The following is a 144,179-nucleotide window of genomic DNA, read 5'->3' on the forward strand; positions in this document are numbered from 1 at the left end:
TCGTTGTTGCGCGGTTTATGAAAAACCTACATGAAGTCATTGGAAAGAAGCTAAAAGAATATTTCGTTATGTTTTAGGTACAATTCAGTTTGGGATTCATTATAGTGTAGAAGCATTTGCTCTATTGGTTAGTTTCACTTATTCCGATTGGGCTGGTGACCCTAATGATCAGAAGTCTATTGCAGGTTATGTGTTCACTCTTGGTTCTGGACCTATTACATGGGCTTGTAAGAAACAAAGTGTTAATTCTCTTTCTTCAATAGAAGCAGAGTATCGTGGCGTCATAGAAGCTAGTAAGGAAGCCCTGTGGCTTCGTCAGATCCTGTCAGAGTTTGGCTTTCAACAGCAGCAGTCGAGTACACTTTGGTGTGATAATCAAAGTGCCATTCAACTATGAAAAGATGCATTCCATCATCAGTGCAACAAACACATTGAACTACACATGCACTTCATCGGAAAGCTCATTCATGACTATGTTCTTGAAGTGCAATATTGTTCAAGCGATGATCAAGTTGTAGACATCTTTACAAAGGCTCTCACAAAGACGAAGTTTACTAAACTTTGATTTATGTTTGGAGTTTAGGAAGTTGTCACTAAGGGGGGATAGGCTCTAATGCCTCCTTTCTTCTCCTATTGTGTTATATTTGTACATCCTTCAATCCCACCCCAAGTTGTTATTAAGGGGGGATGTTAGGATATTCTGACACATAGGAAATAGTTAAGTATAACTTGGTCTAGTGTAGAGTTAGGTAAAGTGTGCTTCTTTACTAGGTATATTTGTAACTTACAACCTAACGGTCACGATATGTTCTATAAATGAAGTGATCTAACGGTTCATTCTCTCCTCAGTATTACTAACACTTGATCCATGGCTTAACACCCGATTGGTCCATGATCTCTATTTAAAGAGCATGGAGGGTCATTTGTAGGGTAAGCCTTCATGAGAGAAAATTATGTAAATTTTATTTCTTTTATTAATACATTTCCTAAAGTGGTTGCATTGGCTCAGGCCATGGACCGTTTCCCTCTTTGAGGGTTTTAATCACGTCAAGAATACTGGTGTATTGATCTGTGATTTGTTTGTGAGCTATCCTTTGGTGTTCTACCTGTGGAAATTACCCTGTAAATTCCTACAATATGCACAGTTGTATAAGAGTTTAGATGTTGTGGTGAGAAAAAATAGGATCCCGTCAATCAGTTCCCTCATTGAAGCTAAGGAGAAGAACCAAGTCTGACTAGAGATCGACAGGTACATGGAGCAACTAAGGCGAGAGGCCACCAACGATGACTTGGAGCTAAGCACAGAAAACATGCAAAAGTACATTGGTGGCCTTACCGTAGTCAAGACCATGTTGTGCATGCTTCAGGATGAGTTGTATAAGGGTTCCAAGACCATATACCTAGAAGCTATGGAGGCAAGATTCCGCTATCAGAAAGACATTAAAAAACAAGATGGGGACACCATAACACAATATCAAGCTTGGTATCAGTACATCATCGAAAGTCATCAAGTGGATGTTGCTGAGTTGGTCTTTCCCTAAACTTCTAAGTCATAGTGTTTTGTCTTATTAGGTTGTCTCTAGCCTATTTTGTCTCACATGGGTACATGTGGAAAATGTATATTATTTGTAAATATGTTATAAGTGAAATTCCAAGTGTCTTTAGTGGAATTTGAACAATCACCATGTAATGTAATGAGTTATTTGTATAGAAGTTGAAGAGTCATTAGGGTAGTCAAAGAGTCACAAGGGGAATGTCAAGGGTCACCCCACCCTTTGTTATAAATAGAACCTCATAACTCATAGAACACGCAGTTGGGAGCCAATACTTTGGCTAGCCTTAGGCTTAGAGAAGGCTTGGGAGTATTGTGACAAGCCTTGGCTTCTCCACAACGTAGAGCGAGTATACTTCTTTGGAGGAGTAGGTGTTCTTGACTATAATGTTCCACTATTGGGGCTAGTGGTTGTCAATGGTGTATGTATGGATGGAACTTTCACTTATAATAATAAAAACTAAGCCAACACATTTTCATGCATATGTTGTTATTGTAGTTGGATTATTCTGGTTGCTTTAGCAATGTATGTTGTTTAAATTACGCATTTTCTTATGAAATAATTTGTATGCAATTGTATGAATCTTGTTGAATGCATGTTGTTGGATTAACTTGTCACTTTGGTTTGTGGACTATTCCACTTTCCAGCTTGTTTTGTTATTTCGCTTGTGTCTTCCTTTCAGGATGTGTACTATTATAGGCTTCTAAGGGATACACTTCCTTTTCCCCTCCATGTGTTAGAACCCTCGTGCATCTCACTTGGCTCACTGCAAGGTCGCACACTTGCTTCCGGCCAGAGTCATCATACTTATCTTTGCGCACTATCACGGTCAAGGCACTACATTACCACCCACTATCAGGAGTCCTATTCCAAACGGTCTGAGATCTAGTTGGGACTTCTTACCAAAGAGATCCCTTTGAATTTTGGCGGGTCCAACACCATCAACATATCACAAAAGGATCTCTTTAAAATACTTCAGAGAGTAAGCTAGGTATTCTTTCACAAAGAGAGATTTTAACTAGACTTTAGATCTAGAAAATTAAATCATAGGAATTGTTCTAGGAATAGTTAAAAGGAGGTTTCACTTTAACACATATCTTCCTTCAAAATAATGAATAATATCTATCAAAATGATGATGATGCCCTAGAATAATCCACATAACCAATGTCTTATATAGCCATCGAATAGTCTTTAATTTGATCCAAACTTTAGTAAACAATCCCAAGAGATTCCTTTTAATCACGAGTCAAACAACTCTTCTAAAAGGTTCAGATTGACCTTATGATGCCTTAGAAATTAAGTTGATCTTTTCCTTAGATTTTTCTCTATGCTCTTTCCAAAAAGACTTCCAGATTCCCTCCAGAATTGACACATATGTTTTAATGAAAATATATTTCAAGTAGCCATAGAGATGGGGCTTAGAGTCACCTTATTCTACTTTAATAACCAGACCTCAATGGGAGCGAAGGTATGTCTAAAAGCCATCCAAGATAGACTTCATATTGGGGCTGAAATAGGGCTCAATGCATCTCGAATCAATGCTCAGAATATGTGTTATTTTCTCAAATATTTGTTGCAGATAATCCCTACAATTATCGCTAGAACAATCCATACAAATCCAACCTAAAATCAATAGGAGTTCGCTAAAAGAGGGCCATGTAGGCCTCAAAATACCAACACTGGGGGTATGAGAAACAACCATAACAAACCATAAAGAGATTGTGATATAGTCTCCAGGGACAGTGCCTTGAGAACCCCACGAATAAGCTCAGATAGATCACATAAAAATCCCTATACACAATTTTGAATAGCCTTAGAAGAGGTGGCCTTAGACTAGCCAAGAAGGGCCTTAAGGAATAGATATGAGCCTTAGGATATGACTTGAGGAGGGACGAAAGAAGGACTCAAAAAGAGGTATGAACCTGCCACATAAGTGAGTCTAAAGAACCCTAAAAATACTATTTCAGAGTCATGAAAATTCCTCCCTTTTTCAGCGAGAAACCTCAACCCAAAAGATAAACTATTTAGCACAAATAACCCTTAAAAAATTCTGTCTTCTTCTAATCTCCTTGTCCTTTCTAGGCCTCAAAGGTTTAGAAAAATATGAGCTTGTGAATATGTCATTTTGAGGGCTAACCGAGCTCTATATATACTAAAGAAGGAGTGAAATATGGGGGGATGACTTGGCTAAAAAGGTGGAGCCAACCTTAACAACAATTCAAATTTGAATTTTCAAATTTATAGATTTAGGAGTTGACCCATACTGCAACATTTTTGAATAATTGTTTTTAATAAAAAAATCCTTGATATGTCCTTTTTTAGTAAACAATTTGGGCAAGCATATTTCTCAATTTAAGGGTTGTTAAGACGCACACAAATTAATTAAATTTTCTTAAAAATATAGCCAATTATTAAGTTTCCTTCAATTATTCAAATTTTGGGTATCTTGACCATGCTTTTGGGGCAAAAAATTTGATCGAGCATAATTCCTCAAACGTGAGGAGTTATGAGGCATTCCACATATTTTTGGAATTGACATGATGAGGGTTATCAAATGAAGATGACATTGCTTTTAGAACTACTGAGCTTATCATCCAAATTCTTAATTGAAAGTAGAGCATCATGACAATGTCGCAAGAGATTTTCATTGTTGGGTCCCCATAATACTAGCGATTACCCCATTACTATTGTATTTATACCCCTTATTAATATTGTTGTGCCACTATTGCCCCCATATTGTTATTATTGTGCCCCATAGAATCCCTCTATTGTTATTTTTGTGGCTTTATATTATTATTGTTAGGTCAGCAGGATTATATCGTGACTCCTTAGACTCCTATATATAGAAAGGAAGTTTTGCCATTTGAATCATCAAAGAATTGTTCATTTATGTAATGTAAAGGAGGTTTCCTTCTCGAAGAGGCTGAATTCTAAGGCGTTGATCTATCTTTTCTATCTTTTCTTGAGCTAGTTTCATAACATTTGGTATCAGAGCTTTGGATTCTAGGGTTTCGTTGCTCCAAACAGGTCATCATGGCATTTTCGCTATAACTTTTTTTCTGCGATGTTTCAGAAGTTGAAAAAAAACCCATTTGAGAATAAATTGCGCTGAATCTCGGGTCTGAATTTCAAAGCTTTTCGCGCTATATTTGCGGAGATATGATCTGAAGAAGTTGGTATTTTTGCAGACTCCTGAATTACATTCCAAATAGGTGACCTGGGGAAAATCGTCATAACTTTCTTTCTGAGCATCGGATTGAAATTTCACAAGAAGGTACAGAAAGAGGACGGAATTTAGTTTTCTTTTATATATTTTTTAGAGTCAAAGGTCGAAACAGTTACACGTGGCACTTCATACAAGTTCGCTCTACTGAACTAGTCTACAATCAGGTCACTGCGGGAGATTGTGCATAACTATTTCTTGGAGAATCCAATTTGGATCAGACTAGTGGCATTGGAAAGAGGACACAGAAGGCTACTACAGGTCACAATTTTATAACTAGATGATTCGAAATTATATAGATACATCATATTCAATATCAGGCTTCTACAAAGTGAAAAAAGGTGTGTAGTTTTTTTTTTAAATTTTGCGTAAGCTTGGTTTGAAGGAATTCAAAGAGCATAGTAAAGCATTATTATCGGTAATTGATTCCTCGAGGAAAGAAAATGCAAACACCTAGTAAGCAACCTGAAAGCTCTAGCATGACTTATGAAGAAGAGGAAGAAATGCAACATGATATAGCAAAATTACGAGACCAAGTGCAACAAGTGTCACTTGCACAAAAAGGAACAGAATCTAAGATGGATGGTTTAAAGAAAGATGTAGAAGCTAAGATGGATGGTTTAAAGAAAAGCATAGAAGCTAAGATGGATGATTTGAAGATAGATTTGAAGACAAACATGGAAGAATTGAAGAAGTTGCTACAAGAAAGGGTCACTAATGGTGAAAGGGTAGTAAAGGAAACTCATGATGAGAACAAAAGTAATGTTAATCCTGATTTCATAGACTCTAATGTTGGATCAAAGACCCACCACATTCCAAAAATTGATATGAGGAAGTTTGATGGCAAGGATCCCGCAACATGGATATTACAGATGGAGCAATTCTTCGATCTCAATAATGTGCAAAACACACAAAAGGTACGTATGGAAACTTTATATTTGGAACCAAATTAGTTTGTATGGTATCAATGGCTTTTCTCTCATAAACAATTTATCACTTGGGCAATTTTTACGGAAGAATTGATAGCACATTATGAGGATACAAAAAACAACACTTTTTTTAGCCAATTGATAAGTCTCAAACAAAAGGGTTCAATAATGGAGCACATTGAGGAGTTCCAAAAATTGAACATAAGGGTAAAAGATATTCCAGAGGAGAATAGGATTGATGTGTTCATAGGGTCTTTAAAGGATAATATCCAACATGATGTTCGCCTTTGGGAACCTGATTCATTAGAGAAGGCATTCAGGTTAGCAAGAAAAATGGAAAGCAAAATTATGGCAACCAGGAAGCATACCACTCACAACTATAAAGACGGAAGTGTTGTTGCCCCTAGTCTTCCACAACCTATAAGGTTGACACCACAACAATTGGAAGAAAAAGGAGCAAAAGGGCTTTGTTACAGTTGTGATAGCAAATACACTAAAGGTCATAAGTGTGCTGAGAAGAAATTATTCTACATAGATTGTGAAGAGGAAGAAGAAAAGGAGCAAGAAAGGTCAAAAGAAGAGGATATACTCCAGGAACAAAGCCTAGATGAAGAACAAATAAATCCGACCATATCTTGTAATGCATTGGCGGGAATTACCACTCCTCAAACCATCAAGATAGAAGGACAAATCAAGAAGAAAAAGGTAATAGTGTTGATTGATTCAGGAAGCACCCACAATTTTATTCATTGTAAGGTAGCAAAAGAATTGAATTGCTTCCTATATCCAGCACCAGAGTGTCAAGTGATGATTGCAAATGGAGGAACAATAAATTTCTCTGGAAAGTGCCATAATATCAAGCTATCCATGGGAGAATATGTATTGACTAGCCCAATGCTTTCCATTCCAATGGGAGGTGCTGATGTTGTACTAGGAGTCCAATGGCTACAATCCTTGGGTACAATAGCTTTTAATTTTCAAGAACTTTTCATCAAATTTTCTATGGAAGGAAAGGAAGTTGAATTAAGGGGTATTGCAGGGAAACCAGGAAAGATAATCAGCTCTAATGGTATGACAAAGCTTCTAAAAAAGGAGCAAAGAGGTGTAATTGCACAATTATGTTCGCTAGATGTTTCCACATCGGAATCATCTATTTCTCCAGATCTCCAAAAAGTCTTGGACAATCATTCCAAGGTATTTGAGACTCCCAAAGGTCTCCCACCTATGCGTGATCATGATCATGCTATTCATCTGATTCCAGGAAGTGTTCCTCCAAACATCAGGCCGTACAGATATCCCTATGTCCAAAAGAGTGAAATTGAACGTATGGTTGCAGAAATGCTAGAGGCTGGTATAATTCAACCAAGTCAAAGTTCTTTCTCTGCTCCAGTAGTATTGGTGCACAAGAAGGATGGATCATGGTGCATGTGTTCGGATTATAGGGAGCTCAACAAGCTCACTATTAAAGATAAGTTCCCCATTCCTGTCATTGATGAATTACTGGATGAATTGCATGGATCAATTTACTTCACCAAGTTGGATCTTTGTTAGGATATCATCAAATCAGAATGAAGATTGAAGACATTCCGAAAACAACATTTAAACTCATGAGGGTCATTATGAATTTTTGGTCATGCCTTTTGGCCTTACCAATGCACCTTCAACATTTCAAGGTTTGATGAATTCAATTTTCAAACCATTCCTTAGAAAATTTGTGTTAGTATTTTTTGATGATATACTAATCTACAACAAGTCTTGGAAGGATCATGTTGAACATGTTGACAGGGTGCTACAACTATTGGAGGAGAAACAATTATATGCAAAAAGATCCAAATGTTTCTTTGGAGTCCAGGAGGTGGAATATCTGGGTCATATTGTATCTCATGAAGGAGTTAAGGTAGACCCTAGCAAAATTAAAGCCATTAAGGAATGGAAAATCCCCACATCCATAAAGCATCTGCGAGGATTTCTCGGGTTGACAGGGTATTATCGCAAGTTTGTTAAGAATTATGGGAGAATAGTAGCACCTCTAACAACATTATTGAAGAAAGATGCATTTTCATGGACTCCAGAAGCAACAAAGGCCTTTGAACATCTTAAAGAGGCAATGTGCCAAGCACCGGTCTTAGCTACACTGGACTTCACAAAAACCTTTATTGTGGAATGTGATGCTTCAGGAAATGGAATTGGTGTTGTTCTAATGCAAGATGAAAGACCCATTGCTTTTGAAAGTCGTCCAATCAAGGGAAAGTTTTTAAGCAAAGCTATTTATGAGAAGGAAATGTTGGCAATACTCCATGCACTTAAGAAATGGCGACCCTACCTAATGGGAAGACACTTCAAGGTAAAAACAGATCATGATAGCCTTAAATACTTTTTAGAACAAAGATTATCCTCTGAAGAGCAACAAAAGTGGGTCACAAAGATGTTGGGTTATGACTTTGAAATCATCTACAAAAAAGGGAAGCAAAATGTGTGGCAGATGCACTCTCAAGAAAGGATGAGGATGTGGAAGCATTGTTGTGCGCCATTTCTATTATCCAACCAGATTGGATAAATGAAGCAAGGGAGGAGTGGAAGAATGACGAAGAAGTGTGGGCACTTATTTGAAAGTTACAACAAGATTCCAGTACATCTGATACATTTAGCTGGCAAAATGATTCGTTATGGTACAAAGATCGCTTATACCTCTGTAAGAATTCCCAGCTAAAACAAAAGATTCTTATGGAATTGCACACTTCTCCCTTAGGAGGGCACTCAGGATTTTTAAAAACTTACCACAGGGTTAAGAATGAAATTTTTTGGGATGGCCTTAAATCAGATATTCAAAAGTTTGTGGCGGAATGTTTGGTTTGCCAACAAAATAAAGTTGAAACAATTAAGACACCGGGTCTATTACAACCTTTATCCATTCCAAGCCAACGTTGGGAGGAGGTTTCAATGGATTTTATCACAGGTTTACCCAAGTCTGAGGGAAAGAGTGTCATCATGGTGGTAGTTGACAGACTTACCAAGTATGCACACTTTTGTGCATTATCACATCCATTTAAAGCCATACAGTTTCTACTGCATTTATGGAAACAATTCAAAAGCTACATGGAAACCCAAAGATTATTGTAAGTGACAGAGATCCCATTTTCACTGGAAATTTTTGGACATAATTATTTTCTTGTCTTGGTACTCAGTTAGCTCATAGCTCATCTTATCATCCTCAATCTGATGGGCAAACTGAGATAGTAAACAAATGTTTGGAAGGATATCTTCGTTGCTTTGTATCTGATAAACAGACACAATGGGTCAAATGGTTGCCTCTGGCTGAATGGTGGTATAACACTTCCTTCCATACAGCAACAAAAATGACCCCATTTATGGCACTTTATGGGTATCAACCACCATCCATCACATCATATTTAAGAGAAAATTCTAAGGTTCAGGCACTGGAACATCACATTTAACATCAACAACAAGTCCTCCAACTCTTAAAGGATAACCTCGTGTTGGCACAAAATAGAATGAAACAACAGGCAGATCAACATCGCAGTGAAAGAAGTTTTGATGTAGGTGATTGGGTATTATAGGCGACAAGCTCCTAGTTCAAACAATATTTCTAGAACTTGACGAGGAAGGAAAAATTATACTGGAACCGGAAGCAGTCACAGAAACAAGAACTTGACAGCTACGAAATCGATCAATTTCAGAGTATCTTATCAAGTGGAAGAACTTATCCGTTGAAGATTCCACATGGGAGGATGAGAATTTTATGTAGAAGTATCCAGAACTACTGAAGCATTGAGGACAACACTTTTTTGAAGGAGAGGGGCATGTTGGGTCCCCATAATACTAATGATTACCCCATTACTATTGTAGTTATATCCCTTATTAATATTGTTGTGCCCCTATTGCCCCCATATTGTTATTACTGTGCCCCATAGAATCCCTCTATTGTTATTTTTGTGGCTTTATATTATTATTGTTAGGTCGGCTGGATTATATTGTGACTCCTTAGACTCCTATATATAGAAAGGAGGTTTTGTCATTTGAATCATCAAGGAATTGTTCATTTATGTAATGTAAAGGAGGTGGCCCTCGAAGAGGCTGAATTGTTCATAACATTCATCCTTCCAGGGATTCTTGACCAGTGGAGCTTCCAATCAATGGTTCCTTAGACAAATATTAAAAGCGTTAAAAGATTGACATTGGAATCAATGACACCACAATTCAATGGATTCTATCAGATATAATTTTATATAAAAAATGAATTGGGAAAAATAATTTCAACACTTCAAATATTTTAGAAAGTTGTAATGTAAAATGGAATAAGTTTACACAATTCACATTTTAGAGGTAGTATATAAATTTGTGCTATCAAATGCGAAATTAGCACACAAGACAAAAAAAGGAAGCTAGGTAGAGGATGAGACATTAGAATTGGAGGAAAAGGCATTAATTTGACATGAAAATTGGAATATGTGCACAATCAAAAGAAAAAGAGGCTATAAGAGAGTGACATGAGAGCCATGACCAAGATAGAGGGTAAGGATAACTTAGAAGATGAGGAATAGGATATGGTAGTTATTAACTATAGATTTACTATTACATATATGGGAAAGAGGGACACAAATGATCTAAGAATCTACATGGAGTAAATGTATGAAAAAAGGAATAAAAGGTAATAAAGAAATAGTTACAACAATGGTAAAAACAAGGTGAGAATTTGATGATGAGTAGAGGTATGATGATTTGTTTTTGATTGTTAGTTTATGTTGTGCTAATATCAATTACAAAGTTCTAAACATGTGCTTGCTTATTGCTTCTTGTACTGTGGTTTCCTTAGTTGTTTGTGTATGTAAACAGGTAAATTTCCTTAAGTTGAAAATGACATTCATGAGGTAAATAGCTTCAAAAACAAGTATTGAACAACAAACATTCAAAGTACAAAAAACCATCAAAGAGACACTTTAACATAGTGCTTTGATGAAGGAGTTCACCCCTATTGGGCTACATCTCCTTGGTCCAGCTTCCATGGCTTGGGCTTCTGTATTAGCTCAATATGGTAAAATCTTGTTTAAAAAAGCTCTATGTCTCCTGATACCTACACCAATGTGTTCAAACTATCCAAATAGCTAAGAACACCTCTTCCTGAGCTCAATTTGGTCAAAAATTGCCTTCTCTATGACTCAAACAGTCTTTTCCTACAATTTCTCCTCCAAATTTGGAGAAGCTCTAGTTAGAGCCGCTAAATGTGGAGGCGGGCTCGAAATTAGTGGCGCCACTGAACTTCTGCCATTTTAAACTGAGAGTTAATCAGTGTCAAGTCAATTTTAAATTATGGTTTAGTGCTAATCACACGGATTAGGTTAACCGTAACCTTAACTGCTGCCGGAACTAGACACATGTTGTGGTTTTGGAGTTTGTCGGAGTCGTCGAATTAGCTAACTATTTGGTGTTACAACAATCATGTTCACATAGGTGAGCACTAACCATCGCGGAGTTGTTCAGGGTGCAGTTAACATAGCTGCTGCCCAACCGTCGTGGTAACACTCTTTGCATTCACATGGGGTAACAACAAACTTTAATGTTTTTTGGAACTATCCAATGGAGTTAATATAACCATGACCATGTGGTTTGTGGGTTTGTGTTCACATGCGAAGGGTTGGCCCTCATAACCACCCATCCCCACATCAATAAACTTTAAATTAATGCAGAGAGCTTATGGGGTAAGAACCAAAATGGTAGCGGAGTTGGTATGTGGCTTGGACTGTAGAGGGGAGGTCGCTAGGTCGAGCCCCGGTGCCTCCATAATAATTTTTCTGAACTATGCCAAGCCCTTAGACCATTGGAAGGTGCCATGTAGTGGCCTCTGGGCTTTCCACGTGGCATTCTTCCATTGGTCCAAAAATAAACCAATAAGATTGCGCCAACACACCACCTGTGTAACCCAATGAAACAATGCCACTTGTCCATCTATGATTTGTTGTTGACCATAATTGACCCTGCCTAGTCACTTTCCACGTCAGCAATACAGACTATTGACTGTGCAATGACTAGGCATTTTTTTTGCAAATTTTGCCTGTTTAGAAAAGCGATCAGAATGCAATAACTTTCTCATACAAACTCAGTTTTGATGAAACAAGTTGTGTTAGGATCATTTTTCCAAGACGAACGCGGTCTTTCAAGTTTCGAGCCATTATGAGAATTTTGATTCTTAAGCTAAATATTGAGTACCTGATCATTCCTCCCCACTAGAAGCCTTTTGGACCCCAAAAGACACTATCAATTTTTCAGTAGGTGAGGGTACAACTCCCTCACCTTCTCGATCTGCAACCATTTGGCTTGAGAAGGATTTTGTCCCTTGAGTCCCACTCTAAGGTATTCGACATCCCCTCTCTTCGAAGTCCTGATTCTTTTTTCAAGTATGAGATCTTGCTGAAGCTCATCTAGATATTCTGGCGAGAAATCATTTATTGATGGTAGCTTAACATGCTCTCCTTAATCATCAATCAAAGGAGGCTCAAACAATCTCAAATTCGCAACATTAACAACAGAGTATATTTGCATATAAGGAGGCAAATCAAGCTTAAATGCATTGTTACCAATCTTTTCTAGAATTTTAAAAGGACTATAATGGATTGGCTTAAGATATTTACCTTCCCCTTGAAGTCTCTCTTTGCTAATATATAACCAAACTTCGTCAGCAACTTGAAATTTGTGATCAACCTGGTGTATGTCATTCCTTGCCTTGTAGTTGCTTTGACTTTTCTCAAGTTGTTCCTGCACTGTATGATGTATCAACTGAATTTGTTCTATGAACTTCCTTGCCTTATCGATGTCACTGTGACCATCTATGGTGACATCTTTCTCAATGATGAAGTCCAATGGCGATATTTTCAAGTACCCATAACATGCCTCAAATGGCGATGTGTTTGTGGAAGAATGCTTTTCCCTATTGTATGCATGTTGTATGTAATGCAACTGTTCATCCCACAACTTGGGATGTTTGCTGCAATACCCTCTAAGAAGATGAATTACTGCTCGATTGACTACCTCGGTTTTTCCATCTATTTGCGGATAAAAGGTTGTACACTTCTTCAACTTTATATCCATCATGTCCCACAAATCCGACCAAAAATTCCCAACAAATCGAGAATCTCAATCACTTACAATAGAAATAGGAAGACCAAAATGAACCCAAATGTTCTGGAAGAAAAGATGAGTTGTTTGTTCAGTTGTAATTTTCTTTTTACATGGTGTTAATATGCACATATTGCTGAACCTGTCTACAACTACATACAAGTAATCATGACCTTTCCTTGACAATGGAAGACCTCCTACAAAATCCATTGAGATACTCTCCCATGGATGTGAAGGTACTGGAAGTGGAGTGTATAAACCAAGTTTCCTATTGCAAGGCTTACTTGTAGCACATAAATAACATCCTCTTATAAAATGAGAAACATTATCCAACATGCGGGGCCAATAACAACACCTTTGAAGATTTGCTACTGTCTTGCCTACACCAAAGTGTCCAGTAATCAATGAAGTGTGCACCTCCATTATGGTACTGTTTCTTTCTCCTCATGGAATACATGATACAACAAACTATTATGTACATGATAATCCAACTTGTAGGTTTTAACCCCATACAGAAATTACCTGCATACGAATTCTAAAACACATAAAATAAACAATGCAAGAGCATAACACATAAAACACATATACACAGAGATTTTCCCCTAGATCCCAAAACCGGGACTACCAGCTTGATTTTTCATTATGTTCCTTTCAATGTTATAATACATATTTATACATGCCAAAGAATCCAATACCATGGAATGAAAATCATCGCATCCAAAAAACATGTGCAAAAATCATGCACAAAACCATAGGTGGGTCATAACATAGGTTCCAAAACCAAAATTTTCTGGGGCACTGCCTCCAACCCCATAGAGTAGGGTTACCTGCACCCCTCAAACCCCCTGTGACCCCCCCGCTACGCAATCGGCGCAACGAAGGGGGGCTCCATCCCCCCTCTAAACCCCCGGTTGACTATGTGGGCTAGTCATGGAAAGAATATAACACAACCCAACATTCTCCCACTTGTTTTTTCTTTCCACAGGGGGCCACAAGAGAGCTTAGTCAATTATTAGTCAATTATCCAGCCCTACAACACCCATTGTTTCTCTACACTAAGAGAACTTCTCAGAGCTCATATATTTTGTCAATGCATCTACAATATTCTTCAAAGTGTCCACCTTTACCAGCAACACCTTTTTGTCTTCTATCATATCCCTTACAAAGTGATACTGAACATCAGTGTGCTTTGTCTTTGAATGATATGCAAGGTTCTTTTCCAAGAAAATTGCACTTTGGCTGTCATAGTCTATCCTTATATCTCCCTATACTAACCCCATACTTGAACACAATCTCTGCAACCCAACTGCTTCCTTGCTTGCATGAGTGGCTACCATGTATTCTGTCTCCATAGTTGATAGTGCCACTACAAATTGTTTCTTACTCATCCAACTGACCGCACCTCCAAATAGGTTAAACACATACCCACTTGTAGATCTTCTCTAATCCAAATCTCGAGCCCAGTCTACATCAACAAAGCCATGAATATCCAACGCTCTATCCAATCCTGGTCTTCGTTGGTAGCACAAACCATAATCACTAGTTCCATGCAAATACCTGAAAACCCGCTTCACTGCTATCCAATGCTCCTTTCCTGGTTTTGACATAAACTTGCTCAATACTGCCACTACATGTGCAATGTCTGGCCTAGTACAGACCATTGCATACATCAAGTTACCGACTGCACTTGCATATGGAACACGGGACATGTCCTCTTCCTCTTCTTGTGTCTTGGGACACTGTTCAACAGATAAATTTACATCTACAGGAATATGAACCTTCACCAATTTATTATCCTACATATTAAATCTCTGCAATATTGTCTCAACATACTTCCTCTAGTTTAACTAGAGCTTCCTCTTTGCCCGATCTCTTTTAATTTCCATGCCCAAAATATAGTTTGCAGCACTAAGATCTTTCATGTCGAATTTGGAGGACAATTGGGTCTTCAAATTCTGGATAATTTCTTTGTCATTTCCAACCAGCAACATATCATCCACATACAAGACCAAATAAATAACACGGGCACCAATTAATTTAAAATACACACAGTGATCTTCTTTGCTTCTGGTGAAGCCAAGTCCTTGTATAAATGTATCAAATTTCTGATACCACATCCTTGGTAACTATTTTAACCCATACAAAGACTTCTTTAACTTGCATACCAGTTCTTTCTTACCCTTCAGCGCAAAGCCTTCAACTTGCTTCATGTAGATTTCCTCTTCCAGATCCCCGTGAAGAAATGTTGTCTTCACATCCATCTGTTCTACCTCAAAATCAAAAGCAGCAACAACAGATAAAAGTAATCTAATAGAAGTTACCTTGGCAACAGGAGAAAAAATACCACCAAAATTAATTCTCGGCACATGGGAATAACCTTTTGCTACTAACCAAGCTTTGTATTTCTCCACCTTTCCTTTTGCATTTGTCTTCTTCTTGAACACCCATTTGCTGCCAATGGGTTTCCTTCCAGCTGGAAACTCCACCAGATACCAAGCCTCATTTTTGTGCAAAGATGGCATTTCATCAACCATGGCCTCTTTCCAGAGTTTTCCATCCTATGAATCTACTGCTTCCTTCACAGTTTTGGGATCATCATCAGTAATAGATAATGCAAAATTTGAACAAAAAGCAGATGGACTATACCTTTCTGGCTGCATTCTTTCTCGAACTAATCTTCTCACACCCGAAGTTTGTGTCTCTTCATCTTCTGATTCCTCCTTTGCTGTAGAGTCTGATTCTTCCTCCTTTAGCTCAAACTCTATCTTATCAGGTTCCTTTGGTTGGACTTCATGTTTAATAACATCTTTCACCTCTCTGAACACCACGTCTCGGCTGTACACAACCTTCCTTGTTACAGGGTTCCAAAGCTTATAACCCTTTAAACCATCCTTATACCCAATAAAGATGCACTTTCCAGATTTACTATCCAACTTGGTTCGTTTCTCCTTTCGAGCATGTACATATGCATCACATCCAAATACCCTCAGATGTGAAAGAGAGGGTTTCTTACCAGTCCATACATCTTATGGGGTTTTATCTTCCAACACTGATGAAGGTGATATGTTGACTAGGTGACATGTTGTCTCCATCGCCACTACCTAGAATTCCTCTCCTAACCCGGCACCACTGAGCATGTTTCTTGCCCTTTCCATCAACTTCTTGTTCATTCTTTCTACAACTCCATTTTACTAAGGGGCATATGGAGTAGTCTTCTACCATGCTATACCACACTTCTTACAGAATTCTTCAAATTCCTTACTGCAAAACTCTCCACCGTTATCTATCCTCAACACCTTTATCTTCTTCTCTGTCTAGTTTTCCACTAGAGCCTTGAATTCTTTAAACCTGTCAAAGACTTCAGATTTCTTCTTAAGGAAATATATCCATGTATTCCTTGAGAAGTCATCTATAAATGATACATAGTACACAAACTTACCCAGTGATGGAACCTTCACAGGTCCAAACACATCACTATGCACAAGCTCTAATATATGTTTCGCCCTCTTACCACCAGAGGGGAAACTCACCCGATTCTGCTTCCCATTTACAAAATTTTCATAGAAATAAAATCCAAAGAGCTATTACTCATACCTTCTACCATACCTTTACCATGAAGTATTCGAAGCCCCTTCTCTCCAATATGTCCAAGCATTTGATGCCACAGCATGGTCTTCTCTCCTGATACCACTAGATTTTCTGCTCCACATTTAGGAACCATAGAACTATTGCACCCATCAACAACCGTGCTACCTTGTAGCTTGTATAGAGTTCCAATCCGAACTCCACGCATCAATACCAGTGCTCCAGAACCATCTTGCAGGTATCCTTCTTGAACATTGTTTTTACACCTGCATCATCCAACTTGCTTATAGAAATCAGATTTCTGGCCAATGCAGGAATATGCAAAACACCCGAAAGTGTTCTAACCCTTCCACTTTGCAACTTCAACTTTACTTTCCCATGACCAACGATTCTAGCCTTCCTATCATCCCCTAAGAATACATCACCACCATCGTATTTCTCATACTCACAGAACCGCTCTCTATGCGGAGTGAAGTAAAAGGATGCACCTGAGTCAATCAACCATGCCTCATGATCTACATGTGTACTTGAAGAAGCCAAGTACACATCCCCACCTTCATCTGAGGTGGTTTTCGCCTCTACAAAAGGAGCATCATTAGATCCCTTTTCTTTATCATGAGCTTTAGATTTACAGTCCCTTTTGTAGTGCCCTTCCTTTCCACATTTCCAGCACACCACATTTACAGGTTCTCCTGGAGATTTAGATCTCCCACTTGATGACTTATTTTTGTTTCTGTTCTGGGACCGTCCTCATACAAATAAGGCATCACCATTCTAGCTCTCCATATTTTTCCATCTCATCTCCTTTGTCAGCAAGGATGAGACTATTTCATCAAACTGTAAGACAGTTTCATTGTTACCTATTGCAATAACAAGACTATCCCACGAATCTAGTAGAGAACACAACAAACTGATGCACTTATCTTCATCTGAAATTTTAATATCAACAGATGCTAACTGACTTACCATAGTATTAAATGCGTTTATATGCTTTGTCACCAAGTCTCCATCTTTCATCCTTAGGTTATACAACTTTTTCCGCAGAAACAATTTATTCACCAGAGACTTAGATTGGTACAAAGTCCCTAACTTGTCCCACAAAGCCTTCGCCGTAGCTTCCCCTGATACATTCAACAATATTGAATCTGAGACACACAATGGTATTGTGCTCTTTGCCTTCTGATCTAACTTCTTCCATTCTTCATCGGACACTCCCATTGGTTTAGTACCCAAATCTACCACGATCCACTGATCTTTATCCACCAAAAGATCCTCCATCTTGAGTTTCCACAACTCAAAACTCTGACCATTAAATTTCTCAATCTCTATCTTTCTACTACTCACCATCTTCTTTCACCACCAGAATCAATCTCGCAGATCTCCCACTGAATAGGGTCTACCACAGGCCCGAGTGAAACCCCTTAGCAACAAAGGCGTCCCCTTGAAGCCAAAACAACTCTGATCCCAAATGTAGGTTTTAATCCCATACAGAAATTACCTGCACACGAATTCTAAAACACATAAAATAAACAATGCGAGATAATAACACATAAAACACATATACACAGAGATTTTACCCTGGATCCCAAAACTGGGACTACCAGCTTGATTTTTCATTATGTTCCTTTCAATGCTATAATACATATTTATACATGCTGAAGCATCCAATACCAGGGATAGAAAACCATCGCATCCAATACCATGGACCGAAAACCACCACGTCTAAAAAACATGTGCAAAAATCATGCACAAAACCATAGGTGGGTCCTAACATAGGTTCCAAAACTAAAATTTTCCGGGGCATTGCCCCAGACCCCATAGAGTGGGGTTACCTGCACCCCTCAAACCCCCTACGACCCCCCTGCTATGAAATTGGTGCAACGAAGGGGGGGGGGTGCTCCACACCCCCTCTAACCCCTTGGTTAAATACGTGGGCTATTCATGGAAAGAACTCTTCAATTTGGTTTCCTTGACTCAAGCTTGCATATGCTTCTTTAAAGTCACTATCATTTGCATATTGTTCTATGTAACTTTCATGCAAAACAGAATTATGATTGAGTATAACAGATGAATTTACAATAGGCCTTGAAAACATATACACTACCTTATTGTAGATTCCCTTTTTATACCTGATAACCAAATGAAATTATTGTAGAAAACCCATCCATCTGAAATGTCTTGACTACTGCAACTTTGACTGTGACTGTAAATATTGCAATGGTTGATGGTCGGTATGGATGATGGTCTCCTTCCCCATCAAATAGTGCTTCCATTTTTTAACACTTTGTACCAATGCATAAAGTTCTTCGCCATAGGTGGGATAGTTAGTTACAACTCCATTAAAGATTTCAGAATGAAATGAAATGGGATTACCATGTTGCAATAGAACTTCTCCCATGGCATAATCCCTTGCATTTGTTTGAATTTCGAATGGCTCTCTAAGATTTGAAAGAGCCAATATTAGTGTTGAACTTGTCTTTTGCTTCAAAGCATCAAATGCTTTCTGCTTTACATCTCCCCAATGGAAGACTTTCTTGACACTTGTCAATGCATGTAATGGAGCTGCAATGGAAGAAAAATTAGCAATAAACTTTCTCCAATATTGTGCTGCCCCTAAAAGGCTTCTTGCCTATGTAACTATATTGGGCTTGAGCCAATTCAAAATGAACTTAGCTTTAGAGGGCTTTATCTTCAACTCACCTCCTCCAACAATGTGTCCCAAATACACCAAAAAATTGTTTCCAAATTCACATTTCGACATCTTTAAAAACAATTGTTCTCTTCTCAAGACATCTAGTACTTTGTTTACACGCATGACATGTTCATCTCTTGACATGCTGAATATGAGAATATCATCTAAGTAGACAATGACAAATTCATCTAGAAATGGTCTCAATACATCATTCATTACCCTCATGAAATTAGCTGGAGCATTTGTAAGACCGAAAGGCATAACAAGCCACTCAAACAATCCTTGTTTAGTTTTAAATGTGGCTTTCCAAATTTCTTCCTCATCTATCCTAACATGATGATAACCATTTCGTAAGTCTAACTTAGTGAAATAATTTTCATACCTCAACTGATCAAGAAAATCATCAATTCTTGGGAGTGGATAACGATTCTTTACCATGGTTTTGTTCAATGCACGGAAATCCACGCACATGCGCCAAGTTCCATCCTTATTTGGCACCAAGACAATGAGTGAACCACATGGCGAAGTAGATGGGCATATGATACATTTGTTCAACAATTCTTGAATTTTATTTTTGATTTCCATACTATCCATAATAGACATGCAATACATGCCAATGTTTGGAAGTGGAACATCCTGTTGCAACTGAATCTCATGCTGAATTCTTCTCTTGGGAGGTAACCCCTTTGGTTCCTAAAACATCTTGCCATGCTTGCTTACCACATGAAACAAATCATATTTCAAATTATCATCTCAACCTTCAAAAGATTCATAATCAATTACATTCTTTTTCTTGATCATGAGAAGCACAAAATTTTTACTTTCATTTGCTAGTCTCTTCATCTTCCCTGCATTAACCAAATAAATGTTCAGCTTTTTGCGATGGGCTCTCACTATGTACTCCACCCCATTCTTGAGCAATATGTATTTGTTTTCATGGCAATAAAATACTGTTTTCCTATCATACAAATAAGGCCTACCCAAAATAATTCTTGAGATGTCAAGTGGAACTACATCTAACTCAACTTTATCAACGAAATTTTCAGTAATGGCGAACTTGAATAAACACTTCCTTGTAACCTGTAAGTTTGCATTGTTAACTATCCATCCTAATGGATATGGCTTATGATGAGGTATAGTTTCAAGGTTTAGTTTTTTAACCAAGTATTCAGAAATCAAGTTTGATTGTGACCCACTATCAAATAATGCATCAATCTTTGTATGATTTGAATTCACTCTTACATGAAACAAATCTATTCTTCACTCTTCATTTGGAGTGTTGTTTTGACTATGTGAGGAACTAGTGATTGCAATAGTTTCTTTTCCTTTTGCAACCATGGATGAAATATTGGTCTCATCACCAGAGTCTGAACCAAGGTCATGTTGTGTGGTAGTGGTCATATTTTTTTTTCCCTTATTGTTTTGTTTCTTAGACCTTAATTTGGGATGCAATTTCTAGCAGTGGGTTTCATCATGGCCCTCTTTGGAATAATGTTTGCATGTGATTTTCTTCCCTTCTTTCTTCGCACTTGCATTCTTCTTTCCCTTCCATTTTCCACCCTTCTCCTTCTCCTTACCCTTGAATGGATTCCTCTTAATACCCTCTTCCTAAATGTTCTTTCCTCTAGATTCAAGGTGCGTGGGTTGCACACATACCTCATCTAAATTGTTTGGATTGAACATAAGGATGGTATGTTTCAAATAAGAATGTAAACCCCCAATATATTTCAGCAGTGTATCTTGGGAATTCAAATTTACTTCTAACAACAAAGCCCTTTTCCTAAAATCTTGTGTATAATCTTGGACTATTTGGCCTTTGAGCTACCTAAAATTATGCCAACTCATAATGGCTTTTTTCATATAGGCTAAATGATAAAACTATCTTTTAATTCCATAAACAAATTCAACCCAAGTAATGGATATCTTACCATGGATTTGCATTTCCTATTGAGTCTTTTCTTCCCGCCAGACTAACGCTGCTCCTTCTAGCCTCAATGAATCCAACTTGACCTTTATTTCATCTTCTTGAAGGTTCTGAATTCTGCAGTATACCTCCAACTGTCGAATCCAATTGTCCAACTTTTTTGCATTCACCTCTTCATTGTACATGGGAAGTTCGAATTTTATGTCCAATTTGAGTAAGGGAGTCTTTCCTTTTAGGGTTTTTGAATCAGTATGGGTAGTTTCAGTGGTGGTAGTGAAAGATGATGCTTTGTGAGATGATGAAGATGATGAGGATGGTGGAGATGGAGGTGGCTTTCCACCATTCCCTTTGGAATCCTTCTTCTCATATTTCTTGTCCTCTAAGCTTCCTTCTCCATGTGGAGGTTTAGAAATCTCTCCAACCATTCTAGTGTTAATATCTTCATAAAGGACTTTAACCATCTCAGTTAAAGTGAAGAAATATTTCTTGAATTATTCCTCTTCTAATGAAGGACCCTTGGGCTCTCTTTCTCCAGACACAATGGCTGTGGATTCAGGCTCATAAACTGGTATTGCTTGTACCTCTTCAATCTTAGTTGAAGGAAAAACTTGAGGAGTTTCAAATGCAGTTGGAATTGGAACTTTAGGTGGTGGAGATTGTGGCCTTGTGGCTCTCCTTCTTCTAGGAATTACCTCAGGAGTTGCAACCAATAACTTCCATTCTCCTTTCTGCAACTTTAACCTTGTAAGCATCACAATTTTCCAACCTTTAAAACCCTAATTGCACAAACTCAAGCAATCAAGAAATTCAACCTTGCTATGATACCAACTTGATCTATTTTTATTTTTAGTTTATGTTGTGCTAATATAATTTACAGATTTCTAAACATGTGCTTTCTTCTTGCTTCTTGTACTGTGGTTTCCTTAGTTGTTTGCGTATGTAAACAAGTAAATTTCCTTACGTTGAAAATGAAATTCATGAAGTAAATAGCTTCAAAAAAGAAGTATTGAACATAAGACATTCAAAGTACAAAAAACCATCAAAGAGACACTTTAACACAGTGTTTTGATGAAGGAGTTCACCCCTCTCGGGCTACATCTCCTTGGTCTAGCTTCCATGGCTTGAGCCTCTATATTAGATCAATATGGAAAATGTTGTTTTAAAAATATCTATGGCTCCTGATACCTACATCAATGTGTTCAGAATGTCTAAATTATCTAAGAAAACCTCTTCCTGAGCTCAATTTGGTCAAAAATTGCCTTCTCTATGACTCAGGCAGCCTTTTCCTACAATTTCTCCTCCAAATCTGGAGAATCTCTAGTTAGAGCCGCTAAATTTGGAGGCGGGCCCGAAATTAGTGGCACCACCAAACTTCTGCCATTTTAAAATGACAATTAATTAGTGCTAAGTTGAGTTTAAATTATGGTTTAGCGCTAATCACGCTATTCAAGCTAACCGTAACCTTAACTGCGTCGAAACTGGACACATGTTGCGGTTTTGGAATTTGTTAGAGCCGTTGAATTAGCTAAGTGTTTGGTGTTAAAACAATCACGTTCACATAGGAGAGCACTAACCACCACAAAGTTGTTTGGGGTGCGTTAACATAGTTGCCTATCCAACCTTCGCAGTAACACTCTTTGTGTTCACATGAGGTAACAACAAACATTAATGTTTTTTGGAACTGTCCGTTGGAGTTAATATAACTGTGACCGCATGGTTTGTGGGTTTGTGTTCACATGTAGAGGGCTGGCCCTCCTAACTGCCCATCCCCACATCAATAAACTTTAAATTAATGTGGAGAGCTTATGGGGTAAGAACCATGGTGGTAGCGGAGTTGGTATGTGGCTTGGACTGTGGAGGGGAGGTCGCGGGGTCGAGCCCCGACACCTCCATAATAATTTTTCTGAACTATTCCAAACCCTTAGACCATTGGGAGGTGCCACATGGCGGCCTCCAGGCTTTCCACGTGGCATTCTTCCATTAGTAAAAAAATAAACCAATAAGATTGCGCCAACACACCACCTGTGTAACGCGATGAAACGATGCCACTTGTCCATTTGTGATTCATTGTTAACCATGATTGACCCTGCCTAGTCACTTGCAATGTCAACAATATAGACTACTGACTGTGCAGTGACTGGGCATTTTTTTAGCAAATTTCACGTGTTTAACAAAGCGATCAGAACACAATAAATTTCTCATACGAACTTGGTTTTCTGCGAAACGAGTTGCATTAGGATCATTTTTCTGAGACAGATGCGGTCATTCAGGTTTTGATCCATTCTGAGAAATTTTATTTTTTAGCTAAAAACTTAGCACCTGATCATATGATCACACCAACAAAGCATGGAGTTCTAAATGAATATTGATAGTTGAGGAAGAAAATCCCTAGATTTAGGTGCAAGGTTGATCTAGATTTATGCAGAAATGAAATGAAATATAGAATTAAACAAAAGCACAGAGCTAGAGTGAAAACTAAACTTCAAATGATTAATAACTAATACTAAAAATTGTTTACATGCATAATGGAAACAAACTAGAGCTCTCATTCAATGGTAGCTTATCTATGAGAATACATGTGATGACTACATGTATTCTGAACTATGTTACAATGAGGTTCACATGCCTTTTTATTATTCAGAAATAAGGGAAAACCCTAAACATCCAAAAACCTAACCCTATGAGATGAAGTGCCAAAAGTTTGTGGGACTTGTTGGGGTTAGTTGGTACACCAACTTCCTAGGGTTGCAACTTTGGCATACGATCTATGCTTGACGTGTACAATACCTCGTTACAAAGATCTATTTGAGGACTAAAAATTTCGATTGCAAACCCATTTTGTATGTTTTAGGTTTGTCCATTTTCCAAAAAAAATTGTCGTTTAGGGCCTCAAAACGGCTCCAGAAGCTTAAGACACAAAAAACTGCCACAAATAATAAACTATGTTACAATTAAGGAAATTGAAAGAAACAGTGGTGGGGGTCCAAGTGGAATAGGCGAGTGGCCACCAATATCCACCTAGATTAGTCTTCCCCCCTTAGGAAGAAATGGTCCCTATTATGTTGAGTGTGTCCATGAGATGGAGAAACTTCTGCTGAACTTAGTCCTTGGTGAGTCACTTGCCTTAGTGCAAGAATTGGCCAACTTTGAAAACCTCATACATTTGGATCTTCTGTATTTGAGTGGTATTGATCTATGTGTCCATGATATGATCAGTTGTGGCCTATTCCATGCAGTCTAGGTTAAGCTCTGTTGGTTTTATTTGTTCATCAATGTCTGAGGTGTCTAGAAGTAGTGGAAAGTATGGCCGAAGGAGGTCCACATTGAACACTGGGTGGAGGAAAATGAATGGGGGAATATTGAGCTTGAAAGTATTGTCTCCCATAGCCTTGGTGATGGTTGAAGTCCCGTATCAGAGTGGTCAAATCTTCTGATGGGATCCGACAAGGTGTTCTTTCTACAAATGCAACTAAACTTTGTCAACCACCTAACACTTATGTGGCACACGATGTTGATCATACCGCTATTTGTACTTCAAATTGGACTTATCCAAGATGTCGTGAACCTGCTAGCATATGTGTTGGATGTGTTCAATAAACCTAGTTTCTTTATCAACCTTAGACTGTACATGTGCGGATTCCACCTGTGTAGTCACATGAGGCATGACAACATCAATCAGATATAATGGTTGAAATCGCAGACCCACTTGAAAGGGACTGCGAAGGGTTGAGATATGGAGAGATCTATTATAATTATGCTACAAATAGGTAAGGCTTCCATCCTAGGTTTGTGGATGCTTGGATTTTTACATGCTGAGTATGTGCACTATCATCCTATTGACAACCTCTTTATGGCCATTAGTCTAGGGATGGAATGCAGTTGACTTAGTAAGCTTGGTGTCCAATAATGTCTAGAAGCTCAACCAGAATGTGCTCAAGAACTTGCTATCCCAATCTGATATAATGGTCTGGGGGATCTCAAAATGTACCCACACTCATTGAAAGAAGAGTTTGGCAGTGTCCTCTAATGTGAGACTCTTCTTGCAAGCCCCCAATATAACCATCCTAAGAAATCTGTCCACGACCATAAATACCTAGTCACTACCATGTTTGGTAGAAGAGAGGCCATACAGATATTCCATGGAGATGGATTTTTAGGGCTGGATGGGAGAAAGAAGAGGAGTGTACATGCCTTGCTTATTGAGGGTTTGCTTGGTAATGGCACAGACAATGCAAGATCTGATATATTTTCTAACATCTTGTTGGAGTTTTGGCCAATATAAATACTTTTGTAGTACGACCACAATTTTCTCCACACTGAAGTGTCCTGTGACCCAACTGTAGTGCCCCTTCCAAATTAGCGTGACACGCTCACTTGAAGGAACAAAAATGTGACTCGGGTAGCATAATAATTCATCTTGGAGGTGGAAATCTAGAACTTTCTTTCTATCCACTAGCATATGGCATGGAGTGGCGAACTACAGATCATTTTTGTATAGTTTTTACCATCCAAATGTTTCGTGGCCATAAGAGTTGAGAACAGTAGTTAGTGCTACAATTGGGGGTTGATTGAGGAAATCTTTAATATGATTGGTGATGCCCTTTTTGTATTTAATTTTCACGTGGAATTGTCGCAAATATGTAGACCACTTTTGATGGTGATCATTCTGCAACTTCCCTTGTGTTTGTATAAACTGAAGAGGTTGGTGATATGTGTGGATGATCATCTCCCTCCCCAGAATGTAATTTTTCCATTGTCGGAAAGCCTACATGATAGAAAACATCTCTTTATCATAGGTGGAGTACTTCTGAGTTGATTTAGAAAGTTTCTCACTAGGATAGGCCACTGGATGCCCTTGCTGGGTGATAACTGCATGAATAGCAGAATCAAAGGGATATGTCTTAATTTAAAATGGTTGTTGTAGGTATAGCAATATGAATATAGGTGTAGAGTAGAGGCGGTGCTTTAGTGCCACAAAAGCCTTCTGTTGGGACTCAGACCAGGAAAACTTTTCTTTCACTCCACCCTCAGTAACTTGACTCAAAGGCCAAGGGATATGGGAGAATCCCAACATGAACCTTCGATAAAAATTGGCAAGGCCTAAAAATATGTGAAGATTTGTTAGAGAAATTGGGGTTAGCCAATCCCAAATGACTTGGATATTAGTCGGATCCACATGCATGCCTTGCTCATCTATGATGTAACCCACATATTGGATCTCACTCATGCCAAAGGTACAATTTTCCAAGTTGGCACATAGTTTGTGTTGTCGCAGGGTTTGAAGGACCTACCGAATTTGTTGCATTAGAGAAATTTTGAGGTCTAAAATGTGCATCCTAAGGAATATTATAAAATAATAAAGTAATATTGGACTACCTCATCAAGTTTTAGAGGAAAAAAAGAAAAAACCACTTTTTCACTCGCATTTTCAACTTATCTTCCTATGATTTTACCCAAATTTCAAGCGGGAACACTTGTTGGATGCATAATTTAATTTTTCGTCCAAGGAGTACCCATGTTTTATACTTTCGATGTACCTTACTACATGAAAAATGTCAAATACATGAAAAATGTGATTAAAATCATGTTTTTTCATATATTTCACTTTTTTCGTGTAGTAGGGACCATCAAAAGTATGCAACATGGGCACTCCTTGGATGAAAAATTAAATTTCGCATCCAACGAGTGCTCCCGCTTGAAATTTGAGTAAAATCATAGGGAGATAAGTTGAAAATACGAGTTGAAAAGGTAGTTTTTTATTTATTTATTTTTACACTTTTACTCCAAAAATGGTGAATCATCCCCCATGGTTGACATCATCATATTAAATCCTATTGGTTCTTATAAAGTTGATTTTTATTGTACATTTTTGTTTTGAGGCCCATTTTTTACCTCACAATTTCTCTAATGCAACTGTTCTTCCCAACTTTGGCTGAAGATGAGGATTTTGTCCAAATATACAACAACGAATAAGTTGGTGAAGGGCCGCAAGATGTCATCCATCAGCCTCATAAAAGTTGCAAGGGCATCTTTCAACCCACAAGGCATGACCAACCATTCAAAAAGGCTCTCCTTGGATTTGAAGGTAGTCTTCCATACATTTGTGGGCTCTATTGGAACCTTGTGATAGCCAGCCTTCAAATCGATCTTATTGAAATACTTGGCCTCCTTGAGCTAGTCCAGAAAGTCATCAATCCATGGGAATGGATACCTGTTCTTGACAGCGATTTTTTTTATTGACCAATAATCAATGCAAAGCCTCCAGGTCCCGTCCTTCTTCTATACAAGTACAAACGGGGTCCCACAAGGTGAGTAACTTGATTATATGTGCCCTTTTTGTAGCAACTCTTGGATCTACCACTTGATGTCTTCATTTTCTAAAATGGAGTGACAATATATCAACCCATTTGATAGAGGTGCTTTTGGAGTCAGATGGATTGAACACTTGATCTAACAGTGCAAGGGTATCCCTGTGGGTGAGGAGAATATTTCCTTGTATTCTTCAACAACCTTATCCACCCGATTCTGCTGTGTGGAGGAACCCTTCCTGGGGGTCATGGTTGTGGCCACAGTCTTCCCCTTAATTTGAGAGTGAATCAGAAAGAAAAAAAATTCCCAGTCTGGGAAATGATCTTACTACATTTCTTAACAAAGATGAAAGAGATAGTGGTAGGCGGGGCTACCTCTGGTATCTTGTATAACTTATTTCCCAAAGTAATAATAACAATGTGAGGTCTAGATTCATACACAACATGATGCTTCCGCAAGTATGGTTGGCCTAATAACACATCACAAACTTCAAGAGGAGGAACGTCACGTGGTACCTCATATGTGAAGGGTTTGATGCTATAGGAAAGGCGAAACTGGTGGATAACGTAGAGATCTCATTCTTGGGGGAGCCACCTGATGGTGTATGGCTGCGGGTGTGGTGTGGTCAACATGCCTAGACACTTAATGACTTCTGCTGAGATGAGGCCCTTTTGGATCCCGTTGTTTGTAATGAACTGCAATGATGACCCCTTCACCCACATCTATGAGTGTAAGTGATTCTCCCCTTCCTATGGGTATTTGGGTTCAATCTTCTTGATCTTGGTGGTGGAAATTGTGGTAATGGGCCCTGCATCAATAATCTGCTTCCCTTTTTCATTCCCCTTGTAAGGGTTTGAATGAGAGTTGTAACATGCATCTAACTCTGAAGCCTTCAACTCGACCAATATTTACTACTTGACACAACAATCACTTGTGTTGTGAGTGGCGCTCTTGTGGAAACCACACCACTTCCCTGTGTCCTTCTTCATCTTCATGGTGCTATTCTTTGCTTGCAACTTTTATGGGTTGTCTAGGGTCACCCTTCCTTGGCTTTGTCATTTGTTCTGCATTTTAGGGGTTTTTTTCCCCTTGATTTGGATTCACAGATCCAAAGGCTGATTTCTTTTGTTTAAATTTCTGCTCGATCTTGACATCATATCGGTATGTGACTTTGAGTGAGGAGATTTCCAGGAACTCCATCTCATCCTGGATGTATTTCTGTAGACAATTGTAGTATTTGAGTGCCAGATGCCACTAAGAATCCTTGATACCCAACTTCGTGTAAATGGTGTGAAAAATATTTGTGAAATCTAACACATCTTGGTCCCTTCCCTGCCGCAGTGTGGTCCATTTTATGTACTTATCTTCATATCTCTTGATAGGGTAATATTTTTTTTTACAGAGTCTGGGAAGGAATTCCTAGTGAGTGCGGCTGAAAACAGTGAGGGCTCCCTCTCATCCTTCTGCTCACAGTAGGTTTCCCACTAGTCCTTAACATGAGCGTGTTGACACAAAGAAGAATTCCTCCTACAAGGAGTGAGTATTGGCCCAATCAGGGTCCCAATTAGACCCCTTCTCGTTTGGTGTGACTATATACTCTCCGGAACAAAGGCATGGTTTCCTATATTAATCTAACTTCAAAAATATATAGATAAAAACCAGTTAAAATAAAACTAATATATTCTAATTGTCCTAGATACTTACAAGTAAATATAAACAACTATACAATTCTACTGCGTAAGAATAGATATGCTTGAATAATCTTAACAACTAGGGATGGTGAAATCACTCAAATGTAGTACTTAGAGAAAATACTACAAATGTTTCAATTAGTGAAAACTCTTACTGAAATATGGGTCCAGTCATCCATTTAAATGGATTTTTGGGCTCCACCTTAAAGAGCTTACAAAAAACTGATTATAATTTTTTTTTTTTATGTTTTTAATGTTTATTTGCATATAATGAAATTAATCTAAATGATAGAGAATAAATCTATCTCAATAACAAGAGCAATATTAATAAGCTATCTTTTTTAGTATTAGAAATGAATGACGTTTCACTCATAGTAAACAAATAACAAATTAGTGTTAATAAAATAACTCAACACTGCATATATTTGATCATTTCAAAAGAAAGAACAAAAGCACATTCCAACATTCAGAAGGTATCAATATAAATTAAATTGATAGAGGAAAATATGATGAATTTATTTTAAATAATCAAAATATCATACAATACTTAGATCACATCATTCAATAAATATCAATACTTGATTGGCCTTAAAAAATTAAATGTAAAATACTGATTATAAAACCAGAGTCTTAAAGTGCAACAATTTCCAACTCTCTTGGGAATGTGATTTAAAAATAAAGATCCCACAATAATATAAGTTCCTTTTTCTTTGGTTCAGTCTCCTCTTCTCTTCCACGACCTCTATTTATAATCAAAGAGTTAAATTTAAAAAAAAAAAAAAAAAAAAGTTTATTTCTTGACAGCTTCATGAAAAATTGTTTTCCGATTTCTTGGGATTTGAATAATCCTCTTTCCCATATGCAATTCCAATCCATAAATCCTTGAGCTCCAAGTGGTAACAATATTCTACAAATTTTGCATAAAACATTTACAAATCCTATTAAAAAATTATATTAAAACTTAAAGCAAAATTCTCAATCCAAAACAATCAAAATTAATTATTAAAAAAAAAAAACTCGATTCCTATAAATTAGCAACAAATCCCCAAATATAATCCAAATCATTTCATGCTACTGCAATTCTGGTAGATAGATAATGAATTAATGAGATCAGAGCAATAGAAAGTTTCAACATCCAATTTTACTCCCAAAAAAATCCCCAAAATTTAGACTTAATTAAAAAAATGTAGTTATTCTTCTACTGAAAATATGATGGTTCAGAATGGGTATTTGTTGAAATAAGTGATTCTATATTGTTGTTCTTGAATTCCTCTTTCTAATGAGCTATCTTGGGCTTGGTTTCAGGTCGTGTAGCTTAAGATATTCGCTCCCAAAGTTGGATTTTTGTAACAATATGCCAAAAAATTGTAAAATAATTGGTGCAAATTATTGAATCGTTAACTTTAAAAAGTCAATATCCCATATGCATCAGAAGATTTTGACTTTTGATGTTTAAAGTCTCAATGGGTTTTAATGTTATTTTGGTGGAATGGGAAGCTATGGAGGTATGGAATGGGTGTGAGGTCTGCATAGTAAGGAAGACATGGTGATTAAAAATTAATTTTCTTATAAATGTAAAAAAAAAACCAACCTATGTGAAATCGGGGTTGGGGTGAACTATATGTGAAATTCAATTAACTCTAACCCCCGAACTTTTAATTGATTAAAAAAATTAATTAAAATCCAATCAAATAACCTATAGTCGGGAGGTCAAGAAAATTAAAATGATATGAGAATTAAATATTATATGTGAAATTAAATTACCTCTAACCCCCCTGAACCTTTAAATAATAAAAAAAAAAATTAAAATCCAATCAAATAACTTGTAGAATAACCTATAGTCAGGAGGTTGGGAAAATTAAAATGACATGAAAATTGGGAAAAAAATTGATATGAAAATTAAATCATCCTGACCTCCGATTATTATAAGTATTAAATTAAATTAAATATACAAAATAATTAACAATCAAATACAAAATAATTAAAAATCAATAAAAAATAATTAAAAAATAAAAAATTTCCAATTCTTATATTTTTTTATCCAGGAGTCGGAATTCAACAAATTTTATATAGTTGGAAATGTCTTTACGAGATGAAGATGATGAAAATCTTGAAAATGACATAATAAGAAAACCAAAAATCTCTAAAAATAGGAATCCAAATGCAAAGCAAAGTGATGCTTAAAAAAAGATTGAGGGGCCCTTTATTTTTCTCAAAACTTAATGGGGGGTTGTTGGGGAAACAACAAATGGCGACACACTAGAATGAAGCATTTATCTCTGATGAAAGTATTTAGATTTTCTTATTTAACTTATTAATCATGGTTTGACGTTTTCACCTATTAGTTTTAAGGGTACAATTCCTAATATCTAAAAATGATTAGTTATTCATTCATTTATACTCTTTACTTATCATAACAAGTCAAAAGAGCATAAAGATGAAGTTCATTAGTTATACTAACACAAAGTTTTTAATTAGTTATGAAATCCAAAAAAGGCCTAAGTATTTATTCAAACCAAATCTTTACACACATTCATTGCTTCGCTTTTGTGAGCACAAATATCCCCTTTAATTGAATTAAAAACATTGACCCACTTCCTGAAAACTTTCATAGTCCCAACATGTTTATTAGTTTTTATTTTAATTTAAAACTTTGTTTTTTCACTTTAAAGCTTATGATTAATATTGAAATTTATCATACTTAGCCAAGTGACATAAGCAGGGTACATAGAGAGTTTCTTTTATTGGAAAAAATGTTGGCGAATAAAAACTTAACCTACTCTTCTTTCCCATTTCCAATTATTACTTATGTCAGTTTTAATATTATGAAATGGATGGTGCTCTTTGTAACAATGTTAGATAAACATTTCCATTTGAATGAACACTACATTAATATTGGATAAGGAAGAATTTACTCCATAACTAAAAATATACTTATTTTTGTGGTAAATTAAATGAGAAATCCCTCTTTTTAAATGCAAGACATGCTTTCCAATATGTTAACCAAATAAAGAGGAAATCACACGAAAATCACAGAAAAATACAAAACAAATAAAAAGGATATGTAAAATGTTCACAAATGAGAATTAAGAAAATTAATCCAATCAATAATCTAATCGAACAAAATGTATAAAGAAAATTATTAATCTAAATGATTAAGTACACTGAAACGAAAGCTTGGAAGTGAAAAGAAAACAAAACCACAAAATTTATTTAATGAAAATAAATCTAAAATTTAATCCATGAAAATAGAAAAATCTAAATAAAGAAAATGTGAAGACAAATATCACAACCTATCATAATTCAAAATAGAAAGGGATAAATTGAATTATAAGGGATATATTGAATTGGAATTTTAAATTATTTTTCCTAATAAATCCTTTAATTTCTTCATTTATTTTAAATTAAGATTGATATATAAAGTTTCTTTCACTAATAGATTGTATGTCAAGATATTCATGGTTTTATTGAAATAGAAAAAGATAAATGAATATAAAATAAAAATTATATCTTTCCTAAAAATACACCCAAAACTAAACACTGAGTTATGATATCAATGTTAAAATATTCATTAATCTAGTTCAATCAATATTTTCTTAAAATGACTCTTGCTTCATAATTATAAAAATTGATCTAACTAAACATTTCATTTCTAAGTCCTTATATTCCTTAATGGATAAGGACTTAAATATAAATATTTAACAAATGTAATCATGAGCAAGATGATAAAAATATAAGGGAGACAAAAAATTAAAGTAAACTTCCGTGAAAGAATCTGATGATGTTTCATATTCATCTTGATGTCTTTCTAAACAATGGCATTTGTTTCACTTCATCTTTCCCATTTGTAAATCATTGATATTTAAATCCTCATTAGAATATTCGGTATAATTATTTTTACATGAAAAGCATAAATATTAATGACTATTGGAAATCAAAGTAAGATGATTCTTTTTATGTACCAAATACCTCTTCAAAATAAATATATTTTCCTAAATCATTATTAATTATACTGCCGAAACACTTTGATCTAGGAGATATTTTAGCATCATCAATCTTTCTGAAATAAATTCTACTTTCTCTTAGACAAGATAAAAAAGTTTAATATCTTGTATGTCTAAAATAACTTATTTTTCTAACAAAATAATAATTTCCCCATACTCATTCAATATATCGGAATTCAAAAGATTCTCCATGTTAATATGTTATTCACAAGTAGTTCAAGAGCATAGGGGCATATAAATTTTCAAAATAATAGGGCCCAAGAAACATCTTGAAGAAACAATCATTGGAGAGGTCCATGAACGTAACTTCAAAAAATTTCATCGTCATTTACTAAAAATAGGACAAAAGAAGATTATTATAAATCAGCATGTCGATTACAAGAGCATGATTTCGCTTAATTTTTTTACCAAATAAGTGTCAAACCTGCAAAAGGGTGACATCTGTTCATGGTTCTTTCTCCTCCTATTTTCACTCTATTTTATAGATGAATGATGTGAGCTTGAGATAATGATTACTTGGAAATGAAATGTCCCATCATCAACATGTATAAATTTGTAGAACTAATTCTTCCAGAGGGATTTGAACATTCAAGCAACTCAAATTTATGTGTAAGAGATTTATTGCTTATACAAGGGGAATGTCAATGCATAATTAAGATAGGAATTTTCTTGTGAATCACATCTAAAAATGATATAAAATTAGCAATTTATATCAAATCTTGCTTAAATGAAAGAGAATAAAAATTGTTCAATAAGTTGAATAAAAGAAGCTTATAGAAATCCTTAGCCAATTCCTCTTCTTCCTTTAAAAAATAATGAATTTATTATGAAGATTTAACATGATAATTAAACCCTGCATATTGATATAAGCATGATGAAACTATTTAAAAAAATAATAAAAACTAATTTATTCCTAAACCTATTCTACATTAGCTAAAAATAAATAGGTGAAATCGTAATGCTAATGTAGCCATTCAAGTAGCTTTAATCCTACAAACATATGTATATTAGAAATTAGTATTACAGGAAAAACTAAAATAATAAGAGGGAAAAATATTGAACTAATTACAATTTCATGCATTATGTACAATAAAATTGTGTTGTCATTTACAAAAAAAATTTGCTTGAAAAGATTCCTCCAATCATAATTCAATTCTATCATGAAAATCATTATATAACAAGTGTTTCTTCATCAATATTTATTCCAACCAAAATTCAGTCGAGTTACAAAAAGAGATTTGCAAAGATATTAAAGACTAAAAAATGCTTAGGGATGAAGAATTTGGCTGATAGGAATAACTAGGAATAATTTCAAATATTGAAGTATGTGTGGAATTATGAAAATGGATTTTGAAATAAACAACAAGATGATGAAACATAACCATGATTAGAAATTGTAATGTTGTTTCATCATTTGAATCAATAAATTCACCTCTTCCCATTAAACTGTCAGCATTGACATAACAACAAAGTTTTTTAAGAAACTGAAAGAATAAAATCAAATATATACTAGAAATAAAAAACAAAAAACGAAAAAATAAATAAATGTAGAACTAAATCAAACATGTGCATAAAAGAATGTGATTATTTAAAGGGAATTTAATACAGAAATATTCTTCTAAATAATCTTCTATTCTTTCCTGATATGTACAATAGACGGTGTGAAAAAACAAGATTTTTTTTACATATAGACCTGATTATGTGCAAATTTATCATGATTTAAACCTATTGAAAAAATCTTGTTGTGACTAACATCAGAGATCTTAGCATGATCATTAGAATTTGTCACAACGATAGGTTGAAAATTACGTGTTTCATCTTCTTGACAAGTCTCTAAAAATTGAAATGTTAAACAATGATTTAGTGGTGGATTAGTAAAATCAAATATTGTATATGGAATGTCATCCTTTAATATATTAGAACAATTATTATTAGTGGAATGGAAATCATTAAGATTATTTTATTGGCTACAAATTTCTATTTCACCAAATTGATTATTTAAATCACAAGATTCTTCACTAATTGGAAAAGAAAATGAATCATCAAAAAATTCTTTGGAAAATATATTTGTTATAGAAACTTCCTCCTCCCATATATAAGGTTTATAAATTTGAATTTAAGGAGAAGAAAATATTCCATTAATGTCATTTTACTCTTGATCAAATTTTGATTCACTAGAATACAAATCTGCAGGTTTTAAAACATCTTCCTAAGAATCATAATCATTAAATAAATCAGAGTATACCGAATAATTGGTACAACATGAAATAAAATGAAGTACATCTCATGAATCATTAACCTACAAATTTGATTCAAAATTTTCTTCTCTAATAGATGACTAATCAACTCCCATTATATGCTCTCCTAATAAATCTGGACAAGAAACATTATTTAAAATATCATCATGTTCATCATCAAAAAATGAAGGGAAAAACATATCATTAGATATATCAAGATGAAAAGATTCAAAATATTTTTATGGAGAAATATAATTAATAATAGAACTTTGTAGAAATTGATCTTGAATCTAATCAGTTAAACTGTAAGAGGCTTGTTCTATGCCATGAACATGAACTTTTGAATCAAATTCTTCCATGGCTGAGAAAAACGTATTAATTTATGGAGTTAGACAACTTTTTTCATTACTTGAAACCTCGTTGTCTAAACAATGTTGTTCCATTATAATTTCCATACTTTTAGAATCTAAACCATTATATGGATGAAAATATTATAAATTATTTGCTCATGATTATCAGGAAGATAAATAAAATGTTCAAAACATTCACTAATAGAAGGCATGTCATCGTAAGGAAATCCATAACAAAGATGAATTAATCTTGTCAAAAAAACTTCTAAAGACTCATAGGTTTTATCCTAATATTATTAATTTTGTCACATAATCTATCATAATCATAATAATAAAAAACAAACAAAAACTCATCTATAAATTGGTCCAAAGAATGAATAGATGTTGTCGGCAACGTTTCACACCAAATCTTCACGCAACCTTCGAAGGTGAGGGTGGAAATCCTGCACATGACACCTCGATGAAACATGTTATGAGAAACACAATTTTGAAAAAAATGATTAAGATGTTCATATGCAGTTATTTTACTCTCACCATCAAATTTATTTTTCGACAAGACATTTACTATCTTTAAAGGAGTGCTGCAAGATACATGTCACATGATGCAACTCCAAATAGGGATTTGGGAAATAGACATTTAAAAAGAAAAACTTAATGTGCAAAGCTCCACATGTTAGCTTATCATTCGACCCTCCTTCAGTGCCAAATTATTGACAAGTGGAAGAATTCCTCCTACAACGAGTGAGTATTAGCCCGATCAGGGTCTTAATTAGATCCCTTCTTGTTTCATGTGTCTATATACTCTCTTGAATAAAGGCTCGATAACCTATATTAATCTAACTTCAAAAATGTTTTAATAAAAACCAATTAAAAGAAAACTAATATAAACTAATTGTCCTAGATACTTACAAGTAAATATAAACACCTATACAATTTTGTTGCCTATGAATAAATCTGTTTGAATAATCCTAACAACAGGGGATGGAGAAATCACCCAAATGTAGTACTTAGAGAAAATACTATAGATGTTTGAATTAGTGAAAACCCTGACTAAAATATGGGTCTAGTCAACCACTTAATTGGATTTTTGGGCTCTGTCTTAAAGAGCTTATGGAAAAATTATTATATTTTTTGCATTTTTTAATGTTTATTTGCATATAATGAAATTAATGTAAATGACAGAAAATAAATGTATCTGAATAACAAGAGAAATATTGATAAACTATCTCTTTAAATATCAGAAATGAATGTCGATTCACTCATATGAAACAAATAACAAATTTGTGTTAATAGAATAACTCAACACTGCATATACTTGACAATTTCAAAAGAAAGGACAAAAGCACATTCAAACATCCAGCAGGTATCAATATAAAGAAAAATGATAAGAGGAAAATACCATCAATGTCTTTTAAATAGCTAAAAGATCATATAGTAGTCATATCACATCATCAATAGATATAAATACTTGATTTATCTTCAAAAATTGACTGTAAAACACTGATTATACAACCAATGTTTAGTAAAGTGAACAATTTCCAACACTCTTGGGACTGTGATTTGAGAATAAAGATCCCAAAATAATATAAGTTCATTTTACTTTGGTTCAGCTTCCTCTTCTCTTCCACAACGCCTCTATTTATAATCAGAAAGTTCAACTAAAAAAAAAAGTTTCTTGAGAGCTCTAGGAAAATTTGTTCTGATTCCTTGGGATTTGAATAATCCTCTTTCTCATCCGCAATTCCAATCCATAAATCCTTGAGCTCCAGGTGGTAACAATGCTCTACAAATTCCACATAAAATATTTACAAAGTCTATTAAAATATATATATTAAAACTTAAAGAAAAAATCTCAATCCAAAACAATCAAAATTGATTATTAAAATGCAAACTTGATTCCCATAAATTAGCAATAAATCCCCAAATCTAAGCCAAATCATTTTGTGCTACTACAATTATGGTAAATAGATAACAAATTGATAAGATTGGAATTGTAGAAAGTTTTGGCATCCAATTTTATTCACAAAAAATAACCTAAAAATTTAAATTTAATTAAGAAAACGTATCTTTTGTTCTACTGAATTTATGGGCAAATTATAATAGAGATGTGTTGAAATAAATGATTTCAGACTGTTTTCCTTGATTTCCTCTTTCTAGTGAGCTATTTTGAGCCTAATTTCATGCCGTGTAGGTTGAGATAATCGCTCTGGAAGTTGGAGTTTTGTAACAATATGTGAACAAATTCTAGAACAATTTGTGCAAATTGTCGAATCGTTAACTTTAAAAAGTCAACATCTCACATGCATGGGAGGATTTCAGCTTTTGATTTTTATAATATCAATGGTTTTTAATTCTATTCAAATGAAATCGAAAGCTACGGAGGTATGGTATGCGTGTGATGTGTGATAGTAAGGAAGACAAGGTTATTAAAAATTTAATTTTTTTATAATGTAAAAAAAAGAAACCAACCTATGTGAAGTCGGGGTCGGGGTGAATTATATATGAAATTCAATTATTTGCACGACCTTCGACCCCTTAATTAACTAAAAATAATAATTAAAATCAAATAAAAAAATTAATTAATTAAAATTCAATCAGATAACCTATCGTCAGGGGTCAAGAAAAATAAAATAATATTAAAACTAATCATCTCATTCTTGATTATTATAAAAATTAAATTAAATTAAATATATAAAATAATTAAATATCAAATACAAAATAATTAAAAACCAATAAAAAATAGTTAAAAAATACGAAATTTCCAATGCTTGTATTTTTTGATTTGGGATAAGAATTCAACAAATTTTATACTGTTGGAAATCTCTCAACGAGGCGAAGATGATGGAAATATCAAAAATGAAAAAATAAGGAAATAAAATATCTCTAAAAATGGAAATCCAAATGCAAAGTGACGTGATGCCTCAAAAAAGTATTGAGGGACCCTTTATTTTTGTCAAAAACTAAAGGGGGTTGTTGGGGCAACAATAGCGTGACATCTTTGAGGAGTGAAAAAGTAATTTTTTCCCTATCATAAATGTTGGATCCCTATAATACTAGTGATTACCCCATTACTATTGTAGTTGCATCCCTTATTAATATTGTTGTGCCCCTATTATCCCCATATTGTTATTACTGTGCCCCATAGAATCCCTCTATTGTTATTTTTGTGGCTTTATATTATTATTGTTAGGTCGGCTGGGTTATATTGTGACTCCTTAGACTCCTATATATAGAAAGGAGGTTTTGTCATTTGAATCATCTAAGAATTGTTCATTTATGTAATGTAAAGGAGGTTTCCCCCTCGAAGAGGCTGAATTCTAAGGCGTTGATCTATCTTTTCTTGAGCTGGTTTCACAACATTTGGTATGAGAACCTTGGATTCTAGGGTTTCATTGCTCCAAATAGGTCATCGTGGCATTTTCGCTATAACTTTTTTTCTACGAGGTTTCAGAAGCTAAAAAAAACCCATTTGAGAAGACATCATGCTGAACCTTGGTTCCGAATTTCAAAGCTTTTCGCGCTATATTTGTGGAGATATGATTTGAGGAAGTTGGTCTTTTTGCAGACTCTTGAATTACATTCCAAATAGGTGACCTGGGGAAAATCGTCATAACTTTCTCTCTGAGCATCATATTGAAATTTCGTAAGAATTTACAGAAAGAGGACGGACTGTTGTTTCTTGTAGATATTGTTCAGAGCCAAAGGTCGAAACAGTGACTCGTGGCATGTCGTACAAGTTCGCTCTACTGAACTAGTATATAATCAAGTCATTATGGGAGATTTCACATAACTCTTCCATGGAGAATCCAATTTGGGTCAGACTGGTGGCATTGGAAAGAGGACACAGAGGGCTACTATAGGTCACAATTTCAGAATTGGATGATTAGAAAGTATAGAGATACATTAGAGGCAATATCAAGCTACTACAAAGTGAAAAAAGGTGTGTAGATTTTTTTAAATTTTTGCTTAAGCTTGGTTTGAAAATTTATTTCGAAGGAATTCAAAGGGCATAGTAGAGCATTATTATCGGTAACTGATGCCCCGAGGAAAGAAAAAGAAAACACCTAGTAAGCAACCTAAAATCCCTATCATGACTCATGAAGAAGAGGAAGAAATGCTATATGATATATCAAAATTACAAGAACAAGTGCAACAAATGTCACTCTCACAAAAGCTAACAGAAGCCAAAATAAATGGCGTGGAATCTAAGATAAATGGCATGGAATCTAAGATGGATGATTTGAAGATAGATTTGAAGACAAATTTGAAGAGAGACATGGCAGATTTGAAGACAGATTTGACAAATTTTCTACAAGAAATACTTACTAATGGTGAAAAGGTAGTAAAGGAAGCTCATGATGCGAACAAAATAAATGTTAATCATGATTTCTTAGACTCTAATGTGGGACTGAAGACCCACCATATTCCAAAAATCGATATGAGGAAGTTTGATGGCAAGGATCCCGCAACATGGATATTACAGATGGAGCAATTTTTCGATCTCAATAATGTGCAAAACACACAAAATGTACATATTGCAACTTTATATTTGGAACCAAATCAGTTTGTATGGTATTTGGGCTTTGCTCTTTTAAACAAATTATCACTTGGGAAATTTTTACGGAAGAATTGACAACACATTATGAGGATACAAAAAGCAACACTTTTTTTAGCCAATTGATAAGTCTCAAACAAAAGGGTTCAATAATGGAGCACATTGAGGAGTTCCAAAAATTGAACATAAGGGTAAAAAATATTCCAGAGGAGCATAGGATTGATGTATTCATAGGGAATTTAAAGGATAATATCCAACATGATGTTCGCCTTTGGGAACCTGATTCATTAGAGAAGGCATTCAGGGTAGCAAGAAAAATGGAAAGCAAAACTATGGCAACCAGGAAACATACCACTCACAACTATAAAGATGGAAGTGTTGTTGCCCCTAGTCTTCCACAACCTATAAGGTTGACACCACAACAATTGGAAGAAAAAAGAGCAAAAGGGCTTTGTTACAGTTGTGATAGCAAATACACTAAAGGTCATAAGTGTGCTGAGAAGAAATTATTCTACATAGATTGCGAAGAGGAAGAAGAAAAGGAGCAAGAAAGGTCAAAAGAATTGAATTGCTTCTTATATCCAGCACCAGAGTGTCAGGTGATGGTTACAAATGGAGGAACAATAAATTTCTCTGGAAAGTGCCATAATATCAAGCTATCAATGGGAGAATATGTATTGACTATCCCAATGCTTTCCATTCCAATGGGAGGTGTTGATGTTGTACTAGGAGTCCAATGGCTACAATCCTTGGGTACAATAGCTTTTAATTTTCAAGAACTTTTCACGAAATTTTCTATGGAAGGAAAGAAAGTTGAATTAAGGGGTATTGTAAGGAAACCAGGAAAGATAATAAGCTCTAACGGTATGACAAAGCTTCTAAAAAAGGAACAAAGGGGTGTAATTACACAATTATGTTCGCTAGATGTTTCCACATTGCAATCATCTATTTCTCCAGATCTCCAAAAAGTCTTGGACAATCATTCCAAGGTATTGAGACTCCCAAAGGTCTCCCACCTATTCGTGATCATGATCATGCTATTCATCTGATTCCAGGAAGTGTTCCTCCAAACATCAGGCCGTACAGATATCCCTATGCCCAAAAGAGTGAAATTGAAGGTATGGTTGCAGAAATGCTAGAGGCTGGTATAATTCAATCGAGTCAAAGTTCTTTCTCTGCTCTAGTAGTATTAGTGCACAAGAAAGATGGATCATGGTGCATGTGTCTGGATTATAGGGAGATCAATAAGCTCACTATTAAAGATAAGTTTCCCATTCCCGTCATTGATGAATTACTGGATGAATTACATGGATCAATTTACTTCACCAAGTTGGATCTTCATTCAGGATATCATCAAATCAGAATGAATATTGAAGACATTCCGAAAACAACATTTAGAACTCATGAGGGTCATTATGAATTTTTGGTCATGCCTTTTGGCCTTACCAATGCACCTTCAACATTTCAAAGTTTGATGAATTCCATTTTCAAACCATTCCTTAGAAAATTTGTGTTAGTATTTTTTGATGATGTACTAATCTATAGCAAGTCTTGGAAGGATCATGTTGAACATGTTGACAGGGTGCTACAACTATTGGAGGAGAAACAATTATATGCAAAAAGATCCAAATGTTTCTTTGGAGTACAAGAGGTGGAATATCTGGGTCATATTGTATCTCATGAAGGAGTTAAGGTATACCCTAGCAAAATTAAAGCCATTAATGAATGGAAACTCCCCACATCCATAAAGCATATGTGAGGATTTCTTGGGTTGACAGGGTATTATCGCAAGTTTGTTAAGAATTATGGGAGAATAGCAGCACATTTAACAACATTATTGAAGAAAGATGCATTTTCATGGACTCCAAAAGCAACAAAGGCCTTCAAACATCTTAAAGAGGCAATGTGCCAAGCACCGGTATTAGCGACACTAGACTTCACAAAAACCTTTATTGTGGAATGTGATGCTTCAGGAAATGGAATGGGTGCTATTTTAATGCAAAATGAAAGACCCATTGCTTTTGAAAGTTGTCCAATCAAGGGAAAGTTTTTACACAAAGCTATGTATGAGAAGGAAATGTTGGCAATACTCCAGGCACTTAAGAAATGGTGACCCTACCTAATGGGAAAACACTTCAAGGTAAAAACGGATCATGATAGCCTTAAATACTTTTTAGAACAAAGATTATCCTCTGAAGAGCAACAAAAGTGGGTCACAAAGATGTTGGGTTATGACTTTGAAATCATCTACAAAAAAGGGAAGAAAAATGTGGTGGCAGATGCACTCTCAAGAAAGGATGAGGATGTGGAAGCATTGTTGTGCGCCATTTATATTATCCAACCGGATTGGATAAACAAAGCAAGGGAGGAATGGAAGAATGATGAAGAAGTGTGGGCACTTATTCGAAAGTTACAACAAGATTCCAGTACTTCTGATACATTTATCTGGAAAAATGATTCTTTATGGTACAAAGATCGCTTATACCTCTGTAAGAATCCCCAACTAAAACAGAAGATTCTTATGGAATTGCACACTTCTCCCTTAGGAGGACACTCATGATTTTTAAAAACTTACCACAGGGTTAAGAAGGAATTTTTTTGGGATGGCCTTAAATCAGATATTCAAAAATTTGTGGCGGAATTTTTGGTTTGCCAACAAAATAAAGTTGAAACAATTAAGACACTGGGTCTATTACAACCTTTATCCATTCCAAGCCAACGTTGGGAGGAGGCTTCAATGGATTTTATCACAGGTTTACCCAAGTCTGAGGGAAAGAGTGTCATCATGGTGGTAGTTGATAGACTTACCAAGTATGCACACTTTTGTGCATTATCACATTCATTTAAAGCCAGTATGGTTTCTACTGCATTTATGGAAACAATTCAAAAGCTACATGGAAACCCAAATATTATTGTAAGTGACAGAGATCCCATTTTCACTGGAAATTTTTGGACAGAATTATTTTCTTGTCTTGGTACTGAGTTAGCTCATAGCTCATCTTATCATCCTCAATCTGATGGGCAAACTAAGATAGTAAACAAATGTTTGGAAGGATATCTTCATTGCTTTGTATATGATAAACAGGCACAATGTGTCAAATGGTTGCCTCTAGCTGAATGGTGGTATAACACTTCCTTCCATACAGCAACAAAAATGACCCCATTTATGGCACTTTATGGATATCAGCCACCATCCATCACATCATATTTAAGAGAAAATTCTAAGGTTCAAGCAGTGGAACATCACATCGAACATCAACAACAAGTCCTCCAACTCTTAAAGGATAACCTCATGTTGGCACAAAATAGAATGAAACAACAGGCAGATCAACATCGCAGCGAAAGAAGTTTTCATGTAGGTGATTAGGTATTCCTACTGCTACAACCATATAAGAAAATGTCCCTCAAGCAAGCTAAGAAGGATAATAAATTGTCACCAAATTATTATGGTCCATACAAGGTGTTGCAAAAGATTGGTACTGTGGCATACAAATTGGAGCATCCTGCAGCTTCTCAATTGCACCCAGTTTTCCATGTTTAATGTTTAAAGAAGGTTATAGGTGACAAGCTCCTAGTTCAAACAATATTTCCAGAACTTGACAAGGAGGGAAAAATTATATTGGAACCGAAAGCAATCATAGAAATAAGAACTTGACAGCTACGAAATCGATCAATTTCAAAGTATCTTATCAAGTGGAAGAACTAATCCACTGAAGATTCCACATGGGAGGATGAGGATTTTTATACAGAAGCATCCAGAACTACTCAAGCGTTGAGGACAACACTTTTTTGAAGGAGAGGGGCATGTTGGGTCCCTATAATACTAGTGATTACCCCATTACTATTGTAGTTGCATCCCTTATTAATATTGTTGTGCCCCTATTATCCCCATATTGTTATTACTGTGCCCCATAGAATCCCTCTATTGTTATTTTTGTGGCTTTATATTATTATTGTTAGGTCGGCTGGGTTATATTGTGACTCCTTAGACTCCTATATATAGAAAGGAGGTTTTGTCATTTGAATCATCGAAGAATTTTTCATTTATGTAATGTAAAGGAGGTTGCCCCCTCGAAGAGGCTGAATTCTAAGGCGTTGATCTATCTTTTCTATCTTTTCTTGAGCTGATTTCATAACAATAAAACTCATTAACCAAAAAATACCTTTCTAGCAGATTTAACCATTTATCTATGGCTTTTGAGTCTATTAGACTTTCAAAAATATGGATGTCAAAGTTAACTTGTACTTTGAAGGGGGCAGCGCCTCCGAAGCAACTGCTGGATGAAGATGTGTCACTTGTTGGCAACCACCAAAGGATCTAGGCAAAGTTGTCCATCATCTCATTCTTTGGTTTCTTGAGGGCTTCTTCAAGAAGTAGTTTGATAGGATCTCCTGCTCCCTCATCTTTGTTTTCTTCTCCCATGTGAGGTTGTTGATGTTGGCGGGGACGATTTTGCAAAGGTTCAACCAGTTTAAGTCCTAACGCCTTATACCCCGACCTTGTTAGGGACATGCATAGAAAAAAAGAGAATGAGCAGAACGTTCTGATACCACTATTTCAGATTTATGCATGAATGAAATTAAATACATAATTAAGTAGAAACAAAAAGATATAACAAAAACTAAACTTCAATTGATTAATAACAAATACTGAAAATTGTTTAAATGTAGAATGAAAACAAACTAGCTCAAGTGGTGGTAGCTTATCTTTGAGAAGAGATGTGATGACTACATGCCTTTTGAATTGTGTTATAATGAGGCTTGCATGCCTTTTTATTATTTATAAACAAGGGAAAACCCTAAACATCCAAAAACCTAACCCTATGAGATGAAGCGCCAAAAGCTTGTGGGCCTTGTTGGGGTTAGTTCATACACCAACTTCCCAAGGTCGTAACTTTGGCATACGATCTTTGTTTGACATGTATGATACCCCATTAGAAAGAGGACTACAACTTGCGACTGAAAACCAATTTGATAATATATGGATTTGCACATTTTCCAAATAAACATTGTTTAGGGCCTCGAAACAACTCTAGAAATCTAGGTCCCGAAAAATGGCCAGAAATAGTAAATTTTGCTACAATTAAGGAAACTAAAAGAAATTGTGGTGGGGTCCAAGTGGAATAGCCAGGTGGTGACCAATATCCACCTAGATCAAATACTAGAGGAAAGTTTCATAAAGCTATCATTGATAGTGGTAGCAAAAAATATGGTCATGGTATAAATAATAGAGAGAAGTTTAATTTAGCATGAGAGAATCATACATAAGCATACAAATGGTCTTGTTTCTAGAATGGATATGAAGTTGTTGAGGTAACTTTGGCTTTGTTGCAATTGCCAAAATTTAAGATCATGCCCAATTTCAACAAGCTAAGGGAGATGAAGAGTAGGTTCTCCTCCATTTGTTTATAAAGGATGGTGTTACCTCTATCTGGGAGGGAAATAAAGTCATTGAGCTTAAGTATTACAAAATAGATATGTTATGCGTTCTTCTATGAGGAATATTTGTACCAACTTGAAGATTATGATTGTCAATTTAAGAAATAAATGTTTCCCAAAAAGAAAAGTAGAAATGTCATCCAAATTTGCAATCCTATTTCAAATGGTTATGGGTTAAATGGATCATTTTAAATAGATTTTTCCTAGACACATATATAACTCAACTCATAAACATCATTTGATCCAAGTGACCATCAAAAGTCCTATATTAATAGTATTTAATTCATCATTTTGTAATACATTTTTTGGGGATCTACCATGTGGTTTAGGAGATAGATATGCGAGATGATTAGGAACAACAAAAAGGAATTGAGCTTAAGTATTAAAAAATAGATATGTTGTGCATTCTTGTATGAGGGATATTTATGCCAATTTGAATGTTAGGATGTATTTTTAAAAATAAATGTTTGCTAAAAATAAAAAAGGTCGGCACACAAAAATGATGGCCCCAAAAGTGGCAATGGGGCCATCAATGACACACACCCATGAGAATACATACATGTTTCCAAGATCACAATGATGAAAAAAATACTGAGAGGGGGGGGGGGGGTGAATCAGTATTTCCAAATCAATAAACTTTTCATTTCATTTACTGATTTCTGTATGCGACTTTATAGAATGGAACCCATGTGTGTACGTGATTTTTCTTAAGACAACTAACTTACATCTAGTAAAATTACTTTGCAGTTAATTCATCTTCTGTTTATTTTGATCTAGTGAATCATTACTTCATTAAACATTGAATAGATAGTAACCATGTGTAGTGAGAACAAAATAAACCATCACATATAAGCAACACACATGAACACCAAGATTTAAGGTGTAAACCTAATGCGGGAAAAAACCACCTGTTGTTGACCTCTTTGTCTTACTTTTAATATAAAGAAAAGCTTTTACAGTCTTGTATTGGTGCAAACTCATACCGGTATGTAGGCATCCACCTGAAAAAGACTACAAACTTTGCTTGTTCTCCAGCTCCTACTGGATGGGAACTACAACCCCCTGGATCTTGTACTGGCGTACACTCATACCAATACACAAGCAATAACCTGCAAAAGGCTACAACCTTCACTCATTCTCCAGCTGCTACAGGAAGGGAGCTCCAACCCCCTGATTTGATTTACCAGCTACCATTAGAAGGATGCTCCAACTCACTCAACTCTGAGGACCACATTTCATAATTTTTCATACTAGATCCACCTACTTTAGATCATCACAACTTGTAGGCCACGTTTCATCAAATTTTGAGACTCAACCCACTAGCAACATTTAATCTCAATATCAATCATCAAACTTTAACTCATCACTATAACTAAATCAACCAATCATTGAAACCCAATCAAATGAAACTCACCAAAAACTCAACCAACCAACTGGAACAGTCAGATCACTGTAACCAAAATACCAAACAACTTATAGTACATCACATAAACTAGATTATGTTACTGTAAATCCTGATTAACCATCTGCCAAAATGTATACGCTACTTCATAGTAGAAAACCCGCATGTGTACACGCCTTTCATGAATCATACCCACATACAGATCTTAAAACTATGAAAATGAAAACTGAACAACTGTCATTTTAAAACAAACATTGAATCATACTCAAATCTACTATCTCATTCTGAAACAACCACAAAACCTTTATTGAACTTTAATCACAACTAGCGAGTAACTTCAACATTCTTTAATCAATCGATTCATAATCAAGACATCATTGTTTAATCCCATATCATTGAGAAGACTTCATTGATAGACCACAAAAACACATCAAAACTGATAAAACTGATCAGACAACCTTTTCTTCAAAACCTTATTTTTTTTACGCACTTTCCTCAAAGAATATTTGCGTGTGTACACGCTTTTCAGGAACCAAACCCGCATGTATGTGAATTACCAGAAAAACCTCCACGTGTGTACGTGCCTTGCAGGCTATAAAACCCATGTACAAATCTGCAAATTCAGAGTCAAAAACTTCATTGCAACATAAAACTTCAGACATACCCTGATCTCCACAAACAGAGAAAAATCGCGTGTTAAGATGCCATCAACACAAAAAAATGATCTCATAACCATGATTGTCATCTCAGATCCATTGGATCTAATCCATCATCAAACTCTCGGGTGCATACTTAGTTTAGATCAAGAAAAACATCAATAGCCCATAACATGCATATTTGCTTTAGATCTAACTATTTATAAGATTTCGATCACTTGCACACTTTTCACACATTTTACCACTTTGATATTCATCACCTTATATAGCTTAGCCTTTTTCAATACCATAGGTCAAAACCATACAGTGGGTGATGGTTTTCTTAGACAGGATCAAAACATCTATTACTAGGCTCAATACCACAGGGAAATACCATGGTAAGGACCCTTGGTATTTAGAATACCATGGTGCGGACACTACACGCGCCTTTGCTTCTTCATCTCATGTGTGTACATTGCTTTGCTTAACAAAACCCATGTATACTTCTTGAATTTTCAACTTTATCATACCTTTGCCTCTAAATTGTTATGCCTTTGCTCAAACACTCTGTCACATCCTATTTACATCTTCAACGAGTAGGTTTCCATTAAGAGACAACTCATCAAGTAGGTTGACATTCATCAAGTAGGTTTCCATCAAGGAAAACACATAATTCATAATGCCAAAAATATCCCCTGGACTTGATGGCAACTGTTGTAGCATTTTTTGGTTTTGGTAAGTTAGAATCAATTAGTCAAAAAATGAAAATATTTTTCAAAAAAATGTTAAGCTAGGATATGGACAAAAAGAATACTGAATAAAAATGCTAGGAAATATTTTGATAAATATGTCCATATCAAAGAAAATGTTAGAATAAATTCCCTAAAAAATGAAGGAAAAAATAAAGTGTTAGGTTAGAGAGAAAAGAAAAAAACAATAAACTCTGAAAGTGTGCAAGTCCAAGTGACACTACTTTTTACTTTATTATGCAAAATAATGTTTGTGTGCAGCTTGTCATAAATGCCACAACCCATGATAGTCAAATAGTTTAATCTTGACTAGTTCATGCTTTAAATTTCATGTTTATAGTTAGAGAATAAAGATCTAGCGAAACTGCGTAATTTTGGCAGATTAGTAGTTAGGTAGAAAATAATAAGGAGCTCATCACTCTAATATGAGCCCTTGGATGTTATAAGGTTAGAATTAGATAGTTTGCTTTCAATAGAAAAATGAAAGAAAAGGGTCTGCTAGCCTAAATGCACCCAATTAAGTGAAGAAAAAATGTTAGGGTAAGTAAAGGGTAGGTAGAAGAAAGGTTGCATAAATACAAAGATGATTGAAGAATAAGAACATTTATCGTGCTTAATTCAATGTTTCAGTGTGCAGGAGCAGTTATGAAAGTGAAAAAATTTTCACAAGCTCATTTGATTAAGTTCCCTTCATTTCACTTCATGCCCCACTACATACTTACTAATTTCCCATTATCCCATCATTTCCTAAGAAAATACCCTTTTCCCTTCATTTTCACCTTTTCCACTTGGTTTCACAATTTTTCGTAGCAAATGACCCTCCAAACTCATTCTCCTACCCAAAACCCCTTTTCCCTAGTGTGAATCACATTCCCCTTTGAAGAAATCACTTTCCCCTTATTAATTTCCCTAAAAACCCATAAAAAACTCTTATCCTAACTTTTATTACCTCCTCCGCTTTATTTAACTTTAACTCTGCCATTCCATATTTTGCCTAAAAACCCATAAAACCCCTTTTAGCCTAAGTTTTCTTTACCCCTCGCTTTATAAAGTTAATTGTGCAAATCACCATTTTCCCAAAAACCTTATTTAACCCACCCCCTTGGTATGGTTAACAAGCCCCACTAGAATTCAACCCCGGTCCCAATCTTAAACCCATCGCGATATGTTTTAATAGTCACTTTATTCAAGAAATAAGTACAATTCACTTGTAATTATTCCCCGGGCCCCGCTAATCTCCGCCGATTTCCCTCCATGCAGCTTTACCACGCAATAGCCATCAGATAATCTGCTCCCAGATCTAACGACCCACAACAATATTGCACGCTCCTGATCTCCTAGCTTTACCCACCCAAGAGCATGCGAGATTCGTGGTTTTGCTCGGGCCCCTTATGGTTACGTAGCAGCTCTACGTTAACTCACGTGCCCTCGGAGAAAAACCACCCCACGGCTAAAAGTGGTGCAATGGCCTCCAAAACCGCCTCCCCGTGCAGGCTGAAACCATCCACTATTCACATTATGAATTTCCGTGCTAAATTTTAAAATTTAACCGTTAACTGTTTAAATGAAAAGCCCTCGTTTTCACTCCTTTCTCTCGTTTTTTCACTAAACACTGCCTAACCCTTCCTGCGCCACCTTGAACCTATGAAACCCAATTTGACCTCTAATTGCATTCGAAACATTGCCAGGACTCCCTCCACAGACTTTCGTGTTCCCTGAAGCCATTTATCACCTCCCTGTTAGCCTGTGTTTTTCTTAAAATTGTTGTATTTTCCAGGTGATTAGCAGAAGGCCAGAAGTTTGGATAAACAATGTGATACTAATCTAAAAACCTGTTTACTCCAAAATTCACAAGGAAATCCATTCAAAAGCCTTTATTCAAAAGAAAAAGAAAATTATCACAGAGTAGAAGGAAACAAACAATTTACACAGTAAATGTTAAAACAGAGCATTCATGGTAAAAGACTAAACAGAGGAGGCAGATAAAACATACAGATGAAAATTCAATCAGATGAAAGGTCATAAGTAAATATGACATCCATTAGGTAATCGAACAACTAAGCAGCTTAAAGGGAAAAATATCAAAGTCTAAACGACAATAGAACCTAAATATGAGGAACAGTCAGCCAGCCTCAACAATTTTCAGTTATTTTCAGTGATAGCCATCAAATAGCACAACATCAAAATAGTGCCAGATCAACTAGCAATCTCTATTTTGATTACAATAATAATCTATTTTTGTAAAAGCAGTTCATGATATTTTCTTAGTTCTACTATTGTATAAATGACTCTCCTTATGAGTTATTATGGGTTGACCATTGAAGAAGAGTTGCACTCTTGAAGAAAGGTTGCAGCCTTGAAGAAGCATTTGTAAACACTTGATGTACTTGACTTTTCTGGACCATTAATACAAAGCAAAGGATTTTTAATTCAATATTACATAGTTTGTGTTTCCTGTAAGTTTTTCCAGTATTACACATTATGTTTTTCTTCATATTCTTATGTCGTATAAAGATACCTAGGTAGGAATAATTGTGTTTCAATCTATTCCTATAAGCTTATGAAGTGATAATCTATAAAGAGAATGGATTAATGGACTATTTGTTTAATTAATTCCCTCTGAATCAATAATCATTAGCATCTTGTTGTAAGCTTAAGCATATTCTCTTGAACCTTCTGAACATTGGTCAGAGGTTTTCATACTTATGATTGTTTAATTTTCTGTCTGAAAACTGTAATAATCATATTATTTTTTGTTTCTACTCACCACTATTCAAGCTATTTCACTATGAAATTTTATGGCAGCCCTCTATTTTGGAATTAATAGTATTCAAAAGGTTAGGCATTATAGTGTTATATTTGTTTCATTCATTGGTCCTCCAAATTAAAACAAAAACTCCAAAACAATTATCTTAGATGCTTTGGCTTGATAGCTGACCATTATCAACTCAGAGGTACAACATCAATCTGGCACCATTGCCTGGGATTCGAATTTCATTAAGTTTTACTGGGGCAATGATATTCATTCTATTCCTTTAAGGTGATTAAAGGTCTAGATAGGTTAAAATCTTTCACCTGGCGACTCCACTAGCCCAAACTGGCACCTTTTAAGCACACCAGATCTCATTCAGAATCTGACTTAGTTAATCCTTTGTTAGATCCTAAAAAACTTCTAAGAAAAGCCAGTTCTATAAGGAGACATCAACCATCTTCTTCTTCCTCTCCTACTTTGGAGTCTGAATATTTAGTATCATTTGATCCTTTTAGTAATATTCCATTTGATCCTGATTGGACACAAATACCTCCTAGGGTTTCTGAACTATTAGATAGGGGAGTTGATTTAGGTTCATATTTCCTCATTCATTCTTTTGAAACACATCAAGAACCCCCTCTACCACCAAGATCACCTAAAACTGAGTCTGACTTTGGTGTTCATTTACCTGAATACAAACCCACATATTTCATATCCCCGACCACTTATTCATTTCCTTCCACTTCTGAACGAACTGAAGCCTCTACTTCTGAACAACCTGAAGAGACCATCTCTGTATATTCAAATCCACTCTTTGAAACAAAAGAGGGTATTCATTCACAAGTCCAAAAGTTAGTTATTAAGACTCATTTAAAGTTATTCAGGAGACCTCCTCCTTCTTCACCTCCACATAGTCACACACCCCCTCAATCACCTTCTTCTACCTCTTTTTCATCATCTTCTTCTTCATACACAAAAAGACCTCATACACCAGCTTCTACTATGGCATTTCAACCTATTTTATAGGCTAGATATGTAGCTTTAGTCTTACCTGCTAACCTTGATGCATTCCTAGCTGGGTACTTGAAATACCTTCCTAAGTATAATGGAGAAACTGGTCCCATAGCTGACGATCATCTTCAAGCTTTTCTAGACTTTGCAGAGAACATGAATATTAAATAATAAAATGTTTACATGAGATGGTTTGTACAGTCACTAGAAGGAAATGTAAGAATTTGGTTTAGGCAATTACCTGTAAATTCCATTAGAAATTGGGAAGAGCTTACAAGCATATTTAAAAATTAATGGGGTGTAAATAAAGATCCTCTTTACTTTCTAACTGAGTTTGAATAACTTAAAAGAAACTTTGGTGAACCTGTATCAGATTTTATCAAAAGGTTCAATAAACTTTATCATAAGATTCCCCCTGATTGTAAACCCCCTCTAGCAGCAGCTAAGTCTAGGTTTTCTAAAGCCTTTGATGATGATTTTGTTATAATGTTAAGAGAGAGAACTTCAAGAACTCTTGAAGATATGCAAACAAATGCTATAGATGTGGAAGCAAATAGGTCTGCTTCGACTTCCTTAAAAGTTAAAGAGGAAAAGGCCGAAAGAAAACTCAAATCCATTCAAGAGGCCTCTAGTTCCTCTAGTTCTTCTAAGACTAAAACTGAAGATTCTAAAATAGATGAAATAACTTATCTTCTTAGAAATCTATCTAATATAATTTCCAAGATTGAAACTCAACCTAGGACAGTTCAACAAATAGTTACTAGACACCAAAATCAAAATCAAGGTCAGTATAAAAGGAATCCACAATTACAAATTCTTTAGAGACCCAGTAATGATTAGCAGGTTCCCACTCCTTTACTTATAGATGACTAGAAACTTGATGAAAATACTATGATTATTACTGAAGATATCAATAACATGGATACTTCTTCTAATCAAATAGTTATTATTCCTCTCTCACAACAAAATCAGGTTCAAGAATATCAATAATCCTCACAGGTTTCTAAATACCATGCCTTCTTTGAATTCTTAATTGCAGAGTTGAACAAGAGATATGATCTTAGGCCTAGACCCGACCCTGCAAGACCTCCTAAGGAGACTCCAATTATTGAACCTCATACCAAAGCTGCTGAAACTCAAACAATTGGTATTCGACCATTAAATCAGTCAAATGATATTGCTCAAAATGATAAAAATGCTTTGACTACATTTAATGCTAAAAAAGAGTTAGAAAGAGTTAAAATCCCAATTCCACTTTTAGAACTTTCCAAAAACCCTGGGTATAAAAATCAAGTCTCCAAATGGATACAAAACACCTCGGTTGATGATGAAAGTGATATCATTAGTCTGCAAGATGAAAAACCAGCAGTTTCTTTTGGTCCTAGCTCAGATATGATATATGAAATAGTGCCTCCTTTCTATGTAACTCTTAAGGAAAAAGATTCCATGTTATATAATTGTATGCTTGATTCTGGAGCATCACATAACCTCATGCCCAAAACTATCATGGACCATTTGAAACTTGACATAACTAGATCCTATCATGACTTGTGCACCTTTGATTCTAAATGCTTAGGATTGATTAAGCATTTAGTAGTCACCCTTGCCCAAATTCCAGTGAAAAGTGTAGTGCTTGATATAGTTGTCACAAATATCCCTCCCAAATTTGGAATGCTCTTTTCTAGGTCTTGCTATGCCAAATTAGGGGGAACTCTTCGGATGGATATGTCTTATGCCACTATTCCAGTTTATGGGGGAGAACAACTAAGGTTATATAGAGAGGTAAGATTTATGCACACTGTTTACAAAACAAATCAACCAAGGAACCATCCCATTTATGCAATTGATTAGGATTTTGGTTGCTTTCAACTCCCTTCAAACCAAATACATGAAAATCAAGTTAAAATAGAAGATGTAATTGAAAGTCCTTTACCAAATCAAATTGATGCATGGAAGCTATTTTTTGATGGTTCTTGTACAAAAGATGGAGCAGGAGTTGGTGTACTTTTAATTTCACCAGAAAAATAAAATATCACTCAATCATGCAAACTCGACTTCGAAGTTACAAATAATGTGGTTGAATATGAAGCTTCCTTTTGGGACTGCAATTAGCCAAAAGCTTAAAAGTTCAAAACTTAAGTGCTTTTACTGATTCAGAACTTATCGTCAAACAAGTGAGAAATATTTGCTAGACTAAGCATCCTAGACTTAGGTCTTACTGAAATGAAGTTTGGGATTTAGTTGAAAACTTATTTGATGCTTTTAATTTGACTTATATTCCAAGAGATCAGAATATTCATGCAGATTCCTTAGCTGTTTCTGCTAGTTCATTTAAAATTCCTAATTAGAACAATGTACTCTATCAAATACAAGTCAAGTATAGACCATCCATCCTAGACAATCTAAAACATTGGCATATATTTGAAGATGATGAACATTTGAAATATTTTCTGTAGGTTATAGATGATTTTTCAATTCTACAAATTGATGAAGATAGAACATAAATAAATGAAAATATAAATGAAAATGATACTTCAAGTTTTAATTCAAAAATTGTTGATCATGACATTATTCAATTGTCTAACACTTTAATTCCTAAAGGCCTCATTCCTTTAGAAAAATTGTTTGATCAAAATGATATCCTCCAAAACCCTCAGTCCATTTCTTCACAAGATGACATAAAATAAATTAATATTGGAACAAAAGATGATATTAAAAACATCAAAATCTGTGCATCCCTAGATCTTGAGATCAAAGCTCAATATCTTAAGTTACTTCAAAATTATAAGGATTTTTTGCATGGACCTATGCTGATCTAAAAACCTATGATACTTCGTTAATACATCATAAGATTCCTTTAAAGCCAGAAGCAATTCCTTATCAACAGAAACTTAGGAGGATCAATCCATCTCTTCTACCGATTGTAGAAAAGGAAATAAAGAAAATGCTAGATGCCCAAATCATTCTCCCTCTTAGATATTCTAATTGGTTTGCAAATTTAGTTCCTGTTAGAAAGAAGAATGGAGAAACAAGACTCTGTGTGGACTTTAGAAATTTGAACAAAGCATCATTAAAATATAAGAATCCTTTGCCCAAAATGGATCAGTTACTTCAAATGGTTTTAGGAGCACAAAGACTTTCTATGCTTGATGGTTTTTCAGGCTATAATCAGGTAAATGTTGATCTAGCAAACATAGAGAAGACAACCTTTACTACACCCTGGGGTACATTCATGTATGCTAGAATGCCATTTGGCTTATCCAATGTTGGAGCAACATTTTAGAGACATATGGATGTAGCTTTTGTGGGTCAGGTAAATAAATTTGTGGTCATTTATCTTGATGACATAATTGTTTTTTCTAAATCTGATCAGAAACATCTAAAGCACTTGATGAAGGGTTTTGACAGGTGTAGAAAATTTGAAATATCATTGAATCCTAAAAAGTCTTTGTTTGCTATCAAAGAAGGAAAATTGCTGGACCATATAATTTCAAAAGAAGGAGTGGTGATTGATCTTGAGCGTGTGTCTGCCATTAAAACATTGACCTTACCTAGAAACAAGAAGGAGATTCAAGATTTTCTTCACAAGATTATTTTTTAAGGAGATTCATCCCAAATTATGCTGAGATTGTAAAATATATAACTGACATGCTCTGAAAATATCATGAAGTTAAATGGGTTGTCTCTTTCAGGCATGCATTTGATCAGATCAAGAAAGCTATCTTTGAAGCTCCCACCTTGGCCATCCTTGATTACACTAAACCATTCAGTATCTTTTCATTTGCCTCAAAAACAACCCTTGTTGCTGTTCTACTACAAAAGAATGAAGATTCCCATGACCAACCCATAGCTTTTTTCAGTAAGGTTATGAGAGATGCTGAGCTTAAGTATGACATAATTGAGAAGCAAGCCTATGCCCTTATTCAAGCCCTGAAATCATTCATGATGTATGTCCTACATTCTCCTATTACTGCTTATGTTCCTAATAGTGTTGTGAAAACTATTTTAACCCAACAAGACACTGATGGAAAGAGAGGTAGATGGATCACTCAAATACTAGAGTTTGATCTAACAATCAAAACTACAAAGCTAGTAAAAGGCCAAGGATTAGCTAAGCTTCTAGCTAAATCCAATTGTAAATTGATCAGAATCAATTCTACTTTAGAGATACAAGGGAAAAATCCACAATAACCTTCTCAAACATCAGATAAGAAGAATACACAAGAACCTTGTGTCCTTTCAGAAGGGAAGAATCCATAAGAACCTTCCTTTCATCCTGAAGAAGAGAATCCACAAGAACCTTCCCTTCATCCTGAAGAGGAGAATCCACAAGAACCTTTACCTTCAAATTAGATCCACCCTTTATACATTGATGACAAATTTCTATTGTCAGATTGGTACCAAGACATTGTAAATTTCTTGATCCATTTTGAATGTCCAACATCATTCTCCAAAATCCACTGTAAAACTCTCAAACTAAAAGAAGTCAAGTATTGTATCATAAATGCAAATTTGTAATGGAAAGACCCACTAAATATTTTGTTATTATTTTTAACAAAATAAAAAACTGAAGGAATCATTGACCAGTTTCATACAGGATTTTGTGGAGGACATTATGCTTGGAGAGAAACAACATATAAGATACTAAGGGGAGGAGTTTATTGGCCAACATTGTCCTTACAAGTAGGAGCAAAGGTTAGAGGTTGTGTTCCTTGTCAAATGTTTGCTAGTAAGAAAAATTAGCAGCTCTTCCATTGGTTCCATCAATAGTCTCAGAACCTTTTAGCCAATGGGGATTAGATTTTATTGGAGAGATTCATCCCACTTAAAGTAATCAACATAGATGGATCCTTACTACAACAGACTACTCACTAAATGGGTGGAAGCCATTCCAGTGAGAAATTCTACTGATTAAGTAGTAATCAAATTTATTGAAGATAACATCTTATCTAGATTTGGTTGCCCAACTCAAATTGTCACTAATAATGCAACAACTTTTTCTAGTGTTAAAATCACTGAGTTTTGCCAAAAATATTAGATTATGTTACATCATTCAACTCCATATTACCCAGAAGGTAATGGCCTTGCAGAATCCTCAAATAAAAGTCTGGTAAAGGTAATAAAAAAGACTCTAGCAGATCATAAAAAGAGTTGGGACTTTCACTTAATTTATGCAGTATGGGAAACATAATTACTCCAAAGGGATATATTGGAAAACCTCCTTTCTAGTTAGTTTATGGGAAACATGCAATCTTCCCTACCAATTTTGCCTTCCCCGTTTTAAAATTCCTACAGGATTCAACAGATGAACCTAATGATTTTTCAAGGAGAATAAATCAGATTATTGAACTAAATGAAAACAGAGATGAAGTTCAAAAAAAATTGAAAAAGTATCAGAGTAAGATGAAGAGCCTATTTGACAGAAGATCCAGGGAAAGGGACTTCAAGGAAGGTGATCTAGTTCTAGGATGAGATTCCAGGAGAGAAGGAAAGCAAAAACATGGAAATTTTGACAACTTGTGGTTTGGACCTTTAGCAATTGATGAAGTGAAGGGAAACAACACTTTTGTGCTACAAAATCTTGAGGGGCTATATTCCACTTATCTTGTAAATGGAAGGTTTCTCAAACATTATATTCAGTACTGAGAAGTTGAAATAGATTTCATTGCTATCATTGTAAAAGCTCTGGTTTCTTTACTTTTCAAGTTGTCAGTGTGATATTTTTTACAGCAAAATACTCTATAGCCCGAGGAGAAGGCACATGGATCTGTAGGTTCTCTGCATTCTACAGGAGAAAGCAGTCCCTAATTGGAGCCAATGTTGTAGCATTTTTTGGTTTTGGTAAGTTAGAATCAATTAGTCAAAAAATGAAAATATTTTTCAAAAAAATGTTAAGCTAGGATATGGACAAAAAGAATACTGAATAAAAATGTTAGGAAATATTTTGATAAATATGTCCATATCAAAGAAAATGTTAGAATAGATGCCCAAAAAAATGAAGGCAAAAATAAAATGTTAGGTTAGAAAGAAAAGAAAAAAACAATAAACTCTGAAAGTGTGCAAGTCCAAGTGCCACTACTTTTTACTTTATTATGCAAAATAATGGTTGTGTGTAGCTTGTCATAAATGCCACAACCCATGATAGTCAAATATTTTAATCTTGACTAGTTCATGCTTTAAATTTCATGTTTATAGTTAGAGAATAAAGATCTAGCCAAACTATCTAATCTTGGCAGATCAGTAGTTATAGGGAAAATAATAAGGAGCTCATCAGTTTAATCTGAGCCCTTGGATGTTATAAGGTTAGAATTAGATAGTTTTCTTTTCAATAGAAAAAGGAAAGAAAAGGGTCGGCTAGCCTAAATGCACCCAATTAAGTGAAGAAAAAATGTTAGGATAAGTAAAGGGTAGGTAGAAGAAAAGTTGCAGAAGTACAAAGTTAATTGAAGCATAAGCACATTTATCATGCTTAATCCAATGTTTCAGTGTGCAAGAGTAGTTATGACAGTGAAAATATGTTCACAAGCTCATTTGATTAACATCCCCTCATTTCACTTCATCTCCCACTACATACTTACTAATTTCTCATTATCCCATCATTTCCTAAGAAAATACCCTTTTCCCTTCATTTCATCTTTGCCCCTCAGCTTCACACATTTTCTATAGCAAATTACCCTCCAAACTCATTGTCCTACCCAAAACCTATTCTACCTAGCGTGAAACCCATTCCCCTTTGAAGAAATCACTTTCCCCTTATTAATTTCCCTAAAAACCCTTATCCTAACTTTTATTCCCCCCTCTGCTTTATTTAACTGTAACTCCACCATCCCATATTTTGCCTAAAAACCCATAAAACCCATTTTAGCCTAAGTTTTCTTTACCCCTCGCTTTATAAAGTTAACTGCGCAAATCACCATTTTACTGACAAAACCTGTTTAACCCACCCCCCTGGTATGATTAACAAACCTGTTATGAAACCAGCTCAAGAAAAGATAGAAAAGATAGATCAACGCCTTAGAATTCAGCCTCTTCAAGGGGGCAACCTACTTTACATTACATAAATGAACAATTATTCGATGATACAAATGACAAAACCTCCTTTCTATATATAGGAGTCTAAGGAGTCACAATATAATCCAGCCGACCTAACAATAATAATATAAAGCCACAAAAATAACAATAGAGGGATTCTATGGGGCACAGAAATAACAATATGGGGGTAATAGGGGCACAACAATATAAATAAGGGGTATAACTACAATAGTAATGGGGTAATAACTAGTATTATAGGGACCCAACATGCCCCTCTCCTTCAAAAAAGTGTTGTCCTCAACGCTTGAGTAGTTCTGGATACTTCTGCATAAAATTCTCATCCTCCCATGTGGAATCTTCAGCAGATAAGTTCTTCCACTTGATAAGATACTCTGAAATTGATCGATTTTGTAGCTATCGAGTTCTTGTTTCTGTGACTGCTTCTGGTTCCAATATAATTTTTCCTTCCTCGTCAAGTTCTGGCAATATTGTTTTAATTGGGAGCTTATCACCTATAACCTTCTTTAAACATGAAACATGGAAAACTGGGTGCAATCGAGAAGCTGCAGGAAGATCCAATTTGTATGCCATAGTACCAATCTTTTGCAACACCTTGTACGGACCATAATACTTTGGTGATAATTTATTATCCTTCTTAGCTTGCTTTAGGGACATTTGCTTATATGGTTGTAGCCGTAGGAATACCCAATCACCTACATCAAAACTTCTTTCACTGCGATGTTGATCTGCCTGTTGTTTCATTCTATTTTGTTCCAACACGAGGTTATCCTTTAAGAGTTGGAGGACTTGTTGATGTTCGATGTGATGTTCCACTGCGTGAACCTTAGAATTTTCTCTTAAATATGATGTGATGGATGGTGGTTGATACCCATAAAGTGCCATAAATGGGTTCATTTTTGTTGTTGTATGGAAGGAAGTGTTATACCACCATTTAGCCAGAGGCAACTATTTGACCCATTGTGTCTATTTATCAAATACAAAGCAACGAAGATATCCTTCCAAACATTTGTTTACTATCTCAGTTTTCCCATCAGATTGAAGATGATAAGATGAGCTATGAGCTAACTGAGTACCAAGACAAGAAAACAATTCTGTCCAAAAATTTCCAGTGAAAATGGGATCTCTGTCACTTACAATAATCTTTGGGTTTCCATGTAGCTTTTGAACTGTTTCCATAAATGCAGTAGAAACTGTACTGGCTTTAAATGGATGTGATAATGCACAAAAGTGTGCATACTTGGTAAGTCTGTCAACTACCACCATGATGACACTCTTTCCCTTAGACTTGGGTAAACCTGTGATAAAATCCATTGAAACCTCCTCCCAACATTGGCTTGGAATGGATAAAGGTTGTAATAGACCCGGTGTCTTAATTGTTTCAACTTTATTTTGTTGGCAAACCAAACATTCTGCCACAAACTTTTGAATATCTGATTTAAGGCCATCCCAAAAAAATTCCTTCTTAACCCTGTGGTAAGTTTTTAAAAATCCTAAGGCTATCATGATCCATTTTTACCTTGAAGTGTCTTCCCATTAGGTAGGATCGCCATTTCTTAAGTGCATGGAGTATTGCCAACATTTCCTTCTCATAAATAGCTTTGCTTAAAAACTTTCCCTTGATTGGACAACTTTCAAAAGCAATGCGTCTTTCATCTTGCATTAGAATAGCACCAATTCCATTTCCTGAAGCATCACATTCCACAATAAAGGTTTTTGTGAAGTCCGGTGTAGCTAAGACCGGTGCTTGGCACATTGCCTCTTTAAGATGTTCAAAGGCCTTTGTTGCTTCTGGAGTCCATGAAAATGAATCTTTCTTCAATAATGTTGTTAGAGGTGCTGCTATTCTCCCATAATTCTTAACAAACTTGCGATAATACCCTGTCAACCCAAGAAATCCTCGCAGATGCTTTATGGATGTGGGGATTTTCCATTCCTTAATGGCTTTAATTTTGCTAGGGTCTACCTTAACTCCTTCATGAGATACAATATGACCCAAATATTCCACCTCCTAGACTCCAAAGAAACATTTGGATCTTTTTGCATATAATTGTTTCTCCTCCAATAGTTGTAGCACCCTGTCAACATGTTCAACATGATCCTTCCAAGACTTGCTGTAGATTAGTATATCATCAAAAAATACTAACACAAATTTTCTAAGGAATGGTTTGAAAATTGAATTCGTCAAACCTTGAAATGTTGACGGTGTATTGGTAAGGCCAAAAGGCATGACCAAAAATTCATAATGACCCTCATGAGTTCTAAATGCCGTTTTTGGAATGTCTTCAATCTTCATTCTGATTTGATGATATCCCGAACGAAGATCCAACTTGGTGAAGTAAATTGATCCATGCAATTCATCCAGTAATTCATCAATGACAGGAATGGGGAACTTATCTTTAATAGTGAGCTTGTTGAGCTCCCTATAATCCGAACACATGCGCCATGATCCATCCTTCTTGTGCACCAATACTAATGGAGCTGAGAAAGAACTTTGACTCGGTTGAATTATACCAGCCTCTAACATTTCTGCAACCATACGTTCAATTTCACTTTTTTGGACATAGGGATATCTGTACGGCCTGATGTTTGGAGGAACACTTCCTGGAATCAGATGAATAGCATGATCATGATCACACATAGGTGGGAGACCTTTGGGAGTCTCAAATACCTTGGAATGATTGTCTAGGACTTTTTGGAGATCTGGAGAAATAGATGATTCCGATGTGGAAACATCTAGCGAACATAATTGTGCAATTACACCTCTTTTCTCCTTTTTTAGAAGCTTTGTCATGCCATTAGAGCTGATTATCTTTCCTGGTTTCCCTGTAATACCCCTTAATTCAACTTCCTTTCCTTCCATAGAAAATTTGATGAAAAGTTCTTGAAAATTAAAAGTTATTGTACCCAAGGATTGTAGCCATTGGACTCCTAGTACAACATCAGCACCTCCCATTGGAATGGAAAGCGTTGGGCTAGTCAATACATATTCTCCCATGGATAGCTTGATATTATGGCACTTTCCAGAGAAATTTATTGTTCCTCCATTTGAAATCATCACTTGACACTCTGGTGCTAGATATAGGAAGCAATTCAATTCTTTTGCTACCCTACAATGAATAAAATTGTGGGTGCTTCCTGAATCAATCAACACTATTACCTTTTTCTTCTTGATTTGTCCTTCTATCTTGATGATTTGAGGAGTGGTAATTCCCGCCAATGCATTACAAGATATGGTCGGATTTATTTGTTCTTCATCTAGGCTTTGTTCCTGGAGTATATCCTCATCTTTTGACCTTTCTTGCTCCTTTTCTTCTTCCTCTTCACAATCTATGTAGAATTATTTCTTCTCAACACACTTATGACCTTTTGTGTATTTTCTATCACAATTGTAACAAAGCCCTTTTGCTCTTTTTTCTTCCAATTGTTGTGGTGTCAAACTTGTAGGTTGTGGAAGACTAGGGGCAACAACACTTCCGTCTTTATAGTTGTGAATGGTATGCTTCCTAGTTGCCATAATTTTGCTTTCAATTTTTCTTGCTAACCTGAATGCCTTCTCTAATGAATCAGGTTCCAAAAGGCGAACATCATGTTGGATATTATCCTTTAAAGACCCTATGAACACATCAATCCTATGCTCCTCTAGAATATCTTTTACTCTTATGTTCAATTTTTGGAACTCCTCAATGTGCTCCATTATTGAACCCTTTTGTTTGAGACTTATCAATTGGCTAAAAAAGTGTTGCTTTTTGTATCCTCATAATGTGCTATCAATTCTTCTGTAAAAATTGCCCAAGTGATAAATTGTTTACGAGAACAAAGCCATTGATACCATACAAACTGATTTGGTTCCAAATATACAATTGCCATACGTACCTTTTGTGCGTTTTGCACATTATTGAGATCGAAGAATTGCTCCATCTGTAATATCCATGTGGCGGGATCCTTGCCATCAAACTTCCTCATATCGATTTTTGGAATATGGTGATTCTTCGATCCAACATTAGCGTCTATGGAATCATGATTAACATTTCTTTTGTTCTCATCATGAGTTTCCTTTACTACCTTTTCACCATTAGTAAGTATTTCTTGTAGAAAATTTGTGAAATCTGTCTTCAAATCTACCATGCCTGTCTTCAAATTTGTGTTCAAATCTATCTTCAAATTGTCCATCTTAGCTTCCATTCCATTCATCTTAGCTTCCATGCCATTTATCTTAGCTTCTGTTAACTTTTGTGAGCGTGACATTTGTTGCACTTGTTCTTGTAATTTTGATATATCATGTAGCATTTCTTCCTCTTCTTCATGAGTCATGCTAGAGCTTTTAGGTTCCTTACTAGGTGTTTGCATTTTCTTTCCTCAGCGCATCAGTTACCGATAATAATGCTCTACTATGCCCTTTGAATTCCTTCAAAATAAATTTTCAAACCAAGCTTAAGCAAAAATTTTAAAAAAATCTACACACCTTTTTTCACTTTGTAGGAGCTTGATATTGCCTCTGATGTATCTCTGTACTTTCCAATCATCTAGTTCTGAATTTGTGACCTGTAGTAGCTCTCTGTGTCCTATTTCCAATTCCACCAGTTTGATCCAAATTGGATTCTCCAAGAAAGTGTTATGCACAATCTCCCAAGATGACTTGATTATAGACCTTTCCAGAAGAGAAAATTTGTATGAAGTTCCACGTGTACAATTTTCGATCTTTGGTTCTAAAAACGATATACAAGAAACTACAGTCTGTCCTCTTTCTATACCTTCTTACGAAATTTCAATCTGATTCCCAGAGAGAAAGTTATGACGATTTTCCCCATGTCACCTGTTTTGAATGTAATTCAGGAGTCTGCAAAAAGACCAACTTCCTCAGATCATATCTCCGCAAATATCATGCGAAAAGCTCTGAAATTTAGACCCAAGGTTCAACGCAATTTCTTCTAAAATGGGTTTTTTTTTCAACTTCTAAAACGTCACAGAAAAAAAGTTATAGCGAAAATGCCACGATGACCTGTTTGGAGCAGCGAAACCCTAGAATCCAAAGCTCTGATACCAAATGTTATGAAACCAGCTGAAGAAAAGATAGAAAAGATAGATCAACGCCTTAGAATTCAGCCTCTTCGAGGGGGAAACCTCCTTTACATTACATAAATGAACAATTATTCGATGATACAAATGACAAAACCTCCTTTCTATATATAGGAGTCTAAGGAGTTACAATATAATCCAGCTGACCTAACAATAATAATATAAAGCCACAAAAATAACAATAGAGGGATTCTATGGGGCACAAAAATAACAATATGGGGGTAATAGGGGCACAACAATATGAATAAGGGGTATAACTACAATAGTAATGGGGTAATCACTAGTATTATAGGGACCCAACAAAACCCCGCCAGACTTCAACCCCGGTCCCACTCTTAAACCCATCGCGATATGTTTTAGTCGCCGCTTTATTCAATAAATAATTACACATCACTTGTAATTATTCCCCGGGCCCCGCTAGCCATTAGATCATCCACTTCCAGATCCAATGACCCATATAAATATCGTGCACTCCCGATCTCTTAGCTTTACCCGCCCAAGAGCACGCGAGATTCGTGTTTCTGCTCATGCCCCTTGTGGTTACGTGGCAGCTCTACGTTAACTCGTATGCCCTCAAAGAAAAGCCACCCCACGACTAAAAGTGGTGCGATGGCCTCCAAAACTGCCTCCAAGCGTAGGCCAAAACCATCCACTGTTCACATTATGAATTTCCACACTAAATTTCAAAAGTTAACCATTAACTGTTTAAATGCGAAAACCCTCATTTTCACTCCTTTCGCTCGTTTTTTCACTAAACACTACCTAGCCCTGCATGCACCACCCTTAACCTCTGCAACCTAATTTGACCTTTGATTACATTCCAAACATTTCCAGGTCTCCATCCACAGACTTTCCTGTTCCTTGAAGCCATTTATCACCTCCCTGTCAGCTTGTGTTTTTCTTGACAATTGTTGTATTTTGCAGGTGATTAGCAGAAGGCCAGACGTTTAGATAAACAGTTTGATATTGATCTAAAAACATGTTTAATCCAAAATTCACAAGGAAATACATTCAAAAGACTTTATTCAGAAGAAAAAGAAAATTATCACAAAGTAGAAGGAAACAAACAATTTACGCAGTAAATGTTAAAACAAACAATTTAGAAAATAAATGTTAAAACAAAGCATTGATGGTAAAATACTAAACAAAGGAGGCAGATAAAACATATAGATGAAAAGTCAATCATATGAAAGGTTATAAGTAAATATTGCATCCAACAGGTAATCGAACAACTAAGCAGCTTAAAGGGCAAAAGATCATAGTCTAAAGGACAACAAAACCTAAATATGAGGAACAGTCAATGAGCCTCAACAATTTTCAGTTATTTTCAATGATAGTCATCAAACATCAAAACATCAAAATAGTGCCAGATTAACTAGCAGTCTCTAATTTGATTTTAATAATAATCTATTTTTGTAAAAATAGTTTAGGATATTTTCTTAGTTCTACTGTTGTATAAATAATTCTCCTTACGAGTTATTATGGGTTGACCATTGAAGAAGAGTTTCACTCTTGATGAAAGGTTGCACTCTTGAAGAAAGGTTGCACCCTTGAAGAAGCATTTGTAAACACTTGATGTACTGGACTTTTCTAGACCCTTAATACAAAGCAAAGGATTTTGAATTCAATTTTACACAGTTTGTGTTTCCCGTAAGTTTTTCTAGTATTACACATTATGTTTTTATTCATATTCTTATGTCTTACAGAGATACCTAGGTAGGAATAATTGTGTTTCAATCTATTCTTATAAGCTTTTGAAGTGATAATCTATAAATAGAATGGATTAATGGACTGTCTGTTTGATTAATTCCCTTTGAATCAATAAATCATCAGCATCTTGTTGTAAGCTTAAGCATATTCTCTTGAACTTTCTGAACATTGGTCACAGGTTTTCATACTTATGATTGTTTAATTTTCTGTCTGAAAACTGTAGTAATCCTATTATTTTTTGTTTCTGCTCACCATTATTCAAGCTATTTCACTGTGTAAAATTTTATAGCAGCTCTCTCTTTTGGAATTATATTATTCAAAAGGTTAGGCATTATAGTGTTGTATCTATTTCATTCATTGGTCCTCCAAATTAAAACAAAAATCCCAAAACAATTATCTTAGATTCTCTAGCTTGATAGTTGACCATTATCAACTTAGAGGTACAACAACAACCACTTTGGTGTTTGGTCACCACAACATGTAAATATCTGTAAAAACATGAAGCCAAGCACCAAACAAAGCTAATCTCCAAACACCAAGCTACTCTCCCCCTTTGACATCAAGGGAAAAGGGCTGACCAAATGTTGAACGAAGAGTTATGTCTCTGAATTGCTGAGTATGAATACTGATCATGCTCCCCTTGAGCACATGCTGAAGTTTCTAACGAATGTATAATGAAGTACATGAATCTATGACTCATATGACTTGTTCTATCACCAAGTACTCAAACTTACATCAATCACCCAATCACAGTGGGTTTACATATTTGACATCATTATTAGATCAACTTCCCAAACACAGTGGGGTTACAAATTACATCACATATCCAGAAGGACTTGACCACAATAGTCCATACATGAATGAATTCTAGAATGATTACATCATAGGTATTTACATGACCTTTACATCAAAGGATAGAGAAGACATTTATAACCAAGACCAAAGACCTCAATAAGACCATGATAGTTATCAACAACAGTCATACACCATATATGATCGGCACGATAAGCATCTGTCGGAAACAAGAACAACAACCTATATATGACCATCATCAATTCAAAAGATAAGACAATGTAGCTTCAATATCATCAACCTATGACCAAGTATGTAGGATAATATTCTGCTATCAACTCATCCTCTTGACCTCATCAAAGCTAACTTGCTCTATTTCCCTTAGTAGGAAAAGAATTAATCCATGTTCATCAAAGTATATATTTTCATGCATAACTAAGAATATTTCATATCTCCAAGCAATAATGACCATATCATATCATGTACATGTGTAAGTATCATAGTCATCATCCATGACAACAACATCATCATCAAATAATCATAGAAATAATTACATGTTATTCCCACAACAATCCCCATCATATCATACATGTATCATTACAAGGGAGTTTTCTAACATCCCGCATCTAATAAGCATCAACCATGATAATCAACATATGTGAGAACTAATTCTATCATCATAAAAGTAAGATAGGTAGAAGCATTCACCATTTCTTAACATCATCAATATGTGACTAAGTAGGCCATGTCTTCATGAAACCTGCAATAACACCATTCTCTTGGCCCATTTTCTTCATCCAAGAAGAACTATCATACCAACATCACTTCATCAATATGCAAATCATCCATAAGATCCTTATTTGTAGTTCGTCCATCATAGAGATATCAATATGCATCTCTCTTCTCATCAAATGAGAAAACAAAACCATGAGCACACCATCATTTGACAAACTTGTTCATAACTCATCTCCTTGATACCATCAAAAGAAACAATCCTCAAACAATATACCATGTGAGAGCTAAGAACTATAGGAATCCTCCTCCATAAATGCACCATATGAAATTTATGCATCTTTTAAGGAATGATGACAACAACATAAAAGAAATGAGTGACACTTATCATCATCAAATAATGAGGTTGTATACTCAATATTTGTTTGTCTCCTTGAAATTTTGAAGATCACCATGTAAGCAACATAAGATATGTACCATATGCATCATAAATTTGATCAGTAACATCATAAAAACTATGTGACTCAAGCAATATAAGTATCATCCATGATTTTATCATAGGCAACTTACGACTGCAACATAACATGATGCATCATTTAAACATTTCAGCAACATAAGCATCATTACCATTGATAAGCATCATTACGTACCAAGGACTTCTAAGGCAAACATAATTCCAACAATGCAATATTAGAAGCATAGAAAATTCTCCCGTAAACTTGTGCCAACTGTTCACTGTTAGATATGGTCATATCATTTCATATATCAGTAAGAATCATCAAGGCATCATCATCAACCAATTATCCATCAAGTCATCAAAAACTTATAAGGGCCAAAAGAACTTCTAAAAAACATCAATAGTTTGTAGCCATCAACCATCAGAATCATGAAAGTCAAATAATAATAGACTTAAGCATATCAGACCCTTCTCCTGAGTCTGTCCCACAGATTTTTCATCAAATCAAGATATATGCGATTGTTCAGTTCAGAACTCGTGTATACACGCGACTTTGCTTTATAGGATCCACGTAGGGAAAAGAAATACTAAAATTTGATACCTTCAACTCCCCCTGAGTCTGTTATGTCTGTACTTGTGCACTGTTACTACACCAGAGCCACTATTAGTAGTATAAACAACATGAAAATAAAAAACAACCATGGGAATCAACATGTATTACTCCCCCTAAGATTACATATCACTAATCATGAGGACCTGGTAATTATCTTATGTTTTCATGAGGTCGAGTACCTTTCACCACTTTTGCAATCAATGTTAGAAATATTCATTTAAGAATGAGAGACTGCCATAGGCACCAAATTATTTTACTCTAAGTATGAACCTTCCTTATATCTATGAGAATTCCGATCTTCAAAACCATATAATTTGTCTCGATTTTTATATCCTCTTATTATGACTTTTCAAGTTACTTCATTCATAACTTTACACTTGGTTGATGTAAACACAATTATATTTCCCTTATCTACTATTTTTCCTACACTTAGAATATTCTGCTTTAGTCCTTGAACTAATAAATCATCTACTGTTGCTCTAGTTTTATTAATTCTGCCTTTACCTTTGTCCTAGAATTTTTGCTGAAACATCAATTCCAAGAATAACATTACCATGATGCTTCTCCCTAAAAGACTCCATTTTACTCTTATCTCCAGTCATGTGATGTGAACATCCACTATCTATGTACTATTCATCTTCATCATCAAATGAGGAGAGAGCAAGACCACACCTTATATGTTCTTCTTTTTCTTGCTTATTGGTGAATCCATATTTTTCAGATTTTCTGATATTAATGTTATTATCTAGTTTCTTACCATGTTTTCTATCGACATCCGTCAACTTGTTCCTGTATTCTTTTGCTACATGCCCAAACTTGTTACAATCATAACATCTTATATGTTTCATATTCCTTCTATTGCAATCAATGGCTTTGTGACCAAACATATTGCAAGAAAAACAATATCCCTTAAATTACCTAGAAGTTGATGATCTTTCTGTGAGATGGTTATTAGCTTGAAACATTCTACTTATAGAACATTAAACATTATTGATCATAGGAGAAAAATGATTAAAACTTCTATAGTTAGGAGTAAATGATTTCCTTTTAAGACTTTCTTTCCTTGGTTGTTAATGAGATTTACTTCTTATCTCCTTGTCGAGCATTTCAGATTTTGCATTAGAATTCCTTGCCTCAGCTTGTGAACTAGATTCAACTTCAATAGTTTCATGAAAAGCAAGACCAACTTTGATAGCAAGAGACCTTTGACTACTAAGAATATTATCCAAAATCTTAGTACTATCTTGAAATCGCAAATGTTTATCCTTTTCTTCTAATTTACCTTTTAGGATATTTACCTCAACCTTATATTTCTTTTCCTGCTTCTTCATAATTTCTTCAATCTTTCTTCCTTCCTCCATTTGTTGTTTTAATTTGAGAATCTCTTCTTTCAACCCATTTTCTTGTTCTTCAAATGCTTGAAGAGTCTCCTCATATCGTTTGTTTGATTTTTCAAGATCAGATTTGAGAGAAATGATTTATGCTTCAAGTCCTTCACAGTAATTGGTTCTTTCTTTAAGTTCCTTAGTTGTTGTATCCTTTTTATTCACTCAATTTCTTAATGATGTTACTTCATCCTATAGCCTTTGACATTGATCTTCCTCTTCCTTGTATTGCTTCCTTATTCTGTTTTCTTCTTGCAATTGGGTATTTAACCTCATAATCTCTTCTCTGTAGGTACATACCATTTTATCAAATAGATTTTGTCGATCTCTAATTTTATCTGTGAGACTTTTAACCTCTACTTATAGGGACATTAGATTTCTTTCACTTTTACCCATAAGAGCATATTCACTATATTCAATATTACATGAGCAGGGAAATGGATCACAAGTGGAACAAAAATCAATACCTGATGATTCTCTTGCCTGATCATCTTCATTATGGATTAATACAAAGCAAGGTGATTCTAAATCTAAATATTTGGTTCCATCAAATAGAAAATCTTCACTGCCACTATTTCTTTGAGATGTCTTCTTCTTTTGAGTTGCTTTCTACTTTTTCTTCTTATCCATTTTCTTGACGGATCTCCTTCAAACGATTAAGATTTTTCCAAAGGCCCTGCTCTCATACCAATTATTGGGAAAAAAACTGAGAGCGGGGGGGAGTGAATCAGTATTTCCATATTGACAGAATTTTCTTTTCATTTCCTTATTTCTATACGTGATTTTACAGAAGGGAACCCACATGTGTACGCGACTGTTCTTAAGACAACTAACGTATATCCAGTAAACTTACTTTGAAATTACTTCATCTTCTATTTATTTTGATCCAATGGATTAATACTTCATTAAAAATTGAATAGACAGTAACCATGTGTAGTAAGAAAAAAACAAACCATCACACATAAGAAACACACATGAACACCAGGATTTAAGGTGGAAATCCAATGTAGGAAAAAACCACCTATTGTTTTTGTCTCTGTCTTCTTTTTCATATAAAGAAAAGATTTTACAATCTTGTGCTAGTGTAGTTCATACCAGTACATAGGCACCCACCTTCAGAAGGCTACAATATTCACTCGTTCTCCATCTCCTACTGGAAGGGAGATCCAACCCCTTGGCTGTTGTACTGGCGTACATTCATACCAGCACACAGGCACCAATATACAAAAGGCTACAACCTTCACCTGTTTTGTAGATCTTACTAGAAGGGAGCTCCAACCCCTTGATCTGATTTACCAGCTACCACTGGAAGCAAGCTCCCACTCCCTCAACTTTGGGGACCATGTTTCATAATTTTTCATACTAGATCCACCTACTATACATCATCACAACTTGTAGGCCATGTTTCATCAAATTTTCAGACTGGACCCACTACCAACATTTAAGCTCATTATCAATCATCAAATTGTGACTCATCACTGTAACTAAATCAACCAATCAACTGAAACTCAACCAACCAACTGGAATAGTCAGATCATTGTAACCAGAATACCAAACAACTTACAGTACATCACAAAAACCAAATTATGTTACTGTAAACCCTGATCAACCATCATTCAAAATGTATACACTACTTTACAGTAGCTAACCTATGTGTATACATGCCTTTCATGAATCATAACCGTGTACAGATCTTAAACCTTTGAAAACTGAAAATTGAACAACTGCCATTCTGAAACAAACATTGAATCATACTTAGATCTATTGTCTCATTCTGAAACAACCATAGAACTTTCACTGAACTTTAATCACAACCAGCAAGTAACTTCAACATTCTTCAATCAATAAATTAATAATCAATACATCACTATTTAATCCCAAATCATCGAGAAGACTTCACTGACAGACAGTAGAAACATATCAAAACTGATAAAATTGATCAGACAACCTTTTCATCAAAACCATACTTTTTGTACGCGCTTTCCTCAAATAATATCCATGTGCGTATGCACTTTTTAGGAACCAAAACGGCATGCATGTGACTTACCATAAACACATATATGTGGGTTTTATAGCCTGCAAGGCACGTACACAGATATATATATATATATATATATATATATATATATATATATATATATATATATATATATATATATATATATGTATGCAAATCTAGAGTCAAAACTTCGCTGCAACACAAAACTTCAGAGATACCCTAATCTCGACATACATAGACAAATCACACTTTAAGATGCCATCAACACAAAAAAAATCAGCCCATAACCATGATTGTCATATCAAATCCATTGGATCTGATCTATCATCAAACTCCTGGGTGCATACTTAATTTTGATCAGGCAAATCATCAACCCATAACATGCATATCTGCTTCAGATCTAACTATTCATAATATTTCCATCACTTGCACACTTTTCACATATTTTACCACTTTGATCTTCATCACCTTATATAGCTTAGCCTTTTTCAATACCACAGGTCAAAACCATACTCCAGCTGATGGTTTTCTTAGACGAGATCAAAACATCTATTACTAGGCTCAATACCATAGGGAAATACCATGGTAAGGACCCTTGGTATTTAGAATACCATGGTGCGGAAACTGCACACACCTTTTCTTCTTTATACTCATGTGTGTACGTGTATTTGCTTAATATAACCCACATATACTTCTTGAACTTTCATCTCTATCATACCTCTACCTCTGAATTTTTATGCCTTTGCTAAAACACTCTGTCATGTTTGTAAAACACTCTATCACATCCTATTTACATCTTCAACGAGTAGGTTTCCATGAAGAGACAACTCATAAAGTAGGTTTCCATTCATCAAGTAGGTTGCCATCAAGGACAACACATAATTCATAATGCCAAAAAAAACACATGTTCCTAAGAGTCCAGGCTCAGTAAGGCTTGAGCTGCCAACTTGGATAGCATCCAGGTCAGTAGCTTGGAATGGTTCAAATATGTGCATGTATTCTTAGGAACATGCATCTGTTCCAAGAACACGCACACAGTCCTAGTGACATTTTATTTTTATGCAACAGTGACCCCATTTTTTACCATTGTGGGACCATGCAATGTGTTTGTAAGAGATGTTATCACTCCAAGAAACTCTCCTATGTTGTAGCTTGGAGATGCCTGGTAACATATAATCTTCAATATTGTTCTCTGAACTATTAGAATAAATGATGGTTTGGATCAAGTTAGATAACCATTTCAACTCTGTTTTCACTCAAGGCATGCATGAACGCTCTCACCAATACAAGGCTTTAGACCACTAATGCTCAATAAGTTATAAATTCAATGGATAGATGGAGAATACTAACTATACTAGCAGATTGCATACATAAACATACATCAATGTCTAGCTAAAGGTAGCAAAAGAGAATACTATTTGTACTGGTAGATGCATATATGACCACATATGGATGGCTAGCTACAGGCAGCAAAGAAGCTTGCAAATCTAATATATCAAAGCAGAGATAAGATGACAGTTATCTGGCCTTAGACACAAAGAAAACATGAACAAACTGTTCAAGTGCAAGCATAGAACAACAAAGAGAATGGACATTGAACATATAATGGCAAAAGAAGCTTATATTGCTAGAATGAAGATGAGAAGCTTGAATGAACAGAGGAGGAATAATCTCCAAAAGTTGAACCCCTATTACATCTTACTTTAAACTATTTATAGCCTATTTACAATGCTCCTGAGCTCTAAGAGGCTCGGAGTCTTAATCTGCCTGATATGCATTGTTAACTAATTTGATGCCCTCTAGGCAAGCATGGGATTGGAGTTTTCTGCTTCTGACAGCAGAGTAACTACTTTCAGATATTTTTGGTGGCTTGTTGCACTGTCTGGGAGTTTTCCTGTGCCAGAGATGCTCCATAATGTTTGTTGGTGTGGCTGTTGCGCTGTTTGAGCTCCTTGATCTTTCTGTTTTGGGTTGTAGCATGTTGTGGCCCTTCTCTTTCCCTTTTCGGGCTCTGTTTCCTGGCAAACTATCCCTTAGGTGCTGTTATATGGTGAAATAGCTCTTGGGGCCTTTGTGTTTCCCTTTAAACTACAAACAGTGACTGTTTTGGTTATAAACAATGAAAACGCTGCAACACTGATAAATCCCACCCATCACTATGTATTTTGGACTTCAAAAGTCCTAAAATATGGTTTAATTATCCATCAGGTCTGCCCTTGTCGCCATCGCCAGTCGCATTTGGCATGGTCTGTGTATTTCCCTTATATAATGAAATATGCGAAAACACTGAAAAATGCATGAAAGAATGCTTTGGCGGACTTCAGCTATCATACATTCCTTCCCGAACCCTTTCAGGTTCGGGGCTCATCATAATCGTTGCCGGCCAATGCTCGCTTCGTATTTTTTTTATACAATGAAAACACACAAAAACATTAAAAAATGGGCTTTTCCAAACCTAAAAACATATATATTTTGCTTTACGAAACCCATCAGGTCTGGGTTCCATCGCTATCACACTGCCCCTATTTCCTTGTGTATTTCATTATATAACGAAATACACGAGAAATGCTTTGAAAACGGCTTTGGCACGAACTTCAAATTTTATGAATTCTCATATATATTGCGGTCGGGTCTGGGTATCGGGTCGCCCGTATTTATGTGCATATTCCTGGCCCCTTGGTAGAGCGCTGATGCGATGTCAGCGATGCGATAAATTGTAATCACGAGTCACACAATCCCCGGGCCTCTATATATATAACATATGCTCCTGCCAATGCGACCCGCCGATCTGATCATCGGCGATCGCTGATCAACGGTGTCATGTGCCTGCCTTTAGACTATCCCCTTTTCTCGACCGATTGCGATTAGCCACCTAGGTCTGGGCCGTTTATCAGCTAGATCTAACAACGACTGTTCATTCACTATTTAAGCCTGTGTTTGTGGGGTTTTTATGGTTTTTTAAGCATTTTTTCCTCCCAATAGTGTATTGCCGCCCTTCCAAGGGCTCTCCTCTTGCGTGGATTTTGATTATTGGATGATCTTTAAGCAAAAATTAAATATTTCAAGAGCATAAATTGATCATTGGCATGATTTTAAGCAACTTTGGAGACTCTAAGAGCCTATATGGATCCATTTGTGGGCGTTTTGCTAGCAAGGCTAACACTGGCTCCTTCTGGGGATGAAATCCTCCCTGTGAGGTTTTAAGAATCATAGATCAATGCCTTTCCTGAAAAACAAAGTCAAATCTTCCTTCCAGTGTTCCATTGGGCATGGAGTCTATTTTGTAATGAAATAAAAACTAAAGAAAACATATTTACAATGACAAGGCTTTAAAGCCTTAAACGAAATAGAGTTTCAAGAACTGCCCATTTATTGTGCTACCAAAAGTATCTCCTCCTTCCAGATTGTGCATAATGAATGTATTGTTCTGCTAAATTTGAGCGATGATAAACGAACCTATCCATAAGGAGTCAAACTTGCCATGATTACCTTTCTTTTCCTTAAATGCATCCCATTTAAACACCCAATCACCAACTTGAAAATTGTCCACCTTTGCCTTCCTGCCAAAGGTTTCTTTGATTTTCTTCTGATGAGCTATTGACTTCTCAACCAGCTACTTTCTGATCTGCTGTAGTTCAACTAGGTCATTCATTCTTCTTACCATATCATTCTCTTCATCTTGTTCTTATTGCAAGAACTTAACCATAGGGAGAATGAGTTGGATGGTAAAAACATCATCAACGCCATAAACCAATTTAAATGGAGAATTCCCTATGGACTTTTTAATGGTAACTCTGTCAGCCCAAAATGAAAACTTCAACTTGGAATCCCAACGCTTTTTGTTGTCTTCTAATAGTTTTTTTATTACCCTTACCAGACTCTTGTTAGATGATTCTGCCAGGCCATTGCCTTGAGGTTAATATGAGGTAGAATTCACCACTTGAATGCTCATGGATTTAGTCATGTCCACCATTTCTTTTGCCTTGAAAGCTGCTGCATTATCAATGACTACTTTGGTTGGGCAACCAAATCTAGTGAAAATATTCTCATTCAAGAACTTTATGACAATTTGGTGATTGGCATTCTTAGTGGATATAGCCTCAATCCACTTGGTGAAATAATTAGTGGCTACTAAGATCCATTTATGTTGGCCACTGGAATGTGGGTTGATCTCACCTATAAAGTCTAAGCCCCACTGTTGGAAGGTACCATTGACATGTATTGGCTTCAAGAGAAAATATTTTAGCTGTTGTCTTCCTACAAACCTTTGGAACTTGTCACAAGCTTTTACAAAAGAAAACACATCAGAGAACAAAGTAGGCCAATAATATCTAGCTCTCAAGATTTTTTGAGCTGTGGTTTTCCAATAATGATGCCCTCCACAGATGATATAATGGAACTAGTGCATGACTGTTGGCATTATGATTCAGGTGTTGTCCTTGATGGCAACCCATTCAGGTGGTAGATCACTATTCTTGATGATCAGCTCTCTATTTTTAAGAAGGACGCAGGAAATCTGTTCAGAAAGTGCGTCCCCGCAGGTATACCATGCAGAATCCGCGTCCAGGGACGCAGGCCAGCCGTTCAGGGGGTGCGTCCACCCAGTGCACACATTTCAAGATAGAGAAAAGCACGAGGGGGTTTCTTGTGTGGTATCTAGCCGACGGTTTTGTGTTTCTATGGTGTTGGCTCGTGGTATTGTTCCATGTTTTGGGGAGGAGCTTGCCTATATAAAGCAAAGGAGTTCATTTGGACTAATTATCATCTTTGGTTGAATATCTTTTGGTGTGATCTAGTCCAGATCTATGAGGGCGAATCTTCTAATGGACTGTGATCTCTATGGCGCATGATCAGATCTGCAGATCTGACTGTTTGGGCTAGTTTTGAAGTCTTCATATCTTTTATATCTGAAGGGACGCAGGTTCAGTGAAGTGCAAGTGCGCCGAGACGCAGTACAGTAAGGGCTCAGGTGCGTCTCTGAAGCGAAAGACGCGGCGCGATAGTATTATTGGGTGCGTCTCTGAAGCAAAAGACGCGGCGCGATAGTATTGTTGGGTGCGCCGGTACGCAGAGCAGTTTAAAGGAACAGTGCGTCGGTACGCAGAGCAGCAGAAGGTAAAACTGCGTCCAGTCGCAGGCCACAGAAAGAAAAATTGCGTCCCTGTTGACTGTATTTTTCTGTTCATAAGGTGTTCTTGGTTAGTTCTGTGATTACTGATCTGATAACTGTAGTGGACTGTAACTGTTGTATACTTGTTGATCATTTGATTCTTCATGAAAAGAAGTAGGGGGTTGTAGCTCCCTTCCAGGAGAGACTGGAGAATGAGAGAGAGTTGTAGCTCTCTGCAGGTTGCAGCCTGCGTACTGGTAAAGGACTGCACCAGTGCAAAATCATTGTAAAAGAATTTCTAAATTGAAAGAAGATAGAGACATATTGCAGCAGGTGGTTTTCTCCCACATTGGGTTTCCACCTTACATCTTGTGTTCTTTGGTGTGACTGTCTATTTTCTTTGTTCATGCTCATTATTTTATGGTACTGATATGCAAGAATAATTCAAAAGATCAAATAAGGAAGATTTGTTAAATTGCTAGATAATACTGATTCACCCCCCCTCTCAGTATTATTTCCAACAATTGGTATCAGAGCAGGTCCTTCAGAAAAGCTTGATCGCTTGAAGGTAGATCGTTCATCATGAGCAACTACGAGAGAGAAGCATCAATCAGGCCACCGGTTTTTGATGGGACAAACTTCAATTATTGGAAGGTAAGAGTTACTGCATATCTTCAATCTCTTGGTACAGAAGTTTGGGACATTGTAGAAACAGGCTATGCTTTTCCTTCAGCCACTCCTACAGATCCAGCTGAGAAAAAGAAGTATGAAACAAATGCAAAAGCAGTCAGTACTCTATTAGGAAGTATATCCCAAACAGAATTCATGAAGGTAATGCACTTCAAATCAGCAAAAGAAATATGGGACAAAATGATCACGAGCTATGAAGGAGATGAACAGGTAAAACAAGCTAAACTTCAAACTCTCAGGATTCAATATGAGACTCTCAAGATGTATAATGATGAAAGTGTAGCTAATTATTTTCTTCGGGTAGATGAGATTGTTAATTGTATGAAAAATTTGGGTGAAGAAGTAAAAGAGTCTATAGTAGTTCAAAAAATTCTAAGATCATTATCCCCCAAGTTTGAATCTAAAGTATCTGCAATAGAAGAAAAAGAAAATCTCCGTGTTCTCACTATGTCTCAGCTACATGGAATTCTAACTGCTTATGAAATGAGAAAGGGAGGTCCATCAGACAGAAGGGAGGCTACTTTTAAGGCATCAGGCAAAGAAGATCACTATGAAGCAAGCCATGTTCCAGAAGAAGAGGAAGAAGAATCAAATTTTGTCAGAAATCTTCAAAGGGGTTCTGGAAGGTTCAGAGGTAAGCTACCCTTCAAATGCTTTGCTTGTGGGAGAGTAGGTCATTATGCTGCAAAATGTCCTTATAAGGATAAAGGAAAGGAACCAGCTAGATGGAACAAGAAACAAAGTGCAAATAAGAAAAGCTATTACACCCATGAAGATAGTGATGGCTTATCAAACAGTGATGAAGATGAACAAGGTAATAAATATAGGTTGTTAATGGCATTTGAAGATGATGATTATGAGGATGCTGTAGATGTGGATAACCTTTATGATGAAATTACTAGGCTCAAGAGATGTATAGAAGAAAAGAACATGATCATTGATACTCTACAATTTCAAATTGATGAAAAGGAAAAACATCTTGAAAAATTAGAAGGTGAAATTGTTGGTCTTAGAAAAGAAATTGAGAAAACAAAAGCTATTAATCTCAAGTTTGTCAAAGGATCTGAAACTTTGGATGAGATTATCAGTGTGCAGCGGTCTCCACTAAATAAGACAGGTCTGGGCTATAATGGAGAAACTTCTCAAGCATCCACTTCAAAAAGTTATCTTGATGCAGCAAGAAGAAATGAGCAAAAGCACAATGAAGATCATCAGGTAAAGCAGGGACAAACTTCAAACAGAAACTATCAGGGGCAATCCAGCTTAAGGGTGAACAAAAGCCACAACCAGCCACAGGTAAAATCTTCCCAGTTTGGTTCAAGAATAGATGAAAATAGAAATTACAATCAGTTGGCTGGTAGATTCAATAACCGCAGAAGCTTCTTCAATGGACAATGCTTTTCTTGCCATAACTTTGGTCACAAAGCAGCTCAATGTGTTGCGTATAAAACAATCATGACTAGGGAAGCTCAAAAACAAAGAAGTATGACAGGGATTACAAAAAAGACCTATAACAGCTTTTCGGCTCTTGAAAATGAAGTTGAATGTTCTATTTGCAATAATTTTGGTCATGAAGACTTTGAATGTAGAAGCAGGTTTTAGGAAAGAAAGGAACAAGAGCGGAAAAAGGAACAAGCCTCAGGAACCAAAACATGGAGAATAAAAGAACCTCAAACAGAAAGATGTGGGATAGCGTTTTATGCAGAAGGACAGGAAAATCTATGGTACATTGACAGTGGATGTTCGAAGCATATGACAGGTGATAAAGAAAAACTTGAGTCTTATTCTATTTTAGAAAAGGGAAAGAAAGTCTCTTTTGGAAATGATACTCCTGCAACTATAAAAGGAAAAGGTATTGCTCCTTTAAAAGAAGATGTTAAGGCTGGAAATGTTTTGTTTGTTGATGGATTGAAGCATAATCTACTAAGTGTCAGCCAGATGTGTGATCAAAGAACCGAGGTTATATTCAGATCAAATGGATGTCTTGTTCGTGATCTTGATACAGGAAAAACAGTTCTCAAAGGGAAAAGAACTCCAAATAATCTATACATATTTGAAGAAGGACAACAACAATGCTATCTAAGCAAGGATGAAGAGCACTGGTTATGGCATCGAAGATTGGGACATCTAAGCTTCTCACAAATAAGGAAAGCATGCAAATATCAGGCAGTTCGCGATCTTCCAGATATCAAAATTCCTGACAACACCATATGCAGATCATGTCAGTTTGGAAAACAAACCAGGACTAACTTTCCAGAGAAAGAAGGATCAGCTAGCATGCCTCTTGAGCTAGTACATACAGATGTATGTGGACCATTCAGGAAAAGAACACCTAGAGGAGAGGAATACTTGATATTATTTATTGACGATTTCTCCAGGTTTGTTTGGTTAGGACTTATGAAGCACAAAGATGAAGCATTCGAAAAATTCAAATCCTTCAAAGCCTTGGTTGAAAATGAATCAGGTCACAAAATTAAGTGCCTCAGATCCGACAGAGGTGGGGAATTTACTTCAAATGAATTTTTCGATTTCTGTGATGAACATGGGATAAGGAGAGAATTCTCTACGGCTAGAACTCCTCAGCAAAATGGAGTTGTTGAAAGAATGAACAGAACAATCCAACAAATGGCTCGTGCTATGCTTGATGAATCAGGAACTCCCGCAACTTTCTGGGGTGAAGCTGCACATGCTGCGGTTATTATACTCAACAAGACAAATGTCCGGGTGAACAGCACTCAAACTCCTCATGAGCTCTGGAGTGGTAAAACTCCTTCGGTAAAGCACTTCAAAATCTTTGGGAGCAAATGCTATATCAAGAATACTGAAGAGCAGCTTGGCAAACTTGATCCTAGAGCAGATGAAGGCATTCTTCTTGGCTATTCTCCACATAGCAAAGCATACAAATGCTACAATAAAAGACTTGGCAGAATTGTTGACAGCATTGATGTAGTGGTTGATGAGAAGGGATACATTCCTAGGCAAATACATCGTGAAGACATCGAAGAAGATGAAAGCTACCCTCAAAAACAGAATGATGAAGAAGAAGAACCTCAAGAAGAATCTCAAGAAGAACCTCATGAAGACGCAGAAGAACGAACAAGAATAGAAGAAAAGACTCCATCCAGATATGTTCAGAAGAACCATCCAGAATCTCAGATCATGGGACAGAAAGAAACATGTATACAAACTAGAAGAACAGTTGCAGAAGCTTCAAGCTATTTGGCATTACTCTCCTCTACTGAACCACAAAATGTGAAAGAGGCATGCAAAGATGAATGTTGGGTGAAAGAAATGGATGAAGAACTTGAGCAAATCGAAAAGAACAACACTTGGGAGCTGGTTCCTAGACCAAAGGATAAGAATGTTATCGGAACTAAATGGGTCTTCAAAAATAAATTGAATGAAAATGGAGAAGTAATTAGAAACAAAGCCAGACTTGTATGTAAAGGGTATGCGCAGCAAGAAGGAATAGACTTTGAAGAAACTTTTGCTCCTGTTGCAAGACTTGAGGCCATCCGAATGTTCCTTGCTCTCTCAAGTTTTCAGAACTTCAAAGTATTTCAAATGGACGTAAAATCAGCCTTTCTGAATGGAGACTTGGAAGAAGAAGTGTACATTGAACAGCCAGATGGGTTCATTCTTGGAAATGATCCAAATCTTGTATGCCGATTGAAAAAGGCTCTCTATGGTCTCAAACAAGCCCCAAGGGCTTGGTACTACCGGTTGGACAAATATCTTCATCAACAAGGTTTTTCAAAAGGTTCAGCAGATAGCAATCTGTATATAAAAGTTGAAAATGACAAATTGCTAATACTTGTTGTGTATGTAGATGACATTATTTTTGGCAGCAATGAAGAAGCTATGAGTCAAAGCTTTGCCTCGGTCATGCAGAAAGAATTTGAAATGTCCTTACTAGGAAAACTGACATACTTCCTTGGTTTGCAAATCCAACAAAAGGAAGGAGGAATCCTTTTATCTCAAACCAAGTATCTCAAGCAGATTTTGAAGAAATATGGCATGGAAGATGCAAAACCAGTATGTACACCCATGGTCACAGGATGTAGTCTCAGTGCAAATGATGAATCTGCAGCAGTACATCAACCAACCTACAGATCTATGATTGGAAGTTTACTATATTTGACAGGTACCCGACCAGACATCATGCATGCAGTTGGAATAGTTGGAAGATTTCAGGCAAATCCGAAGGAGACTCATCTTCAGGCAGTGAAGAGAATTTTCAAATATCTTCAAGGGACTCAAAATTATGGCTTATGGTATCCTAGAGATACAGATCTCACTCTTCATGCTTATACAGATGCAGATTGGGCCGGAAGCGTGGATGACAGGAAAAGCACAAGTGGTGGTGTGTTCTTTATGGGTTCCAGACTGGTATCTTGGTTCAGCAAGAAACAAAGTTCAATTGCCTTGTCTACAGCTGAAGCGGAATATGTTGCTGCTGCATCTTGTTGCACCCAACTCCTTTGGATGATGCAGACCTTGCAGGATTATCAAATCACTTGTACACCTCCAATCCCTATCTTATGTGACAACACAAGTGCAATCAGCATCTCAAAGAATCCGGTTATGCATTCAAAAACCAGGCACTTACCAATCAAGTACCATTTTCTCCGGGAACAAGTACTTGAACAGAAGGTCAAGTTGGAGTATGTTCCTTCTAAGGAACAAGTTGCTGATATTTTCACCAAACCGTTGCCCAGGGACACTTTTGAATACCTCAGGCAAAAACTGGGGGTTGTTGATGCATCATCTTGTTGAACCTCTTCTTATTGGTGGTACAGGCTCAGGGGGAGCACATAATGCATTGTTGGCATTATGAAGAAGGAGATCTTGGAAATAGCTGCAATATGTCTCTATCTCTTTCATGGTGGATTTCTGGTTATTTGCAGATCTGGAGGAGCATGGGCGTAGGGGGAGCATACCCTTTGCCCTTGATGTCAAAGGGGGAGAATGAAGCTGAAGATCATGAGGTTGCCATCAAGTCCAAAGGGGGAGATTGTTGGCATTATGATTCAGGTGTTGTCCTTGATGGCAACCCATTCAGGTGGTAGATCACTATTCTTGATGATCAACTCTCTATTTTTAAGAAGGACGCAGGAAATCTGTTCAGAAAGTGCGTCCCCGCAGGTATACCATGCAGAATCCGCGTCCAGGGACACAGGCCAGCCATTCAGGGGGTGCGTCCACCCAGTGCACACATTTCAAGACAGAGAAAAGCACGAGGGGGTTTCTTGTGTGGTATCTAGCCGACGGTTTTGTGTTTCTATGGTGTCGGCTCGTGGTATTGTTCCATGTTTTGGGGAGGAGCTTGCCTATATAAAGCAAAGGAGTTCATTTGGATTAATTATCATCTTTGGTTGAATATCTTTTGGTGTGATCTAGTCCAGATCTATGAGGGCGAATCTTCTAATGGACTGTGATCTCTATGGCGCATGATCAGATCTGCAGATCTGACTGTTTGGGCTAGTTCTGAAGTCTTCATATCTTTTATATCTGAAGGGACGCAGGTTCAGTGAAGTGCAAGTGCGCCGAGACGCAGTACAGTAAGGGCTCAGGTGCGTCTCTGAAGCGAAAGACGCGGCGTGATAGTATTATTGGGTGCGTCTCTGAAGCAAAAGACGCGGCGCGATAGTATTGTTGGGTGCGCCGGTACGCAGAGCAGTTTAAAGGAACAGTGCGTCGGTACGCAGAGTAGCAGAAGGTAAAACTGCGTCCAGTCGCAGGCCACAGAAAGAAAAATTGCGTCCCTGTTGACTGTATTTTTCTGTTCATAAGGTGTTCTGGGTTAGTTCTGTGATTACTGATCTGATAACTGTAGTGGACTGTAACTGTTGTATACTTGTTGATCATTTGATTCTTCATGGAAAGAAGTAGGGGGTTGTAGCTCCCTTCCAGGAGAGACTGGAGAACGAGAGAGAGTTGTAGCTCTCTGCAGGTTGCAGCCTGCGTACTGGTAAAGGACTGCACCAGTGCAAAATCATTGTAAAAGAATTTCTAAATTGAAAGAAGATAGAGACATATTGCAGCAGGTGGTTTTCTCCCACATTGGGTTTCCACCTTACATCTTGTGTTCTTTGGTGTGACTGTCTATTTTCTTTGTTCATGCTCATTATTTTATGGTACTGATATGCAAGAATAATTCAAAAGATCAAATAAGGAAGATTTGTTAAATTGCTAGATAATACTGATTCACCCCCCCTCTCAGTATTATTTCCAACAATGACTTCCACAGATTGTTCTTTATCTAGACACCTTAAGAAGATTCTTGATGGGTCTTTCCAATAAAGCAGATTTTGATTAATGTAGAATTTAGCTAATCTGAGTTTAATGGCACGAGATTGATTTGATCTAAGCCCTGGAGGGACTTCTAGCTTTTGCAAAAAATGAACTATGCTGTAATACCATTCACATGTGGCTAGATTTTCAGCCAAAGACTGATTCTTCTTTTTCTCTTCTGTTGCTCCCTCTATCTGCTCATCATCTGAATTCAGACTCATGGAATTTATATCTAACAAGCTGCAATTTTCTTCAGCCATAAGTTTAGCCAAGCCTTGGCCTTTGACAAGCTTAGTGGGCTTCACCTCTATGTTAAACTCTATGAATTTTGCAATCCATTTAGCTCTCTTCCCATCAATATCTGGCTGAGTTAAGACATCTTTTACTGAAGCTGAAGGTACATATGCAACTACTTTGGAATGCAGAATATAAATTCTGAATGCCTTTAAAGAAATTATGAGAGCGTAAGATTGTTTTTCGATAAGGTCATACCTTAGTTCAGCATCCCTTAAAGTTTTGTTGAAAAAGGCCACGGGGTGCTCTATGCCTTCATCATTTTTCTACAACAGAACTACTGCAAGTGTATCATAAGAGGCAAAAGAGAAGATACAAAACTCCTTTGTGTAATCTGGGCTGATTAGAGTGGGAGCTTCCATGATAGCTTGCTTGATGGCTTCAAAAGAGCTTCTTGAAGCATCTGTCCATTTTATTTCTTCTCCTTTCTTCAGCATGGAAGTGATGTGCTTTACAAGCTCTGCAAAGTTTGGAATGAACCTCCTTATGAAGTTAATCTTACCCAAGAAGGATTGAATGTCTCTTTTTGACCTTGGGATGGAAAATGTCTGAATGGCTTGAACCCTTGCTGGATCAATCTTCACATCTTCAGCAGAAACAATATGTACCAGAAGTTTGCCTTATTCTAGAGAAAACTATGACTTCTTTGGGTTCACTAAAATTCCAAATTTTTGCACTTTAGGAAGACCTTCTTCAAATGTTGTAAATGGTCTTTGTGGCTGTTGGAGAAGACTGTTATGTCATCAAGATAAATAAGGACAAATTTTTCCTTCTCTCCCACGAAGGCTATGTCCATGGCCCTCTGAAAAGTAGCCCCAACATTCATTAGTCTGAAAGGCATCTTGGAGTACATGAAAGTGCCCCAAGGAGAAGTGAAGGCGGTCTTTTCCTTATCTTCAGGATGTACAACAATCTGATTGTAACCTGAAAATCCATCTAGGAAAGACATGACTCTAGCCCCTGAAACTCTTTATAGCAAGTGTTCCATCTTAGGCAGGGGATAGTTATCTTTTTTAGAGCACTTGTTCAGGTTTCTGAAGTCGACACAAAGCCTGATTTCTCCATTTTTCTTTCTTACTACCACAATGTTAGCTATCCACTTTGAATACCTTAGGGGAACTATGATTTTGGCATCCAACAACTTCTTGATTTCTTTCTCAATCAAAGGCAGTAAGAGAGGGCTGATAGGTCTTAATTTCTGCTTAAAAGGGGGGGTTTTATTTTCCAGTGGGATCTTATGCTGAATGATGTTCATATCATACATTTTGAGATCACTATATTCGAAGGAAAAAATATCAGCGGATTGCTTCATGAGGGTGCAATACTTGGAATTCTGGGTAGAGGACAATTGAGTTGACAAATTTATGTATTCTGGATGGGCTGGGCTCCCTATATTGTGTTTACGAATAACAGACTCATTTTCTGTTTCGGCAGGCTTATATGGCACATCGTTTTGGTCGAACAGATTCTCTAAAGGCATTAATCCCTTGGGTATATGGTTACTAGGCAGCTGGACGATCTTTCCTTGGCCGATCTCATTTTTTAACTTGAGCTGGCCGCATTCTCCCATGGCTCCATTTCCCTTATCAATGTGCATTTCATAAAATTCTTCAACGACTTGCAAAAACATGTTAATTTCCTCATCATCTTCAGAACTCTCCAATATTTGACATTGTCAGGTAGAGACGGTCTATATTTTACCTGAACTTCATATGTCAATTAGGAGGTAAAGGAGGAATAAACATGCTAGCAAAGACAACAAGGGAGTCAGCAAGATGGTTCTTCATTCTTGGAATATAAGAAATGTTGAAATCATTAAAAGAATCCATGAGCCTCCATACCTCATCTCTGTATGCTTTCAACCTTGGATGCTTTGCTTGGAATGCTTTATTTACTTGTTGAATGATAAGGTATGCATCTCCAAAGACTTTCAGGCCTTTGATACCAATTTCTTTAGTAGCGCTTAAGCCCAGAATCAAAGCTTCGTACTCTGCTATGCTGTTTGTGACCTGAAAGGTTAATTTGAAATACAAATGAATGTATTCCTATGTTGGGGATACAAGGACTACACCTGCCCCTGTAGCTTCTTTAGAGCAAGCCCTATCAAAGAACATATCCCAATCTGTGGGTTTTTTTTCTATATGATCTGGCAAATTGGTTTCTTGAGCTGTGTGGAGGCCAACTGGGATTCTTCAATATGAAGAATATATGCTCCAAAATCAGTGTCAATAGCATAGATGGGATGATTAGTAGGGTTCTTCTCATCGCTGATGATATAAGCCAACTGTTCCTCTCTGTATAATCTCTTGCTCTCACCTCCGAAAACTAGGATAGTAGCATATGATAGATCATTTTGTAATGATCCTCCTAATCTCTTGATCCAACCTCTTGAAAGAAACATGCCAAACTTGGGAGCTACATCTTCTACCACAATATCCATCATCATGCTTTTCATAGGTAGCTGAGACAAAGTGATGGCTAGGTCCTTGATTAATCCTAAACATTTTACTTTTCTAGAGTTAAAAGAAAATAGGTCATGATAAGGCTTAGTGATGTCAAGACCCAACTCATCCATGACAACCTTGGGCATTAGATTATGGCTGGCCCAAGTGTCCAAAAGGCAGTTGTGAAGGATTTTTTCATGAATAGTTAGAGAGACATAGAATGATGGGGAGCTATCTTCACAATTTTCAATCATTGGGCTAAGAATAACAACTGGCTTTTCATCTTGCAGATTTACATAGTCAGTGGAGGCTTGGATGGCTTTAGGCTCAAGGGCCTCGAAGATGGATCTTTTGAAGGACTCATTCTTCACTAGTTCAATCAGAGGCATAGGTATTCTTAGCTTCTGAATTTCTGATTGAAAACTGAAAGGAGAAGGAGACTTGTCAAGGCCTCTTACCTCATAAGCTAGAGTTTTGAGGATGATGGGATCAACTACCAATTGTTTTTTCTTATTAGCTTGTTGTACTGCAGGGACAACAACTCTTTGAATAGGAGTTTCCTTGACATTATTTATCTTTGACCTCAAATTATATCTTTGCTGATCTACAGTTTTTAGAATAGCTTCACCATCCCATTCTTGGCTGATCTGGTCATTGCATAATGACTTTTCATAGGTAGCTAAGGTCAAAAAGGAAGAATTGCCTTTGTCTTCCAAACAATGGATCTCATCATCTTCTTCAAACTGCTCTTCTTCCATGATCGCATTCTGAAAAGGAGCCTTCACCCTTTGGTCTTCATTTGCATCTTTATTTCTTTGCAAAATCTGCAACTGCTCATTAGTTCTTCTATATGGATTTGGATTTTGATTTCTAGGAGCAAAGGTATTAGGCACTCTTCCTTTCCCCGGGTGCTACTCAACCTTCAATTTAGAGATTTCAGAGGCTAATGACTCGATCATTTTGGTCATTTTATCTATCTTTGGATCAAAGGATGATGAAGACTCGCCCCTCTGTCTTCTTCTATCAACATTTCCCTTGAGCTTCTATGCAAACCATGATGTTTGATTCCACTTCCAAGGATGCATCCTGCATGTCATCCAAAGTAGCACATCGCCTCTCTCTCAACAGTAGGCAAAAGTTAGAATCAAAAGCACTAGCATAGGTGAGTTTAACAGAGGTAGTAGTGGGTTTTACTTTAACTGGTATCTTGTTGCACATACGGTTAAACCTCTTATTAAAATCAGACAACAACTCACCATTTTCCCTCTTTAAGTTCCCAAACTTAGTGTGGTAGTAGTGGAGATCCTTCTTATCCCCCCAATGCTTTAGGAATGCATATCTAAAGCTTCAATATTTGCTTTAGATCTTGGGGTTAGTTCTTTGAACCATTTTCTAGCCTCTCCATCTAGGCTTTGGACAAAGATTCTCATCCACACATCATCTTCACTAATGTCTAGATTATCAGCATAGCTATAGAATGACTCAAGATGTTATTCAGTAGTAAGACCTTCAGTCCCAGTGAAATCGAGCCTATATTTATGATATTCTCTAGTAGGCATGGAATTCAAAGGAGTGGGCAGTATTAGAGTTCCATACCTAGTAGCTATGATTCTTTCCATTTTGGTAGGTGCTTGTGGACCTGCCATAGTTGTGGTGGCTAAAAGAGTACTGGCAGTATGAATGATAGAGGGCTGAGGAGTGATTGACAGGACTAAAGGAGTATGATGGGTAGGAGGTGAGGTTTCCTTTGGGCTTAAAGCAAAATGAGAACCTAAAAAATAAGGAGCTTTATGAATCTCTGAGAGTTTTTCTTCTCTACTAGTATTAGATGCTATACTCTCAACATGTATTTGTTCTATTACAAGCCTTTCTTGAAGAGATGTAGAAGATTGTTTAGGTTTACCTAAACCTGATGCTCCTTTCTGCAATACCTTTCTCTCTTTGATGATTTTTCAGGGTCAAGTACTGGGTCAGCTTATAGATTTTGAGGATTTCTCCGAGTATGCCTCACAAACTGAGCCAGAACTACGAAGTGGAGTCGCCAAGAGCTTCGGCCTCCAATAGAGTTTCCAGATAGATGATTACAACCAGAAAAGTGCCCAAACTTTGTCTATCATCAAAGTTGGATCTATGTCGTTTCCCAGGGAAGCCAAGCTTCAGTTTCCTCTCCCCGGCAATGGCGCCAATTATGTTATCACTCCAAGAAAATTTCCTATGTTGTAGCTCGGAGATGCCTGGTAACATATAGTCTTCAATATTATTCTCTAAACTATTGGAATAAATGATGGTTTGGATCAAGTTAGATAAGCATTTCAGCTCTGTTTTCATTCAAGGCATGTATGAACGCTCTCACCAATACAAGGTTTTAGACCACTAATGCTCAATAATTTATAAATTCAATGGATAGATGGAGAATACTGACTATACCAGTAGACTCCATACATAAACATACATCAATGGCTAGCTACAGGCAGCAAAAGAGAATACTGATTGTACTGGAAGATGCATATATGACCACATATGGATGGCTAGCTACAGGCAGCAAAGAAGCTTGCAAATCTAATATATCAAAGCAAAGATAATATGACAATTATCTGGCCTTAGACACAAAGAAAACATGAACAAATTGTTCAAGTGCAAGCATAGAACAACAAAGAGAATGGACATTGAACATATAATGGCAAAAGAAGCTTATATTGCTAGAATGAAGATGAGAAGCTTGAATGAACAGAGGAGGAATAATCTCCAAAAGTTGAACCCCTATTACATCTTACTTTAAACTATTTATAGCATGTTTACAATGCTCCTGAGCTCTAAGAGGCTCAGAGTCTTAATCTACCTGATATGCATTGTTAACTGATTTGATGCCCTCTAGGCAAGCATGGGATTGGAGTTTTCTGCTTCTGACAGTAGAGTAACCGCTTTCAGATATTTTTGGTGGCTTGTTGCACTGTCTGGGAGTTTTCCTATGCTAGAGATGCTCCATAATGTTTGTTGGTGTGGTTGTTGCACTGTCTGAGCTCCCTGGTCTTTTTGTTTCGAGTTGCAACGTGCTGTGGCCCTCCTCTTTCCCTTTCTGGGCTTCGTTTCCCGGCAAACTATCCCCTGGGCACTGTTATATGGTGAAATACCTCTTGGGGCCTTAGTGTTTCCCTTTAAACTACAAACAATGGCTGTTTTGGTTATTAACAGCGAAAATGCTACAACACTGATAAATCCCACCCATCACTGTGTATTTTGGACTTCAAAAGTCCTAAAATATGGTTTAATTATCCATCAGGTCTGCCCTCGTTGCCATCGCTAGTCACATTTGGCTTGGTCTGTGTATTTCCCTTATATAATGAAATATGCGAAAACACTGAAAAATGCATGAAAGAATGCTTTGGTGGACTTCAGCCATCATACATTCCACTTCTCGGACCCTTTTGGGTCTAAGGCTCATTGCAATCGTTTTCGGCCAATGCTCCCTTCGTATTTTCGTTATACAATGAAAACATACAAAAACATTAAAAAATGGGCTTTTCCAGACTTGAAAACATATATATTTTTCTTTATGAAACCCGTCGAGTTCGGGTTCCATCGCTATCGCACTTCCCCTGTTTCCCTGTGTATTTCATTATATAACGAAATACAAGGAAAATGCTTTAAAAATGGCTTTGGCGCGGACTTCAAATTTTATGAATTCTCATATATATTGCATTCGGGTCCAGGTATTGGGTTGCCTGTATTTATGTGCATAGTCCCCGCTCCTTGGTATAGCACCAGTGTGATGTCAGCGATGCGATAAATCGCAATCGCGAGTCGCTCAATCCCCAGGCCTCTATATATATAACATATGCTCCCGCCGATCCGATCATCGGCGATCGCTGATCGACGGTGTCATGTGCCCACATTTAGACTGTCCCCTCTACTCGGCCGATTGCGATTAGCCGCCTAGATCTGGGCTGTTGATTGGCTAGATCTAACGACGACTATTCATTCATTGTTTAAGCCTGCGTTTGTGGGTTTTTTATGGTTTTTTAAGCATTTTTGCCTCCCGATAGTGTATTTCCGCCCTTCCAAGGGCTCTCCTCTTACGCAGATTTTGATTATTGGATGATCTTTAAGCAAAAATTGAAGACTTCAAGAGCATAAATTGATCATTGGCATGATTTTAAGCAACTTTGGAGTTTCTAAGAGCCTATATGGATCCATTTGTGGGCCTTTTGCCAGCAAAGCTAACAGGAGATATTGGGAAAAAATTTAATTCTCAATGTACGTCGAGCACTATATCAACACCATACCTCATCTTTGGATTTTAGGTAATCATTCTAATGATTTTTTTATTTGTTTGTTGTTGTTGTTGTTTTTTTAATTGAAAAACTTTACCTAAATATTATACCAAACAGAATCACAATATTGAATTGTGGGGAAATTAGTTAACATGGAACCTCATGAAAACTCAAAGCCACCATCACCAAACCAAAATTTAGAACAACCAAACCTGAACCAAGAGCCAAGAAATAGATGCATCATTGGCTACTTTGAGGTCATTGATACAGGATACCCAAAACATCAAAGAATTGTCATGATTTTCTCTTGCAATTTCATTAAACTCAATTGTATCATCCATCTTCAATGCCCATTACAATGTTAGAATGTATGAACACTATAAAATCAGTCTAAATAAAGAACAAATTAGAGACCTTAACATTACTAAACTAGATTTTTTTGTCTTTTTACACTAATCTAAGAACCAACCAACATTTACCAGTCAACAAAAAACACATTTGTATACTTTGGTGCACCTACCAACCATTTCGACATCGCTGATTGGATAGGTGGTTTATGGTATTTGATAAACCTACTCGTAATAATAGGGAGGTACCTCTATATTTCTTGAGGAAGTTATGGGTAGAGTTAGGACTATATATTAACTACTTTGACATGGGCGAATTCACCGGGTGAGTCATGGGTTTGCACTAGATAGACAAAATTCCTTGCTCAAATCCAAGCTCCGCTCCCTATAAGATCCTGTAGGTAACATTTCCTCCTCCTCTAATCTAGGTATTTAACTGCATTCTTTTAAGGATCAAGTAAAGCTTGTTGAGGAAGAAAAATGCATATGTAAGAGAAGAAATAAACAAGGTTTGCAAGAAATAATAGAAATACATGTGAACTCTAGGAGAATTAGTTTGATGATGGAGGAATTTTACTCCCATCCCCCCTGCTTAATGAAGATTATATCCTATAACATGAAATGCCTCAGCTATAAAGAAAAATAGAGGCTCCTCCAAAGTAGAATTTTCCAATATTAGCAAACAATAATCATGATTCAATAGAAAAAATTCTCTAGTGAAGAGGTATCAATCCCAACCTCCAAATGTTGGGTTGGATCTCCGAGCATAGCAATTGATCCAACAGGCCACGACTTGGGTCTTATAATTATATGGCACCCAAAAGAAGTCCTTCCCATATAATTTTCATCCACTCCAAGAATATTTCCTACAAGGTTTAGGCCAATTGAAGGATCATAAGAGGTGACTAGAACCTCATTAACTCATCAGAGGAAATTATGGGGGTGTAAAACGATTAGATTCGAATGTGGATTGATTTAATGAGACTGTGTGACAACTGTAACTTCTTCATCTAGAAACTAACAAAAATACCTTCACATGTAGTAATTATAGAGATGGGGGGGGGGGGGGGGGAGGGGGGCCCGGGGGGGGGGGGGGGGGGTGGGCAGCGCGCGCAAATCAAGTTGCTTCCAAACTAGATCATTTCATAGTCTTTGAGTCCATACTAGAAAGATACATTTTCTTGGAAGCTTCCATCATCCCCTAAAGAGGTTCAAATAACTAATCAATCTCTTGAACTTGGACATCAAAGCTCAACCCAAGAACAAACCATTATGTTTTGAGTTATTTTGGCCTTAGGGTCCATATTTTTTAGACAAACAAAAGGATTGGTGGTTAGAAGCTAACCTGGCAATAGAACTTGCCATCCAGAAGTTCCAACAAAAAATCAAATATCATAAATCCTGCATCAATAAGTGGAATCAAGAGGAATTCAAAACTATATTCCTTTCCTAGTGGAAACTTGAATAAAGAATAACATGTCTTTGAAAAAAAATCATCTTAGATGGAAGGAATAAATCCCTAATTGAGGAAAAGTCATCTCTCATCCACCAACTAGAAGAATGTAGAATCTAGGAAGCAATTTTATGGTGCTAAAATTCATGAGTTATATGGCTAAAGGAAGGTGAAAACAATTCAAAAATTTTCCACAACATCGTGATCATCCATCAGAATAGGAATAGAATATCCTCGCTCAAAGGCATTATGTTTCACAAATCTTAGAGCATCAGGAAATTGAGAAGGAACTCATAAACTATTATAGGTTGCTTCTATCTGATCCACATTTTAATCATCGGGAGGCAATCATGTTAATCACCAGGCACATTCCCTCTCTCATTGGCCTAGCCCAAAATGATGCCTTTATGTGGCCAATATCTATAGAGGAAGTAGATAATGTAGTCAAGGACGTACCAAAAAACAAGGCTCCTAGCCTAAACACATTAACATATGATTTCTATTAGGAGTGTTGGCCTTTACTAAGATATGAGTTTACAGAGGTGGTCGAATAATCCAAAAGAACAACCTTGGCTCTACCAACCCTAATACCACTTTCCCATTCTTGGCTCAAAAAAAAAATTTGATGACCTTAGTGGATTTCGTCTTATTTCCCTATGCAACACTATCTACAAGTTCATCTCTAAGGTAATAGCCAATAGGTTGAACTGATTCTACCATCCTCTATTTCTTCAAAGTAGTTAAGATATGTTGAAGGAAGACAAACCTTGGATGGCATAATAGTGGCACATGAGTTGGTTCACTCATTTCAAAAATAAAATAAAACACATGTATGATCATCAATTTTGATCTATATAAACCCTTTGATAAGTTAAGTTGGTCTTTTCTTCACAACATTCTCATTACTTTTGAATTTTCTGTCCCCTTGGTGACTTGGAATCACTCCCTCATATTTAACACTTTATTCTCTATTTTGATAAATGGTTCCCCTTCCTCAACTTTCAATCCATCTAGAGGTATTTGACAAGGGGATATCCTCTCACCCTAACATTTTATCTTGGTAGTAGAAGGCCTTGGAAAATCTATAAAGGAAGCTATAGTGGAGAAAAAAATCGAAGGGATGAGGTTGTTTGGGGAAGCTGGGCCAACATCCCACTAGTAATTTTTTGATGTCACAATGTTAATGGGCCACCCCATTGTCAAAGAGGCAATAACATTTGGAGAAGCATTGGAAGAATTCATGGTACCTTCTAAGATAGAACTCAATCTCCTCAAATCATAAATCATTCTCTTCAATACTCCATAGGTTACTAAGTGTCACACTATTAGATGGTTATAAGAGATGGATGATACCTTCCAAATACTTGGGTGCACCTCCCACTGCCAACTCAGTTAAGACAAAGCCTTCGATATAACTTATTTAGAATATCACTAATTGATTAGATAATTGGGTCTTCCATTCAATTAGAATCACATGTCTAAAAGTGCTTCTCAAATAAATTCTCTAAGCTCTCCACATTTATATCTTCTCAACTAGTTCTGCTCCTAAGGTATCTTGAATCAAATCCACTCCCTTCAGAATTGCTTCCTTTGGAGGGAAGCTTCAAGTGAAATAAAATGGGCTTTGGTAACCTGGGAAAAACTCTACTTCCCAAAGGGTTTCGGTAGGCTTTGTCTTCGAGATCCATGGACACTTAGTACTATCTTGGGAGCCAAACTTTGGTGGAGATGGATCCAAGGTGGAAAAGAACTTTGGCATCAAATCTAGAATAATAAATACAACACTAGTATTCCTAGTCACAAGGTGTTTGATCACAATAGTTTATGTCTAGTTCATCCATCTAGAATCTAATATGTAAAGAAAAAGACCTAATTCAAGAACACTATTTTTGGAAAGTTCATTATGGTAAGAATACCCTATTCAAGGATGATTCATGGCACCAACTTCCCAAGATTTCTTTCTCGTTGGATCTCCAAGAAATATGCACCATCATGAAGTCTTGCTGGTATCTCTTAGTCACTAATTACTAGCATGGATCGTTGATGTCAACAAATTAGTGCAACTAGAAATATTAAGCATTATGGTGTCATATTCCATATGGAATCGATGAAGACAAGTTTTGGGGTGTTCTCTAGCAATGACATATCTCCCTCTTCGATGAGCTTGAAAAGCTAAGGTGGAGCTACAACTCCCACATCATTGTCTTTGTTAAAGAAACCTACCACATGGAGGCTAAGAATGCTCAAACTCCTCAACTTCCAATTTGGACTCAAATTTGGGGACATAAATTCTAGCCCAAAGAAGTGTAATTTTTATGGCTCCTAGTACACAAAAAAACTCTAACATGAGAGATTCATATCTACAGACTTCAAAGTGACTTCGAAATGTTTTTTCTATCATAACCACCAGGAAACAAATGAACACATGCTCAATAGTTTTCCCTTCTCAATTGACTTTTGGGAGGGATTGGAAACACATATTCGTCAATCAAGTAAAGATATATTTTTTATTCTCAACACTCTTGCCATCTAGTGATCATATCCCTTTAGGAGCCATATTCTCACTAGAGCTTAGGCCCTACTCCCATGATTCCTTTTATGGATAGTATGGAAAGAACTTAATCGTACAATTTTATGTGGCGCAAGTTTTTTGGTGGATTGTCCATGATATTTCCTTCTTAAGAGCCTAAATGAAACCATTCTCATATAGCCATGCTCCTCCTCAGATTGTGAAGTGTCTAAAATAAAAACTTTAAGGTTAAGTGCACTGCAACTCTCTTAGAGTATCAATGTTTCATTCCATTAGCTAGTCTCCTTCTTCCTCTCCTCTCCATTGGTCAAGCCCATTAGCTAGATTTGTTAAACTCAACTTCAACATAATTTCGAAAGGAAATATTTGAATGGCTATATTTTGAGGTTTATTCCATTTGGATTATGGGGTTTTCCTCATCTCTATGTAGGGTATATGGGAATTGACAACAAAAATGTAGAAAAAATATTTTCCTTAGAATTTGGACTAATGGCACTAAAAAAAATTCACCAAATTTTGCATAGAGGGTGACTGGCAGCTGGTTATGTTTATGGTGTGTAAACTCTCACATGGATCGTCCTTGACCAAAATATTGTACAATTGGAGATTGGAAAGTTTTTCATCACATATAACCACCCTATTGTTGAAAATTCCAACCATTTTTCCTTCCCATCTCAAGTACCAAGGAAATAAAATGATGGATATAATGGCTAAAGAATTTTTTCAAAGATATTCTTCCCTAATTAATAGTTATTTTGAATCTCTATCAGCCTCCCCTCTCAGGGAAGACTACTCAACCCTAGGTTCTGAAGGTATCTCCTCTCGGATGTGGGTGTTCACAGTGAAAACTAATGTGGGCATCGAGTAAGAAACCTTCGCTTCAGATACTAGAATCCTCCAACATGTTAGCCCATCAAATCACTCATTAACTCTTTCCTTCGATGCACCACTCATTACTTCATAGGAATTCCAACATTGATCTCACTTTTGTCTGCACTGCTTCTAGAATTTTCGAAAGGGGGACTTCGAGTTGAGTTCTTTAATCTTCTCTTCCATTCCACAATGTTAATCCTCTCCTTATTGTTTCCTTTATTCTTCATATATTTTTTCTGCATATCTCCCTTTTTCTCACCTTTTCCAGGTTACTTATCCCTATCTTTCCTTCACATTCATCAGAACTCGCTATGCGTAAAGTGTACTCATCGATTACTACCGATTCATTGTTCATCTTCCTCGAAGGTCTCAAAATATTTTTTTAGGCTACACTATGTTTTTCCTTTGGCCTTGGGACTTCACAATAAAGCATGTATCTTCCTTCCTTTGACATCTATAACTCATTAGTGCACTCATATTCATCTAGGTGGTGGAGGTCGAGGGAGTGGTGGAGGCTTACGAGCTTGTTTCCATACCAAGGCTTATGCATGTCACTTTCATGCTCATAACCACCTTAAGGTTCATTTGGAGATTAATGAAACAAAGGATGAATCTTGTTAAGAGAAATAAGGAATTTTGGATTTAGAGGTTTTAGAGGTTTTAGACAATCAATGTGCTGTCTAAGTTCTTGACATATGGAACAAAAGGGGTAGGCATAACCACTACCTATACATTGTGGATTTGTAATTACACTTGAAGACTCTTCTAGGAAAGTTTTTATTGTACAAAAGAGACACTCTAAATAATATTTTGAGAAAATTGGATTAATTGAAGTTGTTTTTGATGGATATTGAGGGTTGTCTTACTTGCCTTGAACTAGGATTTCCTCTAGGCCCAACAACATTGCTGCATTGCGAGGATGCATATCCCATAGATGTGGATACATCCCAATCCTCATGATTGTCATGTTCATTTCATTTGTTGTTTTGTTTGAGTTGTTTAGAACTCTGGTCAATCATTATGTTTTCCTCTTGTCTAATTTTCCCACATTTTGGAAAAATCTATACTTTTGTAGTATTTGTTTTCTATTATGTGCATGTTCTTAAGCACTTCGAATAATATTTTTTTTATAAATAGTTAAGATCATGTGTTTCCTCCTAATAGGTCACAGGTTCAAAACCAAAGGGTTGTAGAGTATGTATGCCTTCATAGACTTAGCAGTTAAATTGTTGCGCGGAGGTGGGTCCCTTGTCCCACAAACAAGGGCGTCTCATACACCAATTTGGTGTCTTGCTTGGTTGTGACCTTAAAATTGGATAATAGTAATAATAATAATAACTAGTTTTCCTGCTACAGGGACATCTCTCATCCTTTACAATCTAGTGCTTGATTCCCTAGCCCATATTTGGACCATGACTACTAAGTAGTTATTCTGTCTTTAGTCTAGTTTCCCATGTGGTAGACTAGAGACAAATAACAACTCTTGGCTCTTGTAATTTTGTGAAATAGCAATGAAAATATAACTTACAAAAAAATATAAAATATTGAAAGAAAATGAAGAGAAAGGGGTTTTTTTTTTTTTTTTTTGTAATCTTAGAAACCTATTGATAATTCAAGAGATAACATGTGCATCATGGGTTTTCCTACAGTAGTTTTCCACTAGGGAAACCACACCAGTGGCAGAAAAATAGATCTTTTGTCCAAATTTTGATATAGTACTTAAAAACTATATCTGTAGCAAGTCTTTGTTTTTTTCCTAGTACTAATATACATATAAATAAAAATAAAATCATCAAAATAGAAGTAAGGCTACTTCAATGCCATGAGTATTATAGAGTTACATGCCGAAGTGTGAGTGTTGTTCTAAAACAAAGGGAGAGCCATGAAATAGTTAAGTAGAAGTTGACACATCAATTGGTGCCACTAGTGTGTTTAGTGAATCATGGCCTTTTCCTTTTGAGAGGAGGGCTTAAATTCATGCTAGTCAAAGAGACATGTCCTTATGCTTAAGATACATTTCCCGGTTCGCTTCTTGAATAACATTGGGCTGAAGAGATAGCTTCAGTTTAGTGTCATCTTTTTCCTCAAGAGCTTTAGTGATAAGAGTTTCAATGTGCCAATATAGTTCTACAATGAAAATGTAGTAGTTTTGTTAATCACGAGTGTGGCCCAAATACAGAAGCCACTCACCCACTAAGGAAAGGATTTCCTCATAAGTGTGTTCATTTATTTCATGCATGGCTTCAATAGTAGCCCGGTTCACTGCATTCTAAATGTACTCAGGGGTGTGCTCATGAAATATCTACCCAGCAACTTCAGCCTTGAAGTGATCCCAAAGTTTCCTTCACCTTTGCTCGAGGAGTTGCACATGCTTCTCATGTGTTGGCAAGGCATGATTAATGGAAGGGGCTAGAAAGAAACTATGGAAAAAGGAGGGTGCTGAGAATGCCAGACCCATGCAAACCTTCCGAGGAAAAGTGAGAGGTTTCAATAATTAGGTAGGTTGTCACCGAAAAGGATAGTATACATGTGATGAAAGAAATAGGAAGTCCAAATTTAGGCTAGGGGGGTACAGTGAAGGAGCCAATTGGACTAGGTGTAAAAGTGTCATGACATTGATGGGGCATAGGAGACAAAGGCCCAACACCCTTTGTCTATCTAGAGGGAAGTGTAAACAGGAAATGACATAGAATATCACCAAATGCAAGAGGGTGAAGAGAAGAAACAATATAATTGATGAATATGAGTGTGAAAATAATTTCCAATCCAATTTTTATTATGAAAAAAATCTGAGATTGATACAGAACCCCCTGAAACTAAGTGCCTCCAACATGGGAATTATGCCACGCCCATAGTGCATTGTGTCGAGGTCCTCCATTATCCACTATGTGCCACAATATGCTCACCATATTAGATATACATGCCCTCTGAGTCTAGCTTGTTTTAGTGGCACATGTCGACAGAGAAACAATAGAAAAATTCACAATAGATGACATGTGCATAGGGAAGGCCAAGTTAGGGGGACTTGAGCCTTCCCTTTTTGATGTTAAGGACATAGAGAAAAGAAAGAAACCAAAGGGTGGCAAGTTTCCCCCTTCCTTTCTTAGGAATGATAATGGTTGGTCTTGACACCAACTGCATTTCCAACCAGACCTGCTTAACGCCTCTTCCCTCCATGGATAGGTCGAGTATTTGTGAGCTTGATGTGTGTGCCATTTTTCGCATGGGTATTCAATTAATATTTCTAGGTGGAGGGCAAGATGACCCCTCCCCCCATGGATTGGGGTGACAACAGAGGGCCAATCCCCCTTCCCCTTTTGCATGTTTGCATGGAATACCAAATCGATCGAGGGGAAGAGAAAGGTATTGATTTGTTTGGAATTCACTAATTATAGAGCTTATACATATATTAGTTTCAATGTACTATTAACGAGTTATACTTCATGGTTGGAGTATTAAAAAAATGAAATAGATAGGATTAGGGATTTCATATTTGTATTTTGTTAATTTTATACTTTTGGATTTTTTTGTTTAAATTCATTTTCTCAGATTTGAAACATATTATTGGCATATTTACATGTATATTTTCCAATTTAGAAATTTTGACTTGACAATTTGAAAACATTTTGTTATGAAACCAGCTCACAAAAAGATAGAAAAGATATATCAACGACTTAAAAATCAGCCTCTTCGAGGGGGCAACCTCCTTTACATTACACAAATGAACAATTCTTGGATGATACATATGACAAGACCTTCTTTCTATATATACGAGTCTAAGGGGTCCCAGTGCAATCAGAGCCTACATAACAATAGTATTATATGGGCACAACAATAACAATAGTGGGCTTCTATGGGCATAATAATAACAACATGGGGACTATATGGGCACAATATTACAATAAGTGGGTTGCACTAATAACAATAAGGGCTTATAGTAGTAGTATAGGGGCCTAACATGCCCCTCTCCTTCAAAAAGTGTTGTCCTCAACGCTTGAGTAGTTCTGGATGCTTATGTATAAAATTCTCATCCTCCCATGTGGAACCTTCAGCAGGTAAGTTCTTCCACTTCATGAGATACTCTAAAATTGATCAGTTTCGTAGCTATTGATTTCTTGTTTTTGTGACTACTTCCGGTTTCAATATGATTTTTCCTTCCTCGTCAAGTTCTAGCAATATTGTTTGAATTGGGATCTTCTCACTTATAACCTTCTTTAAGCATGAAACATGGAAAACTGGGTGCACTCCAGACAATGCAGGAAGCTCCAATTTGTATGCCATAGTACCAATCTTTTGTAACACCTTGTACGTACCATAATACTTTGGTGATAATTTATTATCCTTCTTAGTTTGCTTGAGGGACATTTGTTTGTATGGTTGTAGTCGTAGAAATACCCAGTCACCTACATCAAGGCTTCTTTCGCTACGATGTTGATTTGCTTGTATTTTCATTCTATTATGCACCAAACTGAGATTATCGTTTAAGAGTTTGAGAACTTGTTGTTGATGCTCGATGTGATCTTCCACTACTTGAATCATAGAATTTTATTTTAAGGATGATGTGATGGACAGTGGATGATATCCATAAAGTGACATAAATGGGGTGATTTTTACTGCAGTGTGGAAGGAAGGGTTATACAACCATTCAGCTAGAGGCAACCACTTGACCCATTGTGTCTGTTTATCAAATACAAAGCAATGAAGATATCCTTCCAAACATTTGTTCAGTATCTCAATTTGTCCATTAGACTAAGGATGATAAGATGAGATATGAGCTAACTGAGTACCCAAATACTCCACCTCTTGTAGTTCAAAGAAACATTTGGAGATTTTTGCATATAATTGTTTCTCATCCAATAGCTTAAGCACCATGTCAACATGTTGAACATGATCCTTCCAAGACTTGTTGTAGATTAGTATATCATCAAAAAATACTAACACAGGTTTTCTAAGGAAGGGTTTGAAAATGGAATTCATCAAACCTTGAAATGTAGAAGGTGCATTGGTAAGGCCAAAAGGAATGACCACAAATTCATAATGACCCTCATGTGTTCTAAATGTTGTTTCTGGAATGTCTTCAGTCTTCATTCTGATTTGATGATATCCTGAACGAAAATCCAACTTGGTGAAGTAAATTTCTCCATGTAATTCATCCAATAATTCATCAATGACAGTAATGGGAAATTTATCTTTAATAGTAATGTTGTTGAGCTCCCTATAATCTAGACACATGCACCATGATCCATCCTTCTTGTGTACCAATACAACTGGAGGAGAGAAAGAACTTTGACTAGGTTGAATTATACCAACCTCTAGCATTTATGCAACCATACATTCAATTTCACTCTTTTGGGCATATGGATATCTGTAACTCTTGATATTTGGGGGAACAATTCCTGGAATCAAATGAATAGCATGGTCATGATAACGAATAGGTGGGAGGCCTTTGGGAGTCTCAAATACCTTGAAATTATTTTCCAAAACGTTTGGAGATCTAGAGAAATAGATGATTTCGATGTGGGAACCTCTAGTGAACATAATTGTGCAATTACGCCTTGTTTTTATTTCTTTAGAAGCTTTGTCATGTTGTTAGAGCTGATTATCTTTCCCAGTTTCCCTTCGATACCCCTTAATTCAACTTCCTTTCCTTGCCAAAAAAAATTCAAGAAAATCTCTTGAAAATTAAAATCTATCGTACCCAAAGATTGTAGCCATTAGACTCCTAGCACAACATCTGCACCACCCATTGGAATGGAAAGCATCGGAATATTCAAGACATATTTTCCCATGGATAGCTTGATATTATGACACCTTCTAGAGCAATTTACGGTTCCTCCATTTGCAACCATTACTTGACACTCTAGTGATGGATATAGAAGCAATTCAATTCCTTGGCTATCTTATAATGAATAAAATTATGGGTACTACTGAATCAATCAACTCTATTACCTTTTTCTTATTGATATGCCCTTCTATCTTGAGAGTTTGAGGAGTGGTAATTCCTGTCAATGCATTACAAGATATGGTCAGATTCATTTCTTCTTTCTCTGGGATTGGTTCCTGGTGTATATCCTCTTCTTGTGACTTTTCTTGTTCCTTTTCTTGCTCCTTTTTCCCATCTATGTAAATTAGTTTTTTCTCATCACACTTATGACCTTTAGTGTATTTTCTATCATAATTGTAACAAAACCATTTTTCTCTTTTTTCTTCCAATTGTTGTGGTGTCAACCTTGTAGGTGGTGAAATGCTAAGAGAAAAAACACTTCTATCTTTATAGTTGTGAGTGGTAGGCTTCCTTGTTGCCATAATTTTGCTTTCCATTTTTCTTGTCAACCTGAATGCCTTCTCCAATGAATCAGGTTCCCAAAGAAGAACCTCATGTTGGATGTTATCCTTTAAAGTTCCCATGAACACATCAATCCTATGCTCCTCTGGAATATCTTTTACCCTTATATTCAATTTTTGGAAGTCCTCAATGTGCTCCATTATTGAACCCTTTTGTTTGAGATTTATCAATTGGCTAAAAAAATGTGTTTCTCTTTGTATCCTCATAATGTGCTATCATTTCCTTCGTGAAAATTGACCAGGTGACAAGTGGTTTACGAGAACAAAACCCTTTATACCATAAAAATTGATTCGGTTCCAAATATAAAGACGCAATATGTACCTTTTGTAACATTTGCACATCATGTAGATCAAAATATTTCTCCATCTGTAGTATCCATGTTATGGGATCCTTGCCATCAAGCTTCCTCATATCAATCTTTGGAATATGGTGGGTCTTCAATCCAATTTTAGATTCTATGAAATCATGATTAACATTTATTTTTTTCTCATCATGAGTTTCCTCTACTACCTTTTCGTCATTAACAGGCCTTTCTTATAGTAGCTTTGTCCCACCTTCCTTCAAACCTTCCATGTATTTCTTCAAATATTCCATGCTTTTCTTGAAATCTACTTCCCTACCCTCGATATTAGATTCCATGGCACATATACAACTATTTATCTTAGCTTCAATCACATTCTTCAAATCATCCATCCAATTTTGCTTACTAGGTGTTTCTATTTTCTTTATTTGAGTCATTTTTTTTCTTACTTTTAGCAGCTCGGTCTTGAATCTATTTTATCTCTAAAATTTCAGATCTCGAAGGTCTGAAATTATGATTTTCATTAGCCCTCTGCGTCATATTTCCGATGCCACTAGTCTGATCGAAATTGGATTCTCCAATAAATAGTTATGCCTAATCTCCCAAGATGACCTGATTATATATTTCTTCAGTAGAAAAAACTTGTACAAAGCTCCATGTGTCACTGTTTCGACCTTCGAACCTGAAAACAATACACAGAAAAATAAAATATGTCTTCTTTCTTTAACTTCTTACGAAATTTCAATCTAATGCTCAAAGAGACAGTTATGATGATTTTCCCAAGGTCACTTGTTTGGGATGTAATTTGGGAGCTTGTAGAAACCTTAAATGTCTTGGACCGTATCTCCAAAAATATAGCGAAACAAGATCTGCAATTTGGGCCTGAGCTTCACCAAGATTACGTCTCAAATGGGTTTTAATTTCAGAGTCTTAATCTTCGTAGAAATAAAATTAGAGCGAAAATTCCACAATGACCTATTTGAGATGGAATTCTGGAGGTTGCAAAAACCCTAACTTCCTCATATCATATATCCGAAAATATAGCGATACAAGATCTGAAGTTCAGAAAGATTTTGGCTCAAGTGGGTTTTTTTTTTAGCTTCTGAAACATCGTAGAGAAAAATTTATAACAAAAATGCCACTAGGACCTATTTGGAGCAGCGAAACCCTAGCATCCAAAGCTCTGATACCAAATGTTTTGAAACCAGTTCACAAAAAGATAGAAAAAAAAGATCAACGACTTAAAAATTAGCATGTTCAAGGGGACAACCTCCTTTACATTACACAAATGAACAATTCTTGGATGATACAAATGACAAGACCTCATTTCTATATATAGGAGTCTAAGGGGTCCCAATACAATCAGAGCCTATATAACAATAATATTGTAGGGGCACAACAATAACAATAGTGAGCTTCTATGGGGCATAATAATAACAACATCGAGACTATATGGGCACAATATTACCATAAGGGGGTTGCACTAATAACAATAAGGGGTTACACTAGTAGTATAGGGGCTTAACACATTGATTGCAACATATGAAAGAGTTTCTTTTCTTCTTTTGCCTCTCAAGGAAAATCCTAGCAAATCCACCTGAATGGATCACATCCCGTTGGCCAAACTAATCAAAGCCGATCTCGAAAACATCAAGAAGAATTGACCTGCGACTTCCCAATGAAAAGATGCTTTAGCAATAAGACTTCAAATAATAATCATGAAAAACTTTATAGTAAAATTAATTGCAATTTGATAAAATAACAATTAATAATTATTATAATATAATACAAATATAATGATATATAATAATAAACAAATTAATATGAATACATTTTAATTCTAAGTCAAATGGGTTAAATTATTTTGAGTGATTAGAAACCATGATTATTATTATCCTCCATTTATGTTCAATTACTGCAAGAGTATGATGAACTTTTGTTATAACAATTTCCAACCATATACTCGAATCTAAACAAACCTTAAAACCTGAAAAAATTCATAAAAAATAGATTAAATTTATTTTTCTCATCATCATAATTCTATTTTTTTTAATGAAACATTTAGAAGTTTGCGATTTACTTTATTCGTTCATCTTTTCAATTACAATTGTAAAAATGATATCTATATCTATATCTATATCTATATCTATATATATATATATATATATATATATATATATATATATATATATATATATATATATCTATATATATATATATATATATATATATATATATATATATATATATATTTCAGAAAGAAAAGCAATATATTATATTGAGGCAATATATACATCATGTTCTGTGGATAACAGAAAGAAGATCTCATGACATTGGTGACCACAGCTGAGAACAGATATGACATCTAGCTGAGAGACATATAAAATGAGAACATTGAGCATCATATAGAATCATATGGTGAAATGTGTATCAACAATTTTGCCATAATGTGCTACTGATATGGATAGATGACAAAATGAAACCAAAAAGAACAAAAGGAGAGGAACCCATAGCCTCCGGCTGGAACAGCCACCTGGAACTGACAGAGAAAGATCCTGGATACCCACAAAAACGAAGCTCTTTGCGCCAGACTTAACTCCAGCCTTTGACCTATCTTCAGATGGATTGATAGAAAGTGAAGAACCTAAACAGAACAGACTTGAAGGAGATGTTTGAATCTTCAAAAATTTTTGAATTCCTCCACTTCCAAATGCACCATAATTTGATGGGAAGGATTGGACGCTTAGATGCTTCTTGTCTTCCCCACCAAGCAAAAGCTGCATTGACAAAAATGAAATTGAGGTGAGGAAAAGAAAAGTAAGAAGCCAATTCATACCAGATTTGTTGGGAGGCCGCGCATTTGAAGAACATGTGATAGTTTGTCTCCTCCTTTGCATTGCATAACACACATCTGTTAGGACCGTGCCAAGACCTCTTCCTCAAGTTTTCCCATGTTAAATTCTTGTTGTAAAAAACTAACCATGAGAAGATAATCACTTTGAGAGGACAACCAAGTTTCCACCAATATACCGGAAAAATCTGTCTTGCAGGCATAATTTTTTTGGAGACGAGATCGGAGTAGATGTCTTTAATTTTCGTAATAGAATGAGAGTGAGATAAGGACCACACCACGTGATCGTCTGTCTCGGCACGTTTCATGCCTCTTTCAACAAGTGCGTTCTTCAAGTTATCCCAAAGTGAAAGCAAGGCCTGTGGAAGGCCAATGTCAGCTGCATCCTTCAATGAAGGTGAATGGCCCCTCCACTCCTCAATAATCCTGTCCCAAGTAAAAATACCCATTCTGTGTAGGAAGAAGAGAAGAGGAGCCGGAACCTGAAGATTATCCCTATAGCCAGCAATTGGGTGGAGGCTAATGAGGATTTTCCTTCCAGAGAATATCCTCCATTTTAGATTGTTAAAGAAATATTTCTCAATTCTCCTGAAGCTGAGCCAAATTGCAGACCCCTGTTTAATTCCAATGGAGCCAAACCTAAACCAAAACTCCAAGCATCTTCCTTTTTGATACTTTTGGTGAATGATTGCACTCTAAGGATTTGTGCCAAAGATTCCTCTCCATAAGGTTTTGCAGACCAGGGCTTTTCCGAAAATCCTTACATCCATCAGACCCCAGCCCCCAAACTTTTTTGGCAACATTAAGTGATTCAATTTAGACAGATGGATTTTACCTCTTTCTGCTTTAGCCCCCCAAATAAAGTTGGCGGAGATCCTATTCATGGCCTGGATAATATTGGCCGGGAGCAGATAAAGGTGGGCCCAGTAAACCGACATTTGCATCAAGACTGTTTGAGTAAGGACGACTCTGCCTCCCAACGATAAAGATCTGTATTCCCACAACGAAATCTTACTAAAAAATCTTTCAACAAGCCACCTCCAATCTCTCTTTGAATAAGCCTTAGCTTTTAGGCGGAAACCCAGATACTTAATACCTTCAGACAATGATCTTGTATCTATTCCAAAGAGCTGGGAAATCCATAAGGTCGTGTCCTCGTCGGTTCCATTATGATACAGGATCGATTTGGCCTTATTGATAACAAGCCCAGTGGCCCTTTGGAAACGATCAAGAATATTCTTAATACACATCCAGGATGCTTTGGACATCATTACAAATAATAATACGTCGTCGACAAACAAGTTATGAGAGATATATATTTGCTTACAGATCTTTACCGAAGCATAAGCTTTTTCCTCCACTGCGTGGTTGATGTGCAGACTCAATGCATTCATGGCCAATATGAAGAGGAGAGGCGACAGTGGACAACCCTGTCGAAGGCCCCTTTCTACCCGAAAGAAAGGGGAGGGAATGCCATTAACTATGACAGTGTAGTTTACATTTTCGATACATGCCATTATCCATCGAATAGGGCTGGGATTCAGACCGATTTTTGCCAAGAGACATTGCAAATATCCCCAGTCCAATACATCATATGCTTTCTGGAGATCGATTTTCATGATAGCAGCATCAGTTTTATGCAAGGACATAGAATGTAAACACTCCTGTGTGCTGGCGACGGCATCGAGAATATTACGACCTTTTAAAAAAGCATGTTGATTAGGAGAGAGACAGGATGCCAACGTCCCTTTAATTCTTTCTGCTATAATCTTTGTAATAATCTTGAATGTTATGTTGCATAAAGAGATCGGCCTGAAATCCAGAAAAGATTCGGGCTCTCCCTTCTTTGGAATAAGAGCAATGAGAGTGGAAGTGGTGTGGTTGTGAATGTTGCCCGATAATCTGGAAGCTTCCACCATCCTGAGCAGATCCATTTTGAAGAGGTCGAAAAAATGGATCAAGAAATCTATTGTCCATCCGTCTGGTCCAGGGGATTTGTCCTTCTTAAAGGATTTCATAACTCCAAGAAGTTCATTTTCAGAGACTGGTCTGAACAGAGCTTCGTTCTTCTCCTGGTCAAACATTTCTGGAACCAAGTCAATGCTCCATCGAATATCGTTGAACGCAATATCTTTACTTCTGCAATACTGTTTCTTGAAAAAACCAATAGCCTGCTTTGTGATGTCCTCCTGGGAAACAGCATACCCACCCTTGTCATCCTTTATTTTCCATATGTAATTTCTGGCTCTCCTTGCATTTGCATAGTTATGGAAAAACTTGGTGTTTTTATCGCCTTCCTGTATCCATAAAGCTCTGCTTTTGAGCCTCCACTTTGCTTCCTCCTGTTGCATCAGACTAAGTTTTTCCTTCTCCAAATTCCTTAATCGACACTTCATCTCAATTGAGCATGAGGCATAATCTGTAGATGCCAGCAACAAGTCCAACTCTTGTTGAATCCTCTGTAGATCTTTTTTATCCTTCTGTTGTTTTTGAATCTGCCATTTTTTCACCAATCTCCTTATCTCGGCCATTTTTTCTCTAAAGGTGGAGAAAATGAGGAGCTTGTCCCTGTCCTTAATCACTTTCCATGCATTTTGAATATATTCATTGAACGCAGAATCCTGTAGGAGACCTCTGTCAAACTTAAATGAATATCCCCTTCTGAAAAGATTTCCAGGCCATGTTAGAAGAATGGGACTGTGATCTGATATCATAACGTTTTCCACAGATAATCTTGGCATACCCATTTTATCGATGAGGCTAATATGAGCAAAAAACCGATCAAGTCTTTTTGCTATATAGGCCTTGCCCACTTTGCCATTTGACCAGGTCGGTTTCATCACGACAGGATTAACATCTACCATATTCCTATTGAGCATCTCAGAATTAATGAGATCAGCAAGAGCATTATTTAACTTCCCCTGTCCCCATACCTCATCAGATTTCAATGCCGCATTCAGATCGCCAGCAATAAGGAGATGGTCAATGTCAAATAGGTCTGTGGCAAAAAATCTTTTCCAGAAGGGAACACGGGATTTATATGGCGCATATAAATTGAGAACATTGATGGGAAAGACGCATCCTCTGATGGAAGCCGCAATAATAATCCCTGCACAGCACTTGTACGCCTTGGCTCTTACCCGAGCCGGATCCCACAGAGTAGCCAGACCCCCAGATAAGCCATTAGCCTCTGTAGCAACCATGAACCAAGTGGGGAGCATTTTCCTGAAATATGTTAAAGTATCCTCCTTCTTGTGCATGGTTTCCTGGATAAGGATTATAGCAGCCCTGGAATGGAAAAAGAAATTTTTTAGCGTTATATATTTGGGATCAACGCCAAGACCCCTAATATTCAAAGATATAATGGGGATCATTTGGATGATTCGGCAGCCATTCTTGCTCTAAGGGGCTGTGAATCGGACACATCATAGATAGGCACCTCAACCAAAGACAAATTTCTAATGCCTGTATCGGTAACTATAGTTCTCCCTCTAAAGTGTCTACTACCACCTCTACTTTTCTTCCGGACCGTGATGTTCCTTGCCGAATCTGGACTAATAACAGGCGTAACACTAGGTCCAGGCTTATGAATCGTGAGAGGCTCCAGTTCGAGGGATTCCCTATTAAGCAAGTGATCCAGATCACTGTCAAAAAGATTGACAGGAGATGATGCCGGGGAATTTAAAGGGGTAGGCCCGACACATTGATCTTTTCCTTTGTTAATGCCCGGTCCAGCATGTTCAGGATGCGGCGATGAGGATGAAATAGAAATGGGAATAGAACCCACAGAAAAATCTACCCCCTTCGGAATCCCATGTTGAGAGTCAGGGAGAAACTCCTTCTGATGCATGGGACTCGGCGATGGGACAGGGCTATCATCTCTCGGCTCAGTAAAGGGGGGGCTATGGATCCCTGTCATAGTACGGGTGATAGGGCTTTTGGAGGAATTCGGACGACCAGGGAAGGACTCAGGGAGCACAGACGGACCAACCGATTGATCACGTGGAGACTCAGGATTTCTAGGACTGTGGAGCGGAATTGTCGGGGAGAATGGTGAGGATGGACAATCATTGACGAGTGACTTTTGCCTGAACCGTCTGTATCCATATAATTTGGCACTGGGGCAATTTTTTACTAAGTGGCCCGTTTTCCTGCAAGCAGCACACCTGAAAGGTATACCCCAGAAATCCAGTCTTTGATTAATAACCTGATTCTTCCAACTAATCTCAATATGGTCTGGATAGCCTCCCCTAAACGGCCTTTGAATGAGAATCCAGGCAATTCTTTTGTCCTTTTCGCCCAGGCACCAAGGATCGACGTAGACAAAACGACCAATAGCATTGCCGATCACCTCCAAAGATTCTTTGGACCAGAGTTCCAAGGGAAGGTTCGGGCATTTCACCCAAATAAGATTATTCACAGGAGTGTTTTTCAAAGGATTAAAGCCGATGTACCATCTATACAGAGCAAGAAAACTCCTTTTGTATACCCATGGCCGACTTTGGATGGCTTCAGCGTCTGCTGCATTTAAAAAGTGGAAACAATACCACTCTCTCATTAGGCTTGAAATTACCGGAACATAGCCAATGACTGATTTCCAGAAACTGGCCAGCCACTTCCTCATGTCAGAGTCAGACATTTCTGGGAAATGCCATTTCCCTATAAGCGCCTTGTTCTGCAAGCTCTCTATTCTGTCATCAAGCTGAGCAATCTCAATTCTTATCGCCTGCAGGGGGGGAGAAGTTTTGGCAGGTTTGTGCTGCTTGTTATAGTTGCGACTCTTACCTTGAATGCTATTGCCATCCCGTGACATTGATGGCTTGACCACCAGGTCATCTAAAGTTGCCAGAGTGGCAGCAGACCAGGCATGTTCAGCATCCGCGGTGGCCTTGATAAGGTCTTCCGTGGCGATGGCGTCATAGACCCCCTCCATGCACCGCCAAAAAGGGTATCCTCGAAAAGTGAGGACAATCTGGAAAGATCCAATTCACAGTAAAGGACCCAATCTCTGTTGGAACCTACCAATCAATATCTGCCTCGCCCTATGGGAAATAAATGTCAAAGCGTATGAGGAAAGGATAAGGACGCTGAAAGAGAGAGATCAAGTACAAATCATGACAGAACCTTATGCACAGGATGTTCAGAAGGTAACGTCTATGCCACCCATGATCCCAAAACGGATATAATTCGGATTTAGATGTAAGGACACGTACAGGGATATTAAGCGAACTTAACTCCTACCATAATGCCTGGACCAATTTGAAAATCCGGGGAATGACGTAACTCAGACCGGCCGTCGGAAAAGGAAAATCCAGGTGGAGGAAAGACCAGGGAAACCGGAATTCGATATCAAGACCTCTGAAGAAAGACACTGTGTGCTATGATGAAGGCTCATCACAGTCCAGACAGCAACAATAGACCTTGACGATACACCACCAATATCCTATCTTAAACCTTACATCGGTGCAAGGTTTATATATGACAATTAAGTTCTTGAGTCTATGAAAAATTGCTTTTATCATCCTGAACTTTCTACATCTAAGACCATAGTATATATACTGCAACCACTAACGCTTGAGCAGGAAAAACCTTTACGACATCAAGAACAGAGGACAAACTTCCTTGAAATTCTAGAATCACAAAAGGCGGAATTGTGTAAAAAAAAACAGAGCTTAGTTAAGGAAAAAAATCACTGACCTGGAGCCAGAGCCGAAACACCCCGAACGTGGGCACCAGATGAAACAAACAGCAGCCATCCAGCCAATATCTCGATAGCAGTAAAAATATTCTGAACTGGAGAAGTTAAAAGAAGTCATGCATGTATAAGGCAATTGTTACAGAACAGAGAGGGTGGCGGAGCTGGGCCTGAGCATAGAAAGGAGGTAGAGCAGGAACCTGCACAGAAACCGGTTAAGGAAAATGCAGAAGTTTTGAACTAAGCTCAGGAGTCGTGCTTCGATAGGGCAAGTGATTACAAAACAGAGAAGGTGGCGAAGCTGGGCCTGAGCAAAGAAAGAAGGAAAGAGCAGGACCAGCGCAGAAACCGGTTAATGAAAAATGCGGAAAATTTAACTTGCCCCTGATAATGACACCCGCACCCCACGTTCACTGCATGCCTGGGGGACGTGTCAAAAGGAGATGGCCCCCGCGCAGACCACTGAAAGTTCAAGCTTTGCCGGAGGATTCACGTCTCAAGCCAGGATTGGGTAGCTGAGGACTCCTGGGTGCTGTTTGTTCGGCTGGTTCCACACGTCGCAAGCGCTCGCTCCGCTCCGCTCTCTTTTTCCGATCTCAATTGTAAAAATGATATATACATTTACTATAAACGCAATAATATGAAAGAAAAAATATATATAATAGAAAGAAAAATATATATAATAGAAAGAAAAATATATATATAATAAAAACTGGTAAATATAATATTTATATCAAAATATTATTATATTTCAAAATTTTTTGTCTTTTAATATTTATAAATTGAAAATTTCAAAATTAATATAATTTTATATTAATATTTACAAATTTAAAAATAAAATTAATATCTCTTCAAATAACATTAAATAAATATTATAAATAAATAATAATATATATCAAATAAATTAAATCATTTTTGACCATATTTATAAGTGGAGAAAATAAAAATAATTTATCAAAATCATCCTCATGGCAGTGAATAGAGTGGAAATACTTATTATAAAAGAAAAAATATATATAATAAATAAATAAAAAAAAATATATATATATATATATATATATAAAAACTAGTAAATATAATATTTATATCAAAATATTATTATAGTTTAAAAGATTTTGTCTTTTAATATTTATAAATTGAAAATTTGAAAATTAAAATAACTTTATATTAATATTTACAAATTTAAAAATAAAATTAATCTCTCTTCATATAACATTAAATAAATATTATAAATAAATAATAATATATATCAAATAAATTAAATCATTTTTGTCCATATTTATAAGTGGAGAAAATAAAAATAATTTATCAAAATCATCCTCATGGCAGTGAATATAGTGGAAATACTTATTATAATAAATTTTTAATATAGTAGATTTTTATATTTTGAAAATAGTGGAAATACTTATTATAATTTAGTTGATAAATGAGTAATAAAACTATTATCGCTCAGTATTATTTTCAAAAATAAAATGACTCATCATTATTATTTAAAAAACCACTTGACCTACCATTTATAAAAAAACCAAGTTTTCACTGTTTCCAAAATCATAGTAAGTCTTAAACTATTAACTTGTTTACTTACATATAGAAAAAGAAATACCACTTTGCCTCTATCTCTCCATCCATTTTACTTGTTTAATTCCCACACATCCATGATTGATCCAACATTTTTACTGTTCCATTCCAAATCCGAAGAAACTGGAAGGAGTCTTCTTTGTAGAAAGTCAGGGCGGCAAATGACCCGGCCGAGCACTTTCCAAGAGCCTTCGTACAACTAATTTTCAGAACGGTAATATCCGCATAGGAAATGACACATCTCTAAACGTTGATACACATTCATTGGTTGTTTCCTCTGAGTTTCACAGTAACTTACCGCAGGCTTCTCAATGGGAATTGCAGTGGTTGCTTCTGCTCAGTTTCATAGCAACTCGCTGCCTGTAATCAAAGGCCTCTAAATACGAATCGCAGGCTTCCATAGGTACCAATCTGTAACGCCCAACATACACCGACCCTTTTTTCTTCTCTGCTCTTTCCATTGCAATAATTATTGAATTGAGGCATCTCATTCATATACCAAAAAATGGTGTCTGATCTTATCATCAGAAACCCTGCAGTTTCAAATGTTTCTGCCATGCCCATGTACTGGATCATTATTGTATCCATGGCCCTGAGTTGGGTCCAGAAGTTTTATAGCTTCTACAACTACTATGTTTATGTCTGGGTTTCTGAGATGATGAAAACTAAGTTCCCTGAACTTTGCAATAAAAAACCCAGATATTATAAGAGCTATTGTAAAATACCCGTTGTCCGGAAGTATGATTGATGAAAAAGCCAATGATCTTGTAAATAAAAGATACATGGCCTTCCTTCATACATGGGACCTCTCTCGAATTTTCAATGTCTTGGACAGCGATGGCGATGGCACGGTTACTGCAGAGGATGTAGAAGGGTTACTGGAAATACTTAGAAATTCAAAATATATCTGATCGTAATATGAAAATAATGATGGGTTCTCTGGAGCATACGAACTTTTATGATTTCAGTAGATTTCTTCTCGAAATGTGTGGGGAAGCTCACGAGCATGCAGAGACTGAGGAGGAATTGTTGTCGGAGGAGTTGATGAAAGCGTTCAGCATTTTTTATGAGAATTGGGATGGGTTCATCAGCCCAATTGAACTTCAAGAGGTCCTTCTCAGCTTAGCAGTAAAAGAAAGAAAAGATTTGGAGAGTTATGAAATGATGATCACAAGATTTGACAGAAATTCAGATGGTAGAATGGATTTTGAGGAATTTGAGAACATGATGACCATGACATACAAATCTTTGTAAATGTGTTAATAAAAACTGTCTCATGGATTGCTTTTTGTAAAATTTTGTTCCCAAAATTTCTTGATCATATGAAAATAATGGACAGTTCTAATGACATATTGCCATCTAATTCTCCTTGGTTTGTATTAGCTTTTACTGCTTAAACCCAAGATTGAATTCTGGAACAGGCCAAATGTGCTATATACATACTTGCTGTCTATATAACACGATAGCGGTTTAGCCCTTTTACAGACCAGAGCAACAGAGTCCTTTCCACAACGGCTAAAACGAATCATTAATTCCTATAACAGTACGAAGACTTGCAAGTTAAATCTAATTTCTATGGCTAAGCATAAACTAACCGTAAAATTTGCAGAACATATTGCTAAGGTCGGAGTTAAGCATGAAAATTGATGTTGCAAGAGCGACCCGAATCGATATATGACTTGCTTCCAAGTTCTTTTTGTCTTTGCAGATTATACCCCATATGCGCAAAGGGCGGAATTCTGCATACGGTTCACTTTTTAGGGTAAATTGTTTCCATCGCTATAAAAAAGTCTGGCAGAATTCTCCATGCTTTGGGGAAATTGGTTTCTATAATTATAAATTCCCTTACCTTCTACATCGGTTATCTTCTTGCGCTGACAGGGGGGGCATGGACAGAATGATGATTAGTTGGAAATTTGATAACCTGTAGCTTTATGGGGTATCCATCTCATCAACATAAATCTTATAAGGAATTTAAGTTTAAAAATGTAAATATCATTACAACTTTGTCAAGGCTAAGTTTAAAGCTTATCCACTGCTAATCACCAGAACACCTCATTGGATATCTCTGTTTTCACTAGAAGGCATGATTAGATATCTCTGTTTTAATGTCTCACTGTTTGGTTGCTTGTGATGCCCAGATCATTGCCCATCAATGGAAAGTAAGTTCAACTCTGTTATCTCCAGCTCTATTATGGAAGATTAATGCACCTCTGCTGCTTAATATTCAGAGCAACACACTAATAATTTCTATTTCTAGCCAGTTTCAATACATATACTCTGTTTTATAACAAAAGATCATGTCCAACATATAAACCAGTGACACATTTGCCCATTCACAGATCCTTGTAGGTGACACTCACAACACAGAGCCAAGGAATGTATGGTTGCTCTGTGTATTGGTGGATTAGGATCCAGTAGACCAAGAGATCTCTGTAACATGTGGTTTGCACAGCGATGTACGATTCTGTTACCCACTGATTCTCAAATAGTGGAAAAAAATAATATTATGTTAGGTCCAAAAAAACAATGCAATTTGTGGTTTTGAATGTGCAATCATAGCAATCGTATTGTTGGCTCCCCGTTAATGGCAGTGTAGAAGGTCAACGCTCTTCGTGTGTTTCATGGCATGTGCTTAAATCTAGCGATGTGTCTGTTCACTAACGCCTGCGGGTTTTGGTGTAACGGCAATCTTGACTCCAACAAGTGGTATCAGAGCTAGAGGTCTTGAGTTCGAAACACACTGGGCTCGCATTGGGGGGGAGATTGTTGGCTCCCCGTTAATGGCGGTGTAGAAGGTCAACACTCCCCGTGTATTTCGTGGCATGTGCGTTAACGGCGGTGTAGAAGGTCAACGCTGTAGAAGGTCAACACTCCCCGTGTATTTCGTGGCATGTGATTTAATGGTGGTGTAGAAGGTCAATGCTCCCTGTGTTTCGTGGCATGTGCGTTAACGGCGGTGTAGAAGGTCAATGCTCCCCGTGTGTTTCATGGCATGTGCGTTAATGGCGGTGTAGAAGGTCAACGTTGTAGAAGGGTGGCATGTGCGTTAATGGCGGTGTAGAAGGTCAATGCTCCCCGAGTGTTTCATGGCATGTGCGTTAATGGCGGTGTAGAAGGTCAACGTTGTAGAAGGTCAACACTCCCCGTGTGTTTCGTGGCATGTGCGTTAATGGCAGTGTAGAAGGTCAACACTCCCCATGTGTTTCGTGGCATGTGCGTTAATGGCGGTGTAGAAGGTCAACACTCCCCGTGTGTTTCGTGGCATGTGTGTTAATGGCGGTGTAGAAGGTCAACGCTGTAGAAGGTCAACACTCCCCGCGTGTTTCGTGGCATGTGCGTTAATGGCAGTGTAGAAGGTCAACACTCCCCGTGTGTTTCGTGGCATGTGGGTTAATTGTGGTGTAGAAGGTCAACGCTCATGTGCTCAAATCTAGCGATGTGTCTCTTTACTAACACCTGCGGATTTTGCTGTACATACATTAGTTAATTCTATCAGCTAACAACTTGATAAGATGCATGAAACTTGTTATGATGTAGTTTAATTTTTTATTTTGGTTTTTATAGTTAATTTTGCTTAAAATCTTTAGAAAAAACTAGAAATTGGTGAAATCACTAGTTTGAGTTAGTGAATCTCAGATTTTTTTTTTCATAACTCTATATATTTTAAAAAACATTCTAAACCAAAAAAACCATAATTTTACTATACATTATATCACTAAATTTAAAAGAATAAAACCAAAACTTAAAATAGTTAAACTACTCTCTTTGTTATATCCATGTTTTACCACATATAAAATATTAAACAAACGAGCATTCATATGTTAGAGGCAGAATTTCAGATACCATTTGTATTTAAATAAATCCAATCCAAAGGTGAATTCAAATCTCGTCTCTGGTTGAATTCAAATCTCCTCAAGAGACGAGAGATCTGGCTCAGGCATGGAATTTGAATTTCTGTAGAACCCTTTCTCGTCTTTCTAAACATATTCGACCGTTAAAGGAAAACTTTGAAACATTAAAAGTGACCGGTAAAATAAATTGAAATCAAATATGTTTAAACATTTAAGTTGCAGGTCCTAAATTTTAATGAATAGTTTATAGGGAGGTTGAGTCTATTTAGTTGCAGCACCCAGTTCTTCTCATCATTCTTTAATCAATTGGTTGGATATTATTTTTTAGAGAAAAAAAGGAACACAGGGGAAAATGTAGTGGTATTCTTTTTGGAATATAGTTTGGCATACATTTCATAAATGTAGTGGTATTCTTTAATTGGATATAGTTTGGCATACATTTCATTTCATAAAAGAATTATTGATATTATAAACTAATGAACTATGGTACTTTCTTCTTTTAAATAATTACTTTTGAACCCACCTCCCCACTATTATTAAAAATTGCATGGAAACTCACTAACTATAATCAAATTTCTACTTTACAGGCCAGATAAATTTGAAATTGCACACCTGGTGTGGCTGCAGGATGTGTGAACATACCACAGGACTTGCTGATTATTGATTGAGCAGCTCACAGGGAGGCCGTAGATGATATTCCTCATATTCTGTAATGAAAATATGCTTCAATGGTATCCAGCAATCCAACCAGTCAAAACAATGATCAACTTGTTAACGTTACTTCTTGTGGCACTGGACCTTTATCTTCCAGTTAGCGGCTCACTTTCAAACATTTTTGACAATTCTGAAAGAAATATTAACTTGAATTCATATTGAATCCATATAAAAAGTTAAAGGAATAGATTGTAAAAGGTACAATATGAAATGAATATATTAAAATAAATGTGAAATTAAAATTGAAGTTAGATAGAGATTGAGACATTTTGAAGCAGAGGGAAAGGCCATAATTCCATATGAAAATTGGAATAGGTGTACAATGCGAAGAGAGAAATTATTAAAAAAATGACATGACAACCATGGGCAAGGTAGAGGGTAAGGATATCTAATACGGATTATTGATTTACATTGTAAAAAGGAGGAACACAAATTATGTAAGAATCTATATTGAGAGGATATATAGAAAAAGGAATAGTGGATTATAAAGTAATAGTTGTAACAATAATAAAACAAGAACGGCAGGCAGTGGTAGTCCTTACTGCGTTTTGATAGGAGAATTAAGAAGTTTGATAGGAGATATACCTATGTATTTGGTATTCAAAGATAGAGAGAAGGTATATATCTGAGCAGCCAACTTCCGTCTGCTCAACTTCCGAGGAAGCAGATGACAAAGAAAATAGTAAATTTGGTTAAACCAACTCAGTATAGATTATTCTTGGGTGCACTCTGAATTGTTCAAAAGTAAGGCTAGAGTTTGATTTAACACTTTCCAGTGAATTCTATTGCAAAGATTAGCTTTTGTGATCCAAATATTTTTTTTGAAGATTTATTTTTTGTGATCCACATAATTTGTATTTGAAAAGGTAACCATCTCACTTGATGCCAGAAGGAAAAGACGCAACTCCATCATTATAGAACATTTATAGCTTCATTGGGCCTCACACAAGATACATTTTCTCATGTCTTAGATTCTGTTTAAACTAAAATATGTTGATACTCTATTGAAAAAGAACATCTGTAGGAAAACTTAGAATATGCTCCCAAGTTTTCATACTCTGTTGCAACTGATTATAACTCAAAATTTACTCAAAATTAGTCAGGAGGAACTCTTGAATTATATTCTAAGATATTGTTATACTCTCTACTGATTTTAATTCAAAATTACTTAGGAGGTGCGCTTGGATTATATTCCAAGATATTGTTATACTCTCTACTGATTTTATGTGCACTTGGATTATATTCCAGTTTTTATATTCTTCTGCAACTAATTGTAATTTAGAGTTGCTACTGCACTCCTTTCTGATAGTTGTCCTCCTCAACTTTATGTAGTCCATATCTCTAATGATTTTATTCCCCATCTTTCAATCATAAATTGTGTGGGCTTCATATGTAGAAAAAATTAAAGTATACAGTGTAATCCTCCTCAATGTTAGGTGTGGAGCCTGATTATCTTCTTTATTCAGAGGTATCACTGTATTGGACCCCAGTTCGTAATGTGGTAGCAACGCCGTCCATAATATTTCCGTTGCAAGGGGGGTCCAGGTGGAGGCGATTGCGATCTTTGGGAGCCCCACTCCCCCCTAGCGGGGGATCAGGGGCAACGCCCCAAAGCTAAAAATATATATAGAATTGCCTTGTAAAAAGTTGTAATTTCGTAGTCAATCTGGGCCGTTCATTAGGCAGAGATTTGACGGTAGAAGTTATGTTTAATTTAGGGGTTTTTTCCCGAGAAGGCAACCCCTCGCTATATATGAGGGAATTGTATTGCATCTATGTAGATCTATATTCTAAGTGAGAAAGAGAGAGGAGATTATGTGAGAGCGAAGAGGGTATTACAACAAATCTGCTATAGGTTGTATCTCTTCAGTTTGTTGAATAATATAAAAGGAAGGACTGGTTGTTTCTTCATGGACCTAGCCCAAATTGGGTGAACCATGTATATCCATGTCTCTCTTGTTTTATGTGTTTTTTGTGTTTATATTTTTACAGTATATTTTATGTGTTCCATTGCTCTGTAATATGTAATTTTCTAACCACTGGTATCAGAGCTGAAGGTCTATTTGGCTGATAAACTCGCAGGAGAGAAGGGTTCTTGGTTCGAGTGGGAGCAATGGTGGAAGATGGTAGGTTTAGGGTCGAAAAATTTAATGGCCAAAACTACCAGCATTGGAAGATGCAGATGGAAGATTATTTGTACCAGATATATCTATACCAACCATTGAGCGGAAAGACAAAGAAACCGACGAGTATGACAAACACAGAATGGGATATTCTCGACAAAAAGACACTTGAAACAATATGGCTATGCCTAGCGGCATTAGTAGCCTTTAATATTTCAAAGGAAATTACAACAGAGGGTTTAATGTCGACATTTGCCAAACTATATGAAAAACCCTCGCCTCAAATTAGGTATTTCTTATGAAGCGTTTATTTAATATGAAGATGTCAGAAGGTGGATCTGTCGCTAATCATTTAAATGAATTTAATATAGTTACCAGTCAGTTAAGTTCTGTAGGGGTATCTTTTGATGATGAAGTTAGGGCTCTGTTATTTCTATGCTCATTTCCAGAAAGTTGGAATAGTTTAGTTATGGCCATTAGTAACTCTGTCTGTAGATCTAGTACTTTAAAGTTTGATGATGTTGTTAGTGCAATCCTTAGCGAGGAAATGCGATGGAAAAGCTCTGGTGAGACATCAGGTAATGCTTTGACTGCAGAGACTGGGGAAGAAAAATAGAAAGAGGAAAGAGCCCAAGATATCGTAGTAAGTCAAGGAAAGACAGATCCAAGTCCAGATCGGAGATAGTGTGTTGGAAATGTGCGAAGAAATGACACCTGAAGAAAGACTACAAGTCTCAAAGGGGAAAAGAAGGAAACACGAAACAAGAAAACAATCATGAAGCAAATGCGACAGGTGATGTGTTGCAAGATGCTTTGATTATTTCGTTATAAAATATTATTGATGCATGGGTGGTAGATTCGGGGGCCTCATTCCATGCCACACCTAATAGGAAAATTTTTCATGATTATGTTCAAGGAGATTTTGGATAGGTTCAATTGGGTGATGATAAACCTTGTAAAATCATTGAAATGGGTACAATTTTCATAAAACAATGGAATGGAAATCAATTACTACTGAAAGAGGTAAGGCATGTTCCAGATTTGAAGAAAAATCTAATTTCAACAAGGAAGTTGGGAGGTGAAGGCTATGTGATTACTTTTACAGATAAAACTTGGAAGGTCACTAAAGGATCCCTGGTAATAGCAAAAGGAGAAAAGGTTGGTACATTGTATTTATGCAATGGTATTTATAATTATGTTAGTGCTTTAACCTCTACAGGAGAAGATACGACATTGTGGCATCATAGGCTTGGGCACATGAGTGAGAAGGGGATGCATATTCCTCACTCAAGAAATTTTTTGCCAGGTTTGAAGCATGTTGATTTAAAATTCTGTGAGAATTGTCTTTATGAAAAACATAGAGAGTCAAATTCCCCAGAGTTAGGAAAGAAAACAAGAGTGAAAAATTAGAGGTTGTGCATACAGATGTATGGGGACTTTCTCAAGTATCATCTCTCGGTGGTTCTCGTTATTATGTTACTTTTATTGATGATGCAACCAGAAAAACCTAGATTTATTGTATTTGAGATAAATCTGATGTATTTGATACTTTCAAAAAATCGAAAGGTTTGGTTGAAAATGAGACAGGAAAAAGGTTGAAGTGTCTCAGATCAGACAATGGAGGTGAATATTGCAACAACGAGTTTGATAGGAACTGTTCAGAGAATGGAATTCGCAGAGAGAAGATAGTTCCAGGAACACCACAAGAAAATGGTGTGTCAGAAAGGATGAACAGGACAATCATGGAGCATGCAAGGTGCATGTGATTGCATGCAAGATTGCCTTTAAAATTTTGGGCAGATGCTGTAGATATTGTTGTTTATCTAATAAACAGAGGGCCTTCAAGTTCCTTGGATGGTGGTATTCCAGAGGAGGCATGGACAGGTAAAAAAGTAAACTACTCATTTTTAAGGACTTTTGGTTGTGAAGCCTTTGTCCACATTAATAAAGAAAATAGAACAAAGCTTGAGGCAAAATCAAAGAAATGTACCTTTATTGGATATGGTGTTAATGATTTTTGTTATTGCTTTTATGATAATGAAAAACACAAAATCATTAGGAAAAAAGATGTCATATTCAATGAAAAGGTTTTGTATAAGGATCAGATGTAGGAAAAGACACAGGAAAAAGAAAACAGAGAATACACAGTCTTTGATGACATCACAGAAAAAGTGAAGGTACCTGAAAATCATAATGATCAATAGCCAGAACAACAACATCAACCACAACAGCAACAAGCACCTCAAACACCTGAAAGTGGTGTTAGAAGATCAACTAGGATAAGTAGATCCTCTGAACGATACTCTCCTTCACTATATTATGTATTGTTCGCTGATTCTCGTGAGCCAGAATGTTATGAAGAAGTAGTGCAGGTAGAAACTAGGAAGAAATGGGAGCAAGCCATGAAAGAAGAGATGGACTCCTTAGCACATAACCAGACTTGGGACTTAGTCAAGTTTCCTGCAAGTAAAACAACATTGTAGAATAAATGGGTTTACAGGTTGAAGGAAGAAAATGGAGGTAGGAAAAGGTATAAAGCTAGACTTGTGGTGAAGCATTTTGCACAGAAAAAGGGTATAGATTTTGATGAGATATTTTCTCCTGTTGTTAAAATGACTTCAATAAGAACTATTTTAAGTCTAGTAGCAGCTAAAGATTTGTATCTTGAGCAGTTATATGTAAAGCCAAGCTTTCTCCATGGGGATTTGGGGGAAGAGATATATATGTAGCAGCCACAAGGATATGAGGTAAAAGGGAAGGAGAAACTAGTGTGTAGGTTGAAGAAGAGCTTGTATGGCTTAAAACAAGCTCCAAGGTAGTGGTATCTAAAATTTGATAGGTTTATGTCTGAACAAGGTTATACTAGATGTCACTATGATCATTGTGTTTATTTCAAAAGGAAAAATGATGGCAATTATATTATATTGTTATTGTATGTAGATGACATGTGTGTTGCAGGTTCTAACATGTAGGAAATAAATGTGCTCAAAAGAAAACTAGAGAACGCATTTGCAATGAAAGATTTGGGTGTTTCAAAACAAATCCCTGGTATGAGAATAACTAGAGATAGGAAGAATCGAAAATTAACATTGTCTTAGAGTGAGTACGTAGAAAAGGTGTTGAAAAGATTTAACATGCAGAATGAAAAACTAGGTAGTATACCTTTGGCTAGCCATTTAAAACTAAGTAAGGAGGTGTGTCCCAAGACTCAGAAAGAAATGGCTTATATGTCTAAAGTTCCATATGCATAAGCACTTGGAAGCTTAATGTATGCAATGGTTTGCACAAGGCCTGATATTGCACATGTAGTGGGAGTTGTAAGAAGGTACATGAACAATCCAGGAAAAGAACATTGGATGGCAGTGAAGTGGATTCTCAGGTATTTGAGAGCTACCACAAATCAAGCATTATGCTTTGGTGGTTCAAACATTGCTCTACAGGGATATGTTGATGCAGATATAGCGGGTGATAGAGATAGCATGAGGAGCACCACAGGGTATGTGTTTATTGTAGGTGGAAAAATTGTCAGTTGGGTTTCAAAATTGCAAAGTGTTGTTGCACTCTCAACAATGGAAGCAGAGTATGTTGCTGCTACAGAGGCTAGTAAAGAAATGATTTGGTTACAAAGGTTTCTGGATGAATTGGGTAAGAAGTAGGATTTGGGAAGGTTATACAGTGACCACCAGAGTGCCATACATCTTGCAAAGAACTTTGCATTTCATTCCAAGACAAAACATATATAGCTAAAGTATCATTTCATACAGTCAGTGTTGGAAGATGGACAGTTGAAGCTGGAAAAGATACACACTAGCCAGAATCCTGTAGATATGTTAACAAAAGTTGTAACCAGGGAGAAACTGAGATATTGCTCGGTTTCAATTGGTCTTCAAGTATGATGATGAAGATGAGAAATAGACAAGTCCAAAGTGGAGTCATTGTCTAGCAAATGAAGCAGTGGTGGAGTTTCTATAATCAGTCTCCAAGTGGGAGATTGTTGGGTGTGGAGCTTGATTATCTTCTTTATTCAGAGGTACCACCGTATTGGACCCCAGCTTGTAATGTGGTGGCAATGCCGCCTGTAATATTTGCGCTGCAAGGGGGTCCGGGGTGGGGCAGTTGCGATCTTTGGGAGCCCCCCCCTAGCGGGGGATTAGGGGTAGCACCACCAAAGCTAAAAATATATGTAAAATTTCCTTGTAAAATGTTGTAATTTCGTAGTCAATCTGGGCCATTCATTAGGCTTAATTTAGGGTTTTTTAGGGTTTAGGGTTTAGGGTTTTTTGCCCTAGAAGGCAACCCCTCGCTATATTTGAGGGAATTGTATTGCATCTATGTAGATCTGTATTTTGAGTGAGAAAGAGAGAGGAGATTGTGTGAGAGCGAAGAGGGTATTACAACGAATCTGCCGTAGGTTGTATCTTTTTAGTTTGCTGGATAATATAAAAGGAAGGACTGACTATTTCTCCGTAGACAAAGCCCAAATTGGGTGAACCATGTATATCTGTGTCTCTCTTGTTTTATGTGTTTATATTTCTGTTTTATTTTTTTATGTGTTCCATTGCTCTGTAATATATAATTTTCTAACACTTAACTATGAGAAAATCTGCCTCGAATGTTGGTACTTAGGGGAATATTCAGGTTGGTGTTTTGAGGTGTTGCTGGATGTTGGATGCCTTGATCAAATCTTTCTCATTAGATATGAACCTGCGACAGTTGAGGTACTTCCTGCATCGATTGGATCCTCTTTAGTCATGATTGAAACATCCCTTTGTTGCGTCATGATTAATATCTATTGAGATATGTAGTGAAGCGATGGTGCATTGAGAAGTGTCTTCACTGCAACCCCTCTACCATCCTATATTTCCTTGCCTGTATTTGAGGTGTTGATTTTTTTTCTTTGTTGATGAACTAAGGAGAACCACTCAGGTTTCTTTTTCTCCTTTGTATGTTTCTTATTTCCTCATTGACAAGGGTTAGATCATTTGGGATGGTTCAACTTCATCCTCTCGCAAAGGGTTTAGGTATCTAATTTTCCTCAACACCAAAGTAGATAATTATATCATAGATTTCTTTCTTCATTAGGATTTGCAAGGGCCTTCCATGGTGGCTACATATTCTAGCACATTAAAATAAAATTTTAATTTTTTTATTTTCCAAAACACTTTACCAAATAAATAAAAATTATATACTAATACAAATACTATCTATCTATCTATATATACATATATATATATGTATAGATATATATTCATTAGCTAATTCTGAATTACTCTCTTCCAGAGAGGAAAAAGAGCACCACATTGGAATAAACGACAGCTCCAGAAAACTCCAGAAACTTTTGCATGCACTCCACGTGGTTGTGGTTGTCATTTAACACTCCAAGGAATTCCAAAGGTTCATGTACAAAGAACAAAGAAGATTCCTTTATTTCAATGGTGCCACTTTGGCCATGGGCTCTCTAGCTTGGATGCAATGGCGCCACCTTTGTCATGGGCTCTCTGGCTTGGATGCAATGGTGCCGCCTTCGTCATGGGCTCTCTGGCTTGGATGTAATGCTAGATAGAGGGCTTGGATGTAATGCTAGATAGAGGATTAGATGTTGATATCCTACTGAATCAATCCTGGGAGGTCATGGGCAGACTGAAGCTAGTTTATTCTCCCTTCCATTGGAAAACTAGTACCAAAAGAAAAACCTCTTCTCGTCATTCTGCAGCCAAGAAAAAAATTATCTCATTGTTGGAGACTCAGCCTCCACTGTAGAACGTAGTTGTGCAAATAAAACTCGTAAATGAGATTTTCTGTGGCAATATAAAGGTATTGCTCACATAATTTGGGTTTTGAAAATATTTTCTCATTTGCCAGACCTGTGCATGATAATTTAAGGTGGACATGAAGATGAGCGGACACAATTTAGGACCCTAAAGGAAGAGGACAATATCTATCCAACACAAAGCAAGTGTCGCAAGTGGGGATATACAACCACTTTGTTAGGATGCACCTTTGGCCAATGTAGAGTTAGAAATTATAGGCATTCATCTTTCGTAAATGAAAATATTGTAGGGTTAGAAATTACATACATTCATTTTTCATAAATGAAAATATTGTAAAGGATGTTGGACATGTCTGTTAGGGTATTATTTTGGCAACTCAATGAATAAAAGCCATAGTTTTGACTGGCTAAATGTAATATTATAGCTTTGTCAAGAAGCATTCAAGTAGAACTTGAGGGAGAAAATGCCAAAAAATTCACAAACAAATTTAGAATTGTACATAGAAATCTTCAGAAATTTAGGGAGAAAATGCATATTTGGTATAATTGGAATAGTAGGCTTTAGAGCTGAACTTTCTCTCATACTTGGAACAACTACCATTATACTCTACTCCCATGCTCCTATGGATAGGTCGATTGTAAAGGCAAGTGAGTGGGGTAAATAAGAAGTATCTCTAAGTTGGTGTAGGTGAGTTGTTTGTTCTCGTCGAACTGAAAAACTATTCCAAACACGCATTTAATAAAGATAAAACTCATTTGTCAGGTCCAAGTATGATTCCAACATCAGGGTAGAGAAGTCGCATTTTGCTTTCGCCAACTCAAGAAATGATGATAATGCATAGGATGATTGATATGTTTTCCTTTATTTGTGATTGCAGATATGCATCAATATAGAATACAATAGTGGTGCACATCAAAAGCGCATTGGATTTTTCTAACTAAAAGTGTCTTGCATTTGGTTTTTTTGCATCCACGGACCAAACAATTGAGTGTACAGGCATACCTGCTAGCGAACTTGAGAAATAACCTTCATATAATTGAGTTTAAATGCGTACCTGAGAGCTAGTGAACCTGACCAATAGCCTTCCTTTACAAGCGGGTCTCCTAGTTTGTCTCTACCAACCTGTCTCCTCATCAGCCTCTATCTCCTTTACGAGTGGGTTTAGGTATCTCACTTATAGACAGAAAGTTTCCACTTGTATATTGTAGAAACACGTGGAGGTTTGGGGAGAAGTTTCAGACAAAGGCATTGACAACTTGCCACATAAACGACAATACAAGATGCAAAAATTAAAACTTTGGATAGGGAAAGTGACACTAATTCCAAATATTGGATATCAAAATTTTGGAAATGAATGAAAATTGAAGTTATGTTATTTGCAAACTTATCTTATCCCAAAAGTTTTTGGTTCTTTGTCGAATTTGGTTATACAAAACTTTGGTTATGTATAATTCAGTTATGCATAATTTGTATCAAATGACGTGAAGGTTCCAATAAGAGGATTGTTTGTTTCAAAAGACTGATTAAATTTTATTGAACCCGAAGTGCCATCGGGAAAGTTTGGTTAAATTTTGTTAAAAACAATCCATCAATGCAAATTAATATAAATTCAACGATGATCGATCGCTATAGTCCCTATTTTGCCGTAAGGAAGGACTATTGCCATAGGTAGGGACTAATAAGGTGAGAATTTGACGATGAGCAAAGTAATGATTACACCACCAAAGCATTACATTCTAAATGAAATTTGAAGGTTGAGGAAGAAAATTTATAGATTAAAGTGCAACATTGGAGATATGTTTCACAAAGCTATCATGGATAGTGGTAGCACAATATATGGGCATTGTATAAATAATGGAGAGAAGTTTGATCTAACATGAGAGAAACATTCATGAGCATACAAATTGTTTAGTTTTTGTAACAAATATGAAGTTGTTGATAGTAATTTTGGCTTTATTTCTACTAACAAAATGTTCCCTTTCATTTGTTTACAATGGGTGGTACTATCGATGGAGGTTTCACCCTGTTGACAATATCTTACCACTTTCATTCATAAAATAATTTTTTTATTTGTGAAAAAATAGAGTTTTGTTTACAATCAACTTTATATGGGATTTTTTTTAGTGGCTTATAAATGAAACTTATAACTACCCTCTTCCACTTAACCATTTGTACCATTTATGCCACTTTTTATGTGAAGCAAATGTTATTGGACGCGGTAAAAAGACAATAATGGAAAGTTCAAGGAAATTTGCATAATAAAACGAAGCATGCAATGTTGGAAGACATGCTGCCAAAAACAGTTAGGATATGTGAGAAGTAATAGCAATGTTCATGCAATAATTTTACTGAATTGTATAAAACAGTGGCCCAAACCATTCCATCAACACCAAAGTTTTGTCAAATTTGAACCCCTGATGGAAAGTATTGGCAGCCTAATTTGTAATTTCCAACAAAAAATCTATCCACCTACAATATTACCATCATAAAACACTCGTGAAACCAAATTATCAACTAGAGAATATGAAATTACGATGAGAGAAACTACCAATAACTATTGAATTCCCATGATCTTTGGTCTAGGATAGAATCTTAAAATCTATTACGCTACTAAGCCAATAATCTCAACGATATCACTTTGTACAACAGAATATAAATGACAGAAAATCACACATGCATAGAATATAGACAACTTTTTACATTTTTCAACAAAAAATATTTATATTAAACATCATATAATACAATAGTCTAGAGCTCCCGTACCAGGGATAATGGCCGTCATACATCCACTAGTACAAGAAACAAAATTGGGGCTTGGTGTAAGTACATCGACAACCAATCTGCCCTCAACAAGATACTTTGACCATCTGGTTGTTGCATGCTCCCATAGCTCCTCTAGGTCATACCCTGTACCTACTTGGTCCTTCGACTCCCAATCTTTAACTCCTACCTCTATCAATGCTCCAAGTCCATCTGACCACTGAATCTTGGTTGTCAATCTGCTCTCTAGTTGTGCCTTAGTCCATCAAGGACACAAAACATTGAGGCTCCTCTCAAGTTGTTCACAACTCCACTTGTGAACAACTCTCAACTGCCCACTGCTACTCCTCAGCTACTCAGGGACTTCATCCCACTATGGTCTTCCTATGCTACATTGATGAAGACTAACATAGGACATGGAGGGTAGCCACCTATCAGTGCAAGATGTCTATCTCCCGCAATGAAAATGGGCTAGGAGGATTATCCATCATCTTCTGTAGAAGTCCTTCTCCACACACAAGTCTCGGGCTCCACAAACTACTCCTAGTTGATTAGATCCTTGAGCTCAACAACTTCCTCTCTCGAAACTACTTTTGTCCATCAAGGTATTTCTCACCGGGTAACAACTTGAACACTATCACATCATCCTCTAGAAGACCATAAGTGCCTAATCACATTCATACTTGGTCCACTCTCATGCTACCCTCCCAGAGTCCATGAGTGACCAAGTCCACACTATAACATCTGCACCTAGTTAGGATATCCTCACACCTAAGAGAACCTTACACACGACTTCCCACAGACTTCTCCACATCCGTTCTTTGCTTTGTAATAGAGAAGCTATTGAACAAATCTAAGCTCCAAACTTCATTGTGAAACTACCCATTTGTTAGGGATTCTAACATTCCACATCAACCCTACCTCCTTGGCTTCCACAAGCTACAACAAATTTGTCCACAATAGGACACCTACATCACTCCACAAGGGGATTTTTTCCTAGTTGGGGTTCCTTCATGCGCAAGGCAACTCCAACAAATGGCTCCCAACAAACTACAATGTAGATTGATCCAAAATGATCCTCAAATGTTGGATCCAACACCTCAACAAAACATATCCAGCTCACTGTTTGAGGTCCACCCCAATGCTGCCACGTAGGCCTAGTTATGGCATCATTAAAGTCCCATACCCAGCCTTCAATTATGCCTAGATCTGCTATTAAGGAGTGCAGTTGCCCTTTGTTAGGAGGATTACCCTCCTTCTGTGATTTTGGGTAGTCTAGCCCTCTTTAACAACCTTAGCCTGCCCTATATTGCCTACAGCCTGCTACAACAAGGAATCATAGGCCTGCGACAACCTATTGATCAAGTGCTCAAAAAATATCTCAAAATTCAAAGTTGTCAAATCAGTGTGGAACCTGAAGGACCGCGTAGTGCTCTTCATCTTGAATCCGACGCAACTCGTTTTGCACGAACTAGACTCCGTATGCTCCCAGAAACATGTTATGTTCATTTTCCTAAACAAGCGAATTTAAAAAAAAATTGCAGACAACCTAGTCAATAGTCCGTACTACTGACGTGGCATTGAATGGGCATGCCTATGTGGCAGGGTGACTGCTCATATGACTGATTTTACCTCTGGTGAATTGTATGTTGACATGTGGCACATTGTTATTGGTGGAGTTTTGGATGATTTGATTTGTTGGTTGGTGGCCAACCACAGGTTTCCACGTGGCCCAGCTAGGGGTTGCCACATGGCAGCCCGAGGGCCACCAAAAATCAGGGGAAGGTTCAAGTAGCAACGAACGGGGGTTGAACTTGGGACCTCCAAGTCCAAAGTCCAAGCCTTAGCCAATATTCCATACATTGGTGCTTAACATATTATGGTTTCGACATGTATTTAAAGTCCATGTCTGCGCCATTTAAAGGAAAGAGCCAGCGCATGGGGTTAGCCCTTAGCCATATCCCCACCCACAGGATCACCATTGGAGCAGAGTGGGGGCTTGACCGACAGGGGTGGGTCATTGGCCTCAGGCCTGGGCACATGGCCCCCCACATGTCACAAATTTTCGGATTTAAGGCCTTATAGGGCATTTAATCTGACTGAAAATTTTTCCTGGAATTAGGAGAAATCAACATTCGGTTAGTGGAATTGGGGGTGAATTTGTAGGATGGTGTTGGATTTTGGGGAAATTGCGGTGCGATTAACATAAAGACTTGGGGAAGCCATAAATTATGCAGTTTTTGAACAAATTAGGAGCATAAAGAGGCTAGACATGCATTTTTGGGCATTCTGGAGCCATTGGAATAGGTTTCAAAGCTATCTGAGAATTGTAAACTGATGTATTCACACTTTTGAGCATAATAGAGAGGGCCAAGCCATAGGAAGTTGGACCAAGAAGACGTTGCCCGGACATGGTGAACTCCTTCATCATGTGCTATTGTGATACTATTTTGGTGATGTTCATGTCTGTTATATGTTTTTGTTTAGTCATTTTTTTTATTTTAATTTGTACATGAAATTTACATGAAAACACTTAAAGACTCATGATAAAACTTGCAATTAACCTCATGAATCCTTAAGAAATTTCACATATTCTAAAGAGGAATTTAGCATAGCAAAACTAATTTTCCCATTCAGATCAAGTTTGGCATCAGAGCTCTTGGTTTTCTTTGTGCAAAAAGGATTTAACTGTTTGCAAGTGAATGTGATTCTTACAAGGTTGAAGCTCAAGAGAGGAGAAGGGAAGCTGGTTGAAAGTCCTGAAGTTGGGTCAAGGAGGAGGAGTGCAAGGTTGCCATAATCTCCACCACCTGTTCTACCTCAAATTGTAGTTGAGGCTTCAATTAGCATTTCAAATGAGGGAGAGCCTGCAAATATGACAGAGGATGAGAAGGCTTTTAAGAAGGCTTTCTTTGACATGACAAAGATGGTGAAAGTTGTCTATGAAGAGAGGGATACCAGACTGCAGGGTGAAAGCTCCAAGCCTCCAAAGGGAGGAGGTTCTTCAAGAGGAGTGAGGTAAACCTACACCCTCTCCACCATCATCTTCATATTTTTCTTCACAGGCATCTTCACCCTCTTCCACTAATACAAACCTTACTCATACTCACCAACATACCTCAAAAGGAATTGGTAAAACACCTCTGTTAAAACTTGATGTTAAATTTCAATTGCCCATGTACAATGGTGAATTAAATGCAGAGAAGCTTGACAATTGTGTTCATCAGTTGGAGGTCTATTGCAGAATTCAAAACCTTCAAAATGATGACATAAAGATTCAACTAGCTTCCTTGTGGTTGGAGGGTGCAACACTAGTATGGTGGGAATTCAAGACACAAGAAGAGATAAAAAAACATGGTAAGATCTCAATTTATTGGTCTAATTTCATTGCTTCAATTAAAAGACAGTTTTACCCTCTAGCATATATATAGAAAGCCATCATGAATTGGAAAAACTTTAGATAACATACAGGTCAAAATGTGCAAGATTACACCCAAGAATTTAGAAGAAGGTCTCTAATGTTAGGTGTAGATTTGGAATCACAAGACATGTTGCTAAAGTATATAGGGGGTTTACATAGTTACCTTAGGCATACTATCCTTATGTTTAATCCCAATAATCTAGATGAGGTGTGTGTGCAAGCCACTCATCTTGAGGCAAGAGGGAAAAATACTCCAAAAGAGGGTAGTAAAAAGCCATTTAAGGGTAAAGGAAAAGAAAAGGGTTTCAAAGGGACATGAAAGAAAAATGCATCCATTAAGAGGGAAGGAGAGAAAATAACATGCAAGCATTGTTCCAAAGAGGGTCACGATGAAGCTCATTGTTGGAAGCTTCATCCTGAGATGAAACCAAAGAAATTCAATAACAAGGGAAAACAAAAGACAACTGCAACCACTCAACAGGATTTGGGATCTGATTCGGGTGATGAAACTAAAATTATAGCCATGGGTATGAAAGGAAAAGAATCCATTGCTAGCACTAGTACTTCAAATTTACAAAATGAAACTCCAAATGAAAAGAAGAGGATAGAACTTTTTCACATAAGCGTAATCTCAAAACATAGAAAAATTGATACTCATTTTGAAGTGGCTCTCAAGCCAATCTCATCTCTGAAAACACTGTCAAAAGTTTAAACTTGGAAACCTTTCCACATCATAATACATATCAATTAGGATGGGTGTGTGACAATGCACAATTGCAGGTAACTAGAAAGTGTAAAATGAAATTTGCCATTACAGTAAATTTCATGGATGAAGTGGAACTTGATGTTGTGCCATTAGACATATGTGGTATAGTGTTGGGCAGCCTGTATCTCTATGAAATAAAAGCTATCTTCCATAGACATGAAAATAAATACCATTTGTTCAAAGATGGAGTAGAATACATTGTAAGAGCCCATAGCAAGAAACTTAATCTTTCACTTGTAAATGTGGGGCAGATGAAAAGACTAGTGAATTCTAGCAAGAATTTTGTGCTTCTAATGATTAGACCCAAGAATGATATTGATAATGAATCTTTTCAAGGTTGTGACGCAAGATTGAAATCTAAATTGGTTGATGTTGTTAACCAATATGATGAGATGTTTCAGGAACCAAAAGGGTTGCCTCCCAAGAGAGGAATCCAACATGAGATATAGTTGCAACAAGATAGTCCTCTTCCTAACATTGGCATGTACAGGATGTTAGTGATGGAAAGTGCATAAATTAAAAAGAAAATTCAAGAGTTGTTGGATAAAGGGATCATCAGGCCAAGTTCTTCACCATGTGGGTCACCTATTGTTTTGGTGTCAAATAAGGATGGGACATGGTGCATGTGTGTGGAATTCCTTGCATTGAACAAGATTACGGTAAATAACTGCTACCCATTTCCCAAAATAGATGATTTACTTGCTCAATTAAAAGATGAAAAGTAGTTTACTAAGATGGACTTAAGGAGTGGCTACCATAAAATTAGAATTGTTGAAGGAGACATTTGGAAGACAACATTCAAAACAAAACAAGGTTTGTTTGAATGGCTAGTTATGCCTTTTGGTTTATGTAATGCTCCTGCTACCTTCGTGCATGTGATGAATGATGTGTTGAGGCCATTTCTTGATGAGTTTGTTATAGTCTACTTAGATGACATCTTAATTTTCAGCAAATATCATGATGAACATGTCATGCACGTGAGAAAAGTACTTGATGTCTTAAACAAAGAAGAATTGTATTTAAAGATGTCAAAGTGTGAGTTTTGAAAAAAAATTTTAGTTTACTTGGGTCATATTGTTGGAGTAGGTGAGTTGAAAATAGATCACTCCAGGGTTTATGTCATTTTGAATTGGCCAAGGCCCAAGACAGTTACTGAGGTAAGAAGTTTTTTGGGAGCAACCCAGTATTGGAGGAAATTCATTGCTAGCTTTTCTTCTATAGAAGCTCCTTTGCATGCATTGACTAGTGTGAAAAAGGCTTTTAAGTGGGGAGGAAAACAATAATAGACCTTTGATGCATTGAAGGAAAAGATCAGTTCATCTCTAGTACTTGCACTTCCAGATTTGAGACAGTCATTTTAGATCTAGACTGATGCTAGTGACTACGCCATGGGTGCAATCCTCATGTAGCATGGTAAGCCTATCTATTTTCATTCAGAAACTTTCAATGGTGCAGTGATTAATTATGATACATATGACAAGGAATTGTATGCATTGGTGCAAAGTGTGAAAAAACAGAAACACTACTTGATGGGTAAGGAAACAATTATTCACACTAATCATCAGCCATTGCAATACTTTCAATCTCAATTTAAGTTGCATCAATTAAGGCACTTCAGATGGATGGGTTTTCTTCAACAATTCCACTCGGTAATAAGGTATAAGAAAGGTATCTACAATAAAGTTTCTGATATGATTTCTAGGCCTACTATTAGTGAAACTACTTTACTCAAGCATAATTTTGTTTTGCATGAAAGTTATATTGAGCAGTATGCATTAGGCAATGACTTTTAGGATGTTTATGCAAGCTTGAGTCAAGGTAACCAAATAGAGGAATTGGATTATCATTTACATGAAAACTTGTTGTACCATCTTAGTAACCTTTGTATTCCATAGGGAGAAATATCACCATCATAAGAGGGGCACATAATTCTCTTATTGCTGGTCATTTTGGTGTAAGTAAGACGGTGGCACATCTACAAAGGTATTGTTATTGGCCTCGTAGGCTTGAAAGTGTGTCACGTTTTATTAAAGGATGTTGATTATGTGCAGTCAGTAAACCAAGAAATAGGAAGTTATGATTGTACACACCACTTCTGGTTCCTTCTCTACCATGGGAGAGTGTTTCTATGGATTTTGTAGGAGATCTTCCATTGGCAAAAAGAGGTCATGATTATTTGTATGTAGTTGTGGATAGGTTCATAAAAATGTGTATTTTAATGCCATGTAAAAAGAAAATTACAACTGAACAAACTACTCAGTTATTCTTTTATAATGTATGGGTGTATTTTGGATTGCCCACATCCATTGTTAGTGACTGAGATTATCGCTTTGTTGGGATATTTTGGTCAAGCTTGTGGGGATTCATGGACACCAAATTGAAAAAGAGTACAACATTTCATCCCTAAATAGATGGTCAAGCAAAGGTGGTGAACAAGACAGTGATACATCTTCTTCATGGGTATTGCAGCAAGCATCTTAAGTTGTGGGATCGACATTTGAACTACATTCAACATGCTTACAATTGGGCCAAGCACTCTTCAACTCAAACATCGCCATTTGAAGCATGTTTGGGATACTTGCTAAAGTCTCCTTTGGATTTAATTTTGGAAAGGATGTTTGTATTGATGGTCATAGTGACATAGATAAAGCAAGAAGGTGCATTGAACAACTCCAATTGGTACACCAAAGAGTTTAAGAACAATTGGAAAAGAGCCAAGGAAAGTACAAAGCAAGGCATGACAAGCATCATGTAGATCACAAGTTCCAAGTCGGTGATGAAGTTTGGCTTCACATTAGCAAAGAGAGGCTCCAAGGAGAAGGTAAAAGTTGAAACAAATTAGATATGGTCCATTCAGAATTCTGGAAAAGATTGGTGACAATGCCTTCAAGTTGGATTTTCCTTCATATACAAAAATTTATGTTGTTGTTAATGTTGAGAACTTAAGGTTGTATGAGCCTCCTTTGATTGAAGATCAAGGAGAAAATGTCCAGATTCCTTCCATTGAGTATTTTTCTCCTGAATACCTTGATGAACTACAAGAAGACACCATTCTTGATAGAAGAACAAGGTCTTCAAAACAAGGGAGTGTGGACTCCATTCGAGTGGGGCTCAAAGGAACAAATCCTTCAAAAGCCAATGGATCGAGATTGGAAAGGTGAGAGAATTGTACCCTCACCTACTGAGCAATTGAAAGTGATATTTTGGGTTCCAAAAGGCTTCCAGTGGGGAGGAATGATCAGGTGCTCAAAAAATAGCTCAAAATTCAGAGTTGTTGGATTGTTGTGGAACGTAAATGACTATGCAGTGCTCGTCATCCTGAATCTGGTGCAACTTGTTTAGCGCAAAAAGGACTTCGTATGCTCCTAGAAACATGTTCTGTTTGTTTTCCTAAACTGACGTATTTTAAAAAAATGCAGACAACCTAGTGAGCAGTCTGCACTTCTGACGTGGCATTGACTAGGCATGCCTATGTGGTAGGGTGACCGTGCATATGACTAATTCGACATCCGATGAATTGCGTGTTGACAAGTGGCACATTGTTATTGGTGGAGTTTTAAATGATTTGATTGGTTGGTTGGTGGCCAACCATAGGCTGCCATGTGGCCCAGTCAAGGGTTGCCACGTGGCAACCTGAGGGCCACCAAAAATCAGGGTAAGGTTTGAGTAGTAGTGGGCAGGGGTCGAACCCGCGATATCCAAGTCCAAAGTCCAAGCCTTAGTCAATACACCATATGTTGGTGCTTAACATATTATGGTTTCAACATATATTTAAAGTCTATGTCTGCGCCATTTGGAGGAAAGGGCCATCCCATGGGGTGATCCCTTGGCCATGTCGCCACCCACAGGACCACCATCGAATCGGAGTGGGGGCCCGAGTGAAGGGGATGGGCTGTTGGCCTTAGCCTCGGGCACGTGGCCCCCCACACGTCCAATTTTTTTAGATTTAAGGCCTTATAGGGCATTTAATCTGTGCGACAATTTTGCCCGACATTAGGCAAAATCGGTACTCGGTTAGCAGAAATAGGGTTGAATTTGTAGGATGGTGCCAGATTTTGGGGAAATTCCAGTGTGACTAGCAGAAAGACTTCGGGAAGTCATAACTTCTGCATTTTTGACCAAATCAGGAGCAGAAAGAGGCTAGACAAGCATTTTTGGGCATTTTGGAGCCATAGGAACATGTTTCAGAGTTATTTGAGTATTGTAAACTGATGTATTCACACTTTTGAGCATAATAGAGAGGGACAAGCCATTAGAAGTTGGACCAAGGAGACGTAGCCCACGTGGGGTGAACTCCTTCATCATGTGCTATTGTGATACTATTTTGGTGATGTTCATGTTTGTCATATGTTGTTTTTCAGTCATTTGTTTATATTAATTTGTACATGAAATTTACATAAAACACTCAAAAAATCATGTTAAAACTTGCAATTAACCTCATGAATCATTAAGCACTTTTACATATTGTGAAGAGGAGTTTAGCAAACAAAACTAATTTTCCCATTCAGAAAACCTGTTTAGGGTCTGCCTCCCCTCCACTTGGCCCTCAAACAATCCAGAATTCCACTCCTATGCTTCAGCCTCCAAGAATAAACCTTTGGCTCTCCTTCCTACATTTTGACCTCGTCAAAATTCCCTAGAAACAACCCTTAAACTTCGCTGGTATGTCCTTCTCTTATGTGGCCCAAAACATAGTTATCTTCTCCCTTCTACGAGCTTGTCACTTGTTATGTGTTGCAAAAATGGATGAGAAAATGAAATTAACTCACCCTCTATTTATACACAAGTGAGGGGCTCCACAAAATTATGAAGATACATGTCTCTTGGACGAATTCACTTCAAGCCTACATGACTTGACTATCCATTAATTAATTATCAACTTCAAAAATTCATATCTTCATTTATGGATCTCTAATTTGAGTGAGCTTCAGAGCATTGGAATTGGCACGCCAAGCTCTATCACCTCAAATTTTATCAAGCTCAAATTCATCATGGTTTTTACTGAAATATAGATGGGTTCAAAACCCCACGCTTGGGTTCCAAGCCCACAAGCCTACTTGTGGCACTTTGCCTTCCAAAACCCGAACACTAGGGCTTGGAGTACCTCCCAAGCTACCAAAAATCAACACTCCCTCTTAGCGAGGGAGGTACTTCCAAGACTAGGAAGTAATCATTATCATCTCCGACGATGACACTAGCTCATTTAGCATCCATCATTGCAACATACCTGGTAGAATGAATCCAACAATAGTTCCTATGCCTCATCACATCCGAATCTGAAGATCCAAAACCTCCATAGGATTGCTCCCTTTGAGTCTAGACTCATTTCGAGCCTACATGATCTCCATTGGCTTAGTCCTACAATCACTCATCCTCTTGGACCAAATACCACTCGTGAAAATCCATCCCATCTTAGATATGCAATATCACGATCCGATGAAGACTCTAACCTGCCAACATGTAGTCCATCACATGAAGCCATCTCAATCAACCTGATCTCGTCAAAGCCAAAGAAACCCTCAAGCTGTCCTAACCATCCATGGAAAATCAGTAGAAGTCCATGATAAACAATCTACCATACAATAAACTGTTGTTCTCTAGGCTCACCACCAATCCACTAGAACTCCCAGCCATTCTCACTGCCAAGCCAGTTAAGACCACATCTCCATGCTTTCAACTGAACCCTCTACTCCATGATCTAGACACCCAACTCCCCTTGAGTTGCTTCGATGTGCACACTCTGGTTCGCTGTCTCTCAAAGTAGTTCAAACACACCCGAATACCATGTTTAATTTCCACGATCTTGGGTCTAGGATAGAATCTTAAAATATATAACGCTACCAAACCAAGAATCTCAACAATACTACTTTGCATAGTGGAATATAAACAACAGTAAATCACACATGTATAGAATATAGACAACTTTTTACATTTTTCAACCCAACTTCATTATATTAAACAACAAATAATACAACAGTTTAGGGCTTTCATACCAGGGATAATGACCCTCATACATCCACTAGTAGAAGAAAAAAAAAATGGGCATTGATGCTAGTACATCGACAACCAATCTGCCCTCAACAAGATAATATGACCATCTAGCTGTCACATGCTCCCTCAACTCCTCTCGGTTGTACCTTGTACCTTCCCAGTCCTTCGACTCTCGATCTACAGCTCTTGCCTCTATCAATGCTCCAAGTCCATCTGATCACTGAATCTCGGCTATCAATCTTCTTATATTTGTGCCTTAGTCCATCAAGGGCACAACACATCGAGACTCATGTCAATTTGTTCACAACTCCACTTTCAAACAACTCTCAATTGCCCACTACTGCTCCTCAACTACTAAAGGACTTTAGCCCACTATGGTCTTCCTGTGCTGCATTGATGAAGACCAACATAGGGCATGGAGGTCTGCCACCTATCACTGCAAGATGTCCATCTCCCACAATGACTGGGGGCTAGGAGGATTTCCCATCATCTATTGTAGAAGTTGTTCGCATTATGACACAGGTTTAGCGCTATGACACCGATGTTGTCCTTGATGGAAACTCACTTAGATGATAGATCATAGTTCAGGCTTTCGAAATGAAGGAAAAAGAGATATATGCAGGTTCCTCTTAACCAAGTCGCGTATACATGCAGGTTCGACAATCATAAGGCGCGTATACGTATGCATGCACTTTCATGCAAGGAAAAGTGCGTACATGTGGGAAAACTTATTTTTGGTCCATGGTATTTAGTCCTTGGTATTTGGACCTATGGTTTTGGACCATGGTATCTCGTCCGATGTGTTGAACCTAGGTATTGGGTCCATGGTATTGATTCTCTATGGTTTTGGACCATGGTTTGAGTAAGGCCTAAGACTATAAAAAGGGAAGGAGATCATTTGGCAAAGGTATTCACTCAAGCATTGAATATCTTATGAAGAGCAAGATCTAGAATTGGGTTATGGTGCATAGCTGGATCTGAACCAAGGAGGAACCTGAGCGCAAGAAGAAGGATAAGTTCTATTGTTGGGTTAAGATCTTAAGGCTTGAATAGTAGTATCTTTGTGTGATTTTGATCTGTTATACATGGCGCATGATTTGATCTATAAATATGATAATCTGGGTATAACTCATGTCTGAATAAGTGAAAAGGGTAAATTATCTTTTATAGATCTGTATGTAGGTTTGGCACAGTAGAGGCGCGTATACACGCCAGTTTAGTAAGTCAAAGCAGTGTATACACTGATTGGTCTTAATACAGAAGTGTATGTATGCAAGTTATACATATTGAAGTAGTGTACATCTCATGAAATATGTTTTAGCTACTTCTGTTTAATGCTGCAGTGTTCTGGGTTCAGGATTGGTTTCTGGTTACTGTCAATGTAGTCTGGTTACAACATTTAGAGAAGTAATTGTTTGATTTAGTTTTGATTGAAGCAAAGGAGATTGGTTGATGTAGATGTATTTTATGTTTGATTATTGTCATTGATGGATCCAGTCTAAAAATTTATGAAATGTGGTCCCTAGAAGAAAAGAGAAGGTTGTAGCCTTCTGTAGGTTAGCACCTATGTACTAGTACATCAGCTAGTACAGGAGCTAAGGGGGTTGTAGCTCCCTTCCACGAGAAGCTGGAAAATGAGAGAAGGTTGTAGCCTTTTGCAGGTAGAAGCTTGCATACTGGTATAAGACTACACCAGTACAAATCCATTGTAAAAAGAAGTTTCTAATTGAAAGAAGATAGAGATTAATTGCAGCAGGTGGTTTTCACCCACATTGAGTTTCCACCTTATATCTTGTGTTCTTGTGTGTGACTATCTGTTCTGTTTTACTGTTCCTAGTTACTGGTTATATGGTTCTAACACACAGATGAATGATCAACATCTGAATAATAAATTAAATTATAAGTCTGCAAGTTATACGCGAGTTTCCTTAACTGTAGTTGCGTATATACGCCGTTTTCACTAACTGAAGTAGCGTATGCAAATCTGATTATGAAACAAAAAATAATTGACTTGATAATAATGATTCACCCCCGCTTTCAGTCTTATTTCCAACAATTGGTATTAGAGGAGGTCCTTCAGAAGAAGCTTGATCGCTTCAAGGAAGATCTATCATCATGAGCAACTATGAAAAGGAGGCATTGATCAGGCCACCAATCTTTAATGGGAGCAACTTCGTCTATTGGAAGATAAGAATGACAGCCTATCTTCAATCTCTTGGTATAGAAGTTTGGGATATCGTGGAAGCAGGATAGACATTTCCATCAGCATCTCCTATAGACACGGTTGGTAAGAAGCAGTATGAAACAAATGCAAAGGCTGTCAATACTCTATTAGGGAGTTTATCTCAATTAGAATTTTTCAAGGTTATGCAGCTCAAAACTGCAAAAGAAATATGGGACAAGATCGTTCTGAGCTATGAAGGAGACGATCAAGTAAAATGTGAAAAACTACAAACTCTCAGAATTCAATATGAAAATATCAGAATGTACAATGATGAAAGTGTGGCTAATTATTTCTTACGTATAGATGAGATTGTTAATCATATGAAAAACTTGGGTGAAGAGATAAAAGAAGTTACTTTGGTTGAAAAGGTTCTAAGATCTTTTTCTTCTAAGTTTGAATCAAAAGTCTCTGCTATAGAAGAAAAACAAGATCTACAGAGTATTACCATGTCACAGCTGCATAGAATCCTAACTGCTTTCGAAATGAGAAAAGGGTGACCATTAGATAGGAGAGAAGCTGCATTAAAAGCTTCAGGAAAAGGAGATTACAAGGAGTCGGGACATATGTCAGAAGGAGAGGAAGAATCAAACTTTGTCAAGAACCTTCAACGGGGTTCTGGAAGATTCAGAGGTAAGCTACCTTTCAAATGCTTTGCTTGTGGAAGAGTCAGTCACTATGCAGCCAAGTGTCCTCAATAAGATAAGATTGATAAAGGTAAGGAACCAGTTAGATGGAACAAAAAATAGAATGCAAGTAAGAAGAGCTATTATACACATGAAGACAGTGATGGATTTTCAATTAGTGATGAAGATGAACAATGTAATGATTATAGACTTTTGATGGCTTTTGAAGATGATGATTTCTTCGATGCTATAGATGAAAATGATCTCTATGAAGAAATTTCTAAACTTAAAATCTATTTAGAAGAAAAGAGTATGATTATAGATACTCTGACATTCCAACTCGCTGAAAAGGAAAAACACAATGAAAAGTTAGAATTTGAAATTGTGGGACTTAGAAAAGATATTGAGAAAACAAAGCTCTTAATCTTAGATTTGCTAAAGGATATCAAAGTGCAACATTCTCCACTAATCAAGACAAGTCTTGGATATACTGAAGAAGCATCTCAAGCACAAAAACCATCCACCTCCAAAAGTTATCTTGATGCAACAAGGAGAAGTGAACAGGTTGATAATTGACATCAAAGACATAAAGCAAATCACCAGGTAAATCAGGGGCAATCTCTCTCAAGGATGAACAGAGATCACCAAGTACATTAGGGACAATCTACTTCAAGGATGAACAGAAGCTACAACCAACCGTAGGTAAATCATTCTCAATTTGCCTCAAGAATGAATGTCTATGGAAACTACAATCACCTGGATGGAAGGTTTGATAATCGTAGGAATTTCTTCAATTGCCAATGTTTCTCTTGTCATAACTTTGGACACAAAGCAGCTCAATGTGTTGCCTACAAGACGATCATGACCAGAGAAGCACGAAATCAAAGGAGTGTGACTAGAATCATGAAAAGAACCTACAATAACTTTTCTGCTCTTGAAAATGAAATAGAATGTTCTATTTGTAACAACTTCGGTCATGAATATTCTGAATGTAGGAGTAGGTTTCGGCAAACAACTCAGAAGGAGCAAGCTTCATTGAGTCCCAAAACATGGAGGAAGAAAGAACCACAACCAAAAAGATGTGGTATAGCCTTATATGCGGAAGGACAGGAAAATCAGTGGTACATCGACAGTGGATGCTCGAAACATATGACAGGTGATAAAGAAAAACTTCAGTCATATAGTGCCTTAGAAAAGGAAAGGAAGGTCTCATTTTGGAAATGAACCCCTGCACTCATAAAAGGTAAAGGTTCTGTTATTTTGAAAGAAAAGGTCAAAGCTGGAAATGTTATGTATGTTGATGGATTAAGGCATAATCTATTGAGTGTCAGTCAAATGTGTGATCAAGGAAATGAGGTAATATTCCGATCAAATGGATGTATTATTCGTGAGCTTGATACAGGAGAAACAGTGATCAAAGGCATAAGAAATCCAAATAATTTATACATACTCAAGGGAGGACAACAACAATGCTATCTAAGCAAGAATGATGAACATTGGCTATGACACAGAATATTGGGGCATCTAAGCTTCTCTCAGATAAGGAAAGCATGCAAATATCAGGTAGTTCGTGATCTCCCTGACATCAGAATTCTAGACAATACAATATGCAAATCATGTCAGTTTGGTAAGCAAACTAGAACTAATTTCCCTGAGAAGGAAGGATCAACAAGTAAGCCACTTGAACTTGTCCATACAGATGTATGTGGTCCATCCAAGAAAAGGTCACCTCGAGGAGAAGAATACTTCATATTGTTCATTGACGACTTTTCTAGGATGTGTTGGATAGGACTTATGAAGCATAAAGACAAAGCTTTCGAAAAGTTCAAAGCATTCAAAGCCTTGGTTGAAAATGAATCAGATCGCAAAATCAAATGCCTTAGGTCTGATCGAGGAGGGGAATTTACCTCGGATGAATTTTTCGATTTTTGTGAAGAACATGGAATAAGAAGGGAATTCTCTACTCCAAGGACTCCTCAGCAAAATGGAGTAGTAGAAAGGATGAACAAAACGGTTCAACAAATGGCTCGTGCTATGCTTGATGAGTTTGGAACTCCTGCAACCTTCTGGGGTGAAGCTGCATTTTTTGTCGTTACCATTCTCAACAAGACAAACGTCCGGGTGGACAACACTCAAACTCCCCATGAAATCTAGTATGGTAAGACTCCTATGGTAAAATACTTCAAAATTTTTGGAAGCAAATGTTACATCAAAAGGATTGATGAAAACCTTGGCAAGTTTGAACCTAGAGCAGATGAAGGCATTCTCCTTGGTTACTCTCCCCAAAGCAAAAGATATAAGTGTTACAATAAAAGACTTAGAAAATTTGTTGAAAGTATTGATGTAGTGGTTGATGAAGAAGGAAACATTCCAAGGCAGGTAAAATCTGAAGATTTCGAAGATGATGAGGACTATCATTCAACATCAAATCAGACTAATGATGAAGAAAACGCCTATGAGGAACTAGAAGAACATATAAGGGTAGAATAAAAGACTCCATCCAGGTATGTCCAGAAGAATCATCCAGAAACTCAAATTTTGGGGCAGAAAGAGGCAGGTGTACAAACAAGAAGAACTATTTCAGAAGCTTCAAGCTATCTAGCATTGCTCTCCTCCACTGAACCACGAAATGTAAGTGAAGCATGCAAAGATGAATGCTGGGTCAAGGCCATGAATGAAGAACTTGAGCAGATTGAAAAGAATAACACTTGGGAGTTAGTTCCTAGACCACATGATAAGAATGTCATAGGGGCAAAATGGATATTCAAAAACAAGCTGAATGAGAATGGAGATGTTATTGGAAATAAGGCCAGACTTGTGTTGCAAAGGGTATGCTCAACAAGAAGGTATAGACTTTGAAGAAACT

The 144,179-nt window shown here is 36.8% G+C and overlaps 1 pseudogene; it reads left to right on the forward strand.

Moving 5' to 3' along the window:
* Window positions 1-113,491: 113,491 nt before the first annotated feature.
* Window positions 113,492-114,329, forward strand: LOC149165383 (calmodulin-like protein 3; annotated as a pseudogene).
* The last annotated feature ends 29,850 nt before the right edge of the window (window positions 114,330-144,179 follow it).

This window comes from Pinus tabuliformis, chromosome 5_1, assembly GCF_031772625.1.
Source record: "Pinus tabuliformis cultivar Carrire ecotype Pingquan chromosome 5_1, CPIR1, whole genome shotgun sequence".
Lineage (NCBI taxonomy): Eukaryota > Viridiplantae > Streptophyta > Pinopsida > Pinales > Pinaceae > Pinus > Pinus tabuliformis.